Below are 144179 nucleotides of genomic sequence, written 5' to 3' on the forward strand. Positions count from 1 at the left end.
TGTTCTTGCAAATTGTCAGTAAGTCACCCACAAAATGTAAATATTTTCACTTTTATGGGTTAGAGCATGAATTCTGAGTATGGGTCACCATACTTGGCTGTACGTTGCATCACTTTTCAGCTGGTGTTGTATGGATTTGTTCATTTTGTGTGGTATTTGAAGCATCCATTTTGGAGGTGAGTGATGATAAGGGAATTTTCGTTTTTGAGTGTAGTATCCATTTTACCTCTTTACCTCAACATCACCTTGGAAAAAACAACCATCGCTTTGGTTTCAATTAAATTTAGAACTAGATTGATGTCTTTGCACCACAGCTAAAGGTATCTCACCTTATGTCTGCATGCTGTCTTGAAGCTGTGTGAAGCAGCACAGCCACCACTTTGTTGACTGAGATGTCATTATCCAAGAGATTCTTGACTATCTGTCTATACATACCCTTGAAATTTATTATTTTGTTTTGTCACCAGATCTGTAAAAAACTGCATAATGTGTCTCAAGTAAGACCTGGGCATTTATCCATAGTTTCCAGTTGAGTAATATGCTTACAGCCATCTACACAACTGTTAATGTTACAATGGGTCATACTCCTCAACCATCAGTGATGAAGCTGATGCACAATTTAATGGATGTCATGACTAATTTTGTGGCTGATTATCATGGATCTGCAGTGCAGAAAAGAAGATAGAGTGGGGGTGGAGAAATGCTCTGAAAATTTTTCTCATAAGTTGATGTAGATATGACCAAAGATGCCCAAAGTAGGGATAAAAACATGCTATGGGGGCGAGAGCTGAGTTCAAATCATTAGTGTTCATTCAGCTAGATTTATCTGCTGTTTATGTCACTGTGACTCATCAGATCCTCCTATCAAATTAACTGGTCACTGGTGTTCCTCAAGGATCCGTTCTTGGAACCCTCCTCTTCTCTATATACACTACATCACTGGAACCCATCATAAGTTTTTCCTACCATTGCACCATTGCTATGCTGATGACACACAGGTTTATTCTGGAGGTCATAATATTAATAGGAACAAAATGGTTGTAGCAACACCAATTAGCATATTTGTATAGCTCAGGAGTGGCCGCTGTGTCCAAGCATGCTTTTAACTAACCAGATTTTTATGCATTATTTGACTGCATTATTATTATTAACCTCTTCCTACACTTACCTGATGCAAATCTTTAAACAAATGCAGCTTAACATATTTGATCAACAAAACCCTAAAACCTCATCTACAACTGAAAGTATTATGAATGATGAAATTAGTAAAACTGATTGCACAGACTTCAAATTTAATGGCAATAAATTCATACCATTTATTAATTATCATAATGATTATTACAAATAGTACAGTAGTAGTATTGGGGTGAATGTGATACTTACACTGAATAATAGTGAGCCATTCCGGTTGGTTGTGATGAACGATGGAAACACAGATGGTGTTGAGCGCCACCAGACTGAGGACTATCCAATAGAAGCTGTCAGTTTTAACCATGCGACGAATAGATATCCGCAACATGCGTTCCTTGCGCCGCAAGTAAGCAGCGGGCCCTCGTCTCGCTGTCCGTATACCAACCCTCGGGCGGGGGCCACCTGACACACCCATAAATATTAGATATATCCATAGTCTCACAGAATCTCATTAGAAATGTATTCTTTGTTTCCTATTAGAAAGTCAGCGGTGTTATTTCAAAAGCCTGAAAAATTAAGATGAGTTCATGGAATATGTGTCGACAGTGGTTGTTTATTATCTCTTCAGACAAATTTTTAAGATGACACATTTTGAATTGTATCTCAAACATAAATAAGATTACACAGTGTAAAACATGACAAGTCAAAACAAAGAGGTGGCATTTATATTATACTCACCAACAGTAGAGACTTCAGAATATTTCTCCTCTCCCGGTCCTCGTCGCCTTGCATTTTTCTTGCTGGTGGCCCGTTTCAAAACTAAAAATTAAAAGGGTTAAATATCACCACGCGTTGGCCTTATGTTTCTTATTATAAAGGTTTAGTAGTTAAAAGATTATACAAATATGCTGTTACCGTCTGGAAGTATTTGTTGCAGCTGCTATTACCCAGCTAAAAAAGAACATTCCCATAACTTTCTTTAATATTTTTAAAAGCTATATATAATGTTATTTGTACCTGATGAACGTTATAAGAAACATTATTGTAACCATTAAATAATGTTACAATCATAACAAGAAAACTGGACCTTTTAACATTCTTAGAATATTACAAATAATTGTTTAAATTGTGCTATATTTTGGGTAAAATCATTATAATATAATGTTGTAAGAAACCTTTGAAAAAATGATCACTACAAGACAACTGGACATTTCAACATTTCAGTAACAATGTTTGCACCACATATAGTCTCACTACTGCAAAAAAAGAAAAAAAAAATTCTAACCTATGGACATATTTTCAAAATTATTTTCTGAAAATGGGTCATCTATGTTTATAGAAGATAATTTAATGCTATCTTTAACTCTTCCCCAGATTATAAATGTATGATTATTAATAACATAATAATCAACAACATCAGTATTATTTATTTGTACTTTTTTTTTTTTTTTTACATTTAATAACACATTTATTTGTACTCAAAATTAAATTCATACCATCTAACGCTGATCTCCCAGAATTCTTGTTTTCTTCTGCAAGCATTACTTCCTCTTTGAGAGAGAGAGAGAGAGAGAGAGAGAGAGAGAGAGAATTGATATAATATATTAACAATGAAGTAATAAAATTACTCAACATTAATTAAATCAATTATTGGTTTATTCACTCTGATTTGTGAAAAAAAAGACAATTTGTAGGCCCCTTAAAAGTGATCTGCTGTACTGTAGAAGCATCAACTATTCTGAGCACAGACAGGCACATATGCAAACACTCCATTCAGTGAGTCAGTGTCACCTTTCCTTTGACCCTTCACTGCGTGGGAGAATGAGCAGCTTCACACACTCATGTTCACCTGAATGTAGTGTTCAGGTGGTGGGTGGCAGGGTGAAATGTGAAAAGAGTAGTGTAGGTGTAGTACACAATCAGAGCACGGTCTGTCACTGAACCTGGGTAAAGACAGTGAAACTTCGCTAGCCTGGCTGAAATTACTGAGCCAAAAATAAATAAATAAATAAACGATTTCAAAAAGCCAAAGATTACAAACAAATATTGCATAAAACAAGCACCTAACACCACAGCAGTGAGCTGTAGATACTTTGGCATAGCAGCAGTGCAAGTCTGAGAATTCAGTACAATCAAGCATCACAAACAAAGAGGATTTGGTGTGTTTCTACAAGCTACTGTAACATGTAAGGTTTACATCAGCAGATATTACCACATCAACGGGCTAAAAGTCACTTGATTTCTTCTTTCCTCTTCTCTCAAGAGCACTTTTGCCACAGTGAAAGCCTTCTGTATTTTTCAAGGTATTTAAATTACCCAAATTATTTAAAGGAACAGTTCAACCAAAACAGACAATTTTCTGAAAATACTCTCATCCTCAGTACATCTAAGATGTAGATGAGTTAGTTTCTTCATAAGATTTGGAGAAATGTAGCATTGCATCAGTATCTCATCAATGGATGCCCTGCAGTGAATGGGTGCCATCAGAATGAGCGTCCAAACAGCTAATAAAAACATCACAATAATACACACCACTCCAGTCCATAAATTAATGTCTTGAGAAGACAAAAGCTGTGTGTTTGTAAAAAAAAACAAAAAAACAAATCTATCATTAAGACATTTTTAACTTGAAACCTTTGCTTCTGGCTAAAATATGGCTCCATAATCCATAATAACGCTTCCTCCAGTGAAACCATCTCCTGTTGGCTCTCACATCACAAACCAGCCACATATTTGTTTAGAGCTGGTTTGGCTTGTAAACGGTGCTTGATTTGTGCAGATTTCTCTCCTGATTGAGACCAGATTACTTTTTTTTTTACTGGTGAAAGTGTTGTTACGGATTATGGACCCCCATAATTTAGTTAAAAATGTCTTTATTGGATTTGTTTCAGCTTTGTCTTCTCAAGAAGTTAACTGATGGACTGGAGTGCTGTGTTTCACTTGTGAATTATTGTGATGCTTTTATCAGCTGTTTGGACTCTTATTCTGATGGGACCCATTCACTGCAGAGCATCCATTGATGAGACACTGATGCAAAGCTACATTTATACAAATCCAATGAAGAATCAAACTCATCTAAATCTTGGATGGCCTGAGGGTGTGTAAACTTTCAGCAAATTTTCATTTTTGGGTGAACTATTCCTTTAAAATAATCATTCAATGAATGCCAGGAACTGCAGGATCACAACATCTGACAAAAAAGTCAAAAGTGCATGCTAAAAAAATACTGTACATCCTTCATTACAATCTCCAAGATATATCTATAAACATTGTATTTTTCTGTTCTTAACAAGGACAACAACAAATTGTACAGCTGTACAAATATTTAGCAAACACATATCAAGTCCTCAAATCCAGATCTGAACATAAGTTGCATAACCAGTACTATTTTAGATGAAAGGGGTCAAATAATGCGATTGTAATTTTTTCTTTCCTTTTGGAGTGGTACCAGCTCTTGGTGCATGAAGAAGATCTGTAAAGTTGCAAAGACTAAAGTCTCAAATCCAAAGAGATATTCTTTATCAAATTTAAGACTCGTCCACGCCCCCACATCTCTACATCACTTTGTGGAAATATTTGCATAATGCTGCCCAAATGTTCACTAAAGAAAGAAGGCATGGTTTCAGTAACACAGGAGAGGAGGTACTTCTGACTTTGCTATGACAATCTGGTGCTTCTGAATCAGCTACGGGAAGTATGTTTCGTTATTAGTTTAAGTACTTGCTATTGAATGTTCAAATGCAGAGTTTTGCGCATTGCGTGTGTGTGTGTGTGTGTTTGTGTAAGAGAGAGAGAGACTGAGACAGGGACTGGGTCACACAGTGGAGTCAGCTGTCTTAACCGTCCGTGGCTTGTGTTCGGCAAACACATACCAGCTTCACATACCAGAGACTCTCTTCCTCTTTTGGGCTTGAACTGATGGTAAAACTAAAGACATTATTAACTGTCTTTACATTTATTTAAAAAAAGATGATGCTCATGATTATGTAAAGGGGTGTTACATTTCCGACGAGTGCTTGCGGTGTTCGACCAATCACAATGCACTGGGTCAGTCGGCCAATCAGAGCAGACTGCGCTTGTTGGAAGGAGGGACATTGTAGAAAACGATGCGTTTGAGAGAGCCGAGGCATACAGGACATACAATAATGTACAGTATTTAAAAAATAATGTGTTTTTTGAACATTAAAGAATGTCAACATATTCTGTTACACCAAATACACAAAATAATGATCTTTAAAAAAGCATCATATGAGCCCTTTACAATGATTGGCAGTACCTGCTCGGTCTATCCAGGCCCGGTAGCCGTTGAGTTCTCGCTCCACCTGTTGCTGGCGTCTGAGCTTCATGAAGGCACGTCTGTTCTCCACCCTCTCTCTCTCTTTAGCAAACTCCCTAAAGAAAGATTTAGGAAATTACACACATTCACATAATTCAATAAACGATTAATAGAATGGACATCATTTAAGTGCTTCTCAGATTTTGACCTTAAAGGCGCAGAGAAACACTTTGGAGGCAAGAGCAGCTACACTAATCAATCCCAGGTGAAGCAGTCATCCAGAGAGTGCACTTGTCAGCCCACCCACCACAAGGCCATAATTCTCTCATTCAGTCAATTCTTCAAAATAAGCACTCATTTTTACAAATCAAACCTTGAAATTATTGGATGAATTTTTTTTTTTTTTTTTTTTTAATCTGGACATGCTTCTCCTTGCAATTACAATGAATGGGGACTGGAGCCTTCAAGATGAACAAAAGTACCAAACAAACATCTTAAAAGTATAATCAGGCAGGATCTATAAAGGTAAATGTCAGACTTTTTAAAGATAAATTAAAGAAAATTATATTACTATATATTACTAAAAAAACTATATATATATATATATATATATATATATATATATATTTTTAGCTTTAGTTAACTATAATAACCCTGCTTTTCAACAGATCTGCTTTGCTTTTTTATTGATTTCACAAAAAGTAAACACATAATTTAAAAAAAACAGCTTAACCAGAATATGGAAATAACTTTTACGCAACCTTCTAATGCAAAAATATATATATATATATTTCCTCAACATAAGATTGAATAAATGAATGATGCATTTATATAGTGCTTTATTGAAACATAAGAAATCTTGTTTTCTGAGAAACTAAATTAAAATGCAGTAAGTTTCTAAACAAATATTTGCCAAGGCGCTCAGAAAGATAAACTCACTTTATTTTGTTTACTTTCTATGGATGTTTAGATATTAAAGAAGATACTAATTTCTGCAGTGTTTGCAACATTTAATGCATTGACTATGAACTCTAGACTTTTTGCTCCAATTTAATTCCCTTCATTCATGAAAGGGTAAATTAAGACTTTTTAAGACCTTTCTAATATCCACAGTGTTGATAACACTAACCCCTGATAATAAAAATAATTAATACGAATTCAGACAAAGCTATAAGACAGACATTCATCTTTATTCACAAAAAATCCTAATATAACCATCCTTTATGCACTTTTGATTGTCCATTAAAGAAATAGTCTTACTGATTAATGAGCAAATAATTGATCTGGTACACAAAATGGATGTGAATGCTTCTTCACGAAACAGTCTGATCTGGTTGATGAGTTCACATCATTGTGATTGTTCAAACATACTGTATTTCTCTAGAAGATAACTCAAGTTACATGAACGACCTTAATAATACTGATATATCGCTTTTGCCTCCCATTGATGCTTCAAAACTCCAGTCCACATTTATTGTAATTGCATGGGTAAATATATATAATATCCATATTATATATACATACACACACACACACACACACACACACACACACACACACAAATATCTCCTTTGTTTTTAATGCCAGAAATCTAATTTGGGACAGCATGAGCAGGAATAATGACAGTTCCAATTTTGATAAAATATTTGTGGAAATTCTTACCCAGAAAGGACACCCAGAACAAGGTTGAGCACAAAAAACGAGCCGATAATAATGAGAGGAATGAAATATATCCAATTCCATGTTGGCCCCAAAGCATCATTAGTCTGTGGAGAAACAACGACAATCAGTGCATAAAGTAAAGCTTTAGTGGAAAACGATCCTTTCAAAATTATTATGGTTAGGCGCTTTGTTAAATACAGTTTATATATATTATAGTTTATGTTTGGTAATGTGTTTTTTTATTATTATTATAGTAATTATAGCTTGTCAATATATAGTGTTACATTTACTCACTCCAAACCTATATGAGTTTTTCCAAACCTGTATGAGTTTCTTTCTTCTGTTGAACACAAAAGAAGATATCTTGAAGTATGCAATACGGATGAACAAATTATAAAGCTTGGCTTATTGAATATCAGATCCCTTTCTACGAAAGCACTTTTTGTAATTAATATGATCACTGATCATAATCTAGATGTGCTCTGTTTGACAGAAACCTGGCGAAAACCTAATGATTACATGATTTTAATGAGTCCACCCCCCAAGATTACATATAAACATGAGCCGCGTCTAAAAGGCAAAGGGGGAGGTGTTGCTTCAATTTAGAACAATGTTTTCAGTGTTTCTCAGAGGGCGGGCTTCAAGTACGGTATAACTCATTTGAAGTAAAGGTGCTTCATATAACATTATCCAGAGAAACAAATGTTAATGATAAATCCCCTGTGATGTTTGTACTGGCTACTGTATACAGGCCACCAGGGCATCATACAGACTTTATTAAAGAGTTTGCTGATTTTACACCCGAGTTAGTGCTGGCTGCAGATAAAGTTTTAATTGTTGGTGATTTTAATATCCATGTTGATAATAAAAAAGATGCATTGGGATCAGCATTTACCTACTCATTGTCGAAATCATGCTCTAGATTTAATACTGTCACATGGAATTGATGATGATGCTGTCGTAATTATCAGAATCAGAATCAGAATCAGAATCAGAATCAGAATGAGCTTTTATTGCCAGGTATGTTTACACATACGAGGAATTTGTTTTCGTGACAGAAGCTCCGCAGTACAACAGAATGACAGCGACAGAACATAAAACACATAATAAAAGAATATAAAAATACAAAAAATACAAATAAGTAGACAAGGAATGACAATATACAAATTGACAATTGTAGGCAGGTATATTACAAAAATGCAGTTATGTATGTACATGTATATTATGTGCAAAATTTAAGTGTATACTAAGTATGTGTGTTAGATAAATTAAGTGTATGTGTATATAAATATAAAGTGTAGTGTGTTCAGTGTGTATCAGCTGTTCATAAGATGGATTGCCTGAGGGAAGAAACTGTTCCTGTGTCTGGTCGTTCTGGTGCTCAGTGCTCTGTAGCATTACATTACATTACATTTAATCATTTAGCAGACGCTTTTATCCAAAGCGACTTACAAATGAGAACAACAGAAGCAGTCAGGTCAACAAGAGAACAACAACAGTATACAAGTGCCATGACAAGTCTCAGTTAGTCTAGTATAGAACGCATAGGTAGGTTTTTTTTTTTTTTTTTTTTTTTTTTTTTTTTTTATTAAATTAAAAGACAAGAAAAGGAAAAGTGCTAGTGTTAGTTGGTTAAGTGCAGGCGAAAAAGATGAGTCTTTAGCTGTTTCTTGAAAATGAGTAAAGACTCAGCTGTACGAATTGAGATTGGGAGGTCATTCCACCAGCTGGGGACAGTCCAGGAAAAGGTCCTTGAGAGTGATTTTGAACTTCTTTGGGATGGTACCACAAGGCGTCGATCACTTGCAGAGCGCAAACTTCTGGAGGGCACATAAGATTTAACCAATGAGTTTAGGTAAGTTGGTGCCGTGCCAGTGGTCGTCTTGTAGGCTAGCATCAGTACCTTGAATTTGATGCGAGCAGCTACTGGTAGCCAGTGTAACCTGATGAGGAGCGGAGTAACGTGAGCTTTCTTTGGCTCATTGAAGACAACCCTCGCTGCTGCATTCTGAATCAATTGCAGAGGCTTGACAGTACATGCAGGAAGGCCCGCCAGGAGAGCATTACAATAGTCCAGTCTGGAGAGAACAAGAGCTTGGACAAGAAGTTGGGTTGCTTGCTCTGACAGGAAGGGTCTAATCTTCCTAATGTTGTATAAGGCAAACCTGCAGGACCGGGTAGTTGTAGCAATGTGGTCTGTGAAGCTTAACTGATGATCCATCACAACTCCTAGGTTTCTAGCTGTCCTCGAAGGAGTAATGGTAGCGTCATGTAGCGTCGAAGGAGTAATGGTAGCGAGTAATGTAGCGTCGACCAGATGGCAACAGTTCAAAGAGGGAGTGTGCTGGATGTGAGGGGTCCAGAGTGATTTTAACAGCCCTTTTGCTCACTCTGGATAAGTACAGTTCTTGAATAGAAGGGAGGGTTGAACCGATGATTCGCTCAGCAGTCCGGACTACCCTCTGTAGTCTTCTGAGGTCCGATTTAGAAGCTGAGCTGAACCAGACAGTTACTGAAGTGCAGAGGATGGATTCGATGATGGTGGAGTAGAACTGTTTCAGCAGATCCTGTGGCAGGTTAAACTTCCTCAGCTGGCGAAGGAAGTACAACCTCTGCTGGGCCTTTTTCACAATGGAGTCAGTGTGAATGTCCCACTTCAGGTCCTGAGAGATAGTGGTGCCCAGGAACCTGAATGACTCCACTGCAGTCAAAGTGCTGTTCATGATGGTGAGTGCGGGAAGTGCAGGGGGTTTTCTCCTGAAGTCCACAGTCATCTCCACTGTTTTGAGCGTGTTAAGCTCCAGGTTGTTGAGAGTGCACCAGACAGCCAGCTCTTTAACCTCCTGTCTGTAAGCAGACTCGTCACCGTCCTGAATGAGGCCGATGAGTGTGGTGTCATCTGCAAACTTCAGGAGCTTGACAGAGGGGTCCTTAGATGTGCAGTCATTAGTGTACAGGGAGAAGAGCAGTGGGGAGAGAACACAGCCCTGGGGTGCTCCGGTGCTGATTGTACGGGTGCTGGATGTGTATTTTCCCAGCCTCACTAGCTCTTGCCTGTCTGTCAGGAAGCTGTTGATCCACTGACAGACGGAGGTGGGCACGGAGAGCTGAGTTAGTTTGGGCAGGAGGAGGTTTGGCATGATCGTATTAAAAGCCGAGCTGAAGTCCACAAACAGGATCCTCACATAGGTCCCCGGTCTGTCTAGGTATTGCAGAACATAATGCAGTCCAATGTTTACTGCATCGTCCACAGACCTGTTTGCTCTGTAGGCAAACTGAAGAGGATCTAGCAAGGGTCCAGTGATGTCCTTCAGGTGGGCCAGCACCAGTTTTTCAAATGACTTCATGACTACAGACGTTAGAGCCACAGGCCTGTAGTCATTTAGTCCTGTAATTTTGGGTTTCTTTGGGATGGGGATGATGGTGGAGCGTTTGAAGCATGAAGGGACTTCGCACAGCTCCAGCGATCTGTTGAAGATCTTTGTGAAGATGGGGGCCAGCTGGTCAGCACAGGATTTCAGACAGGCTGGTGTAACACAATCTGGGCCTGGTGCTTTTTTCCTTTTCTGCTTCCGGAAGACCTGGCGCACTGCATCCTCGCTGATCTGTATTGCAGGTGTGGGGGAGAGGGGGGATGCAGGAGGTGTGAATGGTGAGAGTGCTTGATTGGAGAGGTGTTCAGGATGGGTTGCAGGAGCTGTCAATGGTGTGAACGGTTGTTTGGAGAGGCATTCAGGGTTGGTTGCAGGAGTTGTTATTGGTGTGAACGGTTGTGTGGAGAGGTGTTCAGGGCAGGTGATGGGTGTTCTTTCAAACCTGCAGTAAAACTCGTTCAGATCGTCTGCCAGTCGTTGATTTTCCACAGTGCTGGGGGGTGGTGTCTTGTAATTGGTGATCTTCTTTAGACTTTTCCACACTGATGCTGAGTCGTTGGAAGTGAACTGAGTCCTTATTTTTTCAGAATAATTCCTCTTTGCCACTCTGATCTCCTTTTCCAGTGTGTATTTAGCCTGTTTATACAAGACATTGTCCCCCTTCCTGTAAGCATCTTCTTTGGCCTGACGGAGCTGTCTGAGTTTTGCAGTGAACCACGGTTTGTCATTGTTGTAATTTAGTTGAGTCTTGGTAGGAATACACATATCCTCACAGAAACTGATATATGATGTTACGGTCTCTGTGAGTTCATCCAGATCGGTGGCAGCAGCTTCAAAAACACTCCAATCAGTGAGGTCAAAACAAGATTGTAAATCCTGCTCTGCTTCATTAGTCCATCTTTTTACAGTCCTTAATACAGGTTTAGCTGATTTTAGTTTCTGCCTGTAGGTCGGTATAAGATGAACCAGAAGGTGATCAGAACGTCCCAAAGCTGCTCGTGGAACAGAGTGATATGCATCCTTTATTGTGGTGTAACAGTGATCCAATATATTACTGTCTTTGGTGGGACAGGTAACATGCTGTCTGTATTTTGGCAGTTCACGGGAGAGATTGGCTTTATTAAAGTCCCCGAGAATGATTAAAACAGAGTCCGGGTGTTGTTGTTCTATCTCTGTGATGTGCTCAGCGAGTTTCTGTAAAGCCAGACTTACTTGCGCTTGCGGAGGGATGTAAACACTAACCAGAATGAGCGAGTGAAACTCCCGCGGCGAATAGAACGGCTTGCAGTTGACAAACTGCATTTCTAGATTAGGACAGCACATCTTCTTTAACACAATTACATCTGTACACCACCGTTCATTGATGTAAAAGCATGTCCCGCCGCCGCTGCTCCTCCGATAACAATATTCAGTAAAACGTCTGAATAATTGAAATCCGGAAAAACATCTTGTGGTGCGTTCTGCCGAATGTTCAGCAGTTCATCCCTGGTGAAACTGATTGCAGGAATATAACTAAAGACAGGAAAAACTAACAAAAAGACAAAAACATATGCAGAGCACGTCACGGAGGCAGCCATCCTGTACCGGCGCCAAGTCAATTAAACAGCCAAGTGATGTAGTTGTAAACAGCCAAGATTATGCAGCCAAGTGATGATATCTCAGATCATTATTTAGTTTTGTGCAAACTTCATATAGCCAAAATTGTAAATTCTACTTCTTGTTACAAGTATGGAAGAACCATCACTTCTAACACAAAAGACTGCTTTGTAAGTTATCTTCCTGATGTATCCAAATTCCTTAGCATATCCAAAACCTCAGAACAACTTGATGATGTAACAGAAACTATCGACTCTCTCTTTTCTAACATACAGTTGTTCCTTTACGCTTAAGGAAGGTTAAGGAAACCATTATGACACCATGGTATAATGAGCATACTCACACCCTAAAGAGAGCAGCCCGAAAAATGGAGCGCAGCTGGAGGAAAACAAAACTAGAGTTTTCTTTTTTTTGCTTGGCGGGAAAGGAACCTATCCCACAGAAAAGCATTAAAAACTCCTAGATCTGATTATTTTTTTGTCTCTTTTAGAAGAAAACAAACATAACCCCAGGTATTTAATCAATACAGTGGCTAAATTAACGAAAAATAAATCATCAACAAATGTTGACATTTCCCAACATCACAGCAGTAATGACTTTATGAAAAATACTTTACTTCTAAAATCGATACTATTAGAGATAAAATTGCAACCATTCAGCCTTCAGCTACAGTATCGCATCAGACAGGGCACTATAGACCCCCTGAGGAACAGCTCCACTCATTCTCTACCATAGGAGAGGAAGAATTGTATAAACTTGTTAAATCATCTAAACCAACAACATGTATGTTAGACCCTATTCCATCTAAGCTCCTAAAAGAGGTGTCATAGATCCTCTTCTGACTATTATTAATTCCTCATTGTCATTAGGATATGTCCCCGAAACCTTCAAACTGGCTGTTATTAAGCTTCTCATCAAAAAACCACAACTTGACCCTAAAGAACTAGTTAATTATAGACCAATCTCGAATCTCCCTTTTCTGTCCAAGATACTAGAAAAGTAGTATCCTCACAATTATATTCCTTCTTAGAGAAAAATGGTATCTGTGAGGATTTCCAGTCAGAATGTAGACCGTATCATAGTACTGAGACTGCTCTCCTTAGAGTTACAAATGACCTGCTCTTATCATCTGATCGTGGTTGTATCTCTCTATTAGTGCTATTGGATCTTAGTACTGCGTTATACACTATTGACCACAACATTATTTTGTATAGACTAGAACACTTTGTTTGCATTAATGGAAGTGCATTAGCAAGGTTTAAATCGTACTTATATGACTGCCATCAATTCGAAGCAGTGAATGATGAGGTATCATATCGATCACAAGTGCAGTATGGAGTAGCTCAAGGCTTAGTACTAGGGCCGTTACACTTCACGCTTTACATGTTACACTTGGGAGATATCATCAGGAAACACGGTGTTAACTTTCTAATTTGAAAAAATAATGGAATGCATAGTCAATATAAAAAAACTGAATGACAAGTAATTTCTTACTGCTAAAATCTAAAAACAGAGATGTTAATTAAAGGACATAAAAACTCTGCATGTAATAACCTAGAATGCTGTCTAAGACTTGATGGCTGCTCTGTCAATTTGTCGTGGAACCTAGGTGTGCAATTTGATAACAATCTTTCCTTAGATAGCTACGTTTATCACATTTGTAAAACTGCATTTTTCTATGGTACTATGGAAGCCGACAGGGACTAGAGACTCTTTGGTTACCAAAATGTTATAATTTTGGTAACCAAAAATACCAAAAAAGAAGAAATACCAGTCAACTATAGAACTGACTTTTTTTTTTAAATGTTACTGCTGTAGGAACTCACATTGTACAGGACAGCCGTCCATCCCTCCATAGTGATGCACTGAAATACTGTTAGCACTGCAAACAGGATGTTGTCAAACTGAGTGATGCCATCATTGGGCCCAATCCAGCTGCCACTGCAGGTGTATTTCTCAGGACACTTCCTCACTCCACATGCAAACTCCACCTCAGAAGAGTCCACCGTCTCATTTTCTGAATAGACAGCAATATTACATGATACATTCAGTGACTACACTTACAGGTGCATCTCAATAAATTAAAATGTTGTGGAAAAGTTCATTTCAGTAATTCAACTCAAATTGTGAAACTTGTGTATTAAATAAATTTAGTGCACACAGACTGCAGTAGTTTAAGTCTTTTTTTTTTTTTTTTATTGTGATGATTTTGGCTCACATTGAACAAAACCCCACCAATTTGCTATCTCAACAAATTAGAATACTTCATAAGACCAATAAAAATAACAATGATAAAAAAATTATTTTAGTGAACTGTTGGCCTTAATGAAATTATGTTCATTTACTGTACATGTACTCATTACTTGGTAGGGGCTCCTTTTGCTTTAATTACTGCCTCAATTCGGCGTGGCATGGAGGTGATCAGTTTGTGGCTCTGCTGAGGTGGTATGGAAGCCCAGGTTCCTTTGACAGTAACCTTCAGCTCATCTGTGCTTTTTTTTTTTGGTCTCTTGCTTCTCATTTTCCTCTTGGCCAGTCAAGCACACCAACACCATGACCAACATCTGGTGCTTTTGTCAGTGTGGGCAGGTGCAAAATCCTGCTGGAAAATGAAACCAGCATCTTTAAAAAGCTGGTCAGCAGAAGGAAGCTTGAAGTGCTCCAAAATTTCTTGGTAAACGGGTGCAGTGACTTTGGTTTTCAAAAAACACAATGGACCAACACCAGTAAAAGACATTACACCCCACATCATCACAGACTGTGGAAACTTAACACTAGACTTCAAGCAACTTGGTCTATGAGCTTCTCCACCCTTCCTCCAGACTCTAGGACCTTGGTTTCCAAATGAAATACAAAACTTGCTCTCATCTGAAAAGAGGAATTTGGACCACTGGGTAACAGTTCAGTTCTTCTTCTCCGTAGCCCAGGTAAGACGCCTCTGACGTTGTCTGTGGTTCAGTAAATCTCTTGACACGTCTGTGTGTGGTGGCTCTTGATGCCTTGACCCCAGCCTCAGTCCATTCCTTGTGAAGTTCACTCAAATTCTTGAATTGATTTTGCTTGACAATCCTCATAAGGATGCAGTTCTCTTAGTTGGTTGTGCATCTTTTTCTTCCACACTTTTTCCTTCCAGTCAACTTTCTGTTAACATGCTTGGATACAGCACTCTGTGAACAGCCAGCTTCTTTGGCAGTGAATGTTTGTGGCTTACCCTCCTTGTGAAGGAGGTCAATGATTGTCTTCTGGACAACTGTCAGATCAGCAGTCTTCCCCATGATTGTGTAACCTAGTGAACCAAACTGAGAGACCATTTTGAAGGCTCAGGAAACCTTTGCAGGAGTTGATTAGCTGATTGGCATGTCACCATATCCTAATTTGTTGAGATAATGAATTGGTGGGTTTTTGTTAAATGTGAGCCAAAGTCATCACAATTAAAAGAACCAAAGACTTAAACTACTTCAATCTATGTGCACTGAATTTATTTAATACACAAGAATTGCTGCAATAAATGAACTTTTCCATGACACCCTAATTTAGAGATGCACCTGTATATAACAAATAATATGATTGTAAACATGTTTTGAGTGCCATCGTTTTGATAAACAGCATTATTATTATTATTATTATTATTATTATTGTTATTATTATTTTAATCAAATGTGAATACAGGACATTTGTGATGCTTTGTTTTCTTTATAGTTAAGTTTAAATTAAATTCATCAGTTAGTTGCTTAGTGATCCTCCTCATCTAAAGCACTTGAATATCCGCTAACAGGGAACTTTCTCTGAATTTGACATTTGGACATTCTTCCAGTAACATTAATAGATTATTATTATTTTTTTAATAAATAAAAATAGAGATATCTGATCTTAAATAATGTTTTCAAAATGTAAGTACAAAAACATTATTTTGAACTTTTTTTTTTTTTTAGTTTTAGTTGTGCGTTCGTCTAATGCTTTTTAAATGTTTCAACTTGTTTCAGAATATTCAGAGAACCTTCAAAACTAACGTTGCCATAATGTTTGCAAAATAACAAAACATTCATGTAATTAAAGTGAAGTGACATTCAGCCAAGTATGGTGACCCATACTCAGAATTTGTGCTCTGCATTTAACCCATCCGAAGTGCACACACACAGAGCAGTGAACACACACACACACACTGTGAACACACACCCGGAGCAGTGGGCAGCCATGGGGGTTCGATGCCTTGCTCAAGGGCACCTAAGTCGTGGTATTGAATTAAGAAAAAATGGTATTCTGAAAACGTTCTAACTTAAACTAAGAAGTTTTTCAGTTAAGAAAAAGTTAAGTTTCAATAAAGTTTGCAAAATGATCAAATGTTCTCAATATTTGAATATAACAAAAAAAAAAAACCTTGTTCATGTAAAATTTTTTTTAAAATGTTTTAGCTTATCTGACATTTTTTTTTACAAATTTTTGTTTGTTTCATAATGTTCAAAGAACATATTGTTCTCGTAATGTTTGTGAAATGATAAAATGCTTTTTTCCCTTAACATTTGTATAACCGGAAAAATTAGAAATATAAATCATAAATGTTTCCACCCCCACAGTCACGCCGTGAAAATACTTAAAAAAATGAATCTGGGAAAATTACAGTACAATGCAGTACAGTAAATAACAACCATAAACAGTGGTTTATGTGATTAACTTACAATAAAACAAAAGCAAACATACGCCTTTTTGTTTTGCATTTCATAATGAAATTGGACGAGCTCAGAGCTGACTCATTTTCTGTAAATTCTTTTTCATAATTATGTGCTAAGGACTGTGGGTGATTGGAGGACACACTTGATGAATGATCAAAATATGCTGAACGAAGGGCGCACAATGAAGGCTGCATTCCAAGGATCCTTAAACCTGAGACTGCCTTCAATGCAGTCTTACAAGCCCACAGACTTCAGATTGAGAAACACCCTAGATTTTATCTCAGTCAGTGTGAACGATGTACATGTTGCCATCTTTCTCCACTGATGGCAATTCAAAAAGGTTTGTTTTTTTGTTGTACCTACTCTGGTTCTTTTTTGGGAGTGTAAAATAGATCCACAGTATGTATTTCTTTGTCTGCTGCCTTTGATATCACAGTGAGTAGCTTGGGAAAGTGGTGCTGTCAAACAATCACATTTTTCAAGATAGGATTTTCCAGTGGTGTTTGAATAATAAATCACATGGCATTTTGGCTCACGTGATTGGCTTAGAAAACTTGGCAGCAGAACTGAGCACCCAGAATCAAATTTCACATGGCACGGCAGCTCCTGTACACTGCAGCATTCCCGTTTCATTTGAGTTAAAGGCTGAAAAGATCCTCCATACCGAGTATATTTGGAGAGGGCAGGCAAGTGTGGTGTAATTTGCCACTGTAAAACTCCAGACCGATGATAGCGAACATCAGGATGGCGAAGAACAGCAGAAGTCCGATCTGCAGCAGCGGCACCATCGCTTTAATAATTGACTTCAGTACTATCTGTAAACCTGGAGGAATTCATCTGGATTAGTGAAAGCACTTATGGTTTTTAAAATAAGAAAATACTTTTAAATACTAAAGATTGTGTGTCAAAATGATTTGAAATATTATCGATATGGTAGATAAATAATGGGATGAGTCACTTACTAGGGATACCGGAGACTAGTTTGAGGGGTCTGAGCACACGCACAGCTCTCAGGGTCCTCAGATCCACGGGGATATTCATATGAGAGCCGGCAGTGGCCAGAATCCTGCAGACAAAAAAAAAAAGGAACAGGGAATAAGGCTTCATCCACATAACCATTAAAGGGACAGATCACCCAGAAATTCTGTCATCATTTACTTATTCTCAAGTTGTTCAAGTTTCTGCATTTTCATCAAAACTCCCATTATAATCAATGACACAGTTTACAGTGCTCAACGAGTCTCCTATTTACATCATGTTTTCACTCTATTAGTTCTGATGAAATACTGGGATCATTGAAAGTACTGTGTGCTCAGTAGACATGACATGTTACAGCTCTGTGACCTTTGATGCGACGGGAGGAGGTCTAAATATAATGCTACAGAATAATCATCACTTTTAACCAATAGTTCTTCTAGGCAGCAGTTATAGTAAAAATGCAAGAGTCACAGACATAATGCTAATTTCATATCCAAAGACGTCAGCCAATCACAGCTGTGGGCATTTACACTGAAGTCTCACAGTAGACACGCCCTTTCAACAACGATGAAATCAGAGATTCTAAATTAAATCTAAATTAGGACCGTGGGTTAAAAAAAAAATCAAACTAAGATTGCTAGTACACCTCAGGAAATTCAAGAGAAATGGCTTTTTGAATGAGAAAAAATTTAGGGTGGGACTTAATTTTGTGAATCTGGAATTGATTGGATAGTTGATTGTTCTTGTTTGATATTGCTGGATCTCATGTGATCTTATTGCATTTTTTTATTAAATATTACAAAGGCAAATGCACAACTTTTTTTTAAATAATTAGAAAAATAAACAGAACTGCAATATTACATTAAAGGAATTACTTTAAATTAGCTGATACTATGGTAAGATGTCAGGGTAGGGTGTTTCACACATGCACACCAGTTGTTCATCCTAATATGTGCTACATTTAAAAAGTCATGTGAACAACCTCACAAAAGAAATGGGAAGTGGGCACTTTGGCATCGGCTTCGGCAGCCCTTCCCAGACACCATACGGTGACAAACACAGTACACAACAGCATCTGTGAGAACGAAGACAATTGCTAATATTCAGGAGGAACCCAAAGTCATGAACACAGGGATAAATCTGAAAATGAGAACATTAATTACAGAATGGAAGAGGAAAAAGGAAAAAGTGAGTGTCAGAAAGAGAGCGAGCCGTGGAGCGAGTGAGTGGGTGAGTGGATGAAAGCATTGCTCGGGGGTGTAAATGGTGTGAAAATTCAAGGTTGTGAATCTTTCTGTAGCCTCCAGAGCTGCAGCACGTCCGTACTATTGTACATCATGATTTGCATCAACAAATCCTTCATATCAGGAACAGAGAGGAGCCTGCTTTATTATGCCTTTCTATAAACATCCGCTTTTCTGACGGGAGCTTTCAATCTGTGATTCAAAGGAACTTATGTAATGCTTCCTAATCAATCAATGGAGGAAGTACAAAATGTACTGCGTTTAAACCGCAGGACAGTCTGTTAAACTTTATCTAACAGAACTTGTGCTTCCTTAGGCTTAACAGTGTTTTATATATTCAAGGTTTTTCCTAACTGAACCCTTTTTGTTTTGTGCATGTCATAATAATCAATTACGCTTGTACCTTTGTGTCATTTCACACATTTCTATCAATCAGTGTAACATGACCAAACACTATTAATTATTTCACAATTTGATTTCTTTGTACCTGTTGGTGAAAAAGCTGAAATGCAAACATGAAATGAATATGGGCTCACCCACACATCAACACCTACACACAGCACTGAACTGAGCTCTGAGAGCCAGTCAACGGGGAGGAAGATGGAGGAATAACATTATCAACACTTAGTGATGAATCATCGGCATATCTGCAGCAAATGCTTCATGTTTCACACACTATGAAAGAAAGGCTTCATGCCGAGTCTACGCTGCATCTCAACATCTGAGCACACTGTACACTCATGCAGCTTTGAAGCAGCGCACAGTTGTCCGTTTCTTCAAGACACACAGCAGAATCTGCTATAATCAAAATGTTAAATAAGACAAATGTCATTCATATTTAATCCCATTTTATTAACCAATATCTTTACTACTGACCTTCGATGATCCAATTGAACCATACTAATAAGCAAAAATGACACACTTGTGTTTTATTCTTGTTATATTCCGGAATAGTGTTGAACTTTCTTCTCCTGCGTCATATTCTTCATGCAATTCGTTCTCTACTGTACTAATGTGAATTTACATTTCCGTCAGCCTGAGGCCTATTCATTTCACTTTTGGCATGAGAGGGCTTTTACATTTGAAAAAGAAGATCTTTCTATATAGCGAAAACAAACAAGCAAGCCCTGTCCACAATTAAAAAGTAATGTAATGCATTGATTTCCATTAAAAGTAACTATGTAATGTAATTAGTTACTTTTTTAGGGAGTAACACAATATTGTAATGCATTACTTTTAAAAGTAACTTTCCCCAACACTGACAACTACAAATGCATAAGTAATTGTTAAAAAGTAACTTTGTTTATTGAATATTTGTTATAGAAGTAATGTCGAATTTGTGAAAACAGCTCTTTTGCTTTTGTGTTATTGCTTAATATTTAATATAACAAATACTCACTATACAAAATACAGATCTCATATAATTATGTAAGTATGTAACAACAAACTCTTGCATTTTGTGGGTATTTATATTAATCAACATTTTTGACACAATTGCTTATTCTTTTGTGACTCGGCATAACAGTATAAATCAGTGTTCTCAGCCAGGGGCCCGGGGCCCACTGGGGCCTCAAGATAACTTCAAATTACTTAGAATAAGATTAAACAAGCATCAAAATAAGCTAAAACAACTACAAATTCAAAATATTTCTTAATATTTGGTTATCTTTCTAGTCATTCTAAGCTCTAAGATATTTTGGTGGAGTGGAGAGTGGCCTTCAAATATTGTTGAAATAGGAGGCTTTGAAGTAAAAAAAATTGGACATCCACTGGTATAAATGAAATGATTTATTATTGTTATTTAGTTATTTTAATTAATCATTGATTGCATTTGAAGCAGGAATTTTTACATCTACTCAAACTAATGGTGGTTATAAATAAATCAGACAATGCTCCGGCACTTCAGTGATATCCCCACAGTCTTGAAACACAATCCCGAGTCCTCTTAGTCTAAGACAAACTGAGACCAGACCTTCAAAAAATGGACGTAAGAATGGGTCTCGAGTACTACAACACTACGGCACTGCCACTACACAACTACTGCCTCTATATCGCCACCTGTGGCTGAAACATAACATTGCATTGACTTATTTATCATGCACTTGTAAATGGTTATTGAGAAAAACTGGGCATCATACACTGAAGGACTAGCAGACTGTCAAGTCAACAATCTAATGCTAAAACATGTGGGTTTGTTGCTAGAAGACCCATGATAAAAGAAAAAAAAAAGATGTTTTAAAATAAGTTCAAAATATCAAAAATGTCATGATTCTACATGACAACAGTGTTTACTGTAGCAACAAGCTAAAAACCAATCACTCTGAAGCACTAACACATACAATTTACAGACATGACCATATATATATATATATATATATATATATATATATATATATATAGTTTAATTAAGTGCATCATTGTTTTTCTATTTGGAATTTTTAGTGTGAAAACCCTAATCACACTATTTATACTAAAACACAGCATAGAGTAGTGCATAAATAACCTGTGTGAACTGGGACACACATTCAGTGAAAGGCGGCTGTGGCTGCCAGAAATGCACTGAAAAAAATTAAAGAAAATGGGAGCAGTTTTTCTCTCTCTCAATTTTAAAGGTTTAAATCAACTTGACAGTAGAAAACATGCATTTCTTTAACTAAAATAATGTCAATATACAAATTATCACCACATTAATCACCATAATAACACAGGTGGTAATAAGAAAGTAAAGTTTATCACAACTAGAATTTCCACAAGCTCCAGTAAATGCTAATGTATACAAGCTCAAAACACCAACATGTTAGCACACATGACAGTAAAATAATCCAATAAATATTAATGTAACAACATAAGATGTGACATAAAATCATAATGTGCATAACTGATGAGAAAAGAAGAAACCTTGTTATTTCAATGAAAAGCCATCAAATGTGAACTGCCACAGAGGGAATGTCAAATGTAAATTATGAGATGCCTTCTTTTTCACTTTAAAAAAACTCATGCATTTTATAAAACTCATACACTCTTACATTTAACAGTATTTTACTGTAAAATTGCATGAAATGTCCTATTAGATCTATTACAGTTTTTCATTGTACAAAGTAAGGGAACTTACCGCTATTCAATTGACAGGTTTTTACAGTCTTTTATCATTAACATTACTTTTTTTTTTTTTTTTTACAGGCTAAAGACATAAATTTGGAATTTTACATACGTTCCCAACCCATAACTCAAACTTAAAAACGTTTTATTATCCAAGAGCACCTTTTTAAAAGCATGATTTTATACAATGACTCAGTAATTAAATTGTATCTATTTTGAACCAAATAAATTAAAATAAAACCAGCATCAACATGCCACTGGGAACCCGGACTACACTAATGTAAATGTATGTTTTTTGGGAACTTGTCTACTGTATGTATTCCATCACTACTTGAAGGATCCTGAGAAGGAAACATACAGCAGCGAAGCAAGAGAGCTGTGTGTGAGCATTATCCTACTCATATTTGTTTTATGATGTCAAATGCAAAGTTTCTCCATATGTTCCCAGCAGACCTGTGAAGGAAAAAATATCAAATTGGCCCTGTCCCAGCAGATTCGCTTGCAGCTAATCATTAATTTCAGATGAAATGAAAGCCACAAGCAATGGCCTACTGGCCTTGTTTCAGTTCCCAGATGAGTGGAATGACACATGTAGTTTCTTTTAAGTCTGACTTACTTTCGCTCTTTTTAAAGAGGTCAGGTATGTTGGAGCCAAAAGTGTGTCAGATACTGTATGTAGCAGCGATAATCGCTTTCATTTCAGATTTTAGCAGCCACTTTAAAAGAGATTTTCAGGAGAAGAAATGGCATTTAAAGACAAAATGGATAATAAAGTTGTGTACAAACATAATCATTATTATTTTGCAATAAAAAAGTGGATATTTCAAAGGCCAAACAAATACATAGGGTCAGATATAATACAAAGTCAGCCTCATTCATGAAGCACGCGCAGGACACATTTCTCTGTTAAAATGATCTTCAATTAATCTGAGGGTAGATGTATGAACATTTTACACAGAGATATGTTCTGCTCATGTTTTATGAATAAAGCCTGATGGATGCACTTAAAAATGTCTATGCAACCTTATAGAAATGACACCTTTCGTTGATGTGATGTGTGTTAAAATCAATGTCAGACCGTTTCCCACCTTTTAACAACATCTATTAAAATGTGAAAAAAGACCTTGCTTGATTTGTCATAATTTCATCTATTAAATGGATAAAAGCTAGGGTGCAAAATCATTTCTTGCTGGAGACGCCCACATGACCTTGACAACAGGGGGTCAGGGTTTGGCTGGCTAGCACAGTTTATTATGTGTGCAGAAAAGCATCTTTCTTCATTCACAGTCATTCAAAAGCAGCCATGTATTTTCACAAAATACCAAACATTTTATTATATTTTAGTGGACATCTCACAATTTTTTGGGGGGCGAGCTCTTAACAGGCTTCTGTTATTTCAAAAGGTGTTTTCCTAGCTTCAATGAGTCTTAATGGCTCAAGTGATTTGCTTAACAAATGTTTTAGAAATGACTGCCAATGAAAGAAAGCAACCTGAGCGACTGCCATTCAGATAAATGATTCACTTTATCTCGTTTTCACAGACCACATGGACTTAGCCCATAAATCTGAAGCCATATTCACAAAACACTTCATCTAACCACTAAGAGTTCTCCTAAACAGCAGTAAAAGCTCTTAGGTAAGAGTTTCCTCTTCAAATCTATTCTCAAAGCTCCTGAGAGCTAATTTTACTAAGGAACGGCAGAAATCTTAAGCTATGAGAAGGGACGGGGTTGAGCTCATCACTATGGATGATGTCATCAAGCTATGTCCACAGTGATTGGCAGACAGAAGAGGGGTCTCTGTCAGTCATTCAATCATAGAAATATCAGGCTGCCATATTTAAATAAATATTTAAAAATAAAAATGTTGCCATTCAAACAAAGGAACTGGATGCACATCGCTGCTTACATTGAATGCATGCTTACAGAAGCTGTGCAATCGATTTAAAAGGAACACCTTATGCCATTGATCACTTGGAGCTGATTTATCATTTACAGTTTTTTTCTATATTGATCTTTTTGTGTGCATCATTCGACAGACCTATGTGTGGAAGCATGTTTCCACAAAAAAGAAAAAAAAAAGAAAAGCTAATTGCAATGTTTTCATTCATTATTCTGACTTTTTCCCCTCCATATTGCATGATATAAACTAAGAATTCTGACTTTTATTCTCACAGTTACAAGTTTATATCCCACAATTCTATTTTCTCACAATTCATACTTATTTTCTCAGATAAACTCACAATTGTGAGTTATAAAGTCAGAACTGCAAGATCTAAACTTGCAATTACAAGAAATAAAGTCAGAATTGCAAGATATAAATTTATTCTCATATTTGGGCAAAAAAACAAAAACAAATAATAATAATAATAATTATAATTCCAATTCTGAGGGAGAATAAATACTATTTTCTTACAATTGTGAGTTTATAATTCAGAAATGCAAGATATGGGATTGCAATTTCCTTTTTTATATGTTTCTCAGTCGAGGAAACAAGCTTTCATACCTATGTGTATGCTTGGAAAACTAATAAATAATAAAATAAATAAATAATACACAATAAAGCATGTAGTACGACATACAAATAGATGAATTTTGAGATACAGAGCTGCCTGAAGGCTTCAGAATGGAATGATTGACGATCAGCAGAAACGCTCCTCGCCCACTTAAGGAAGTGGAGAAGTGCTTAGGGAACTTCTGATTGTGCAAGCAGAAATCAAGGAGCAGATAGCAACTACAGGCCATGCCTTCCATAGCCATGTTTTAAAGGAAAGCACACGCTTCTAATCTCAAGCTATTCACAGCAATGAAGTATCAAAAATCAGTTAGGAGAAGGAAAATATAAATGTCACTTACCCACTTAGCACAACAATGAAGTCCATCACATTCCAGCCATTTCTGAGATAGGAACCCTTATGAAAAACAAAACCGAGCGCCACTAGCTTGATACCAGCCTCAAAACAGAAGATCCCAATGAAATAAGGCTCGGTCTTCTCCTAACAGACCCAAAGAGAAAGAAACAGATCGAATAATTCAACAAAAGAATCAATAGAAAATATTCATTAAAAAAATGAAAAATGGTCTTCTTTTCAGTAAAGTAATAAAGTATATATATATATATATATATATATATATATATATATATATATATATATATATATATATATACTTTATTACTTTACATATAAATACATATATATATATACATATATATATATATATATATGTTATAACAAATTGCATACATTACATCATTCATTCTTTAAAGCAGATATATTTCTTGGTATATTTCTTTCACATTTCTCATCATAAACACTACATCATAAGTCAATAGCACCATAATCCAAGTGTGAAGAAAATAATTTTACATTTCTACAGAAAACTGCAAGAAAACGCTTAATGCCACAAAATAAAGTGATCGCAAAATACCAAACTCACTATACACCTTACTGATGTTAAACACTATATACAGACAAGCAGATGTGGGTAGAATATTAATGCAATGTGCAAAGTTGCATGTTAAGCATTTTCCTTCCATAGAAAATCATTATAAGGAAAACGCTTAACGTGGCTCAATGCAATCAGATAGTGATACTAAAACTCAGTATACTCCTTACTGTTGATGCAGCGCATTGCATTCATGTTCTGGCCACATCTGCAAAAAAAAAAAAAAAAAAAATTGATCTATATATAAACTGCATACTTTTATATCACTGTCTTTGTCCTTTAAGCCACATCAAATGTTTCTGCCTGTATACAGTTTGTACTGTTAATAAGATATAGTATACTGAGATTGGTCTTGTATTGTAATGCATTAATGCATTAACGTGGGAATGGATTGCAAAGAATTTGTGAGTGTGGTTTAAAAACTGAGGGGGCGAACTGCAAAACCGTAGCCACGGATTTGCTGGATTTGCTGGATCTCTTTCTCTCTCCTACAGGAGATTTCCCAGTGTTGTCTTTTGCCAATATCTTCTGGGAAACAGTATGCATTTTAATTTGTACTCTCTGGATGCTGGGAATCCAATAATTTAGTTTAGTTATGTTTATTTAAAATAAGAATACATTTATATTTGTAAAGCTTACCAGCCTTTTGGACATAGGTGTCTTGTCTTCACCAGGAAGATGCTGTTCCAGGGATAAAACGATGCAGTTGGCTATGATGGTGGCCAGGATCATATACTCAAACGGAGTAATGGCACAGGGGTCAAGGATAATATTACATCAGTGAAAAAAATACAAATACAAATACAAATAAATTAAAAAATAATGCATCAATGCATCTTCATCTCTGACGTGACAAAATGAGAATTACTGAATTAAAAAAAAAAGTTTGCATATAAGCATTGAAGTCTCTCCTCTTCAAGACTGGCACACTGTACTGTGATTCAGTGATTTCATTTTCATTTCATTTCATTTATTTGTTTATTTTACAGGGACAGTGCTCATTGATTAACAGTAAAATAACTGTAAATGAGCCAGAGTTAGCTCAACAGGCTAATTTTCATCTGTTTTCCCTGGCCAGTTATTATAAAGGCAACCTAAAAATCAGCATATAAAAAAACATAAAATGACTTTTTACAGTCCACAAGTAATAACAACATAGAAAAGTAATAATAAAACAGATACAACACACCCCAATAAGGAACAAGCAACGTCAGCGCACAATATAGGCTAAAACATAGTGAGAAATTTCAAAGTCTGACACAAGACAATCTGCTATCAAGCAACAATTCTCAGTAGACAGTCAGTAGTCTAATGTGCACATATCTGATTATCAATTAGCCAGTTCTTAAGCTGACCAGTAAAAAACGATAAGTGTCTGTTTCTCTTATCATCCTTGGCAATAAATTCCACTGTTTAGTTGCTGTTACAGACAACGCTGACTGACTAAAGGCACTTTTTTGAGTGGGAATGATACAGTCCCCTCTTGTGATACCTCTGGTGACATGAGTGCCTGCTCTCTGCATATCTTATAGACTAGACAAAGATTACTGTAAGTGATCAAGTTTTCCCTGCTCAGAAGTCTATGGGTATTTAAAATTTGACAAGTGTGAAAATTATTAGGTTTCTGAACTAAAACTTTAAGAGTTTGTTTATAAAGACTTTCAAGTGACCTTATTGTAGACTTGTTAGCTTGTGCCCAGCTTGTCAAACAATATGTAAAATGTGGGAAAATCATGGCATTCATATATATCTGTAATGATACAAACTTCATATTCATCGGGAAGAAGGAGGCAGGAACCGGCGGACAAGCAAATGAAACTTTGATAATCAAAATAAACACAAAACTAAAAAACTACAAATAAAAAGCAAAACACAAAATAAAACCCAGGCCTGGTTCTCTGTCATCCTTCACTGTCGTCGCTCCAGTTTTATATCCTTCCATCTCCTGCATGGGACTCGAGACCAGTGGGTCGAACAGGTGTCGTTCGTCTCCAATCACTCCACCGGCCTCGCTCCTGTTCCCACGTCTCTCGGCCCCGCCCCACTCATCACAATATCATAGCAGTTTCAAAGGTGAATGAATCCCTAACAAATCTAAAATTACTTAAATTAAATCTAAATAGTTTGCACATACGTTTAACATGAATTCTAAAACAGAGATTCGAATCAATCCAAACACCCAGATACTTGTATTCAGTCACAACTTGCAAATTTTGTCCTGATATCATTATGTCAGGGTCTGGAACATTACATGGTCGCTTTGAAAAGAACATGCTAACCGTTTTACCAACATTTAACGTTAGACATGATCTGTCAAGCCATGTTGTGATATAATTCATTGCACTGGTTAGTTTTAAAGCAGCTTGCTGTTTTGTGCTGCTATGTACATAAATAACAGCATCATCAGCATACAATAAAATTTCTACATCGGGACAAACCAAAGGCAAATCATTAACATAAAGACTGAACAACAGTGGCCCAAGTATAGATCCTTGCGGAACACCAGTATTATTTGTATAAGAAGTGGATTTGTGATTTTGCACCTTTACATAATTTGTTCTTTCCTTTAGATATGAATCAAACCACCTAATGGTATCACTGGAAAAATTAAAAGAAGCTAACTTGTTAATAAGTATTCCATGATTTACAGTATCGAAGGCCTTTTTAAGGTCCAAGAAAATTGCTCCCACGATACCACCCTTATCCATCATGGATTTAATATTTTCCAAAAGAAAAAGTGTAGCAGTCTCTGTTGAATGGTGAGCTCTAAAACCAAATTGCATAGGATGCAGGCTAAAGTCACTGTTGTTCAAATAAAAAACTATTTTCTCCGAAACCCACTTCTCCATCACCTTACTGTAGATACAACAGGCAAAATACTGATAGGTCTATAGTTACTAATAATCTGGGGATCTCCTGCTTTAAAAATTGGTGACACAATAGCAGTTTTCCATGTATTTGGAATAATACCTTGAGATAATGAAAGGTTTATGATATTTGTAATAGATGGAGCTAAGCAGTCTTTTAATGACTTGAGCATTATAGAGTCCATTCTGTAACAGTCCTTAGCTTTGGTAGTCTTAAGTGTTTTAATTATCCTTAATACCTCCTGCTCGGAGATGTTACTTAAACAGAATTGGGGTTTAAAAGTTTGGAGCTGACAGTCCACTAAAATATGATCCTTTGTTTCAGTGAAACTTTGAGTAATCTCACCTACAGAGTCTATGAAGTATCTTTTAAAAGCTTCAGCAATTTCAGAGGGATCCTCAGATATTTTACCTTGTAACTTTAACTGTAGTTGCTTTGATGATCCACTATTATTTACACCAATTACTTTCTTAATATGCTCCCAGATTTGTGTAGTGTTACCTCTAGACTCATGGATAATACTAATAAAAAAATTTGCTTTAGCCTTTCTTAATTATCGAATAACCCTATTACGTAACATTATAAACTTTTGTCTATCAATTGGCAATTTAAACTTCAGAAAATCTTTTAGTACACGATCTCGGTCCTTCATCAATTTCAGTAAGTCTGTACTCAACCATGGTAGACAGTTCTTTTTACTCTTTTTCGTACCTTGGGATGTTTTTTGTGAATTTTTGTGCTATACTCTGAATTGTGTTTATAAATCTCTCACTATCTTCCTCTACATTCCTCCCAACTATAATTTCATTACAATTTGTTTTATTTATAGTCATTTGGAAATTCTCAAGTTCACTTTTAGGAATTCTAGAATGCTGAGAATGATATTTATTTGTCCGAAATCTATTATTTGTAAGCTTTCTTGAAAATAAAATTAGATTATGGTCAGTGAATCCAGTAATGAAGTTATATGTTTTCTCAACTCTTTCTGGCCTGTTTGTGAAAAGTAAATCAATTTGCATCGGTGAGGATGCAGTTATTCTAGTAGGACCTTTAATTAGTTGTGTAAAATCCATATTATCTGTAATTCTTTTTAAAGAATTCCTGTTTCTCTTGTCGTCCCAATTTATATTAAAATCACCTAAGAGTAAGACTTCTTGTTTTGAATTACATTCTTTGAGTAACCTTTTAAATTCATCATAGAAGACATTGGTAGGAGAAGGTGGACGATAGAGTAAAAACATAACAAAAGACATTTGAGAAGAGAGAGTAATAGTTAATCCAATATATTCCAGATTTACATTAGATAGCTGAATCTGGGTGCAGTGAATATTATTCTTCAGATAAACCATAACTCCACCACCTCTTCCCTTAACTCTATCTCGTCTAAATAAATTATATCCAGGTATATTCAAAGCTGCCGATGGTGAGTTCTTATTTAACCATGTTTCTGAAAGACAGAGAAAGTCTAAATTGGAGTCACATAATAAATGTTTAACTTGTTCAATTTTAGACATTACACTACGGATATTTAGATGCCCTCCTAATATTCCCCTGTGTTTCTTTTGGGGATCCCAGATGACTCTAGAATGATTTACTGTTTTAAAAAGTTTAAAACTGCGATGTTTTCTAAAAACAGGGTTTACAGGAGTAGGTCCATAAATGTCTTTATAGTTACTACCGGTGTGTTTGTTTCCTTGATGGATTTGTTCTCCACGGCTGCAAGTTCTCCGTTTAGAGTTTAATGAACAGTCATTTCTTTCAATTTGTGTGTTAGAGTACTTACATTTTGCCGAATTCAACACTCTTGGAAGCAAAGATCTAGTAGGCCTACTTGGACGGGACGCCACTGACCAGAATGAATCAGCTGTTTAAATGAATCGATTGAATGAATGACTCAGTGACTCACTCATTAAGACTTGCAATGACTTTTAGTTTCATATTTGGAGTATCATTTTATAAAATAAAAAAATTAAAATGTTAAATTTTTTAATGTTATGGGACATAGCTGCCTTTGATGATAATTAATTTACTTTTCTAAATTTACTTTTTTTTTATTCAATGCATTTCTCAACTAACACAGTAATACGGTCTTTTATATTTTACTGAAGCCATTCTTGGACAGGATTATTTTTCTAAACAACATTTAAGATGCAACTCTTATCATATAGCGATTTGGATGGGACTCACATCTCTGTGGTGTGTTTTTAGATGTGGGTGTTACAGAAGGACAATGGTGGCATCCATCACGAATGATAAATTATTTAATTAAATGGGTCCTGCTTTATATGCGGATGTTTTATAACTACTGTGTGCTTACGGCCAAAAATATTTAAGGTACAATGTTGTGTTCATGTTGAAATGCAATACACTTTTGATGCTATTGAAGGGTGACAGAGGTAAGTTTAGATATAGGTTATGATTGGGTTTAAGCGGTTAAGGTAGGGTTGATAGTGTAAGTGTAACTACATAAGTTAATTAGAAATGAAATTAAAGAAAGGTATTTTTAAATATATTATATATATAAAAGAAAAGAACAGAAAACTGCCCTATTCGTAAGATAATTGTTACTAATAAATTTGTCCACAGTAAAGCCGTGCTATTACTTTTCTATGCAACCAGAGGGCTAATTTTAACATTCTTGCCAGGTAAGAATATGGTTGCAAGGTAAAATACTTGGAAGCTATAATACAGCCACAAAAAAACAAACAAACAAACAAACAAACAAACAAAAAAAAACTAATAAGCATTCAATAAGCAAGCAGTCAGGAATGCACTAACCTAGAATCTTCAGCTTTTTTTATTTTTGGCATCTCTCTAGCAGCCAGGATTGCCATGGCAACCTGCTTTCTACACTTATCCTCCTCTGGGGAGGGTTGACTGTGAGTTTGGCTCACCTGAGAAACATCCAAACATTATCTCAAGTGCCGCTTGTAATGTGCTTTCAGGATGAAGTATGAACAACAAGTGCATTCCTCATAATGACCTGAAATCTTTTGATTGGATCGGTAGAGCTGGATTTAATTCATTAAAGTTGAAGGAACGTCAGGAAACATGAAATGTATTCAGTTTGTTGAGTGACATGATGGCCAACAACTCAACAAGTGTTAAAAATAACAAGTAACCGAAGACATAGACTACACAGAGAGGATGGGCTTATACATGTACGAGAAATATTAACTAATTTAGTGTGACAATTACTATTAGATTAGCAGCAGAAAAACTGTAGTCAAATGTTATAATGTCCTCATATCCGTAAGTCTGTTTTTTATTGGGGTAACTGACTGTTATTTGAGAGTTGTAGCCTATTTATCCACTTTGAACCTAAAACTGGTATAAAAAAACATGTACAGTGGTAGGCTATATAACATGCCGCATAGGCTGTAATACGTCACATACACTATATAACAGCATGAATTTGAGTGTAATACCAGTACAGTGTCTTGGGTTTCTTTCCTACCGTTGCATAACAGACATTTTTCAGTCTGTGTTCAAAATATAAATGAAATATGTAGTCGTGTAATTGTCCAAAATAGTTTGCTATGGAAAGACATTTGCGATTTATTTTCCCCAAACACAATCTCAGAGGCTTTGTTACAATCATTATCAAATGCTCACTATAGCCCAGAGCAATCTTTTTTTATCATTCAGAACTTGTTATTTTAGAAGACTTAACTGAGTTGTCATTATGTTTTATTTAAATAACAACGTTTTCTCAGATGTTTCTCCAAAAGTCCTAAAAAATCGATCAAGGGGATAATTGTTGCATTCAATAAGCGTGTAGAGCCGTAAAAATGAATGCAGATAGCTTTAACAGTTGTGTTGGTTCTCATGATTACTAAACTGCACTTCAACTCCAACTTCATGTCACTCTACAGAACAATTCACAACCATCAACTATCCAGCAAACCTTTTTCTCTTCTTAGTCAAGGCCAGAGAGGCATATGTACCATAATGGACATTTACTACTCTACCACTCCAAAAAAGTACCTATACATAAAATTCGGTGCAGTTTCCATCTGAAATTAAAACTACTGGCAGTAAGTCACCAACAACTTTAATTCCTGCTCACACAAATTATGGTTATAGGGTCAGATTATCCATAAATAAAGACATGTTTTTGAATGATACTCCCACCATAGTGTGTGATTTATAAATGAACACATTTCCATATCTGTATCACATAACCATCTCTATTTGTATGCTTTTTCTAATGTTGTAAACTTGCTAGGTAGTGCACCTGGGACAGCATTGCACTTATGATGTAAAGAGTCCCATGAATCCCCAATTCAAGATAAAAGAGTTCAAAGACTTGCAGAAGCAAGATAAAATGGCATGGTAGATTCAGAAAATGCATTTTAATCTCAGAATTGCTTTTGTTAGTACTGTCGTTTAGGTTTAGTGTACACTCTAAATGCTAAAAATGCTAATTTGGTGCACTTCTTCAGGGAAATAAAGGTTTTTATACATTTTATTTTATTTTTATTGGCATACACTAGCTGTTTTTAAATGTGATATATAAATAAACTGACCTTTACTTTGACCTTGACCTATTTATATAAGTTTTTAATGTGCTGTAATTTTTTTTATGCAATGCAGTGCAACATAAGGTCACATAATGGAAATGCCTTTTGCCTTGAATAGCATAAATGGATTTTATTTGTTATAGTTCCGAGTTTAAGTGAATTTGATGTTAAAATATGTTTCTCCAATCTCAGCACTGTTTGTTTTTGGGCACCACAGGCATGCTTTTCCAATGGGTCTGGTTTTTGTGAGATTTCTCATTTGATAGATTTTAAGGAGACTGCTCTCATAAACATTTGTCTAAATAAGCCAGTCTAATTACAGGCACAGTCACAATTTTCCCTCAGTTTGGCCCAAGAATGTCAGATTTCTCATTTCCATCTGCTGTCACGTTCACAGCCATGAGTCCACACTCATGCCCACCACAGACCCTGAATCAGCAACTATATCTGTTACAGATGAGGTCATGTCCATCTCAAAACCAAACTGGTGTACTATCAGCACCCAAGCTGTTCAAATCCACTCAAACTCCCTGCCTCAAACCAGAAGATTCCCTTTTCTGCAGCCTTTCCAGGGTTCTCAGTTATGCCAAGTTATGGGTTCCTTGTCGTAAGCCATGTTTATTAAGATGCATTTTGGTCACTTGGATTATAACCAGACCAGACAGACACATTCCCATTTACACCTGCTGTTTTAATTGGTCTCTTTTGAGCACTTTTCTGATTCTTCAAAGGGAGGGTCTATGGACGGGGTCTATGTATGGACTTTTCCTGATCTTTCGAAATAACATTGCAAAACAAGCTTGTGCAGTTTACATATGTACACTAAAGGAGACAAGAGAAAATGACAGAGACAGCGATAGCTTTTGTTTATTTTCTGATGGCCGCAAAACTAAGCGGAACTCCATGGCTTTGTGTTAGAATCAGGACTGGTAAGAGAGCATTGTACGTTTTACATTTTTGGCCATCAAACCAACCTTACAATTTCAGTTAAAAAGTTTAAAACTCACCTGGCCAGTGTGCTTCAATAACATATCGTAATGTTTACACTCATTAGGCAAAGAGGATGTGGTCTTTCATGGCTGCTCTAACATATTTAACAACATTTCCACTATGAAAGCAATCCGGTTGAATGCATTCTCAACCATCTAAGAAACATGGTCATAAGTGGACATGCTCAAAACCTTTCAGATCCCATTTCCACCTGTACTGGATTTAGCATTGTCCACTCATGATTGGACTGACTACAACACATCTTAAAGAGCTCCTATTATGCTTTTTTGGCATTAATGTGTAATGTTGCTGTTTGGGCATTAAAAAGGTCTGCAAGGTTACAAAGCTCAAAGTCCAATCTGAAAGGAGATATTCAAGAAATCCAACAAACGGCATGTTTGGACTACAGCACCCTTCTTCCAGATTTTGTGACATCACAAAGTATCTAATTTAAATAATTCCCACCCACAGTATACAGTAAAAAGTGGGCGGGGCCTGGGTGAGCTGCACTAGAGAAGACGAAAAAGAGCAGCTGCTTTAGTAGCGTGTTGTCGCAATGTCGCCGTTATGATAAGGCCGTGACTTTTCTGCAACACCTTCTAAGTGGTTCGCCAATCACAACACACTGGGCCAGCAAACCAATCTGAGCACATTTTGTGGTTCAGAAGTAGTTTGGTTATGTCCCTGGGTAACATGTGACGACTCTTGTCCCAGGTCAAAGTGAGAGCAACCCTGCAGTCTGCTGTAGACTGTGTTCATGTCACTGATGCTGCAGCTCCTGCCACCAACGCCTGCCACATCCACCCATTCATGGATCTCTCTAAATGGATCTCTCCTGCCCATGCACTCTTGCCAGCTAGTTTTGAAGAATGGCTTGTCACAGGCACTGCGGATCTGCATGTCAAATCATGTCATTGTAATTGATACTGCAGTCCATCTGCTTGTGTTTGCAATCACAGAGTCACTTTCTACAGTCAGCGTGGATCACTATCCAGCACCACCACCACAATGTCCCAGTCCAGATGTCAGATAGCTGTGGTCCTGGTCCACTTTAGCATCAAGTCCAGTTCCAACAAACCCAGATCACAGCTGTCATCATCCACCAGCCTTAAGCCATCATTGAGACTGTGTTTTTTTATTTTTTATTTTATGCTATGTTTTAGCCATAAAAAAATCCACCCCTACACTTTCAAAACGATACTAACATGTACTACCATTAAAGTACTAATACACAACTGATAGGTACTTATATGTATGCTTAATGTACTAATGCACTCTTTAGGGCTAAATAAGATACAAACATGTACCTTTTTTCTGAGGGTTTGGGGAAGAAATGTTTTGTTGATTTGTGATTTTAAAGTTCTGTTCTTTGGTATTGAAATATATTCAGGTGTGTCTTAGCCTCAATTAGTCCGTAGGTTTTATGGATTAATCTAGTCTTGTTATTGCACATGATGAATTCATCCAGCACACAAATAAATGCACATTTCTCACATTTTCACGTCAAGGTCAGACGTACAGATAATTCAGATTATTTGGTATTGGAAGAACATGAAATGTTTGCATTTGTATAGAACTGTCTCTATTTTAAATGCTTTAAAGAAGACAGAGGATTATTTCTCTTTTTTTAGAGTAATAACCTGAGAAGATGAATATCTCCACATGCTTTCAATTAATCTCATTGTGTTCATTTCATTTTGGATAGATTAGATTGAACTTGATCTGTTCACTTAATTTTTCTAGTGGCAAGCAAATAAATATTTTTAATACAGTTTTAATGTACGTAGTAATTGTATGTTTGTATAGGTTCCCAACACATTTTAGTATGTCATACAATATTTAACTATGTAAAGCTATCACAAGTGGTTTGGACTATGAACTATGATTTATTAAACTGTTGTAGCCCAGAATGAGTCTCTACTACAAAGTCTTACTTATTTTAATGGTAAATTTTGCTAAGAGCCTAGAAAGTCTATAAGCCTAGAAAAAGCAAGTGTGTCTTTTAATACAGAACTAGATGCAAATAGATGATTTTTGTACATTTTACTAAATGCATCCGAAATGGTTCCACAAAACAACTAACAGCAAAAAAGCAGGTCACTTCAATCAAAAAGACAAAACAGGTACGACAACACAACCATCAAACAAATCAATAAATCGGTGATAATTGCATGCAATTTTGAATTGTATTATTCACAAAAGGCTGATGAAAGGATATGGCCACTCTATAATCCTCTTTGCATATTTTCTGATCATATTATTCTCAGCGAAGATAAAGAGAGACCTGTTGACAGTGAGACAGTTGTGTTTGGCTGGGATGGGGTTGTACAGAGCCATGGTCCGAGCCCGTTTGATCTCCCCGGCGGACGCGATCTCTGCCTTCTCCTCAGCGCTCACCTCCTTAGACATCTCTTCAGACTGAGCCATGTCTCAAGATCTGGAATAATCAATCCCAGCTTTCATAGACGATCCCAGCTTTACTCCATTCTTCCAACGGCAAACCAGCTTGACGAATATCTCACGAGGTTTGCTCAGTACTGTCTGTTGCGCTCCGTAAAGAAACTTTTTGTGATTAAAAAAAAAAAGGTTTTAAAAAATACAGTCCTGTTTATCAGAAGCCTGCATGTCTTTTCCGAAGCCTTGTATCCTTTTCTTGGAAGTGTTCTGCCATGTTTCTCTTGATCATGAAATTCTTTTCAAATGACACTTCGAAACCTTAGGCTATAAAATGTGAAATTTAGGCAAAAACCAGCCCATTTTTCTCGATTCGCACATGAATGGTGTGTACTACCTGTTACACTAGGACTGTGCTCTATAACAGTGAATGTGGTCTTTAACCATCACATATTGCCTCATCTCTCACACTCACCCGCCCCCATTTCTCTCTCTCTCGCGCTCTTTCTTTCTCTCTTTCTCTCTGCCCCAATGCTCCCCCTCCCACACACACACACACACACACACACACACACTATGGGAAATCAGGACATAGGAAAACTGGTTACCATGGAAATGTATTTTACATCTTATAATGTGATTGTGAAAGTGGCTTATCATTTAGTTTGTCAGATGATGAGCTGAAACAGAGTTGTAGCACAGTTAAGGCGTCTGTAACCTCAACAATGAATATATTTGTCTCCCTCATTTGATCATCAGCGAGTAACTGAAAAACGACATCATGGCCTGGATAAAATGAGAAGTTCCTTGTCATTTTATCTTTATAAAAGGTACAGTCCCTTAAAGATGAAATGTTGCTCTCACACCTGCATCTAATAAATGCCTCATTTGATTCACAGTATGCTTAAATGAATATGGAAAATGTGTCACAGTAACTTCATAGTGATCATATGATTGAAACAGGCTAAATGTAGGTTAATTTCAGGCATTTGGCAGTATTATCATTTGCACAGCTTGTTCTTTTCCAGTGTCTTTCATACTCAAACTGTGACAGCCGTCCTGGAAAGTCTCAGCTTGAGTTTGTCTAAATGCCTTTCTCTCATTTTAGCACTTGATAATTCTGACTACATTCAAATTCAGTGCTGGGTAGTGATTATATGTAATCTGGATTACTTAATCATATTCCAAAAATGTAGTATGTAATTAGATTACATTAGATTACACATCATCTGATTACAGTTCACTTTAATTCACTTTAAATTATTGAGACAGTGGCAGTAAATTATTCATTATTTATCGATTCTCCCTAATTCTTCTTTTTTCTCTTTTATTATTTTTTTCTTTCTAAAAATCTGTACTGAGTCATATTGTTTAGCTTTGAATGTTCACAGTATATGTAGAACACATCAGTGTCATACAAACTCATTTGGAGACACGAGCACCTTTCATGTATGAGACGATTCAGACGAATAATTAATAAAGTTATTGCTGGTATATAACTGAAACAAATGTTTAAACCCTAGAAGACTTTGACTAGATGTCACTGCTGTTTTCACATTTATTAATTCTTGTTCATGAAGGTTTTTTGTCAGTCAATCTCCTTTGACCTAAAATATTTAATTGAAGAGTTTAATTGAATTTACTGAAATTTAAATGTAATATTTCAACCATTTGACACATTTGCATGTTTACAGTTTCTGATATTGGTTAACAAATAAAGTATTTCAGATGTGATTTAATTTATTCATCTTAATTTTTACATTTTTATGCTTTTATTAATTAGTAGATTTTCATCAACTTATGAAACACTTTTTTTATTATTATTATTTTTTTCCTAGTTTGGAAAACTCTGAGGTGATATAATGTCTGTTGAATTCCATGATGTTGGTAACAAAGAACAGAATATATTTTATTTATCTCTCTCTAATAACAATGATCCCATTCAAATCTATTTAAGTTTGATCAAAAGTAATCCAAAAGTAGTCAGAACACATTACTTACAATAGATTACATTTCTGATTACAATTTGTATAAACACATGAAATCAGTAACAGACTATAATTTGTAAGTAATCAAGCACTGTCTGTATTTTTATTGCATTAGTGACTAAGTTTTAATTTCACACACACTTTGTCTTTATATATATATATATATATATATATATATATATATATATATATATATATATATAATGTTTTACATGAATAACAATGAACAAGAAAAATACGGTCAGCTAAATATTTTAATGGCCAAAGCTTTAAGAGACTATTTGTCACAACACTGACTTAAAGCCTAATTCATATACTGATGTTCATCATTTGCATACATTTCAGGTTAACTTACAATAATTTAAATTATAATTATTCTGTTGCCATAGAACCAGAGTTAGCTTCATCTGTTAGTTTATAAGGCATCTTCTTTGATGTGCATCATAGGCTTTCTCTTCATGTGCTTACAGTACATCACCGCTTACAGTTTGTTCACATTCTGTTCGCTTTTATTTTCCTTTGCTTATCGCAGGGGAATATACAGTCATGGAGGAAACAATAATATTCAAATAGGAAGTATTGCATATTAAGATTGTCATGATGAATAATAAAACATCATGAATAATAATATCAAATATGAGATATCAGCTGCAGCGCTTAAAAAATTTTCACAGAAAGCACAGGCTCACAAATGTTATGAGGTTTAGAATTTAAGCAACGATAGTTTGGAAATACTAATATTCTGTAATTCTGCTCACTTTCATTAATTTATTCACTGTAAGAAAAGTCAGATCAATGTATCATGTTAATATGAAATAATTTCTGTATTGATTTTGTAAAAGGTGTTTTACCCATATTTTGAATTATGCATTACATTGGGTTTTATTTATTTATTTATTTATTTTTATTATGTCAGAACATGAAGCCTCTTTACTAGAGTTTTTTATTTATTATTATTATTATTATTTTTTTTTTTATTAGAGTGATGTTTTATTAAAGGCACAATTGTAGGAGTTGTTATATTATACCAAATTCTAGTGCTCACAAGAATCTGAAAATAAGATTAATCCACAATCAAAAGACACATTTGCTCCACAAATCACCCCCGAATTCACAATTTACCTCTCATCTCTGTCATTTTTTGAATAATTATTTTGGATTAAATAACAGAAACTGTTCCAGTAAAAGTATTCTGCATCTTCCTCCTTTTATATTTTTAACGAATGGCCTTTGACCCAAATAACATCTTATAGCAAGTACCACATTCCAGTTTTTAACAGTTGCTGAAAACCTATTGATTTTATTGTGAATTTTCATCACATAACACACCAAATATTCATACTAATATGTTAATGGAGGATCATATATTCAGAGGACAGTGTTGCAGTGGGTTTTGTTGCTATTTTTGAAGATAATCGACAGGCTTTAGCCCCATTGTTTTCTGAGCTGTGCTCTCTTTTACAGCATCTCTAGCATGCTGTCATTTACCACACACAATTATTTTGAGTCATCCCTCAGTTCATAAAAACATCTATTAGCCCTTTTTTTTAAAGGAGAAAATCTTCATCCACAGGAATTATATCAGTAAATCAGTTAACAGAAAAATAGTCACACCTTAACTTTACAGATAAATTTTTTTCTTTGTGTTTTTAATGCTCCTAGGTTTGCTTTAGTTTGGTCTTTCAGAGGTTTCCTCACTCATGGTAAGCAGATGACGTGCTGTATGAGAGCGACAGGTACATTACACACCGATGACCCACTGATCCAGTTTCAGATGAAACGTGCAATTTAACACACATGTGCTGTGCTATTAAAAGACACATTCAAGCTGTAAAGTGTAAATAAAAAAATTACTAATACTCATGCAAACATATACTAAAGTCTAGGATTACAAAACGCTGAAGAGTTAGTATGTTACTTAACAATAGTACAATCCTTTGAACACACTGTACTTCAGTGCCTATATACATTAGCCTCAGTTTCATCTGTCAAAAAAAAAATAAATAAATTGATAAGGACAAATGGTCCAAAAACTCTGATCCAAAAAGGCAGATGGGACAAACATAAATCAAAGCACAGTCTGGTATCAGACCTAGACATTCTCAGAACAAACTGTATTTAAAACAGATTCTTAACTAACAGATTTAACCAAGTTATGACCAGTAATGTTTACCATGGAAACTGATTGAATGAACTGAAGCAATGAGGACATCTGTTGGTTGCAGGGAAAACTGACTTCTGTTTAATAATAATTGATTTTGGTTTTATTTATATGAGCAAACAACATGTAGACTAGCCTATGATTTGTGTAATGATGAGCCAGAGATGTTCGGATCCATATGCAGAACTTTAATTATGAGAATGGTCAGACAGGCAATGATCAGTAATGGTGTCAGGTATGTAGGATAATCAGAATCAGTAACAGAAACAAGTGGAGATCGGGGCAGGCAGCAGAGAAATCAGAGTCGAATACACAGTCCAAAGGTCAAATACATGAATAACAAACACAGGGGAAAAACGCTCGGAAATGTCGACAGGCTAAACAAGACTTCACAAAGTGACTGTGTGTGAGTGCTGATTATATGAGTGTGTAAAGGAGGTGCAGGTGTGGCAAGGAGATTAGTTGATGAATGAGGTGCAGGTGTGGCAAGGTGATAGTGATGCAGTGACTCATGGGAGATGTAGTTTGGGTCTGGTGCAACAGATGAGAGGTGTTAGTGTCCAAGTAATGATATGGTGACATCTGGTGGTTGATGGGTGGAATGATCCTGAGTGGAGAGCCATCTACTGAAGTTAATGGGCACTCCAGCTAATGATCATGACAATTTGCATGTTCTACAGTTTACTCAGATAACAGTAAAACAATACTTTAGTACATAAGTGAATTTTGGTGAAACTGGACAGAGCTTTTTTTTTTTTACACGTTATCAAAAAATAGATTGTAGATTGTACTTATTTAATAAGTAACCTAATAACCTAATATATATTTTTCTTTTGTTACATTAGATTTAACATTAGATTATTTTATGATAATCAACTGAGTATGTTTTAAATGCATAAGAAAAACTGCACTTTCTTTCTATCTCTATGTATATGCATATCTATATGCATATCTATATGTATATGTATATCTATATGTATATCTCTATATCTCTATATATATATATATATATATATATATATATATATATATATATATATATATATATATTTGTAATGAGGGTGAGGCCGAAGCTGTGTTAAGGCTGATTTATACTTTTGCGTCAGACCTACGCCTGGCCTTTAAGGCCTTTGTGTCCACGGGCAAGTTGCTAACCTGCAGTACCACGAAAAAAGCCAAAGGCCAGGTCAACATTGTTTGTCGCAGACAACTACTGTTTTATAATGCTATTTAGTATAATAAATTATAAGACACTTGTTCTTTGCTTTGTTTTATTTTATACAAGTTGTAACATTAAAATATATTAAAGTGCACATAAACACACACAAAACTCAAGTACATATGGAGGGAGGGATACTAGCAGACCAATCACAGTGCTTGTGGTCTGTAAAGAATTGACGTGCTGTTAGATTTTTGGAGAGGTGCATGTCGGGCTACACCGTAGGCTATGGTTAGGACTTGCATCTATGCATGGGCTACAGTGTAGGTTCGACGCAGGAGTATAAATCAACAGTTCAGCAATCAAAAATGTGGGGCAGAAATCAGAGTTGTGGTCACAGGCAAAGAAGTCAAATCCACAGTAATCAGTCCAACGTGCACACAAGCAGGAATTGCAAAAGGCAAAATCCAGAGAAACAGGTGATAAATCATACACGAAACAATCAAAACAAGACAATGGAAATGCTCGGTAAGTCAGTGGAACTGTCAATACTTCACAAAGGCCTGTTTGGCCTGTCCATGATTGAATGGTTGTAAAACAGGAAATGATCATGGAAGCAGCAGAGGGAGTGGTTCCAGTCAGAACAGAAAATTATTATTTTAAATGGGCCAACATACCTGTTGCTAAGCTTCCTGCTCGGGAGCTGCAGCTTAAGGTCCCTCGTAGAAAGCCAGACCCGTTGTCCTGGTTGGTAGGGAGGGTGTGGGCAACATCGTCTGTTGGCCTGGAACTCTTGTGTACTAACGGCTCTCTGTAGACGGACATGGGCACTGTCCCACATCCTCTCACTGCGTCTGATCTAGTCATCAACTGCAGGTACACATGAGGGTTCCAACACACATTGGTACGGGGTCATGTCAGTGGAGGAATGAATTAGCAAGTTTTGAGCATACTCAGCCCATGGAAGGAATTCTGCCGACTGGTTCTGTTCATGACTACAATTTCTACAAGTTCTGAGATACCTGCCAATCTCCTGGTCCAACCTTTCCACTTGGCCATTTGACTGTGGATGGTATCCTGATGTGAGGCTTACACTAATTGCTTGCAGAAGGCTCTCCAAACCTGAGAGGTAAATTGGGTTCCTCTGTTAGAAACAATATCCTCAGGTAAACCATAGACTCTGAAAACATGGTGGAATAGGGCTTGAGCCTTTTCCATGGCTGTGGGGAGACCTTTGAGAAGGATCAAATGACATGATTAAGAGAAGTAATCAATAATTACTAGTATGATGGTGAAACCTTTGGAGAGTGGCAGGTCGGTGACAGATTCTATGGACAAGTGAGACCAAGGATGCTGAGGAATCAGTAACGGTAGGTGGAGTCCCGAAGGTAGTTCCTTTTGAGTCTTGGATTAAGCACAAGTTTGGCAGGTCTTCACATAGGTTCCCACATCTCTGGTCATCGATGGCCAGATGGCCAGACCTTGAGGCACAAAGTGTTTATTTGAGGGACAGTTTGCTGGTGGTTGTTCTTGCTGATGGGCTTGTTGGATCTCTTCTTTATTGTAACAGGTTACTAGAACAATGATAACAGATGGTGGAAGAATGGATTCAGGTGTAACATTGTCTGTTGAAGGATTGTGATGTCTGGATAGAGCATCAGCCAAGCTGTTCTTGCTGCCAGGTCTGTAGGTGACGGTAAACTGGAAACGAGTGAAGAATAAAGACCAACAGGCTTGACGTGGATTCAGGCATTTGGCACTCTTGATGTATTCCAGGTTTTTATGGTCTGTGATGACTTGGAACGGATGGACTGCTCCCTCAAGCCAATGCCTCCACTCTTCTAGGGCTGCCTTCATGGATGAAAGTTCTTTGTTGCCTACATCAGTTGCGCTCACAGAAGTCAGCTTTCTTGAGAGAATTGAGCTAAGGTAGAGTTTACCTAGTTGCCCATGATGCTGGGAAAGAGTGGCTCCAATCCCGCAATCAGATGCATCAATTTCTAACACAAAGGGAAGGTCAGGAACAGGATGCTTGGGAATCGGGGCTGTGGTAAAACTGTTCTTGAGTTTGGTGAAAGCTCGGGCAGCTTCTTCACTCCATTTGAGTTTAGATGGTTTGACGTTTAGCAGTGACGTTAGAGGGGGGGGGGGGGGGGTTAAATTAGACAGTAGTTAAGAATGAAGAGTCTGTAGAAGTTTGCAATGCCGAGAAATCTCTAAAGTTATTTTACTGTAGTGGGTTGAGGCCAGTCTGTGACTGCTCTGACCTTGGAGTCATCCATCTCAACAACTTGATGACTGATGTTGTACCCAAGGAAGGATGTTTGCTTGACCTGATACTCTCATTTCTCTGCCTTGATATATAGCTGGATAGTGGGTGGGAGAGTACTGTATTGACATGTTGGATGTGTTCAGGTTCATACTTGGAGTAAATTAAGATGTCATCAATGTATGCCACTACACAGTGGTTCAGCAAATGCATTGATAAAAGACTGGAAGACTGCTGGAACATTAGCAAGTCCATATGGCATGACCAAGTACTCATAGTGCCCCCTAGTGGTGAGGAAGGCCGTCTTCCATTCATCACCTTCACAAATCCTGATCAGGTTGTATGCGCTTCTGAGGTCGAGCTTTGTATACATCCTGGCCTCACGTAGTTGTTCAAGTGCTGAAGGAACCAGTGAAAGGGGGTAGTGGAACTTGACAGTCACATTATTTAAACCTCTGTAGTCTATGCACAGCTGTAAGCCTCCATTTTTCTTTTCCACAAAGAAAAATCCTGCGGCAGCTGGTGAAGAGGAGGGGCTTCCTCTGCTGGTGTATGCATAAAGCAAATCTCTCTCTCTCTCTCTCTCTCTCTCTCTCTCTCTCTCTCTCTATATATATATATATATATATATATATATATATATATATATATATTTATTGCGCCTAAGACTAATTTTTAAATATATTTTGGTACATGAAGGTTGAAAATATATGATTTTAATTAAAAAAAATCGAGCTTTGCTGTTTACAAAATATAATGCAATGGAAGACTTTTTAAGCACCTGTGGGTTCCCTTGATCTTATATATAATAATAATAATTAGTTAATAATTAATAATAATATATATATAGAATACTAATATATAATAATATATATAGAGCATATAAACCAGTTATTACCTAAAATATTTTGAAAGCTAAGGAATGGATGAATAATTTTATGTATTTGGCAGGAATGTTGAATGGAGATCAAAACACTCTGTATTTTTTGTATGAAATTACAGGTTAGGTTTGGTAATTACAGTCTGTTGTACTGACATGCCCAATCACACCCATGTACACTAATATCATACAGTAATACTGAGATACTGAGCACAACATTTATCTGAATCACACACACAGCGGATGTAACAGTCAGGCCTGAAGAAAGCGGTTACATACACAATACGGCCTGGCCACTTCTAAATACATTCTTTGATGCATTTACAATAAAGGAAATATTGGGTTACTGTAAGCTACTTATTGTGTATACATGATGTTCCATTTGTTACAGAAATAATACTCCTTTATGTTGCCTGCTGTCTACTGACATGATTCTGGAAATGCAACAGAAATGAGTAGCCTATTATTTCTTTAACACCCATATAATATTAGTTTTATCATGTATAATATTTCATTTTAATCTTCATATACAAAGTAAATACAGTACAAAATATATTTCCAAATGTCGTTCAGCAGCAAGAAAATACATATCCAATATTACAATGGCCTATAGGCATTATTCATTATTATTATTTTAATATACATATATAGCCTCTCTCTATTTTTTTGCTGTATGGGATGTACAATAAAAAAAAATAATAATAATTTTATGCATTTACTTATTATGAATCAACATGTTGTTCCATTGTATTTTTTAAAGAATGTGATCATTTATAAGTAAAACCCTATTCAATTACAATGTGTATTAAACCTAGCTTCAACAGCAGCAAATGCAAATCTTGTGAGAGTTAAATAAAGAGCTACATTGTATTAAATTCATTTTCCACATGAATCTTATTTTTTATTCAATAAATAAGAGACCTACAAGTTGTTGAATACATATCAATTGATTAATTTTTATCATTTCATTTTCAAATCACTGTTTATTTAGAATGAGTGGAACAATTCCATTTTAATAGGCTTTAACCACAGCAAAATAAGAACTTGTCTTGTTAGATTGTTAAGCAACTAGCTCTCTCATAAAAAAAAAAAAAAAGGTACAAACTGGGGCGGAACCTTCTCAAAAGCTATACATCTGTACCTTTTTAACCCCTAAAGGGCACATATGAGTACCTTAAAGGTATTAGATATATAGTACCTAAATGGTACATATTTGTACCTTCTGAATAAGTACTGCCCCACTGACAGCTGAACCTTTTTCCCGAGTGTACTGCATTTCCAGAGTCCTGTCCGAATGCATATCCTTCACCACACCCAAACACATTTAGTGTTTGTGACATGCCCATAAAGAGAAGTGAAGAGCTGAAGTCTGTAACCGAAGGGCATGTTTTCTTACGCACGGGACGTGTGGAGACTTCTCTAGACTGGGTGTGGAAGCTGAGAAAACACACGTGAATCATTCTGATCAATGTGCGGCATCTCAAACACTCACTGTTTGTCATAGTTACTAACAATGATAAGTTAAAACAGCTGACGAATGAAAGACATAACAACAATAGCAATTGTGAGAGCTTCTTGCATGGGGAGATGAGAAGAAATGTTTATATTAAATAACTTTAGTTTAGGGACCAGTTCTCAGAATTAAAAAGCATTAACAATTAACAACATTGGCTGTTTATTAAGCACATTTGTATGCCTTATTCTGCATATTTTAGATTGGGGAACAATTCTCACTATTATTTATGATTTTTCCCTCAATAAACTCTTAATTTGCTGCTTTATAATAGTTAGTAGTTATTAAGTTTATGTATTGGTTGGCTTAAGGAATCTAGAATATGGTCATGAAGAATGATGCATTAATATGTCCCTGCATCACAAACACAGTCTTAAGTCTCTGGGGTATATTTATAGCAATAGACAACAATACATTGTATGGGTCAAAATAATAGATTTATCTTTTTTGTCAAAATTCATTAGGATATTAAGTAAAGATCATGTCCCATGAAGATATTTTTGTAAATTTCCTACTGTAAATATATTTAAACATAATTTTTGATTAGTTATATGCAATGCACTTCATTTGAACAACTTTAAAGGAGATTTTCTCCGTCTTTATTTTATTTTTTTTCTTTCAGACTCCAGATTTTCAAATGGCCCATCTGAGGATTGACGCGTGAGCGCGCGTCTGGGGCGTTTCTTTCCGTCTTTAAAAGCGCACCTGAGCGCGACGCGAGTTATTTCACGGAATGTCAGGATCAGTCGCGTGCAGAAGCGGGACGCTGAGGACCCTCGCGCTCGGGGCCCTGCTGGGACTGGTTTATGGAGGACCCAGACCCGAGAACAGAAGAGAGCACGCAGAGTGGACGCAGAGAGTTCAGTATCCCGTGGTGAACGACGCTCAGCGCGTCATGTTTCCATCGGTGGACGACCCACAGGTACAGAGACAGATCTGATGTATCTGTGTGAATAAAAACAGGTTATTAGCCTAAATGAAATGCATTTTGTCTATATTTTCATTCAGCTTTCATAATTGCTATAAACCGATTTGTTTCATTTCTATATACTGTATACAGAGGTATGAAGTGTAAGAACACTGGGAAAAAAATAGTGTAGTACCAGTTTTCACACAAAAATGGCTAGTAAATCTCATAAACCATTACAAAAAAGTAAAACAATGTTACTTCAATTTATTTTCTTTTTTTTACAAATTCGAAAAATAACCTTTCACATATTTTAGACATTGTAAAATATTATAAGTGTTTTTTTACTTGTTGAGACGTCAATATAGACACTCGTTTTGATTTTAGATTAACAAAAAAAAACTAATTAAAATGAAAAAAAGAAACTACATTTTAAATAGGCTATAGATGTCTTTTATTTAAAACACTTGAGTATCAAAGTCGTGACTTAAACTGTATGCTATGTTATTCAGTTAGATATGCTCATATGACATTTATTTTTTCTATTGAGATTATTACCCAATATGTGATAGCCTGGCATTGGGAACTGTGATTTAATTTGATGAGTAACTTATTTTTTTTCCACTTTTGTAAGTTAATCTTTGTCTGGGTGCTTTTAATTTTGAACAGAGTTCTTTACATAGAGTTCATACATCTTTACAGAGTACATACATACAACTTCTCAAAACTTCATACAAAAATCTCATTATCTCACTAATACTCACATTACACTGTATTGGACATGTCCAAATACTTAATCTTCATCATTTGATGATTTGTGGTGGTTGTTTGTTTTGTTTACCAGTAACCAGTTTTTCATATCTTTCTGTAACCCCCACCCTCTCTCTCCTCAGAGATGTGCTGCTGGTTTCTATCTGGACAGAAGTGGTCTGATTGCTCGTTGTGTTCGCTGCTCCTGTAACGGTTTCTCTGCTGAGTGTGAGGAGAACACCGGCCGATGTCTGGTAATAATGTGCTCTGTCTTCAGTGTTGCTCCATGGATTTGTCTCCTGTGTTTGTTAACACGAGTGCTCTGTGTGACAGAAGTGCAGTGATAATACAGCAGGAGATCACTGTGAGCGCTGCAGAGATGGATATTACTCAGACGCTGCTCAGAGGAGATGCAGCACGTGCCCATGTCCTTTCAGCAACCATGCAAACAAGTAAGAGTCCCATCTGTGATGCACACAGCACTGACAGAAACACTGCAGCCAAAAACATTGATGTTTTACATTTTTTTGGCTTTTTGCCTTTTCATGTTGTTACAGATTAGTGGACAGAAAACATCCAAAATACACTTTTATGTGCTTATTTTATTGCACTTTATCTATATGCATCTGTAGATTTCAGTTACAGCCACAAAAAATATTCATCATCACAAATATTGAGCAGTAAATCATCATATTTTCGTGATTTCTGATTACATTTTATCAGAGATTCACACAGAAAACAGAAAAGTTTTGATCAAACAAATGCAGCCTTTGTGAGCAGAAGTGACATTCTTAAGGGTTTTACTGAGGGGGTTGTTCATATAGCATTCACCTTTAAAAAATGTGTGTTTGTGTGTATATGTGTGTGTGAGAGGGATTTATGGAGTGATAAAAGGAGAAATCCAAAATCCCTGGATTAATTATTAAAACTCTAATAATTAATATTTGTTTAACAGGATAATGCCTCGTTTGCATATTTAGACATAGCATTTCAGAAAACATGTTTGCAATTCTTAGTGTAATCGATCAGCTGAGGAAGTACGGTGATATATTGTGCCCACTATTTATTGAAATGTAAATAACAGTAGATTTATGTCGTTTATGTCTCTTTCTGCAGTTTTGCTCTGGGCTGCACTCAAACCGATGGCAGACTTCTGTGTCTGTGTAAAGACGGTTACACCGGCGAAAGATGTGAGCGGTGAGTGATTCACTTCCCTGCTCTCTGCAGTATGTACAAATCACATCCAAGCTGAAAAGACAAGCTTAAACCAGCATGCATTTCTGTGCTTGTCCAGGCTGGTTCATGCTTATCAGGTATTGGTCAATCAGCATGGTTTTTCTACTCAAGCTGGATGTGACCAAAATGATCCACAAACAGTGAAAATGTTGAAAGTACATGATGTCAGATCACTGAAGCTTGTGATCGATCAGCTCCTAAATGAAATACACAACCTGTGCGGATTGAAAGAAAGGATTGACTGGGAGCGCTGCATCTGTGTGCTGCAGAGATGAATCTGTCTGTGCTCATGTCTCCTCAGATGTGCTCCGGGATATTACGGCGATCCTCTGGTCTCCGGTGGACGCTGTCGTCTGTGCAGCTGTCCTGGAAACCTGTGTGACTCTAAGACTGGAGGTGTGTGTGTGTGTGTGTGTGAATATAAGCAAAAATAGCACAATTACATTCAATTCTAACCCCCAACACAAACTATTTCTCAATACCACTGCAAAAATATTCAAAAACATCATAATGCATATGGATGTTTTACTTTTAAGTTCTTACTTTTTAAGTTTTTTTAGAATTCCTAACAAGTATTGTTATTACAATAATAGTTACTTTTAATTAGCATTTAAACCAGAATAAATTAATGGCAATCCAAAAAAAAAAACAAAAAAAAAAAAAACATTTGGTTGGAGATCTCTATGTCCTAATGCAAATAAATAGAAAAATAGACATAAATAAATATTTTGATTCTTTAAGTAGCATTTTATTTCTTATAGTAAATATCAAATAAGACCTGAACATCTTCTATGTGAAATTCACCCATAAACTATTTCTCTCTCTCTCTCTCTCTCTCTCTCTCTCTCTCTCTCTCTCTCTCTTTGCAAATGTAAAGCTATGTTTGTCTGCGGTAGATTCGTAATGTATTAATGAGTAGATTTTTATTGATATTGAAATTATAATAGGGTTGAAATAATCAGTTGCATAATAATCAGAGAATATTTTCATTCACGATGTAGTGTGCAGGAACTCTCTGGAGCTCCAGGACACAAACACAGAAGAGCGTTGTGAAGGTAGAGGATGTCATTAGCATCTCACAAACCACTGGCTTTGATTGTTTTCATTATTTTATTATCTTGTTATTTTGTAACGGTGTGTGTGTGTGTGATTTTTTTTTCAGAGTGTGATAACTGTGCACAGACACTGCTGAATGATCTGGAAAAGTTTGATTCTGAGCTCAGAAGAATTAAAGATCAGCTGGATTTCGACTCTCTCAGACCTTCATCTAAAGAGCATCTGAGGAAGCTTGAAGAAGCCATTACTACCACAAGGGTATTCCTTCATCTCCTTTCCTTCTTTCTTATTCCTCCACCAGGGGCACAATCCACATAATGTAGTCACATGACATTGTTATATCAAGTCAAAAGTTATTACTGCACATAAAACAAGTGTGATCATGTACAGTTTAAGGGTCTGTCACACACACACTTTCCTTGCTGTTGCATGAAATAAGAATGTAGTTTAAAATATCATATCATATGGCCAAGTGTCTGTTTTGTCAGTGCTGACATCCAATGTTTCGAAGAACACACATGAACACATCTCCTTCAGCTCTTTATATCCGTGATGGTTTTCTTCCAGGATCTGGTGAACACGTTCAGCTTCACCGTCGACAGCCAGGTGCCTAAAATTAACCAGCTGGAGCAAGATGTTATTAGTGTGACCAACGATATGGACAAGCTGAAAGAACAGGTACTAGATGTGTTTTCTGATGCAAAATATGCAGGTTTCATATAGAATGAGCAAGAAAGAAAATATCTATAATCTATGTAATTTCTTAATATACAAAAAAGGACCACAAACTGTATTTGTTTAAATGTGTAAAAATAGATTTATATAAATTTTTACTTTTCCCTCGGGGGAAAATGTTAATTTTTTAAAGCATTTTTTTTTTTTTGCATTTTAAATTATTATTAATTATATATAATATTATTATATTATTCTTCTTTTTTTTTTTTTTTTGTATATGTTGAAATTAAATATATTAAATAAAAATATAGTTCATTGAGCTTCAAAGTTTACAACATATTTAGCATATATTTAAAATACATTTTGGACAAATATATATATATATATATATATATATATATATATATATATATATATATATATATATATATATATATATATATATATATATATATTTATTCTCTTTTTTGTATGGGATATTTGCTGCTGTGTATCAAATAACTCATCCACCGTTTTATGTCCAGGCCAGAAAGCAATCTGAGGATGCACAGAAGGCTCTTTCTAACGCTGAAAACAGCCACCAAAGAGCAAAAGATCTGGACACCGAGACACAGAACCTCCTCAGAAAAATACAAGGTAAGAACACAGAGCAGATTTTCTTTAATAATATACATTTCCTCTAATTCTGTGTGGTATATGAAAGCAGATGTGTTTTGTAGATGTTTTTTTAACTGAATCTTTTGATGCCTATTGATGAGCCATTGTAGCATAACAAATTAAACACTTGTTTTTAATCTGAAAGTAATAATTTAGTCAAGTTAAATCATTTAATACATACAACTTATTATATAAATTTTTTTGTAGATTTTTTTTTTGTATTTATTGCACTTGTATGTATTTGTATTTGTATTTGTATGTATTGTTGTTGTTTTTTTTTTAAAATATGTAGGACTTTTATAAATTTGTTGTTTTTGAGCAATCATGAGTTATAAATTCAGAGGAATTTAATTAACTTATATTTGTTCCAGTGGCGTTAACTGTGGTTTAATTTTAAAGTTCTACTTTTTTTTTAGTACATAAAAATTTATAAATGTAGTAATAACATGGTAATCAATCAAACATTCACAACGCATAACATTCACTCATTAATAAGCAACTTCTCATTGATATTCTCATGAATTCATGAATTTGAAAAATGTGAAAATATTTAAAAGATTTGAATGTTACTATGTTATTACCATGTTATTACTGCATTTACTATTTTTTAAAGCAATTATTATTTTTTTTCTATAGTATTACGTCATGAATGTTTTATAAAATATTGATTTTTCGGGTCCAAATGGACCCATAGTACAGAAATAGTGTACCAATTTTGAACACATTATGCTGGTTAAACACCCACACTACATTTATAGTAGGCTAATATAGTCTTTTTAGCAAAAGCAGAAAGCAAAAGCAGTCTTAAGTCTCTGGGGTATATTTGTAGAAATAGCCAGCAATACATTGTATGGATCAAAATCTAATTTTCTTTCATGCCAAAAATCATTTGGATATTAAGTAAAGATCATGTTCTATAAAGATATTTAGTAAATTTCCTACTGTATATATATATATATATATATCCAAACGTAATGTTTGATTAGTAATATGCATTGCTAAGAACTTCACTTGGACAACTTTAAAGATGATTTTCTCAATATTTAGATTGTTTTGCTCCATCAGATTCCAGATTTTCAAATAGTTGTATCTCAGAGACATATTGTTCTCCTAACAAACCAGAAATCAATGGAGAGATGATTTATTCAGCGTTCAGATGATATATAAATCTCAATTTCGAAACATGGACCCTTATGACTGGTTCTGTGCTCCAGGGTCACATGTGTGTACGTGATTGGTTCCTCAGAGCTCCTGAAGCAGCTGATGGACTCAGAGAGCAGTGGATCCACTCTGCCTCACGCTGATTTAGCCAAACTCCTGGAGCAGGCTCAGAGCATGGTGAAGGAGATGGAGAAGAGAAGCTTCACGCCGCAGAACGACGCAGCTAAGACAGAGCAAGCTGAAGCTAACAAATGTACATTTACTGTGGATTCATCCTGTGCATGTCTCAGCTGCTGATCTGTATTGACAGTGACTGCCAGCTGTTGTATTAATGTGTGGTTTCCATTGCAGTTCTGGAGAATGTTAAAAACATCACAAAGCAGTGCGATGAGAATGAGGCGGCATCGAAGCGTGTGGACAGCCTGCTGAGCAGCTATGAGGCCAAATTCAAAGCGTTGGAGGATTTGCTCAAACAGGCTGGAGATACGCTGAAGAATGCCAGCAATCAGAACGACATCAACGCCGAAGGCCTCAGAGACATTCTGGTGAGAATCAAGAACCTCACAATCCTCGAAACTCAAAAACACACGCTGTCAAGAGAGAATACATTAGGGTTTGATCTTTCAGAAGCGAGTGAAGGATCTGGAGCGTGAGAGAGACCTCGTACAGGATCAGATCGCTCTTGCAGTGAAACATCTGAAGGACACTGAAGACGCTCTGAATATGTTCAATGACAGCAGAACGGTGAGCATTCAGAAACACTTAGACGGTACATTTTGTAAATGTTATTTCATTCCATTTCTGTAAACATTCATGGTATTATAGACATTCCAACATTCCAGGCATTTCCTCATGAGATTTGAACAACCTTATTTTTTATTCGTGCAATATTTACATTTAATACTATTGTATCATTCATGCATGAATTTGCTTGACTGTGCACGGGTCATGTGTATGATCAGCTACAGTTTTAGTGATTTCGCTGGTGACAAACCCTCTCATGATCCCACAGGAATACAAACAGCTCGCGGCGCAGCTCAACAGATCAAAGACTGAACTCGAGGAGAGAGTCCAAATCCTCTCACAAGCAGCAGCCAAAGAGAAGATCGTGAAACAGGCAGAAGAACATGCAGAAAACATGCACAAACTGGCCAAAGAGCTGCAAGAGTAAGAGACTTCATTACACTTGTGTCACACTTGTGTCGCTTTCACTTCGATTGTCATCTCAATATAATTCCAGTTGCATTGGTTCATACAAATTTCATCCCCCAGAGGGATGAGAATCTGCTGATATATTGTTGATATATGGCATGTAAGTGCTGTTTTTGTCCTGGACAGGGCTGTACAGAATGTGAGTGGGCGCTCTGGTGTGCAGACCGCTCTCTCTGGGATAGAGGCATACAAAAACATCACCGACGCTGTCAACGCTGCAGAGGAGATGGCGAAGAGGGCCAAAGAGGCGGCTGACAAAGCACTCAATGTAGGAGACATTCATGTCAAAGTTAGGATGCATACAGCGGCCCTGTTAAATATTTGTGTGCTTAAAAATGACTGGATATCATTGCATTTGATGCCAAAAAATATAGCACAAGCATGCTTTTCAAGCCAAACATCCACCAAAATAAGTTTAAAATAATTAAACAAAGATTAGTGTTAAAGTGAGAGAAAGTGTTGTGAACTTGTTGAATGTGTTGTGATGAAGCAACAGTTAATGAGATAAATCATTCTGAAGTGAATGGGCAATGAATTAGGGCTAACATTTGGTATTGTATTTGTTTAGATTTTCATGCAGTTTTAGACTTGTTTTGTCATGTTTTGGAAACTATTTCATATAATATTTGAAAATAGTTTTGTGTGTGTGTGTGGGTGAATTTTTCATACGAATTAGATTAAACTTCTATAACTTTTTTTTATAGAGTTGCCAGTGGCTTCTTTCAAAAGAGATCAAACTTAGGTCTGTGCTCCAAAACTATCAAGATTTAAGACAATTTACATTGAAAACTTTATTTGGTCTATGCTTAAAAAGTTGTTAGTAAATATTAAATGGATCAGAACTACTGTATAAATATAGTTTAGTACAATAAAATACACTAAAAATATATATTATTAAATAATAAATTAACTAAAACAGTACATTCATTAATTGAAAAAAAAAAAATAATTTATATTTAATTAATAAAATAAAATAATGTGGTCATCATCTGAGGAACAGTTTTAAAAAGTTTTTAAGGACTTTCTTGGCCCAATGCGCAATGCCAAAAATATGTGTTTGGATTTTTATTATAATAATTTTATTTCAGGACGTCAGTGAAGGGGACTTAATCAACAGGGCAACAAATCTGAAAAACGATAGCAATAACCTCCTTGAAGATGCCAAAACTGCAACTAAAGATCTTGAAGGTATGTGTGAATTCAATAAAAACCTAACTCTGTGAAGATCAAGCTACATGTTGAATCTGCTTTTATTTAATCAATCATGTGTCATTTAAACACTGTATTCTGTCTTCATCAGGAGCAACTAAAGACCTCAAAAATCAGAAGAAACGCTTGCAAGCTGCAGAAAAGAAGAAGGAGGCACTGGGAAAGGATCTGCTCGCGGTTCAGGAGGGTTTGAAGGGGATTCAGAGAGGTGAGTGAAGAGACCACAAAACAATCCCATTCCTTACACAGACCAGTTCATAGAGAGGTTTGCTTTACAGAAGCTGTATGAAATGACAAGTGCTGGCATGTTTGATTTACAAGCCCTTGCTTAGTCTTAAAGAAACAGTTCACCCGAACATGAAAACTCTCATCATTTACTCCTTCTCAAGTTGTTCCAAACCTGCTCGAGTTTATTTCTCTAGTTGAACACAAAAGAAGATATTTTGAGGAGTTTTGGTAATCAAACTTTTGCTGGTAGCCATTGACTTCCACAGTAACCCCCCCCCCCCCAATATTATTAAAGTCAATGGCTACTAGGGGTGTAACGTTACGCAAAAATCACGGTTCGGTACGTACCTCGGTTTTAAAGTCACGGTTCGGTTCATTTTCGGTACAGTAAGGGAAAGAAATGCAAACATTAAACTGCAGGTTGTTTATTACTATAAACTTTTTTTTTAACAATTTGTTTACACTTTTTTTTAAATACTTTTTAATAAAATATATATAAAATAAAAAAAGAATAGGAAATAAAGTACTGCTGCAAAGTTCTCCACTAAATAAAATACTCTCAGTCTCAAACCAATTTCATATAATAAAATATAATGAAAAATATAAATAAATAACTATGATGACAGTGCAGCATTACCAATCCCAGCTTGTAGGCCTGCTCATATTTAACAAATATATATACATTTTCCAAAGTGTAAAGTGCAGCATCAACAGTTTCAGTTTTTAGACCTGCTCAGATTTCGTTATTGCGTTGGACCGATCGGAATTAAGAGCAAAGGTCTGTTTAATGCCGACGTGATTTTTTTGCGTCTGAATTACGGTCGTTTTTTTCCTAGTTGTAGTGATGTTCACATTCGCGTGATGCCTTTTGAAAACCTTAGGCCGGTGACACACTGGTATATTGCACCTGTCAAACATAGTCTATTTTGGCATCAATACTGTTGACGGTGTCCTTTATCAGCAGGCTTTATATTTATGCTCAACATGAAGTATAGATATTGTTGTCGTGAAGACAAGATCCTGGTCTGTCGGCGGTCTACCACTATGTCACCTACAGTAGCCAGCGCCGCGCCAGACACCATTCTGGTGTGTACAGACACAGAAAACGCGAAGCAGGTGTCAGGCAACTGACAAACAGCAGAAACGCCACGCTCACGCCACACAGCCAGTGTGTCACCGGCCTTAGAATCAGCTGCAGGCGGGATTTACGCTGAATGCGGAGACTGCCGCCACTTAATATGTTCGTTTGGAAACACGAAAATGTATATGTTCCGCAAACAAAATATTGCATTCGGTCATTCGGTACACACGTGCACCGTACCGAAAGCCCTGTACCGAAACGGTCCGGTACGAATACACGTACCGTTACACCCCTAATGGCTACATCTGTTTCATTTCCAACATTCTTCAGAATATATATTCAAAACTTCTGATTTTGGTGATTATTTAATAATAAATAAAAATAAAAATTATTTAATAATTTTTTTGGTGGACTTTCCATTTAAGACAGTTTTTCAGCAGGGACATGAATATCTTTGAATATATGTTTTCATTCTGTCCTATCACAGATGATATTGCTAAGATTATCGACGCGGCTAAGAAAACGGCAGCGGCGGCCATTCGCTCCACGAATGACACAATGGACCAGCTAAACAGCATCAAAGCAGAAGTTACCAATATCTCCATTACTCCTACTCTCCCTGACATGGACAGTGCTCTCAATAATGTGGAAATGACCGGTAAGCGCTGCACCCATAGTTTTTAATCTGTTTCTTTATCATCTACTGTACATCTTTAACCCATGCATTATTTTCTCATTCCGTCTGACAGTCAGAAACCTGAGCGGCTCCATCCCATCCCTGCTGGATAAAATAGAAGAGATCAATTCTGAGTTAAGCGCCGGGAACAACGTGACTGATAATATTAAAAAGATAAAGGAGCTGATCGAGCAAGCGCGAGAAGCTGCTAACAGAGTAAGGCTATTCATTTAATAGATTATATAAATTCAATCAACAGTACATTGAAAATAAAGCGTAACTGCTGAAGTGTAAAGCGACATCACATTAGAATTGAGAAAAATCAACTAGAGTAGAAATGACTGTGACAGGACACATGGATTGAAATAATGGTCAGGTTTCTCTTAGTATACCAACATACCTTTTAAAAGTGAAGCATGGTTTGCTCTATCAATGCATGTATTTAATATAAAATAATTTAAATGGAGTTTAATCTCCATACAGACATCCTTAAGTTGTTCAAAAATTCCTTTCTTCTGTTGAGAACGAAGATATTTTGAGGAATGTTGGTAACCAAACAGTTAACAGTCCCCATTGACTTCTAGTTTTTTTTATACTATGGAAGTCAGTAGCTACCTTTAAGGTAGAAATTTGCACCTTTTGGGGTTAATAATGTACAAAGGTCAACCTTTTGAAAAGATTCTGCCCCAGTGACAGCTTTTGTTCCTTCTTGTCTGAGAGTGTAGTTCTCCTCTTAATGTTTCAATCTCGTGCAGGTTGTTGTGCCGATGAAATTCACGGGTAAAGGGTTTGTAGAGCTGCGTCCTCCACAGGACTTGGACGACCTGCGGGCGTACACCGCGCTCACCCTGTCGCTCCAGAGACCCGAGCAACCCCCCAATCGGATCGATGGGGGCGGCCGGCGGCGGCGGCAGACAGCTGATGACAATCTGTTTGTGATGTACCTCGGAAACAAGGACGTGAGTGTGCTTTTTACTGTGCATCAACTACAGTTCATTCAAATCTTTTCAGGCTACATCAGGGTTTTAGCTTGAGCCTCATGCATGCATTCGTTAAATCTTCTCGCAGGCCTCCGGAGACTACATCGGCATGGCTCTTCGCAGTAACATCCTGCATGTCATCTATAAGCTCAGTGGAAAGGAGTACAATATCGAGGGGACCAGCATCACCAAGTCCTCGTCTGAAGTGGCTTTCTTCGACAAAATTGACCTTTACAGGTATAGTAGCATGCATCAATCACAAAAACCACTGGCGTTTTAAGATTGTTTATTTTAGGCAGAAACAGTTTGGTTTGAATTCCGGTGTTTCTACATTACTTCCTGAAAACTGTGTGCTATTGCTGTCAATAAAAGGATTTCTTTTTATTTTATTGTTTTCAGTATTGCATAGTAAGTCTGATTATTTAGATGCAGTAAAAGTGGAGTTGCTGCTGTATTATTGCATCCACTTTGCCACACATGTACTACAAATCATTTGAAAAAACAAAAACAAATGCAATGTATTTTATATTCTGAATGTACAGTAAATGTATCTGTTAGTATCTCCAAAAGCATCTGCAAGGTTTTACCTATGCATTATTGTCTTTGCATTTCCAGTATGGAAATCTTGGTAATATGCTGAATGTATAATGTCTGATGAATGCTGAATTTGGAACCATCATCTGTGCATTAATTTATATGCAAACAGCTGCGTTTGTGCAGACTGTCTTGTCACAAGTAGCTGCTGTTAAACATGTTAAAGTTTGCTCCTATTTAAAGGAATAAAGTATGTTTTGCCCTTTTTGGGGCTTTTGTTTGCTGGAGCCAATGGTGCATCTAAATTAGTATAGTTGTATTATATTATATAATTAGTACTTGAATTATATCTTATATACCAATTTTTATTTTTTCTCATATGTCATCTAGAATTTATCAAGATGCACAAGTCAGTCAAACAAATCAATTCACGTCAACTAATCCGAAGCCTTCGCTGCTGAAGGAATACTCAGGTGAACTGACACAAAACCTGCTGGACCTCAGCCCAGACAAAGTGGTCTTCTATGTCGGAGGCTATCCAGATGACTTCACTGTAAATATGCATGTTTTTATTCTATAGGATTTTTTTGGGAAAGTTACTTTTCAAAGTAATGCATACGATTTTGTGTTTCTCCATAAAACATAACTGATTACATTACTACTGTAGTTACTTTTTATGGAAAGTAATGTGTTACGTTACTTTTGCATTACTTTCTGTTTGAGCTGAGTTTGCTTATTTGCTTTTAATAACAAAAACTTGACTAAAATTCATGATTTTTATGCAATTTAATGCAATACTTGCTACTAGTTGCTTCAAAAAGAAATCTGATTACGTGACTCGTGTAAATTGCCCAAAGCGTTACACTCAAAACTGAGCTCTTTAATTCTTGGTGCGTTTTTAAATACATATTAGTTTTTAAAAAGAGCATTTCTCTCTTTTGTAGCCACCAGACTCTCTCAACTACGGCAAATACAAGGGCTGCATTGAGTTTTCCACCTTCAATGACAAATTCATCAGTCTGTACAACTTTAAGAACGCGGTTGATATTAACTTAGAAACCCCTTGCAAGAGGTAAGCTCTTAACATGTGACTGTAGATATGTTGGTGTACTTATAAGTAATTATATACTCACAATCACTGTTGGTTTGTGTGTAGATGTTTCTTTGAACATCACATTCAGTAAAATCTGTTTCTTTTTGCTCAGACAAATCCCACTGTCGATCTCAGACTCCGAATACTATGAAGGCACCGGTTACGCCAAAGTCCTGCTTGAAAGATTCCCCAGTTATCTGTCGATCAATCAGAAAGTGGAAACGAGAGCTAAGGATGCTCTTCTGCTGTATTTAGGAGACGAGGGGGATGTAAGAGTCTGAACCTTTCCTGATGTGTCTTTCATACAAATTTTCCATAAAAGTAATTGTTATTTTAGTTTTTTTTTTTGATTTTCATTCTTGTTTTCTTCATGCCCTATCAGGACTTTTTCTACAGCATCTCTCTTGAGAATGGCTCCGTTGTTCTGCGTGGCCAAGACAAAACGAATATTTTGGAGCCCGTCAGCAGTCAAGAGAAAGCAAGCCTTCCTCCGGTAAGGAAGAGCCAAGATGACTTTCTTCTTTAAGATGTTGTCCAAAGTCACAGCAGTGACAAATAAATCGCACTCTGACTTTTGCATTTCAGGGATCAGATGTGAAAGTTTTCATTACTGCAGGAAGAGAGTTTAAAGTCCGAGTAGGGAACGTGGAGATCAAAAGGACGGACGTCATTCCACAAATGTTCAAGCACTTCTACGTCGGTGGGATTCCCAACTCTTTGCGTGAGAGGTCCGTGTCTTAATGTCTTCCCTTTGCAGTGATCATGAACTGCACTTTATTAGCATTTAGATGTTCTCTAAAGTCTGCTTATAATATTAGCAAGAATGATAAACCATAAAAACATCATCATTTAGAAGTAATAGACAGAGCTAGGTAGATTACTCACAAATTTAAATCCCTGTAATTTTAATAGTAGCAGTAAACGCCTACTGCTATCATTGGCTAACAGTTTCGCATATTACAATAATATAATGTGATGTACTCTGCAATCAGCTTGGGACATTTGGGTTAAAAATGTATAAATACAATACCAAACAATCAGGAACAGAGTCAAAAACACAGCTACTCACAATGCGACACTGAACCAGATATAGTCAGATTCAGCGCTGCATCTTCTATCGTATCGTTTCTATCGTCTGGAGCTCTTTTCTAAAGTTTCCTGATGTTGTGTTATTCTAGATACAACATCAGTGTCCCGGCTCTGAAAGGCTGTGTGAAGATTGGCACAGCGGGCAGCATCACCCCGAGCGTCCTGGAGAAAGTGGGAGTCAGCAGAGGCTGCACTAATGAGCTACAGGTAATCAATCATCCAGATTTACATTTAATGACACGCTTAGTCCTTAGCCATCTTCAAGAACATATGTAACCATGTTATACAGTTCTTTTGTTGATTTTGTTTGCTTCTATTGTCCTTTGTACATGTAATATGCTAGCTTGGTTTCTTCACCATTCACAACAAGAGAAAGGCACCTAACCATCATGCTATTTTCCAGATGTTGAGGAAAGCGGAGTTCAGCCTCGGCAGTGCACTGGAGAAACTCTATGAAAACTTCAACTTAGACAGCGTCAGTCTTTCTCTGGGCTTCAGGAGTACAGAACCAGACGGCATCCTGCTGCAGAACAGCAAAAATGTGTGTATCTCTTCCACAGTCACATACACTACATGGTCAAAAGCATGTATAAAGTCTAAAGGCCTTTGCACACTCCGAAAATCCGAAAAAGAGAGTCCGAAAGTTGCCTCCAACACTTTTGTCCATCATAATTATTAATATGTTTTAAATCGGACAAGGTTAGATTTTCCGCGTTTTCGCATCCATAGCAAGCATTTTGATAGGAAAGATGACGAATACGAAAAACAGATATGAATATTTCAGACTCGGTGTGCAAGGACCCTAACTCTCATTGCGAAGAGCTCTAGTGGTTTGTGGGAAAAAGAAAATGTTCAGGAGAGCAAAACAACAAACAAATACATACACAAAAATACATGAAATGTATATTTGCTCAAATATTTTTTTTTAAATATAAATAAAAAAAATGGAAATATGGAATAGAAAATGTATTTTTGAAAATATATTTAAAAAATAGAAATCTTTTTTAAAGCATTTAAAAAAAATACATATTCCCTCCATATATTTCAGTCCAAGAAAATGCATTCAAATTTGTCACAGCTGAAGAAATACTTGTCATCTATAGGAAATGTAAACATTTGACACATTTGAATAACAATCAGTAAGAAATATACAATATACTGTATATTTTATTGAGATTTCTATTTAATATACAGTTTTAAGTTACATAATCCAATACATTTCACTGGTGGCTTTATTGTTGTATATATCACTGTGTATTTGGCAGAATAAAGACATGGAGCTGTCCATGGAGAACGGATATGTGCTCCTCAGATTCCAGAAGAGCGTCTGGAAATCTACTAAGCAGTACCAGGATGGGAAATGGCATTATCTCACTGTTTTCATTCAGGGCCAAAAGTAAGATTCATTTGCCTGGAAAGACAGATCATTTAAAATTATCTTATGTTTTTGCCTGATTGCAGTTATTAATATGATTATAAAAATATAATTTGCATCTTATAACATTTACTCAAATTATTCTTTTCTCCCTTTTGTTTTGAATTGAGGGATAGAGCACTTCAAAAACACATGTAATTAAGCATTTTTCATTTTATTTTTTTCATACTGATGTTCTCTTTTTTGTTTTAGCAATGAATTTCGCATCAATGAAGATGATCTTGGCAAGTTAGTGACAGGATCTTCATCTGGATCGTATTCTTCCAGCGTAATCCTGGGCAAAGACACCTTCAAGGGCTGCATCTCCAACCTGTATCTGAGGAGGTCATTATTCACGTTTATGCCTCCACTTGCTTAAAACTCCTCATAAACCTATGTCTACATGGTCTCTTGGTTTATTCCAGTGAGTGTGTGTGCTGTGTGTCAGCTCATGTGTGTGTTTGTGTGTTTGCAGACCTGATTCTCTTTACAGAGTGGAAGATCTGAGCGCTTACTCTTCCAAAGGAGACGTGTTGTTGAACACATGCAGCGCCACACACAATATCTAGCAGTGCAGCTATTAGCAGGTTGGTTTATCATCACCATTAAACAACACAGTGTTTGGATTTGACAGCGAACTCCGTGTCTGTTTTGTGTTCTTTGCTTCCAGAAGCGAGGAGTATCTGGTGCAGACATTTCACGTAGAGATCTTTGGAAGAAATGCTGTTATATTACAGCGTAACCAACTCACTTTAACCAGCTGCTGCATTTCATTGTTTCATTTGCATAATTAAAGATATTTTCATGTCATATCGATGGTAGTTTTCATTCCATGCTTCCATTAGAGATATAACAATTGCATTTAACAAATAACAGTTTTGCAGTACTGTAAAGGTTTGCTGTGTTTTTGAGCTCATCTAAATTGGCTTCAGAATGTTTGCCTGCACTTTTACACTTCAGGTTTATTTCTTGACTGTTCACATTCAATAGAGACATAACTGTGTAAACAAGAAAACTCGACAAAGACATGCTTTTTTTGACAATTGTTTGTGTATTTGTCTATTTAAGTTTAAGCAGACGTGAAATAAAACTGAATTCAGGGTTAAAGTTACCTCTGTTGTGTCCTCTTGCAATTGAATGGTGTAACATTGCTTGAATGTTTAAATCGACAAGACGTAATAAACTTGTATAAATGATCATTTATATATATATATATATATATATATATATATGTATTTTTTTAAAGAAAATATAAGCTAATGAGCATTTTTTTTGTTACATTATTTCACCAAAAAAAAATTTTTTTTTTAATGTCTTATCAAAAATGAACAGATGGCTTGGGATTTGAGTCACTGTGATGTGTCTGAGTGTCTGTGATGCCATCTGGTGGAGAAAAATGACATTAAAATGCATTTTATAGTAACAGCCACTCGAGGGGCCAATAGAATCCTATGGAGACTTTTAACTGGGCAAAACAAGTGAAAAATGAGAAATTAGATAATCTTGAGCCTTCAGTTTGGTTGTTTATGGATTCAAAGAGAGTTAATTGGTGAGCTGACATTCGGGAGCAGGGCCACGCCTCAAACGATCACCTGACTTCAATTCCATTTCCAAAATGATCTATCCGTTCTCCCCTCCCTCACTCCATCAATACCCTCTCATCCTGCCATCATGCAACACTCCCCACACACAAACATCCTTTCATCCCAACATCCATTCTTCCACCCTTCCTTCATCCATTTACAGGAATACAGCTCTCGTGTTTCTAATAATTCTCAATAGCAACTTAGAATTTAAGAGGTTTTATTGTACAGGCTTTAATTGTTTACCATTTCTCCCACATCAATTCCCTGTCATCTCACCATCTAGCAACAGTTTGCTCAAAAAATAATTCAGCTGCAAGTTGTCTACAGCAATCCAATCAAGAGTCATACAGGAGCACTCTCAACCCTCAACTCTACTGCCAGATATTCACATTTTAAACATCCCTTTATGTGAACTTGTGGAGCCCCCTCACATCCAGCTTCAGCATGCTAATTTGCAGACCCCCCTTAAACCTCAACACTTCTCCATGCAAACTACAGCTATCTGCTGCAGATCCATCCCCTCCAGTTATTCCAAAATGGCGATAGAAATGCCCCCTCTGTAAACATTAACCTTTCCTTAAATCATTGACATAGAGTCTGACCAATCCAGAGAGGCAGGACGGCACGTAACAGCCTCAAACATCTGGGCTGTCCTTTGTCTAACTGCAGGCTCATTCACACCTGCACGTTCTGCTAGTTTTACAAAAGGTCCCTTCAACAAATCTTATTATGTCATACATATCAGCCATATATCACACTCAAATTCCAACCAGTAACAGTATCATCAGAGCCCCAGAATGCTCCATGCAATACACCACTTGCCTATCCATCAAGAATCTGGCGAGTCTTCTGGGAAGGTGCAATTACTTGACTGTAAGCCATATTCTATTGCAGAAACAGCCCTAGGATTTTAAGACTCTCTTTCCAAAGCTACAAAGCTACAAAAATGTACAAAGCGTCAGCTACAAGGACTTCTAGGCCACCTTAACAATGCCATCCAGATATATTCCTCAAGGGAAATCCTTCGCATCAGACATTCTGTCAAAAGCAGCAACTTTTCCTATGACGGTCGTTCCTTCCTAAGGTCTACATGTGTGTTTCTAAACCCACTTTTCAAGGATCAACTTCTATGAACAATCACTGGCTCCGATTGCACATCTTACTCATTCTCACACATTCATACTAATAAAGGCTTACGAAAACAAGAAACTGCTGTCACGCTGTCTCCCTCTCCTGTGTCTCACTCGGGTCGCGATCGTCACACCTGCCTTAACCATTGAATGCCTGAACTATTTAGCCTCTGCATCCTCTCCTCATGATCAGGCCATCTACATCCCAATCTTGCGATTAACTCAGCTCTTCCCAACTTTGGGGTCCTAATTGTCTGGCCTAAATATACGCACGAGACGGTACCCCCACTCTCTGAGCCATCAATTCTAGATGCCCTGATCAACTTGACCATCATCCCCTTCCCTATACCCCTTCGCCCTCTTTCTACTCTTTCCCAACACTCTGTTCAACTAACTGTTTTATAGCTTGTTTGTGTCATGGCCCTAGCTAGTGAAAGGGAGTTAATTGGTTAGCTGACGTTCGGGAGCAGGGCCATGCCCCAATCGATCACCACACTTCCTGAAACCTCCATATTTCGGGCCACCTCAAACTACTGTTTATCTCTTTCTCTCGAACCCACACTTCCCTCCCTTTCTTATCCATTCAGCCAATCTTATCACACATTCTCTTTCTTTCAGGTTGTATCGGTGGGGTCCTAATTGTCTGGCCCAACTATATGATCAAGACAGTACCCCCACCCTGAGTCTCTATTAGCCATCAATTCTAGATGCCCTGATCAACTTGACCATCATCAAAAAAAAAACACACATCATACTGCTTTTGAATGACATGACGGTTAATAAACAACAACATATTTACATATTTGGATGAACGATCCCTTTAATTACTGGTGAAAATTACATTGACCTAATGATTTGTAAGTGCAACATCTTCAGTGCAGAAAAAAAAGATTCTAGTAAAGCATGTGCTGATAAACAAAATTATTGCTTGCTTGTAGATAAGAGTGTAAAACAACAATGCAAACATTAAATGGAGCTGAAACATGAATTGTCAGGGATGCAACTCAAGATAAATATTCAACCGAGTGACCTCTAGTTTGATTATAAGAGGAAACCAAAGGAAGAGGAAGCTAAACTAATATAAATGCCAATGTATATTTGTGTGTGTTTATTTGGGAATAAAGCCAAATCACTCGTATTCAAATCAGGGATTTTTTGCACTTAAAAGTACAATCTCATTGTTTCTATGTATTCATTTCTTACTTACCTGAGATAAAAATGGAAATCAGTTGCTGCAATCTTCATGTTGTACATAAAACATATAATATAAGCAAATGCATATTTATTCATTCACAATATGGACCAAAGGCATGAAATCTAACTGTAATAAGTATAAGATACAGCAACAGCGATAAAGACAACAGCAGAACTCCAAACTTAGAAAGACAATCAGTCATAGTTTGGGGGGCGTCCAGGTGAAGAAGTTAACACCGTGCAGTTCCTCAGGAAGATATGATTGCTCCACCGGTCCGCTGTAGTCTGGGTTGTATTTGTATCCTTTGGCGTAGCCCAGATTCTTCATCAGTTTGGTGGGAGCGTTGCGCAGGTGGAGGGGAACGGCCGGTAACGGACCCTGATGACTCCTCAGACAGGACTTGACGTTGTTATAGGCCTTGTACACCTCCACAGACTTGGGCGCTCGGGCCATATAAACCACACACTGCGCCAGAATGACCTCAAATAATTTGAGAAGAGATGTAGGAGAGAATGAAGATCAACGCTAGTGAGGAAGAGCAGGGTAACAACTAGAACAAGTAACTAAACCTTAATGAAGTTTATAGAGCTGGAAGCGGATTACAAAGGCAAATCTCCCATGATAAAATTTTGGTTTTGTTAATGTTTTTATTTTGAAGAAGACTAACATGAATAGTGATGAAAGGCAAAACTATTAAATGCCATGGATTAATATTTTATGTATAATCCACTATTTTGTAGAGGAGGGTCAAAATGAGTTTAGAAAGATGGTCTTATTTTCACCCAGAGATTGGCACAATGGGTCTCTTAATTTGCTGTTTATTAATAGTAAGGTAGTGATGAAGTATTGGGTATGATTAGGGGTGTAGAATATGGTCATGCAGAATATGTGCTTTATAAGCACTTATAAACAGCAAATATTTTAATAATAGGCATGCTAATAAGCAACTGGTTAATAGTGAGAATTGGTCCTAAATTGGCACTAAAGTGTTAAGTGTTTATTTTTAAGGCCCTGCATGATTAATTTCCAGAGATTTCAGGGACTCAATATGGCTCCATGAGTACACATTTTCAGTGGTCAAAAACCAAATGTACAGTATTGTTAAAAATAATAGCAGTACAATGTGACTAACCAGAATAATCCAGTTTTTCAGTATATTTTTTATTGCTACGTGGCAAACAAGTTACCAGTAGGTGCAGTAGATTCTCAGAAAACAAACAAGACCCAGCATTCATGACATGAACGCTCTTAAGGCTGTGCAATTGGACAATTAGTTGAAAGGGGTGTGTTAAAAAAAATAGCAGTGTGGCATTCAATCACTGAGGTCATCAATTTTGTGAAAAAAAAAAAAAACAGGTGCGAATCAGGTGGTCCCATCTAAGGATGAAGCCAGCACTTGTTGAAGATGCATTTGAAAGCCTGAGGAAAATGGGTCATTCAAGATATTGTTCAGAAGAACCGCGTACTTTGATTAAAACGTTGATTGGAGAGGGGAAAACCTATAAAGAGGTGCAAAAAATGATAGGCTCTTTAGCTAAAATGATCTCCAATGCCTTAAAATGGAGACCAAACAAGAGAGATGTGGAAGAAAACGGAAGACAACCATCAAAATGGATCGAGAATGGCAAAGGCTCAGCCAATGATCAGCTCCAGGATGATCAAACACAGTCTGGAGTTTCCTGTAAGTACTGTGACAGTTAGAAGATGTCTGTGTGAAGCTAATCTATTTTCAAGAATCCCCCATGAAGTCCCTCTGTTAAAAAAAAGGCATGTGCAGAAGAGGTTACAATTTGCCAAAGAACACATCAACTGGCCTAAAGAGAAATGGAGGAACATTTTGTGGACTGATGAGAGTAAAATGGTTCTTTTTGGGTCCAAGGGCCACAGACAGTTTGTGAGACGCCACAGTACACAGTGAAGACAGTGAAGCATGGTGGTGCAAGCATCATGATATGGGCATGTTTCTCCTACTATGGTGTTTGCCACGTAGCAATAAAAAATATACTAAAAACCTGGATTATTCTGGTTAGTCACATTGTACTGCTATTACTTTAAACAATACTGCATGTCACTTTGCATTCTGAATGTCTGGAGCTGAAACTAGAAATGTTTTTTGTTTCCTTTTATCAAAACAATGTATCAAAATAAAATAATTAAGCTCCCATTTTTTAAGTAATTTCCCCCCTGGATTACTCAATAAATATTCATACACTTTTTTTTTTTTATCTTGTTTTCTTCATACCATATCAGTATTCATAAAGCATTTCTACAGGGTAAGAAAATGTAAAATAAATTAAAATAATAATGTGTCTGTGTGTGTGTGTGGTACCTCACACTCAGGCATGCCCATGAAGTGACAGGCCTGAAACGCTGATACGGCTTGAGTGAGCGCCGCTGGGTCTGCCAGACCTTCAGGAGAGTCCACAACACATCTAGTCTGTCAAGACGCTCACTTTGCGATTATACACTAATCATGAAGTTTCTATTGTAGTAAAACAGTGGTTCTGGGGAAAGGTTGAACAGTTTCCCTGTAACTCTAATAATAAGTTGAGTTGAAAAGGAGCGTCTGCTTACCGATATCCTCGCTGGCGAAGCGGACGAGTCTGCGGGCCACATACAGCGGGTCTTCACCACCCTCCAGCATTCTGGCCAGCCAGTAGAGGGCAGCGTTGGGCTCGGAGCCTCGCATTGACTTGTGAAGGGCTGAGATACAGTTATAGTGCTCCTCACCTGTGTGCGGCATACACACGTCAGATTTTACAATCCAAACTAACTGTTGAAATACTGTAGATGTGACATAGTATGGCACAAGAGCATTACACAATACATTTTCTACGCATTTAACAAAAAACACATTGGTGTTTTTACTTGCATCTTGATGTATAGTTTTCACCAGCATCTTGCGAGTGTTTACAGTGGCAAAGAATTGCAGCAGCTTACCTCAAAAATGTTAACGCTTTTTTTTTTTTTTTTCATTGAATAACTCACATTGTGTGGCCTTCTTGAGCACCTTTTTTCACCTTTTGTAACAGTTGTGTTTGAGACCCTTAGTTGTTCTCACTATAAAAAGATGGATCTCAAAATCATACAGTCATTTTTAGGAAAGGGTTCAAATTTTTTGCAGATAGTTTAACTGCTCGAGACCAACGAGGGACTCATGAACTATCATCACATATAATAAAAACAGTCATCCAGGAAACGACACACAGTATTAAGATTTAAGGGTATGTAAACTTTTGAGCGGGGTCATTTTTATAAATTCAGTTATTATTTTGTCTTGTGGAGAATATATAAACATATGTTACAGTATGTGTAATAGCTTATTCCTGACTGTATTAAACAATAACATGCAATTTTAACATGCAATCCCTTATTTTGTTCAAATTAACATTTTGCAATTATGCATGTAAATTTATGTCAAAATACTAAATGCTAAAAACATCCAACCAGCACAAATTCAAGACCCTAAGAGCTATACCACAATCAGATTGCAAATGTACTCAAATTTAAGGGAAGTCGTGGCCTGAGAGTTTGACTCCTAACCCTAGGGTTGTGGGTTCGAATCTCGGACCATCAATACCATGACTTAGGTGCCCTTGAGCAAGGCACTGAACCCCCAACTGCTCCCCGGGCGCCGCAGCATAAATGGCTGCCCACTGCTCTGGGAGTGTGTTCACATTGTGTGTGTTCACTGCTCTGTGTGTGTGCACTATGGATGGGTTAAATGCAGAGCACAAATTCTGAGTATGGGTCACCATACTTGGCTGAATGTCACGTCACTAGAAATGTTTTAAAAGTCCCATAGAGCTTGTTCAGTGGCCAGACTTGAATTCGGTGGATCTGTTTGTTTGTTTCAGGTCATCTTTTGTTACAGGTGAGTCACAATAACTGTACTTTATGAAACAAACTGATGACTTGAGTACAAACAGGACACACCTGCTTTATCATAAAGGATGTGGGATCTCTGAAGACCTTCTTTGATGTGCTGCTCACAGACTGTTATTGGCTGCGGGCCGGCGTGGGGTTTGGGTGAAGCGGTGCGCACCTGTGCCACACATGCCTGCACCGCCAGCTGCAGACCGTTGAGAGCGACTCGAGCGTCTCCGTCACACAGGTGTGCCACCGTGTCCAGCGCCTTCTGCTCGATACACACCTGAGATCTAAACAGACAGCACACAGAGCTCAGGCCTGCTCAACCAACCAGACTCTCTTATGTTAAGAAATACACTAAATAATCAAGACATGTACAATATAAATAAAGTATATACAGGTACATCTCAATAAATTAGAATGTTGTGGAAAAGTTCATTTATTTCAGTAATTCAAATCAAATTGTGAAACTTGTGTATTAAAAAAGTTCAATGCACACAGACTGAATTAGTTTAAGTCTTTGGTTCTTTTAACTGTGATGATTTTGGCTCACATTTACCAAAAACCTACCAATTATCTCAAGTTAGAATATGGTGACATGCCAATCAACTAATCAACACAAAACACCTGCAAAGGTTTCCTGAACCTTCAAAATGGTCTCTCAGTTTGGTTCACTAGGCTACACAATCATGGAGAAGACTGCTGATCTGACAGTTGTCCAGAAGACAATCATTGACCTCCTTCACAAGGAGGGGAAGCCACAAACATTCACTGCCAAAGAAGCTGGCTGTTTACAGAGTGCTGTATCCAAGCATGTTAACAGAAAGTTGACTGGAAGGAAAAAGTGTGGAAGAAAAAGATGCACAACCAATGAGACAACTGCAGCCTTATGAGGATTGTCAAGCAAAATCAATTCAAGAATTTGAGAGAACTTCACAAGGAATGGACTGAGGCTGGGGTCAAGGCATCAAGAGCCACCACACACAGACGTGTCAAGGAATTTGCTGAACCACAGACAACGTCAGAGGCGTCTTACCTGGGATAAGGAGGAGAAGAACTGAACTGTTACCCAGTGGTCCAAAGTCCTCTTTTCAGAGGAGAGCAAGTTTTGAATTTCATTTGGAAACCAAGGTCCTAGAGTCTGGAGGAAGGGTGGAGAAGCTCATAGACCAAGTTGCTTGAAGTCCAGTGTGAAGTTTCCACAGTCTGTGATTATTTGGGGTGTAATGTCTTTTACTGGTGTTGGTCCATTGTGTTTATGAAAACCAAAGTCACTGCACCCGTTTACCAAGACATTTTGACACTTCATGCTTCCTTCTGCTGACCAGCTTTTTGAAGATGCTGATTTCATTTTCCAGCAGTATTTGGCACCTACCCACACTGCCAAAAGCACCAAAAGTTGGTTAAATGTGGTGTGCTTGACTGGCCAGCAAACTCACCAGACCTGAACCCCCAGAGAGAATATATGGGCTATTGTCAAGAGTTAAATGAGAAACAAGAGACCAAACAATGCAGATGAGCTGAAGGCCACTGTCAAAGAAACCTGGGCTTCCATACCACCTCAGCAGCACCACAAACTGATCACCTCCATGCCACGTTGAAATGAGGTAGTAATTAAAGCAAAAGGAGACCCTACCAAGTACTGAGTACATGTACAGTAAATTAACATACTTTCCAGAAGGCCAACAATACAATAAAAATGTTCAACCAAAAACTTAATCTACATCAGTCTGTGTGCATTCAATTTATTTAATGCATGAGTTTCACAACTTGAGTTGAATTACTGAAAAAAATGAACTTTTCCATGACATTCTAATTAACTGAGATGCACCTGTATTTAGAATTTATTATTTTACATACATCCTTGTTTCAAACTTACCAGTAAACATGACATACTTATATAAAAAAAGCAAAGGGAAGCAAAATATGTTTTATATCAACATCACATTACATTAAACCAGGATTTTCCAAACTGGGCAGTGGGTTTGTGAGTTGATAAAAAACTAATATTTATTCAATCATAATCATGTAAAATACATTATTTAAACACTTAAACACTAAAAATTTTGAATTTGTTGACCGGCATGTCAGTGTGACCATTAAACGTTACTGAACTGTAAATATGCAACTGTGTTATAAACTGTGATCGTCCTCAGAGATATTTCAAACAAATAAATAACTCAAAAGGGTTCGGCTGACAAAAATGTTTGGGAATCCCTGCATTACATGAACAAACTATAATAAACGTGAAAACAGCAATGACATTATACAGACCTTAAAAATAAATAAATAAAACAAAATAAAATAAAATAGCAAAAAAATATGTCCAGGTTTCCAGAATCAACTACTACTGAGGGAACAGACATTTTGAACGATTCACTGCCATAGTGTGAATAATATGTCAACATTAATCTAATTATGTACATTCTAAAATGTAATATATTACAAGTACTGATTATGTAATCCAGATTACATGTAATCAGTCAATTCCAGATCAAATGAAATTTGCAGTTTTTTTTTTTTTTTTGTAGAGTAACCGCTTACGTATATGTGTACATATCAGGAGCATTTTGATTATCAACTTCATGAACCCTTTAATGTTTTTCTTTCCAAAAAAAAAAAAAAAAAGAACGGGTGAAAAAAGGGCCTCACTTCATACCCCACTACAATCGGTTTTATTCATTTAAACCAGATTTAGCATTGCAGGGCCAGGTAGAGTGTCAATGGACCACAGACCAATCATACCATCCCAAATCACACCAGATCATTCGTGAACTGCTGCGCTGGTTTCTTGTAGACAGTTATGACATTTCCATCATAAAATATTGGCGGAGTGAAATGGACACTTTGAGAGAATTTGAATCTCTGCCCTAAAGTTGAACTGGGACACGATAATGTTTAACTGGGGCACGGCTCTTATCTTACACATTTATGGCAGCTTCCATAAATGAAAGCGAACAATAAATAAAAATCTGACCTGGCATACAAGGTTACAGCCAACTTGAATGGAATTATGTTGAATGTTGTACAGTATGTTGAATGTTAAATTATGTAAATTTATGGCGACAGTTAAAAATTTCGGTAAAAAAAAAAAAAGAAAAACTCAAGCCTTCTATGGTTTTGATTAAACATTTACATTTTTCAAAAAAAAAAAAACAAGACGATCAATCAGTACGCTGATAGCTACGGTATACTGCATATACTATATAGCTGTCATAAAATAATAAGTACATTTATACATTACATCTTTAGATTATACTTGTCTATTTCTGCACTAGTGGTGCCTCTCATATTATAATAAATGATAATAATAAAAAATAATAAAATATAAAAAATGTATTATATAATATATAAGATATTAACTGTCTGCCTCTTGTCTTCCAGGCCAGCTCATACCACTCCTTCTGCCCCTTGGCTATCTGATGTTCTCCGCGAGCATCGTTCTAAGCTCATAGCTGCTGAAAGATTATAGCGCAAATAAAAAAAATGCTACTGACCTAAAAGTGTATCGATCACTCCTCTCTTCCTTCTCTGCTAATGTCTTCACTGCTAAAAGAACATACTATCACAACAAAATTAACAATTTGTGTAACTCTTACATGCTCTTTAAACATTTTTCTCTCTCCTTTGTCCTCCTCCTACCCCTCCTGCATCAACTCTTAACAGCTGATGACTATTCCACATTCTTCAGTAATAAAATTACAACCATCAGTGCACAATTTTCCACACCACAATTTGTTAAACATATCTTACCAGCAAACATACACTCATTCACATCCTTCTCTCAACTCTCTGATGCAGAAATCTTTAAACTCATCCTTTCCAATTGTCCTACTACTTGTGCACTTGATCCAATTCCATCTCATCTCTTTCAAGCCATTTCTCCTGCAGTTGTACCTGCACTCACTCACATCATTAACACATCCCTTCACACTGGTGTTTTCCCCTCAGTATTTAAATAGACTCGTATAACCCCACAGCTTAAGAAACTCACTCTTAACCCATCTCTTTTAGTGAAATACAGACTGGTTTGCCTTCTTCCTTTCATTGCAAAAACACCTGAACAAATTGTGTTCAACCAAGTCTCTGCCTTTCTCACACAGAACAACCTCCTTGACAGCAACCAGTCTGGTTTCAGAAGTGGACATTTTACTGAGACTGCCTTGCTCTCAGTTTTTGAAGTCCTAACACTGGCAAGAGCAGAATCAAACTCTTCATTTCTTATCTTGCTTGATCTATCCGCTGCTTTTGACACAGTTAACCACCAGATCCCCCTATCAACCCTACTGGCAAAAGGCATCTCAGGAACCACACTTCAGTGGTTTGAGTCTTACCTATCAGATAGGTCCTTCAAAGTATCTTGGAGAGGTGAGGTGTCCAAGTCACAACATCTAACTACTGGGGTGCCTCAGGGCTCAGTTCTTGGACCACTTCTCTTCTCTGTCTACATGGCATCATTAGGTTCTGTCATTCAGAAACATGGCTGTTCATACCACTGCTATGCTGATGACACTCAACTCTTCCTCTCATTCCATCCTGATGATCCGACGGTAGCTATTCGCATCTCAGCTTGTCTAACAGACATTTCTTGCTGGATGATGGACCATCACCTTCAACTCAACCTTGCCAAGACAGAACTGCTTGTGGTTAGGGCTGCACAATTTAGAGTGGCGTTTTATTTTGGCTTGCCTAAGGCACACCTGTGCAATAATCATGCTGTCTAATCAGCATCTTGATATGCCACCTCTGTGAGGCGGATGGATTATCTCGGCAAAAGAGAAGTGCTCACTAACACAGATTTAGACAGATTTGTGAACAATATTGGAGAGGAATAGGCCTTTTGTGCACATTGAAAAAGTCTTAGATCTTTGAGTTCAGCTCATGAAATATGGGGGCAAAAACAAAAGTGTTGCATTTATAATTTTGTTCAGTGTATTTAACGAGTCAAACAATACACACATCACACCTCTGTTAATCAAGTCTAGATTAGCCTAAAAGCAGTACATGTAGCAAGGTTTTATTAATCTATATATACAGATAAATATATATATATATATATATATATATACAGATATATATATATATATATATAGATTCAAAAATTAATTAAAAAAAACTTGCTATGTGTACTGTGTTAGGCTACCCGAGACTTGTACGAGACCAAGACTAGTGTTTGTGTTTCTAAATAACTACTGAGATATTTACATTAAATGGCTTTCCTGAGGTAAACGCCATTTTACATGAGATTACTGATCACAAGCTGTTTCACTGACTGAGTGATTACATGAGACATGATTCATTTTAGTAAGTTTTTTTTCTTTAAACATATCTTCTGATGTTTATTCATGTTCATTTCGTGTTATAACTAGTAGTAAAGATGAAAAGATGTTAGCTTCATGTACTGCTTGATCTACAGAACTATAGCAATCTATAATGTCACATTAAACAGCAGCGAAGCTGTATTTATTCTTTGAATTTTTGTAATACAAATAAAAGATTTTAAAAGCTGAGACTTTGTTTCATATCAGAAGTAACAGAACACAAAGCTTACTGTGATCTATCGGATGTGATGCACGATACAAATAATTTTTGGCAACATTTTGTTCAAGCATCAGCTGAAAACACCACAGATTTATATTTTTCAACACGGTCTCATTCTCATCAGTAAGTCACCGGCTGTTCTTCAGACTGAGAAAACTCATAAAACAACAAGAGCGTTCGGTTCAGCGAAACTCAACACCGTTTGTGTTTACAGCGGATGCTTCCATGACTCCTGAGGGCCCTAAAACCTGATCTGCAGCACTTCACAGCTGGTCCACTCGAGGCTGGGCTGCGAGACAACCGTTTGTCCTACTTACCAATCCAAACCACTAATAATTCATCAAAATGAGACAGTGAAGTCAGAAGATGGGCCATCTCAGACCCGCTGTGATAACAAGGGCACGACTGACACTTACTCTGAGCAGACCTCTGAAGTGTCCTGCTCCACCGCATCCCCTTTCAACACCTGCAGTCCCAGAAAGTGTACAGCCCGGCGCAGGATCGAGCCCATCGCTTCCACCGACAGCCGTTCCAGAACCAGAACCCTGCAGCGGCTCAGTAGCGCACTGTTGACCTGGAAGGACGGGTTCTCTGTGGTGGCGCCAATAAGAGTGATCGTCCCACACTCCACGTGAGGCAAGAAGGTGTCCTGAGACAAGAACAGAGGAGACATGGGAGGACAAGAGAAGATACCATACTCTCCAAAAAGTGCAGAAATATCAACGGTGGGTCCGTTCTACAGGAAAGAAGATGACAGTGTCTTGGAAAAGCAAAATAGGTTAAATGATTAAAGCAGAACTCTTAGTATTTTCAGTTAATTTTCCTGCTTCAGACACATTAGGTAAATATATATGTCATGTTATTATTTTGTTCATTTCATTAAATGTGTTTATTAATCATCGATAAACACAGCAGTGGTTGACCATAGTGCTGTTCAAACAAAATATAAAACAGAAAAAAATAACATCAGTAAAATCAAGTGAATTTAACATACAAGATTTAAAAAGTCAAGATTTCAATTTGGTTTGAAACTCATTGACAGAATTTGAAGCTTTCATTGATAAAGTAAGGTTTATATGAATGCAGAATTAACCAGCAATTTAAGATGAATCATATTGTGAATCAAATGGTTCTGAAATAGTAAAAATCATCGGTGAAACGTATGAAATATAATAATAATATTAATAAACTTTGAATTGTGAATTTATTTTATTTTATTTGTCTACTCACAGATTCTCACTTCTATTGCCAGTGTGGGATAAAGTACACAAATCAAATATTGAGTACAGATACACGAATAAATTATTACTCCATTAAAAAAATACACATAGCTTATTATTTGATGCATTAATTAGTTCTTCAAATCAACTATCCTGACTATTATGAGGCCACTTTTGATGGCCATCAATGGATAATTATATATATTGATTATATTATAATTATATATATTAATAATATATATATTATGATTGTTATATTTTAACTTTAGCCCCGCTGGTACAGTAAATTCAACATCTGTACTGATATGTGAGCTAAAAAGCACGATTATCCATTATTGGCCTCATAATAGTCAGGATAGTTGATTTGAAGAACTAATTAATGCATCAAATAATAAGCTATGTGTATTTTCATTATGGCTGAGTGATAAATCGGTATACATATAGTCCAGTTTACATATAAGTCTCTTGGTTTATTCAAAATGTGGTTCAGGTGCTTTAAATCCAGGCTAAATAGGAAAGCATGAGGAGGGAAAATCTATTTGGAGACACAAGTCAAATGTAAAAAGTCTGAAATTTTTAACTTTCCACAGTTTCTGTATCTGAAATGCTACAGGATCTTTTTCCACTTCTCATAATTTTTGTCTTTGAATCAGCCTTTTTTAATTATTATATATTTAATTATTTTAAGTCTGTTCTTCTCACATTCACACAGCTGTCCTAGCAAGATGTTTCACAAAGTACAGTACCAGTGCTCTATGATTTCCATGATGCAGAACTCATGGACAGAATCACAGAATCTAGTAATAAATACAGAATTGTCTGCAGAATGCCATGTTTGCATGAATAGACCCAAAGTATGCCTGTGTCTCTCTTAAAGACTCCTAAAGTGTGAATGAATGGCACAGATGTGGGGTTTGAACTATTTAAGCATGTGTGACGCTTGCTGTGTTTTCAGACATAAATACATGAACAACATCTTTATATCATATACAATGAAACATAAAAGGTCTTTACGGCAACCCATCAAAATAAAAGTTTGGTTTAAGTTGAAGAAACTGTGACAGAAATGTTACAATTGTACGGTACAATGTTAAAATAACAATAATATAATCATTAAAACATATTTTTAAAAGTAATAACAGCACATTTTCCCTTTTATTTTTAAAAGTTGTGCAGAACTTTGTTTGCCAAAATATAATATGTTTTTTTTTATCTGTTTTGATTAAAAGATAAATTAATGTTTTATGACTTAATAATATGAACACCTAAATAAATAAATTAATAAAATATGCAACACAGAATTTCTAGTGGTAAGTAAATAAAATTGTTATTATGCATTTATTTAATAGACATACTTTTTGATTATTAAAATATGGAAAAAAAAATAAATAAATAAAACTGATCTCATGTGACTGTACTGTACCTGTAATGTAATGTAACTGACCTGCTGGGATTTGTTAAAGCGATGTATCTCATCGATGAACAGAATGGTCTTTCTCTTAAACAGACGGAGCTCATTCTGGGCCTGTTTGATGACCTCTCGCACATCGCTGGTGGACGCACTGGTGGCAGAGAGCGTCACAAAACGTCCTGTGCCTTTCTTCCTAATGGAACTGGCGATAATATGGGCCAAAGTGGTCTGTAAGCAACACGCAGACAAACAAGTCTTTAACATTTTCTCACGCCTGACAAGCCGTACTTCTAGACTCAATTGAAATAGTGAGAATGACACAAACTCCTTAGGAAAGGAACAGACAGCCAACATTTGCTCTGCTCTGCTGTAAATCCATCTGACAATCTATAAAACACCAAAATAAATAAGTGAAACCAGACACTTGATACAGAAAGGTCTGCTCTGAATCTGTCATCATTATCATGGGCTACTAACACAACACAGTCTGCACTGTCCACTACTACATAAGCTTCTAGTCTGAAGAAATCTGCCATACAAACACTGAAGGCAAGATGATAACCAGGAATGTGAAGTTCAGAAAACAATTAATTACATACTGTAGGCAAAACCAAAGCCTTTTGTAGGACCAATGTGTTTCTTCACACGGTGCCATTATCTTCATGACAGTTCATTCTCATTACTTCAGTACAGTAAAGAAAATCATCCTGTCCAGCCTTTTTAAAAATAGCACATTCATGTTCACTAATTAACCCTCAGGGATTATTATTACCTGTCAGCCGCTAATCTGAGCCTTTCAAACGGTTTAACGAGTCACTTTAGAATAGCATACAATTGGGCCAACTAGCTCAAACAAAACCAAAGACTTCCCACTACTGTATGTAACTTCTCAATTATTAATGAATCTAATCTGAATAATGATACTGAAATAGGCTCTTACCACCTACAAAGAATTTATTTATTATTAGTCAAAATACTGAGTTCAAACTAGGAATGGAAAGGTTGCACTGGAGTCAGATTACACTGTAATTATTAGTCTACAGCAGCTGAATGATACTGAACCACTGGCTCTGTGTTTTAAGAGTCTGGAAATATATAAACCATACTGTTTATAGCCAAAACCAAAGAATCTGGACTTGAAGAGTGCATAGAACAGCAATGACATGCACGATGCAGAAAGCATGTACCATTTTGGAGAAAGAAATGCTAATTTAGTGTGGACGGAAGGCCTAATTTATTTTTAAGGAAGTTTAAATATTTGAGATTCAAACATTTATTTCACCCAAAAATGACATCTCTTCATTTCTGCTCAGCAGAAGAAAGAAACTCATACTGTACAGGCTGGTGTAAAATATTAAGCTCAACCCAAAATTCAAACTCTGCCACCATTTACTCGGCTGTTCTAAACCTGCATGACACAACATAATTATGAAAAATGGCTTTTTAAAAGACAAAACAAAAAACAAAATAAATCCATATAGGTTTAGAAAGACATCACGATGCTTCCCATAGTATATTATAAAGCTATTAAAATGAAGTTTTCATGATTTCATAGGTCAAATCCTTGTGAAAATGTGGACTCAAGTAAACGATCAACATACTACACAAATGTGTTAATTCTAAACCGGGTGTCTCTGGGAACACGATAAAATACTTCTGAAACACATTATCAAGCTGAAATCCTGTTTATAACATGTTTTCTTTAAGAGATACTGGGTCAAAGACCAAAGACTAACACTCTGGTGTCCACATCAAAAGTGGTTTTATTTAAACGAGAAGCTTTTTTAATTCAATTGTCTACTTGAATGTTTCAAATAACTCTTGCTAAAACTAAATGTCGTGAAATATGGCTCCAACGTCATATTAACAGATATACTAATGTAATAATAATAATAAAAAAAACTTCTTCAGACCTGTGCGTATTGAAATATTCAAATAATGCAATGACACCTCATTTTATTATATTAGAAGTGATTAAAAACGTCTTGCTGAGAAACCTAGTGGCTAATGATTCTAGTGCTCTCTAAATATGCCAGACAAGAGTTTTTGGTATAAATTATCGTTACACTTAATGTCATTTGGGACATCTTTTAGATTAACTTTTTATTGTTTTGATGCTTGGTAACCCCTTTTCATCTTTCACCAAACTACACGAGTTTGATCACACACCCCTTAATAGAAGACTTGAAGGTATATCTGGTGCACAAGAGTGAACCAGCTACAAACCAGAGACCTTTCCACAGCCCGGAGGCCCCCAGAGAATGAGAGAGGGGATCTCCTGAGACTGCAGCAGGGATCTGAGCAGGGTCTGCTCTCCGATCAGCTTGTTCTGGCCGAAATACTCCTCCAGAGTGCTGGGTCTCAAGACTTCTGCCAGGGGTTTGTCATGGTTCAGCCTCAGCGCTTTTGCGCCAGCTCCATCGGGACACTCGGGTTTCTCCATCATCACTCTCAGACCTGGAGCAGGGGTTTCTGACTCGCTCCTCTGTTTCTGATCGCTCGCTTTGGCTCTGGAATGAAACACGGAGAACACTGCAGCAGCTGGAGGGATGTCTGGGGTGTTAGTGCGGGCCTTTTTGGACGGAGGTCCTGCTGGTTCATCTTGAGCTGCTGTGTGCTGATGAACATCGCTCTGTAAACACTCGTCCAAGTGCGCGTTAATTCTGTCTGGATCAAAGTCACCGGCGCAAACCGGACACTTCACTGTAACACTGTCTGACACTTTCTGCGACATTGTCGCGCTTTATTCCTGTGTTTATTCACTAAGCTCTCACTGACATTTATCCACATGTAGAAAAAGAGCGCTCTTCCGAGAGTTTATGACGCGGGGGTATTGTAATCTCGCGATATTCTTCTTTACTGACACAGCAAACTTCCACATGAACTTTGAACCGCAGCCAAAACTTTCTGAATCAATCAGACCTTCGGTTAAACTTCCTAAAATATCCTGACAGTGATTCCTGCACTATTTGTTCACCACAGCGAGAAACAGATTCGACAGAACAGAAGTCTACATCGATTCATAACTGAACGGTTCTTATGAACCGATTCGTTTTAATGAACCGTTAACATAAAGTGCAAAAGTGTAGACCGATTCCCGGATGGAATGATTCTAATGAGTCGATTATTTTTAATGAATCAAACACATACAGTTTGCAACTCACAGCTAGCCTACTTCATATGACAAGGTTAAGATGTCAAGTAGAGAAGTATATAAATATAAACTTTGTCACAGGACGCAGTTAAATATTTAGCTGCATAAAAAAAAAGAGTTTTTAAATAGCAAATTGCAAAAGTCATGCAAAACAAAAACTGGGCCTACGAAAAAGTTAAATAATAAATTATGTTTGCTTTCAAATTTCTTTATGTTGTATGTTTGTGTGTAGGCCTACTTATGTTATTTTGTATGTTTTATTACCAGACCAGGTTGATATTACTGTATGTGTATCAACTGCTAAGCTAAATAATGAAATATATTTCACAGTTACTTTCTGTAGAAGAATCTTATTGATGTACAAATTAATTTTCTCTTTGTTTTACACATCTAGCTGTGAAAAGAAAGTAAGCCATGAGAGGCCAGTGCCTGACATGAAGCTGCTGAGAAACACAGAGACTCCAGACGAATCTCCTCGAGTCAAAAGGGCCAGACTGAAGGCTGTGCATCGGTGCCCTAAAGGCATCATTCTGGGCAAACTGGCCTTTTTCCACTATCTGGAGAGAGTCGAGACCATGCGCTGCTTCTGGGAGCTGAAACATATCGACCTTGAGGGCAAACAGGTAGAAATACAAGCATACAAGCACACACACACACACACAAAGACAGACACCTGAGATAAATATTATTTGTATGTTATCGAAGTTTTGAATTCCATGCCAGTCATGCCATGTTGCTGTAGATAAACTAACTAACGCATGGCACTATTAACAGCTAGGTTTAGGTTCCTGGTTTGAATTTTATAAAACGTTTAGCTTTTACCATACGTTTGCATATATGGTACAGTTTGAGGTCTTTCTCTCAAACCTTGGCTCCACAGAGATAAAACATTGTAGACTGCTGCCATCCAGTGGAAGGCTTGTGCTGCAGACTCACAAATAAGCACATACAGCTACATGGACATCAACTAAAAGTCTCTTGGACCATTTGTTGGTTCGTTTGTTTTTAAACAGTGTGTGTGCATTTCAATTCAAATAACAACACGGATATTAAACAGGTTGCAATGGCAGTAAGAAAAGCTTTGTAGATCACACCAATGCATCGTAGAACAAAGACAGAGAATGACAATTTGCTGATGATTTGGTCTTTAATTAAATCTGAAGACTGCACATGTATATGCAGGACCAGATTGTGTATTTCTATTGTTCCTAACTGAGGCACAGTGGCATAAGTAAGCACCTAAAAAGGCCGAATTAAATAGATAATATAAGTTTTAAATAATTTATTTAGTTATATATATATATGAATGACCTCCCCAACTCAATCCGGACAGCTGAGTCCTTAGCCATCTTCAAGAATCGGCTTAAAACACTTCCATCTTTATTTGACCCTCTAACTTTAACACTCACTATTCTAATTCTATTCTTTAAACAAATCTAACTACTTATCTAATCTTTTGGTATTCTATTTTCTTTTCATTTATTATGCAATTGTATGTGTGTGTGTATTTGTGTAAAGATCTCTAACACTAGCTTGCTCTTTTCTTTTTTTATTCTATCTGTTTTCTTTTTATTTATTATATTATTTAAAATCCCATGCTAGGTGTACTGTGTTAACCTAACTGAGACTTGTTATAGCACTTATATATCATTGCTCTTTTTGTTGTTTTTGATTGCTTCCACTGTCCTCATCTGTAAGTCGCTTTGGATAAAAGCGTCTGCTAAATGAATAAATGTAAATGTAAATGTAAATATATATATATATATATATATTATTTTTTTTATTTTTTTTATATTAGACACATACACATACACACACAGAGATTAATGAGTAATTTATTAATGAAGTAGCTTAAAGCCCAAAGTGTCTCTGGCTAAAACTATGTGATATATTGCCTACCATGATACATTCACCATGAGTCACAGACAGGTCCAGATGTCCAGCATGTGATAATGGAATGCAATGCATATTAAAATGAAAGAAAGGAATTAAAAGAAGTATTTGGAAAAATGAAACTAAACTGCACTTTGAAAAACATCCTTGCAGCAACATTGAGGAAAATATATGCACAGTTAATGAAATTAGATTGGGAATATATGTCAGTTTATGTACTAGGGGTTGCCCAACACCAAGACACTAACAGCTTATTATAGTTCAACCTGAAGTATGTATTATATGAACTGTTTGTACCTTTATAACATAAAAATACCATGACCAGACGTGTGTCCAAACAAAGGACTGCACTGCATATATTTGGTGTCCACAGAATGATATTCAGGACATACTCAGTGAATTACAAAAATGCTTTTCTGTTGAAGAAGCTGAAATCTGAAGCTTCATCTCATGTAAGCTTATCATATGCACTTTATTTTTATTTGGTCAGAGCTTATGTATAGAGTTGAGAATCCCTTGTTATTAGCGACACGGGTGGCCTTTAAGTGAACTGCAGCCAGCAATTTATCGCTCGAGCTTGCACTCATGTAACGTACAGGTGCATCTAAAAAAAAATTGAATGTCATGGAAAAGTTAATTTATTTCAGTAATATAACTCAAATTGTGAAACTTGTGCATTAAATAAATGCAATGCACACAGACTGAAGTAATTTAAGTCTTTGGTTCTTTTAATTGTGATGATTTTGGCTCACATTTAACAAAAACGAATGTAACCATGGTTCCCTGAGTAGGGAAGGAGACACTGCATTCTCTAGGGGTCGCTATGGGGAACAGTAGTTGGGCTCACTTAATTTACAGCGATATCGTTGACTTGATTACAAATGATTGCACAGATACCATTTAAACTGAGCTCAGTGTTATGGGGTAAGAACGATGGAAGACCAGGGAGGGGTGCAGTTAACAGTCTTTAATAAAGCAAATTGTCTTCACTGAAAAATATAGAACAAAAATAACAGGCTTTTCTCAGAGCCAAAAACAGGAACAGCCAGTTTAGACATCTATCTGTGACAGTACCCCTTACGGCCAAAGGCCTAAGCTACATACCCAACTTAATCGTTAGGGCCTCAGCCCAGGGTAGAGCTGAAAGCTTGGAATCAGGAAAGATTCCTTTAAAGGGATACGGCTTAGAACCTAGCATTTTATATAAAGTCTTGCCTGTCACACAGGGGCTACCGCTATCTTTCGCATAAGCTTGCTGGAGGGGCTTTCTCAACAGATCCCTAGAAGCAACACCCTGTTTAGGTTTTTCCACCCTGCATGGATTTTCAAATACTGTTCTAAGGATGGGCTCTCGTGGCACTCTGATAGAGTAGCTCATACAACCCGAATTCCGGAAAAGTTGGGACGTTTTTTTAATTTTAATAAAATGAAAACTAAAGGAATTTCAAATCACACGAGCCACTATTTTATTCACAATAGAACATAGATAACGTAGCAAATGTTTAAACTGAGAAATTTTACACTTTTATCCACTTAATTAGCTCATTTAAAATTTAATGCCTGCTACAGGTCTCAAAAAAGTTGGCACGGGGGCAACAAATGGCTAAAAAAGCAAGCAGTTTTGAAAAGATTCAGCTGGGAGAACATCTAGTGATTAATTAAGTTAATTGATATCAGGTCTGTAACATGATTAGCTATAAAAGCTTTGTCTTAGAGAAGCAGAGTCTCTCAGAAGTAAAGATGGGCAGAGGCTCTCCAATCTGTGAAAGACTGCGTAAAAAAATTGTGGAAAACTTTAAAAACAATGTTCCTCAACGTCAAATTGCAAAGGCTTTGCAAATCTCATCATCTACAGTGCATAACATCATCAAAAGATTCAGAGAAACTGGAGAAATCTCTGTGCGTAAGGGACAAGGCCGGAGACCTTTATTGGATGCCCGTGGTCTTCGGGCTCTCAGACGACACTGCATCACTCATCGGCATGATTGTGTCAATGACATTACTAAATGGGCCCAGGAATACTTTCAGAAACCACTGTCGGTAAACACAATCCGCCGTGCCATCAGCAGATGCCAACTAAAGCTCTATCATGCAAAAAGGAAGCCATATGTGAACATGGTCCAGAAGCGCCGTCGTGTCCTGTGGGCCAAGGCTCATTTAAAATGGACTATTTCAAAGTGGAATAGTGTTTTATGGTCAGACGAGTCCAAATTTGACATTCTTGTTGGAAATCACGGACGCCGTGTCCTCCGGGCTAAAGAGGAGGGAGACCTTCCAGCATGTTAACAGCGTTCAGTTCAAAAGCCAGCATCTCTGATGGTATGGGGGTGCATAAGTGCATACGGTATGGGCAGCTTGCATGTTTTGGAAGGCTCTGTGAATGCTGAAAGGTATATAAAGGTTTTAGAGCAACATATGCTTCCCTCCAAACAACGTCTATTTCAGGGAAGGCCTTGTTTATTTCAGCAGGACAATGCAAAACCACATACTGCAGCTATAACAACAGCATGGCTTCGTCGTAGAAGAGTCCGGGTGCTAACCTGGCCTGCCTGCAGTCCAGATCTTTCACCTATAGAGAACATTTGGCGCATCATTAAACGAAAAATACGTCAAAGACGACCACGAACTCTTCAGCAGCTGGAAATCTATATAAGGCAAGAATGGGACCAAATTCCAACAGCAAAACTCCAGCAACTCATAGCCTCAATGCCCAGACGTCTTCAAACTGTTTTGAAAAGAAAAGGAGACGCTACACCATGGTAAACATGCCCCGTCCCAACTATTTTGAGACCTGTAGCAGAAATCAAAATTGAAATGAGCTCATTTTGTGCATAAAATTGTAAACTTTCTCAGTTTAAACATTTGCTATGTTATCTATGTTCTATTGTGAATAAAATATTGGCTCATGTGATTTGAAAGTCTTTTAGTTTTCATTTTATTAAAATTTAAAAAACGTCCCAACTTTTCCGGAATTCGGGTTGTAGATGGAATGGTGCATCTCAAAACAGAATGCTTGAGAGTCATCAACTCGATCTGTGGAAATAATGCTGGAGCGCTCTGGGGAAAAAACTGAGAACTCAGTCTTATATTAGAGGAGAACTCCGAATTCAGAGTAGCGCACTCATAGGCAAGCCTTCTTGGAAAAGGGGAGCACTGCTAAACTACCACAAGAATCAACCAAATAGCCCCTCATGTTGAGGGAAGCGATGCTTGAAGTGTATAAACAAATACACACTGGCTGAATGGAGCCCAAGGAACCAAGGTCTAATCATCTCAAGAAAGGGAACGAGGCGGAGTGCGTAATCCTTACCATACAGGATTTCAGAAAGTGCGCAGAGTCTTGCATGGACACTTACCACTTACGTGATTTTAGAAAGTGCGCAAAATGTTCACGTGCACACCAACCACCATGTCGTTTTCAGAATGTACACAGAGATTAGCGTGTGTACCTAAAGGTTCCTAAGCATCGCAGAGGTGCTGAACCACACGGGAGAGGCACGCTCAAATCTTATAAACCTCTGGTGAGGGGAGCATCACCTGAGGCAGCGTATACAAGAAGACTTCTGTAACTGCCCCCTCCACTTCCCGCTGGATGCGACAGGACAACTAAGTGGCCAGGAGACCCCTCAGGGTGACCTGGCTGGACATCCATGGAATTCCCTGCAGTGCTGTGCCAGGCCTGATGATCAAGGAGGCTCCCTCAGAAACCTGTGATCTCAGCCGCCTAATACCGGAACATGAAGCCGGATGGCTGGTGCTGACGAGTGTTTAGTAAATACTGTAACTGAGCACTGCAAAGGAAACTCACAGAGTTTATTAGTAGACACATAACCACTAGCAATTTAATACACATAAGTATATACAGAAAGGGTTACATACTCACCCACCCTCCTGCGCTGCAGCCCCGCTCAAGGGGCACCTCCTTTTAGTCTGGACCATCAGTAAAGTGGTTGCTATGAACATAGAACCAGCCAAAAACATTATAGGTCCTGCATAGGAGACTGTTATGCAAGAGGTTTCCACCTAACCTCGATCAGGTGGAGAGCTGGTTGTTACAGGGTAATTAGGAAGGAGAGGATAAAAGCAGAAGTTAAAAATCCCCAAAGGGAACGAGTAGATACCTAGGTATCGCTCTGAATCGGACGAGAACGCTGCCTCGTCTGGATCACATCCCTTAGGTTCTGCTTACCTCCTCGTGACCCACGATTCCTCTTACCCCTGCCGGCAGGTGGGGGAGGAGCGTGAGTCGCGACACTAGCCTTCTGTGCCCCTCTTTGATCCTCAGATAGAGACAGGCCAGGACCCCTATGTTGTTCGGGCTCAGACCTGGACCTTCGTGGAACGAAGGATCTGAAAGCAGTGGAGCGCGCGTCTCCCTGAACTTCTCGATCACCGTCTCAACAGAAATACAGAAAAGTTCAGAAGGCAAAACCTGAGCATCGAGAAGAATTCAATTCAATTAATGTAAAGTTTATTTGTATAGTGCTTTTTACGATAAAAACATTACAAAGCAACTTTACAGAAAATTACATTTCTACAATATTTAGTAGCTTATAAGTGGTGACTGTCAGTTTGTGTGAATATGACAGGATTTTTCAGAAAAAATTATACAAGACGTAGTCAACCAGACGATGAACATTATTAACAGCAATTATTTTATGATGCAATCACACTTGTGATTGCATCTCCCTGACTGTGGGTGTCGCTGTTGGACAGTGTTTTCTCTGCTTCCTGTTGGCCTGCTGGCCTTGCTGTAGCTGATCGTAGCTCCGTGTAGCTGTTTTTTTTTCTCTAGAATCTTTATCTTACTATCACTCTCTGTTTTTTTAAAGTGATAAAATATAACTTAATTCACACCATATTTCTGATATTATTGATCAATCTTATCAGATTAATTTTGATCTTTCATTTTTATTTTATATCCGTGAGTGCAGTACACTTGCATTGCGTTAACACTCGCTAGCTTGTCATTAGCGTTTTCATTCGAACCTATCACTGTTTTCTTTTCTCCTCTCTCTCGCTCCAGTTTTTCACAAGTTCATCAAACAACTGTGGTAAGAATATTTCATCAAGCACGGTGAGTAATGGCTTCTCCTGCTATTGTTATTTGCACCTCTTGCCACATGTACAGTTTATCTATCTCTGTTGCAGATGATGGATTCACATGTGATGAATGCAGGGAAATAGTTAGGCTGACAGAGAAGATTTCAGAATTAGAGACACACATCCAAACTTTAATTGAGGACAGTAAGAATGTTAGGGCTCTAGATACAGCTTTGGATTCGTCTAGCTCAGGGATTTCTGTACATTGTTCGGTTCCGGCAACAGAGCCCCTGCAGCAGGGCAACTGGGTGACAGTGAGGCAGCGAAGTCATGGGTCAAAACTAGGGGTGCTCCGATCACGATCGGCCAATCGTTAATGCGCATCTCGTCAGTAAAGCCGATTCTCTAATCAGCGATAAATTCCATCAGGTGCGTAATTTCACATAGAGCAGCTGTTTATACACAGAGCCGTTGTTAACTGAGAAGATGTGCAAGTAAACGCTGAAAATGAACGTGGATGTCTAGATCTAGATGTGCTCTGTTTGACAGAAACCTGGTTAAACCTGATGATTCCATTATTTTAAATGAGTCCACCCCCCAAGATTACTGTTATAAGCATGAGCCACGTCTAAAAGGCAAAGGGGGAGGTGTTGCTTCAATTTATAACAACGTTTTCAGGACGTTTTCAGAAGGCAGGCTTCAAGTATAACTCGTTTGAAGTAATAGTGCTTCATATAACATTATCCAGAGAAACAAATGTTAAATGATAAATCCCCTGTTATGTTTGTACTGGCTACTGTATACAGGCCACCAGGGCACCATACAGACTTTATTAAAGAGTTTGCTGATTTTACATCCGAGTTAGTTCTGGCTGCAGATAAAGTTTAAATAGTTGGTGATTTTAATATCCATGTTGATAATTAAAAAGATGCATTGGGATCAGCATTTATAGACATTCTGAACACATATTTCAGGACCTACGCATTGTCGAAATCATACTCTAGATTTAATACTGTCACATGGAATTGATGTTGATAGTGTTGAAATTATGCAGCCAAATGATGATATCTCATATCATTATTTACTTTTGTGCAAACTTCATTTAGCCACGATTGTAAATTCTACTTTTTGTTACAAGTATGGAATAAACCATCACTTCCACCACAAAGGACTGCTTTTTAAGTTATCTTCCTGAATTATCCGAATTCCTTAGCATACCCAAAACCTCAGAACAACTTGATGATTTAACAGAAACTATGGACTCTCTCTTTTCTAGCATTTTAAATACAGTTGCTCCTTTACGCTTAAGGAAGGTTAAGGAAACCAGTACAACACCACAGTATAATGAGCATACTCACACCCTAAAGAGAGCAGCCCGAAAAATGGAACGCAGCTGGAGGAAAACAAAACTAGAGGTATTTCGTATTGCTTGGCGGGAAAGTAACCTATCCTACACAAATGCATTAAAAACTGTTAGATCCGATTACTTTTCTTCTCTTTTAGAAGAAAACAAACATAACCCCAGGTATTTATTCAATACAGTGGCTAAATTAACGAAAAATAAAGCCTCAACAGGTATCGACATTTAACAACATCACAGCAGTAATGACTTTATGAACTACTTAACTTCTAAAATCGATACTATTATAGATAAAATTGTAACCATTCAGCCGTCAGCTACAGTATCGCATCAGACAGTGCACTATAGTCCCCCTGAGGAACAGTTCCACTCATTCTCTACTATAGGAGAGAAAGAATTGTATAAACTTGTTAAATCATCTAAACCAACAACATGTATTTTAGACCCTATACCATCTAAGCTCCTAAAAGAGATACTTCCAGAAGTCATAGATCCTCTTCTGACTATTATTAATTCCTCATTGTCATTAGGATATGTCCCCAAAACCTTCAAACTGGCTGTTATTAAGCCTCATCAAAAAACACAACTTGACCCCAAAGAACTAGTTAATTATAGACCAATCTCGAATCTCCCTTTTCTGTCGAAGATACTAGAAAAGGTGGTATCCTCACAATTATATTCCTTCTTAGAGAAAAATGGTATATGTGAGGATTTCCAGTCAGGATTTAGACCGTATCATAGTACTGAGACTGCTCTCCTTAGAGTTACAAATGACCTGCTCTTATCATCTGATCGTGGTTGTATCTCTCTATTACTTCTATTGGATCTTAGTTCTGCGTTTGACACAATTGACCACAACATTATTTTGCATAGATTTGAACACTTTGTTGGCATTAATGGAAGTGCATTTGCATGGTTTAAATCGTACTTATATGACCGCCATCAGTTCGTAGCAGTGAATAAAGAGGTATCATATCAATCACAAGTGCAGTATGGAGTAGCTCAAGGCTCAGTACTAGGGCCGCTACTCTTCACGCTTTATATGTTACCCTTGGGAGATATCATCAGGAAACATGGTGTTAGCTTTCACTGTTATGCTGATGATACTCAGCTCTATATTTCTTCGCAGCCCGGTGAAACACACCAATTTGAAAAACTAATGGAATGCATAGTCGATATATTAAATACTGGATGACGAGTAATTTCTTATTGCTAAATTCTGAAAAAAGAGGTGTTAATTATAGGACCTATAAACTCTGCATGTAATAACCTAGAACACTGTCTAAGACTTGATGGCTGCTCTGTCAATTCGCCGTCATCATTTAGAAACCTAGGTGTGCTATTTGATTGCAATCTTTCCTTAGAAAGCCACGTTTCTAGCATTTGTAAAACTGCATTTTTCCATCTCAAAAATATATCTAAATTATGGCCTATGCTCTCAATGACAAATGCAGAAATGGTAATCCATGCATTTATGACCTCAAGGTTAGATTATTGTAATGCTTTATTGGGTGGTTTTTCTGCACGCATAGTAAACGAACTACAGCTAGTCCAAAATGCTGCAGCAAGAGTTCTTACTAGAACCAGGAAGTATGACCATATTAACCCGGTCCTGTCAACACTGCACTGGCTCCCTATCAAACATCTTATAGATTTTAAAATATTGCTTATTACTTATAATGCCATGAATGGTTTAGCACCTCAGTATTTGAATGAGCTCCTTTTACATCATAATCCTCTACGTCTGCTACGTTCTCAAAACAATTTGATAGTACCTAGAATATCAAAATCAACTGCGGGTGGCAGATCCTTTTCCTATTTGGCGCCTAAACTCTGGAATAACCTACCTAACATTTTTCGGGATGCAGACACACACTTGCAGTTTAAATCTAGATTAAAGACCCATCTATTTAAAGTTCTCTTTCCCATCTAACATTGACTTGATTGCAAATAAATGCACAGACACTATTTAAACTGAACAGAGATGACATCACTGAATTCAATGATAAGTTGCCTTTAACTGTCATTTTGCATTATTGACACACTGTTTTCCTAATGGCCGGGCAACTCATTGGTGTTTTTTCAATGTATGCTTCAGACACGGGTCACGACGAGGTGTTCCCCATAGCGACCCCTAGAGGACTTAGTTCGAAGATCCCTTGAAAGGGAACCCACCATCTCAACAAATTAGTGCATGGTGACATGCCAATCAGCTAGTCAACACAAAACACCTGAAAAGGTTTCCTGAGCCTTCAACATGGTCTCTCAGTTTGGTTCACTAGGCTACACAATCACGGGGAAGACTGCTGATCTGACAGTTGTCCAAAAGACAATCATTGACACCCTTCACAAGGAGATTAAGCCACAAACATTCATTGTCAAAAGCTGTCTGTTCACAGAGTGCTGTATCCAAGCATGTTAACAGAAGGTTGAGTGGAAGGAAAAAGTGTGGAAGAAAAAGATGCACAACCAACCAGGAGATCCGCAGCCTTATGAGGATTGTCAAGCAAAATAGATTCAAGAATTTGAGAGAACTTCCCAAGGAATGGACTGATGCTGGGGTCAAGGCATCAAGAGCCACCACACACAGACGTGTCAAGAGATTTACTGAACCACAGACAACGTCAGAGGCGTCTTATCTAAGCTAAGAAGAAGAAGAACTGGACTGTTGCCCAGTGGTCCAAAGTCCTCTTTTCAGATGAGAGCAAGTTTTGTATTTCATTTGGAAACCAAGGTCCTAGAGTCTGGAGGAAGGGTGGAGAAGCTCATAGACCAAGTTGCTTGAAGTCCAGTGTTAAGTTTCAACAGTCTGTGATAATTTGGGGTGCAATGTCATCTGTTGGTGTTGGTCCATTGTGTTTTTTGAAAACCAAAGTCACTGCACCCGTTTACCAAGAAATTTTGGATCACTTCATGCTTCCTTCTGCTGACCAGCTTTTTGAAGATGCTGATTTCAATTTCCATCTGGATTTGGCACCTACCCACACTGCCAAAAGCACCAAAAGTTGGTTAAATTTGGTGTGCTTGACTGGCCAGCAAACTCACCAGTCCTGAACCCCACAGAGAATCTATGAGCTATTGTCAAGAGGAAAATGAGAAACAAGAAACCAAAAAATGCAGATGAGCTGAAGGCCACTGCCAAAGAAACCTGGGCTTCCATAACACCTCAGCAGTGCCACACAAACTACACCAAGGTTTCGTAAACTGAGGTTTGTAAAAAAAAAAATGCTGTGGGTTTTTTTGAGTTTAATAAAAACTAGTGCTATGCAATGATTAATCATGACTAATCACATCCAAATGTCCCCTGTTTATTAATGCATTATGTGGCCTTCTTGAGCATCAGTACACATTTTCAACTTTTGTAACAGTTGTCCTCAGTGTGAAGATATAGATATGACAATTGGAATAATTTGCAATAAAAAAATAAAAATAAAAACTGTGGTGGTCTGATTATGAATATTTTAAAATGTAATCTAATCTGATTACAAATATTTAATTTCAGAAATCTGATTAAGCAATCCAGATTACATGTAATCGGTTACTACCCAGCTCTGTTCATAGGCAACCTATAGGAAGTCGAGGAAGGTCTGTTTTTTTTATGTTTTGTGACAAGCTGTTCATAAATTGAAAGCGATTAATACATAAAAATTCTTACATATCGGCCCTTTAACAGCGGCGTTGGCATCTGAAGCAGAGGGAACCTGCTGCCTTGTCGTGCATGAGTTCATTGCATAACAGTTGTTTAGAGATCACAAGGATGATGAGTGAGAGTGAAAAGAGGGCAGCCCATTCAAACAGCTTTATATCTGCACCTGTCACTCCCGTTTTGCTGGAGACAGATGGGTTCATCCCTGTGGTCCTTCAGTGGTCACAAAAAGAGGGCGTTTTTTAAAGGGAGTCCCTCACACTGTGAAAGCTGCGTTCTGTGCACCGAGTTTCCCATAACAGTCCGAGAGAAGAAATAAGAAGTAGTGAATGACAATGGATTGTTTCTTCAAGGGCAGATACATTTGGATAGTTGGCAGCGTGTGTCTTATGGCAACGTATCTCTGGCACAGAATCTGGGGCTTACTCTCATACAGGAGAAAATCCAGATCTTCCACTTCAGCCAGTGAACAGGTAAATGTTGTTTTTACCACTGATAAAAGATGGAAAGTGGTAAGAACAACAACTAGATTGGCTGTTTATTTAACCCTTCAATTTGTGGTTGTATAAAGGAAGCTGTTCAAACATTGTACCATCGGCTGCTTTAGTGTATCATTATTAGAGTCTATTGAATACAAACTGGCAGCTGTAGTGTTACGAACCAAATGATTGCTCAAGTTTGAAAATGGATATATTTCTTTCAAGAAGTTCATAACCCTGCATTGTAAACATTGTGCACCACACTATCCCTGTTCTGTGTGATGCAATGATGATTGAGAGAGAAGACATATTTAATGCATGCAAGTCAAATATTACTTTTTATTTAACATGCGCTGACTTGATTAGCAAATTGTAAAACTCTTTTACTACATTTGTTTATTAACCAAAGTTAGCATACAAAATAAGCATACTTCTAACATTCTAACTGATGCAGTACTATATTTAATACACACTGAGTGCAGTTATGCTTATGGAAACAATGTAAGCATTTGGCAGAGCACACTAAAGTGATGTAACACTGCATGTCACTTTCTTCAAACCTGATGCATAGTAGTCACAAACTCATTCACCTGTTTGACAGATAGATTGAGAGCTGATCAGCAGTGACGTGATGCTGTGAGTCATGCAGCTTTAAGACTTTACAACATGTTGACAAATGCCCTGCGCTTAGGTTTGAATAGTCTTTCATTTCACATGACTGTGAACTGGAGTCATGCACAATCCAATGATCCTCGAGATCCGAGTCCATTTATTAGCACCTTCATCTAAAGGTTTGTTGCACTTTGTTGCAATATTAAGGTTTGATTGTCTTCTTTATGATCGTACATTTTTTGGTTCTATTTAGCTTGATTTGCCAATGCATTTGTATTATTTATTCACCAAAGTTAGGCTGAACTTTGTACTCTTTGAATCTATTATTAAAGTGTCAGGTGATTCAGTGCCGCCACACAGTCGGTATGTTTCTTGTCTGCACCTCAGATGAATGAAATGAGCAGCCCATAAGTTTGTCATGAGGCTGGATTTGAAATAGCCTGATCCTCACAAACAGATGCACCATCCATCACCCAATATATATACGTTCACAGAATTATATATATATATATATATATATATATATATATATATGTGCAAGCGGTTTGTGATCCTTATTTTAGCTGTTTATCAAATCTTTTGGTTTTTCATCCAAATGTTGGGTTTTCTGCTGTAGAGTCCACTCCAAATCAGAAAAGGACACATGTGTAAAGACTGTGAAAATTTACTTTAGCTCAAGCTATTTAAAAAGAATGTGATGACATAGAAAAGTCAATTCTTATTTTTTCTTTAGATATTACAGTAATTATTCAGAAAGGTTGTATGTCTACTGTATCCATATGAGCGTCAGAGCATTACACCAGCGTTACACGGCTCTTGTGTCGTGTCTCGGTTCCGTCACTGGAAAGTTGGCTTGAGCACAGGCAAAATGATACTGGTACTGCAGGCCAGGGGTCGCAAACCACCGTCAAATGTCCTGGGACACCGTGTTCTGGATGGATGGATGGATGGGGTGATCAAGAGTCCCCTGCCGAATGGGTGTCCCGCTCACACTCTGTGTTTATACAGTATGTTTCCATCTATGGCTCACTTTGGCACTCTCTGTAATTCATAAATCAGATCTTATAAACAAGATAATAGCTGCTCATCCTCTCTCTGTGTGCATACAGTACATTAACTCGCTCTGATGCAATAAGCACATTGTTGTCACATAAAAAGATACACCAGTCTTGGAATACTTTGGATGCTCTTATTGAACATATACCATAAATGGGGTTTTATTGTGTACATTTTGTTCAACAGAACTTTAAATGTGTGTATAGTCAGTACAATAAAAAGGATTAGTTCAACAAAAAATGAAAATTGTCTTGAAAATGTGCTCACTTTCGGGCCATCCAAGATGCAGATGAGTTTGTTTCTTCATCAGATTTGGAGAAATGTGTCATTGCATCACAAACGGATGCTCTGCAGTGAATGGGTGCCGTCAGAGTGAGCGTCCAAACAGCTAATAAAAACATCACAATAATTAACATCTGGAGAAGACAAAAGATGAAACAGTTTTTAACTAAATTATGACTCCATAGTCCAATAAATCTTCCTCCAGTGAAATAGTCCATCTTCTGTTGGATTTTGATGTGTCTATCACATCAAAATCCAGCCACATATTTGTTTAGATCTGTTTTGCATAAACAGTGTTTGATCTGTGCAGATTTCACGCCGGATTCAGACCAGAACACCTTTTCACTGGGAAGTCTTATTATGGACTCTATGTATTTGAGTTAAAAACGTCTTGATGGATGTGTTTCATCTTTTGTCTTCTCCAGATGTTCACTGATGGACTGGAGTGTTGTGGATTATTGTGATGTTTTTATCAGCTGTTTGGACTCTCATTCTGACAGCACCCATTCACTGCAGAACATCCATTGATGAGACACTGATGCAATGCTTCATTTCTACAAATATGATGAAGAAACAAACTCATCCTGATCTTGGATGGACCCTGAGGATGCTTAAAATATATTTATCAATGACTTTGCTAGCTGACATCAGGAACATAAACAGATACTTGAACCCAAGTTTCAGTTGGATTTTTTTGTGCTTCCATTATCCTGTGACGATTACTCTCTTGTGTGTCTATTTACTAATTTTCAACTTTTCATCTCGCTAAAAGAACAATTCGTCCTTGGACCTGATTGGGGACTTCAAAACATTTGTCCCACCTTGTCCAAGAGATGACACATTATGCCTCAATCTCTAGTTGAGTATTCATTACAGCACAACATATGTTATTTAGCTTTGACATCAGCTCATGAATGGTCTGAATGCGGTGTATGTCAGCTTGGGCAGCTCTGAAGCTTCTTTTCCACGTGTTCGTCACTTGCTCACCGTAGCACAGCACAGTAAAACTTGGCCTAATACTCAGTGTGGTTGTATTACCTCCATCTATCAGGTTTCATTGTAAACTGCTAGTAATATAAACTCAAATGAGCTCTTCTGCTTGCTCCTGTTTACTCCACAGTGGCACGGTTTTGTTGTATTGAAATGGCATGGGCCTCCTCTTGTGTCTTGTGTTACTCCGACTCCGACTGTCCAAATTTATACTCTGGCTAAGAGAACTGATGTGTTTTTCTTGGATATGCTGATGGGCTGACATATCAAATACTTTGCTGTCAGTCAAACTCACACTGAAACAGAGGTGTATGTAGAGGACACACACTGTGTCACATCAGTACAATCATTTATAAATCAGGAATATATGATGTAACTTTTAGAATTTTAATTTTAATTAATGAGAATTCATTTTAATTAATACAGTTTATTGAAAACCTAAAAGTTTATATAATATAATTTGATCAAATGAAATTTGACTTAATTTTTAAGAACATTAAGCATATTTGGCTGAAAAGGACTGTCAATGATTAAAGCTCCTACTATTTGCCTTAATTTGGGGAAATTTATTTGAAAGATTTAAAGGAAAACTTTACTGCACTATAGTATGACAATTATTTTACCCAAACATTTTTTCTGGATTTTAATTAAGTGATAGTATTTTTTTTTCCAGGTTTCTGTTCAATGATGCATTAATGTACAAATTTTATAAAGCAGGTGTCCATGGAATGTGACCCTGAACACATTTGTGCTGTCTTGTCACACAGTATCTATTTAGTCTAAGACAACATAGAATGACCTCTGTCTGCATTTCTACTCTGTCATCTGCTGGTGTCCCAGGACAGGTGATGCACACCCTTATGTAAATGTCACACTTTTCACAGCACCATCAGTGTCAGATGTCTGATGCCTGAATATTGTTAAAATAAACAACAGAAGTTTCCTTCTCTTGAGACTTGCCAACAGACTTGTTAATGGCCAATGCACTCCTTTTTTTTGTGCAATATTTACTGAATTTCAAGTAAATACAGTGTAAAAATCTATTTATTTCAGCGTATTTGTGTATGCCTTATTCTTTAGGCTATAAATTTGTCTTAATATACAGTATATATATCATTTTCACCATCTGTAAGTCAAATGATGCATGTGACTAAGAGACGATGGCTGTGGTGTTGGAGTAGCATCCCTGTTTCTAATGCTATTCTGGGAGAAGACATCTGGGTTTACAGCATGTGAATTAAATCTGAGAAATATGTAATTTATAAGGATATTTGATATCTTTCAAGGACAACATTATGACTGAACTCAAAAATCATTTATTTATGGTGATCTGAACTGGGTCGAGTGACCTGTCTTATAGGGAAAAGGTGGGGAGGGTGAAGGGGGGCTTCATATTTCATACTCCTAAGTTAGAAGTGATCTGTAACTGTCTTATCTGTGGATGAGTAAGCTGTTTTAGATGTGTGGAGAGGGTGAATCAGTCAGAACACTGACACTGGCTCTAGTTTCAGTTGTGAGAGGGTCAAAAAAAATGACCCCTTATCTTCCAGGCCAGCCCGTAACACCCCTTCTGCCCCTTGGTTATCTGATGTTCTACGCGAACACCGTTCTAAGCTTAGAGCTGCTGAAAGGGTGTGGCGCAAATCCAGAAATACTACTGACCTTAATATGTATCAGTCACTCCTATCTTCTTTCTCTGCTAATGTCTCCTCTGCTAAAATGACATACTACCATAACAAAATTAACAATTCGTCTAACTCTCACTTGCTTTTTAAAACATTTTCCTCACTTCTTTGTCCTCCTCCTCCCCCTCCTGTTTCATCTCTAATAGCTGACGACTTTGCAACGTTTTTCATTAATAAAATTAAACACATTAGTGCACAATTTTCCACACCACAATCAGTCAAGCTCATATCACCAGCAAACATACACTCATTTACATCCTTCTCTTCACTCTCTGTGGCAGAAGTCTCAAAACTCATCCTTTCTAATCACCCTACAACTTGCCCGCTTGATCCTATTCCATCTCATCTCCTTCAAGCCATTTCTCCTGCAGTCGACCTGCACTCACATCATCAACACATCCCTCCACACTGGTGTTTTTCCCTCATCATTTAGACAGGCACGTATAACTCCACTACTTAAAAAATCTAACCTCAATCCATCTCTTTTAGAGAACTACAGACCAGTTTCCCTTCTACCTTTCATTACAAAAACACTTGAACGAGCTGTGTTCAACCAAGGCTCTACATTTCTCACACACAACAACCTCCTTGACAGCAACCAACCTGGCTTCAGAAGTGGACATTCAACTGAGACTGCCTTGCTTTCAGTTGTTGAAGCGCTAAAACTGGCAAGAGCAGAATCCAAATCTTCAGTACTTATCCTGCTTGATCTGTCAACTGCTTTTGACACGGTTAACCACCAGATCCTCCTATCAACCCTACTGGCAAAAGGCATCTCAGGAACCACACTTCAATGGTTTGAGTCTTACCTATCAGATAGGTCCCTCAAAGTATCTTGGAGAGGTGAGGTGTCCAAGTCACAACATCTAACTACTGGGGTGCCTCAGGGCTCCGTTCTTGGACCACTTCTCTTCTCTGTCTACATGGCATCATTAGGTTCTGTCATTCAGAAACATGGCTTTTCATACCACTGCCATGCTGATGACACTCAACTCTACCTCTCATTCCATCCTGATGATCCGACGGTAGCTATTCGCATCTCAGCTTGTCTAACAGACATTTCTTCCTGGATGATGGACCTTCACCTTCAACTCAACCTTGCCAAGACAGAACTGCTTGTGGTTCCAGCAAACCCATCGTTTCATCACAATTTCACCATGCAGTTCATATTAACCATAACTCCTTCAAAAATAGCTAGAAGCCTTGGAGTTATGATTGATGATCAGCTGACTTTCTCAGACCACATTGCTAAAACTGTCCGATCCTGCAGATTTGCTTTATTCAACATCAAGAAGATCAAGCCCTTTCTTTCGGAACATGCTGCACAACTCCTTGTTCAAGCTCTTGTTCTGTCCAGGCTGGACTATTGCAATGCTTTCTTGGCAGGTCTTCCAGCCAATTCTATCAAACCTTTACAATTAATTCAGAACGCGGCAGCAAGATTAATTTTTAATGAGCCAAAAAGAATACATGTCACACCTCTGTTTATCAATTTGCACTGGCTTCCAATAGCTGCTCGTATAAAATTCAAGGCATTGATGTTTGCCTACAAAACTACCACTGGCTCTGCACCCATTTACCTTAATTTGTTACTTCAGACTTATGTGCCCTCTAGAAGCTTGCGTTCTGCAAGTGAACGTCGCTTGATTGTGCCATCCCAAAGAAGCACAAAGTCACTTTTACGGACTTTTAAATTAAATGTTTCCTCCTGATGGAATGACCTCCCCAACTCAATCCGGACAGCTGAGTCCTTAGCCATCTTCAATAATCGGCTTAAAACACATCTCTTCAATCTTTATTTGACCCTCTAACTTTAACACTCACTATTCTAATTCTATTCTTTAAAAAAATCTAACTACCTTTCTAATCTTTTTATATTCTATTTTATTTTCATTAACTATGCAATTGTATGTGTTTGTGTGTATGTGTAAAGACCTCTAACACTAGCTTGCTCTATTCTTTTTTATTCTATCTGTTTTCTTTATAATATATTATTTAAAATACCATGCTATGTGTACGGTGTTAACCTAACTGAGACTTGTTATAGCACTTATATATCATTGCTCTTTTTGTTGTTTTAGATTGCTTTCACTGTCATCATCTGTAAGTAGCTTTGGATAAAAGTGTCTGCTAAATGAATAAATGTAAATGTAAAAGTTTTCCACAAGCTCCTGTTTTCCTGTAGTAGAGTGCCATCATCTGTCACGCTGTTTGTAAATCAGAAGAAACATAATCTTATCTATATATAAAAGCCTCAGATTAGGTTGTTTTGTTTGGAACCCCTAAAAAGGACATTGTGAGGGTAAAAACATAAATAAATACATAAAAAATGAAATAACGGAAATAATATGTGGTGAGAGGGAAATTGTATTCACATTAAATTTTTAATTTCTTATTTCAATTCTTTTGTAAGCAAACTTAAAGTTTCTTGGGGAATGCAATACTTGTGCAAGAGAATGCAAATGTTTTGCGAGAGAACGCAAAGTTTATCTGAGGAATGCAATACTTTTGTGAGCGAATTGGGAAACTTTTTGAGGGAATGCAAATGTTTGTGAGCAAAAGTTGTACTAAACAACGCAAATGCTTTGTGAGTGAACATAAATATTTTGTGACAGAACACAGCATTTCTTGGATGAATGCAGTATTTTTTAGAGGAATGCAATACTTTTGTGAGAGAAATTGTGGAATATCTTGAGAGACCATAAATGTTTCGTGAAATGAATGCAATGTTTCTTGGGAAAAAAAAATATTTTGCAAGAGAACACAAATGCTTGGTGAGAGAACAGAACATTTCTTGGTTGAACGGAATACGTGTGCGAGAGAATGCAAAGTTTCTCTGTGGAATTCAACACTTGCAGGAGAGCTTAAATGTTTTCAGAGAGAATGTAAATGTTTTGTGAGAGTGCAACATTATTTAGGGGCAACGCAGTAATTTTGCGAGAAAACGCAAATGATTTGCAAGAGAAAGCAATGTTTTGTAGGGAAAAGCTGTACTTTTGCAAGATTAATTTCTTCGGGGAACGCAATACTTAAAAAGCAAAAGCATTTTTCCTCCCATCTCATATTTTTGTTCCAACACCATGTCATCACCCTCTATATTTTTCATCAATTTTCCCCACTATTTTTAATCGATCTCTCCATATACTCTTGGTTTCCCCAATCCCTGGCTTTATCCCTTCTGAATTTGAGCACTTGGAATTCCTGGCAATTTCCATAATCGTGAAATTTTTTAAAACATGACATGTTGGATCGAACCTCTCAAAGTGAAAGAGAAGTCGGTGCTCAAATATCTTTCCATTCATTTGCTGAGCAGCACTCTCTGGAAACCGGGTGTCTCCGGGGCCCCTTTGACACCTGGTAGGGAGGCATCTGACATGGCTTTAGCACTCAAAGCTTCTCAGATATCACACAGCAATTCCTGAGCCAAACTTAGCCCCTCCCCGGGACCTGCTGACGTAAAACCCCCCATACCAGTTACATTTACTGAGACCGGCTCATTCCATTCTTAGTCTGACCTCCACTTGGTAGAGGTTCATAGAGTGTTCATTTGAGATGAATAGATGGATGGATCAACTTGTTATTGAGGGATTTAAAATGTTTTGTTTTTGTCCGGCTTCTGTTTTCGTATGAGTTTTCCGATTGGCTTATTGTTGGATTATCTTTTTGATCCAGCTACATCCTCTACAGGTGAATCTCTGTTAGTTTGTCCACAAGTCTAGTTGGTTTTAGTTAAGACCATGAGTTCTGCTAACTCTAGCACAGGAATTGACCTGCTCCAGGTCAGGATTGATTCCTTGAGCAGCAAAATGGACAGGCTCATAAGTATCCAGGAAAAAGTGCTCAGCCGACTCAACGGCATGTCTATGGACATTGATGGAATTGAGAAAGAAGTTGAAACTCTGAAGGTGGAAAAAGAGGAGATCCATTTTCCTCCAGTTATCCGTACAGGACCAGCCAATGAGATGAAGGAGATGTGCCAAGAAATGAACAGCATCATGTTGGCAGTAAATCAACGTTCGGAGCAGCAAACCCAAAAGCTGGAGGGAATGGAAAGACTGGTGATGAGCATTCAACAGGTGGTCAGCTTTATTGGAGAAACTGTGAAAACTACCAAAATCATGGATATTATGTTCAAAGGGCCAGCTTCTCGGAAAAGTAAAGCGGCTTCAGCCCTCAGGTCCAAGGAGTGTAAGATCAAACTGAACAGCAAGTGCGAGGCCTCAGATAACAATGAGCCTGTCACTATAAAGGTGAGTTAAGTCTCCCGATGGAAGATCATCATAGTATGTGCAACCAGGTCAAACTGGCAATTTGTGAAGATGACTGAATGAAAGAAGCAATGTTCCAATTCCATTCATTACATTGAAATTGACTTAAGTAGAAATGAAAGATTTTTGAGGGTCTTCAAAAGGTTGAAACTAACTTGGCCATTAAACCAGCCACTGAAGTTAGATTGACTTTGGTGACCAAATTGTTCTTAGTTTCTTCCTTGTGGCATCACCGTGATTTAAATTATTAGAAAGGAGAACAGTGACTTGGGAACAGGAAATAGATGAAGTTTGTAATTATGTTTTGGGAGAGCCACATAAGGGAAACTATGTCATTTATGCATTATTTGCCTTATTTGTATTTCATATGGCAGAGAAGCACTTTTATGCTTTAACACTTTTACAACTATTTCCAGACTAACAGTGCTTCCTAACAACCCATCCCACTCATATTGTGTCCAAAACAGAAAACTGCCTGGAGTAAAAGTTCTAAAGATCCTCTTGTATGAGGGCCCAAAAATTTCTTATGATCTTAAACATCTTGGATAAACATCATTTCCTTGCTTCCTGTGCTAAGTTGATAGGTTTATGAACCATGCGGCTGTGCATTTTACAAGAATTGTGATTGTTGGCAACCCTGGAAGAATTGCAAACAATTGCTTTAAATATTACAGTTATTTTCTTTTTGCTCCTAAGCTACGAGATCACAAAGTTAAAGAAGGGAAGTTTCGTCTGAGCCTCAAAGGCCTCAAAGCACAGAAGAAGAAGAAACCACCTGATTCAGCTGGTAAAATGCAGTAGAAAACTTGAAAACATGACACTTACATTTAATACCATCCAGAAAAAAAGCTTATTAAAATGAGATGGCTGATTACCTAATAACATATATTCGATGCAAAAATCATTTAAATCACACCAGACACAATTATTCAGTATTTGTATGCATAATACATTGATATACTTTTCATTTGCATCTAGTCTTTTGCTTTACTATGTTTATTTTGTGGTAGATGCAGTCTCTTTGAAGAAGCAGGCACTGTTGCTTGAAGAGGTTCAGAAACTAAATCAAGAGAATGCAGAACGCTCCGAAGCATCCCAGCATCTGGAGAAAGGTGTGCAGAAATCAGAGGATGGCTTGGTTACTCCAATTCAGCAGGACCTTATCCTTGAGGAAGCTAAGCCTCTTGAACCTGAGCAAGAGAAGAGTTTGAAAGAAGAAAATGAGGTCACTCTGGATCTGAAAGAAGATGAGCTGAAAGATGCAGAGCCAAAGAGAGAGGAGGTCCAAGCTGAAACACCTAAATTAGTGGAAGAAGAGAGTAAGGAGATGCCATTAGAGACCACAGGCATACTCAAAGATCAGGAAGTAGAGGGTATGGAGGACCAGACAATTACCAGTGGTCCTTCAGAAACTGATATTACTGATATGGAGCCTGCTACACCAACTGAAAACTCAGTGCAAAGGTGAGTTGTGAATCTGATTGGGTTTCCATGTCATATACAAAATGACCAAAAGTATGTGAACCCTGTCTTGTAATTGATGGGTTGTGCAAGTTCGGTAATTTCATTGACAACCCTCAATTTTATTGCATTCTAGAGAATGCTGTGCTTTCATCATTCTGGCATGATTATGTGCACAGAGCGAATGACCATATAGAAATGGTTTACTGTGTGTCCACTGTCCAGTGTGGAAGAACTTGACTGGCTTACACAAAGCCTAGATTTGAAACGTTATTGAACACCTTGGAGGTGAATTAAAGACTAACTGTGAGCCAAAACCCATCACCCCACCTTACTGATGCTCTTGCAAATAAGATTTGAGCTTCGGTTTTCCTGTCTTCAGCCTCTGTTCTTTTTGTGTTATTTCAGCACTGAGTCGGAGCAGACAGATGAGGTGACAACCAGCAGCAAAAGACATGTGACCGAAGAAGATCTGGGTTTGGAGGACCACAAGAAGAGCAGGGTTGAGGAGGGAGAAGACAAGAGTGAGGAGAAGCCACAGGAACCTGAAGATCTGTGTGGGGTTTTCAAAGCTGATGGTGTTGAATTCCAGCTGGATTTCAGCAAACTGAAGAAGGAGAGCTATGAGAATAAAGATGAAGATCACAGTGATCATTTCTTCATTGGTAAGTCCTCTATAGATATTCTACTAACTTTAAGTAACTTTGCAACTACATGTCAGCTGATTCTCATTAATTTGCAACTACATGCCAGCTAACATTAGAGTATTAGTAGACTTTTAGGTTAGGGTTAGTAAAATTAGTTGATATGTATGTGCAGTTACCTATAGTCAGAACAGTGTTTTGAGGATCATCAAAATTAATTGTTAGCATATATAAAGTGGACAGTCTACTAATACGCTAAAGACTGCTAGTTGACATGTAGTTGAAAAGTTACTTTTAGTTAGTGTAATGTTTATAGTGAACTATCAAAATGAAATGTTACCAAATAGTGGAATATATATCTTGCAATCTCATAATCCACCATTTCACTAATTTACCAGTTTGCTCCTACAATTATCTACAATATATTGAGTAGGGATGCATGATATTATCAGAAGGTTATCAGAATGGGCCGATAATTATTTAAAATGTAAATACCGGCACGATATGAAAAATTATGCTGATATGCCTTTCACATTATGAAAACTTAAATACAAGGAGGTTTAAAAGATTAACCAAGATAAGTTTTGGTTTAGACTATCTACAAATTTTAAATCTTCAAATAAAATGTTAAGGTTACCGCTGCATCTGTCAAAAAAAATAAAAAAATAAAAAAATAATAATAACAATAAAAAATGCAGCGATTGATTTATAGTTAATTTATAGTTATTTTCAAAGCGTTCAATGTACTCTCATTCTAAAAGAGCTTAATTGTTTAATTAATTCTAAGTTTTTTTTTTTTAAAAGTTTATAATCTCTGCACAGGAGAGACTTTCCTAACAAAAGGAAATATATCGGCATTGTCTATCTGCAAAAATGAGTTGACAAATATTGGCATATCCGATATCGTGCATCGCTAATGTTGAGTTGACATATAAAAGTAAAGTTATATAATGCTTATGATTATCTAAGATCATCATAGTGATATTTCTACTGGAAATACTAACTTCAAACAGCACCGTTAACAGATGTGAGTAAAATTTTTGGACTACTACTCCTTCTTTATGACTATTTTTCATATTTTGGAAAATATACTCTGTGGACATATTCTCAACCATATTCATGAACAAGTTCACATTTATAATGCATATTTGATAATGTTTTTTTTTTGATAATGTTGAAATTCATGCATAATGAGAATTTATTATTTTTTTTATTCAAAACAAATGTCTAATATTTGAGAAACTTCAAGTCTTTTAACTAATCAATCATTAACCGACTATGTCATTAATCTAAAAATGGGCAAATGAGCAGCCAATTAATTGGTTAGTAGTACTGGTTGACCAAGGGTGTCTTGAAAACTAGTTTAGCAGCCCGTTCTGCATCCCAAGAGTTTATAAAACACAACATATGTGTCTGGTCAGCAGGCACGTCAACTATTTAACCTTCATATTTGTTCTCCATCTTCTCCTGTCCTGCAGATTGCACCCCACCTCCAGCAGCACCCTTCAACCACCGCGTGGTGTCTGCCAAACCCAACCAGATTAACAACTTCTACACTATCAACCGACAGGAGGTTCTTGGAGGGTCCGTGGAAGTATTTTTTTTTGCTGTTTGGAACCGATTGCTGAGAACAGAATGTTTTAGAGATGGTGTAAATTCTGCTAATCCCCTCAAAGGCTACTTGCGTAACCTTACAGTCGGTCTCCCCTTACTCGATTCATAACTTCAGAGTCAAGCCAGTTATTTTTACATTGAGATTTCAGGGTATGTGAAACTGTACCTCTGCACCAGCTGGAAACTAATCACTAGGTGTTAATCCATCTCTTCAAAGGGAATGTTCTTCTTGTTGTTAATGCAATAGTATCTGAAAAATATGACACCCCCGCTGCGTTACAACAGAGTCCCAGAAGTCCTTCCTGGTCTGCACCTCTAAGTCTCTTAAAATGTCGTTTTGCATATACAGTGGCTCCAGAAAAGTATTTGGACACTTAAGCCACACTTAGACATCTGTGAATGTCATCGAAAATATCAGAGTGTCTATATCTGCACACAAATGCTGCAGGATCTTTTCTCAGAACTAGTGTTTACTTTCCACTTGGTTACACTTTATTTTGACAGTCTACTTTAGACATTCTACTAAATATTAGTAACTATAAGCAACTACATTAGTTGTATTAGTAGAATGTTATGGTTTGGGTTAGTGGAATATGTTGACATGTATGTGCAAATATACTTATAGTCAACAATATGTTTTAGGGACTATAACATTATAGTGTTAGCACTAGAAGATATTAAGCTAACACTTAACTAATAACTGCTAGTTGATATGTAGTTACTAATAGTTAGTATAATGTCTAAAATGGACTATCAAAATAAAGTGTAATAATTTATCTAGGTGTCTTAACTGAAAACTAATTTTAACTCCTTTCAGCGGTCGATACGGTCAGGTGCATAAATGCATTGAAAATTCCTCTGGACTTACTTTGGCTGCAAAGATAATCAAAGCTAGGAGTCAAAAAGAAAAGGTATGTTTGGTATTTCTATTTTATTTATTTCAGTTTTTGATTTTAATGCAATATGTTACTTGACGTTTCTTTGTAATTATTCATAAAATTTACTGGCGCTTTCTGACTCAACATTGTTTCAAAGTAAATCCTCCACAAAGTTGTCGTTGGATAAATTGTATTCTACAGACTCAGTGGTTTACACACAGTGCTCAGTTGTAAAATCATATTTGAATCTGCTTTATCTGACAGGAGGTGGTGAAGAATGAGATTCAGGTTATGAACCAGCTCGACCACGCTAACCTGATCCAGCTCTACGCCGCCTACGAGTCCAGGAATGACATCATCCTTGTACTTGAATAGTATGTGCATTTTAACTGGTTCATTCTTATTGGCTAGTGCTCATTAAATAGAATAAAGCATGCAGTAATTCCAAATTAAAGTCTGTTAAAAGTGAATTCAAATGCATAGTTTTATATATTCTTCATAATTTAGCATTTTTAATGTGTAACTGTTTTTATCCAATCATCATTTACTTTTTTGTAATGTTATGATTATTGTAAAATCATAATATTATTATGTAATTTATTCTTTCATATACTGTATATATAGTCCTATATTGTTGCAAAAGTAGTGATGCTACTTTTTCTTTGATCTTACCATTGTGATAATAAAAATTGAGTCATTTAATACTCACATTTACATTTAGTCAAAGCAACTTACGAATGATGACAATGGAAGCAATCGAAATTAAAAAGAGAGCAATGATATGCAAGTGCTAAAAGTCTCAGTTTGCCTAACTAATACTTCTGATAATGAGTAACTTGTAACCACAAGGAAGGATTGTAAAGTAAATTAAACGGATTCTGTGCTGATCTCTCTGAACAGTGTTGATGGAGGGGAACTCTTCGACAGAATCATCGATGAGAACTATAAGCTGACGGAGCTTGACACGGTGATGTTCATCAGGCAGATCTGTGAAGGCTTGCGCTACATGCACAAAATGTACATCCTCCATCTGGACCTAAAGGTACAAGCAGAGATCCAGTGTAATGCACCAATAAAAACACTTACATCGAAAAAATATGATCTGTCATTGGCCCTCAGAAGAGAAAAACAGCCGACATTCCTCTAGTTTTAAAGCAAACAACCAGAGTAACCTTCATAACCCTTGCTGTTTCTTGTGGCCTGCAGCCAGAGAACATTCTGTGTGTCAGCAGACTCACAAATAAAGTCAAGATCATCGACTTCGGACTGGCCAGGAAGTAAGTGCACTCACTGCACTGATGTCTTTGTTCAGAAATGAGAAAGCGTCTGAGTTAAGAGCCGTTGGTTCTCTTCAGGTATCAGCCCAGAGAGAAGTTGCGTGTGAATTTCGGGACGCCAGAGTTTCTCTCTCCTGAGGTGGTCAACTATGATTTTGTGTCGTTCAACACGGACATGTGGAGTCTGGGCGTCATCACGTACATGCTGTGAGTCACACGCGCTGTTACACAGAAGCTGAACTAAAATTAGCATTTAACAAAACTATATTTTATTTATTTTATGTTTTTATCGTTCATTGGAGTGCATTTTACAAGAAAATACTATTTCAGATGTTCTTCTTCAAAATTTTGCATTTAATGCATTGTTTAATGCAGCATTTTTCTTGATAAATATTTCTAAAATTAACAAGCAATTTCCAAGTGAAAAATGCTTTAAAGAAAATCCTATATTATTATTAATCCTATATCCTATAAATATTGTTTTATTATTATTTTGTTTACATATTTTCTGTTTTAGTAATTTTGTTCTTTACTTTTATTATTATTATTATTATTATTATATATTTTTTTCTGTTTTAGGTTTTTGATTTTACTCAGTGTTTCTTGCCATTTCTTTGGAGTTAATTGTGAAATATACTTGCAGTGTCTGAGTGCAGATTGTTTCAAAGTAAATCCTACACCAATTTTAGTTATCTGTTTATATGCTGTTTTATTAAGGAATAATTTGAAGTTTTTAATAATAAAATTTTGATGTGTGCTTGTCATTTTATTATTTTATTTTTATACATTTCTATTTTTTTTTCAGTTTATTTATTTTTTCTTCTGTGTCTAACTTGCCATCTCTATGTAATGATTTGTGAAATTTGAGTGAAAACTGCTTCAGAGTAAATCCTACATGTTTTTTTGACTGTTCATAAACTGTTATTAAATTTAGTAATATTTTGACTTTTATTTTGATATTAGTTTTTATACATTTATTTTAACATATTCAGTTTTCATGTTAAATTTAGTGTAGGTTTTCATAATTTAGTTTTGTGTTTTTGTCATTTTTAGTAGTTTTTTTTTTTTACATTGCTATATTTTTATTTATATAATATATGCTAAATATGTCATTTTATTTATTAACTCGGTGAGCTACTTGCCATTTCTTTGTAATTATTTGCAAAATGTACAGTATTAATTTATTCAAAGTAAATCCAGCACCAAAGTGTCTGTGTATGTCCTGTATTTTCCAGGCTCAGCGGTCTGTCGCCCTTCCTCGGGGACGAGGACAGTGAGACCCTGAACAACATTTTGGCCTGTCAGTGGAACTTCGAGGAGGATGAATTCTCAGAAGTCTCAGAAGAAGCCAAGGATTTCATTTCCAAACTCCTTGTGGTGGATAAAAGGTGCTCAAGAGATAAATAAAGATATTAAAGAGACAGTCGAGATCGTTACTCTGCATGATGATGATGATGTTGATGATATGGTTATTTGCCTTTAGTTGCATCATTCACATTCGACCGTTTGAGTATTACTGTCTCATAGTGCAGTGGCAGGAGTGCATGCATCACTCTTGCAGGACTAGAACTCAAAAGCTTGTGTTTGTGGCCGATGCTTTATCTTTGTGTGTGTGTGTGTGTGTGTAGCTGGAGGATAGGAGCCACTGAAGCGCTGAAGCACCCCTGGCTGTCGGATCCAGCCGTTCACTACCGTCTGCATCAGAAGGTACAGACAGAAGACTGCCAAAATCTGTCAATTATCAGATTTCTTTGAACTTCTAAGGATATCTTGGTTTTCTTCACAGAAAAATAGATGCCGCTCGCGCAGAAACTCTTGTCTGCCTCCACCTGAGAGCTAATGTAAGTCCGCTGATAATATATCACATGAACTGGGGAAATGTGCTTTCTATGTCCAGTTGATGATGTTTTATTTTCTGTTTCAGGGACCAAGCCTGCTGTGGAACCATGAGGATTACTGGACATTATATTACACACAGACACACTGCTTTCACTGAAACTTCCCCATTAACATCGATGACATTTCTTGAATTACAGCTATGTTTAACCATCGATCCTACTCAGGAATTTGAAGTGAAGAATTTCATCCTGCTTCATAAAGTTCCTGTTTTCTATTTCATTCACTGATTCTGAAATCAAGTAGAAATCAAAATGGGCAGTTCACATCAAAATACAAAATCTAAATCACACTATATAAGCCCTTAGAGTATTATATGATATGATTAAAAAACATATTTGACACTAATGGAAGGTGTGTGTGTGTGTGTATATATATATATATATATATATATATAAATATATAAGCAGTAAAGCAAAAAACATACTTGACTAATAAAGCAATCTTAATCATAACCTGAAGTAACATTTTACCTAAAGTCTTTATATTTAATGCATTATAAAAAAACTAACTTCTAATGAGCTTTAAATGCATGATCTCATGTAACTACAGTTATAATACTGTATAATACTCATCTATCCATTGTTTCAGCTTTAATGCATTAAACAAATAACAAACAAACCTTCACATATTGTAATGCATTTAAATTTTTGTTTTAATGATTTATGCAAAGATAAAATGAATTGCTATGCACACAATGGATACCTTTATAAATGCATTTTACTGAGAGGCTTTAAGTGAAGTGTTAACATAGCTTTTGACTATTATAAATAAACTTTAGCTCCATTGTTGTAACATTATGATTTGCAAGCTTCCTCTTTAATATGCTGATTTTTGAATGCAACTATATAATGACTGAAATATATCTGAATTGAGAGATTGAGTGAATATTGTTTCACAGGTTTTGTTTGTTTTTAGGTTTTACATGTTCTGCAGAATTGAAAAGGGATGAAAGATGTTATTCTGAGGGAAAGCAGAAAAACAATCATGTTAAAGCTAATATATATATAAATCTAGTTTTTTTTTTTACTTTATGATTTGAATGTTGAGTATCATTGCTTTATATGCACTTTAGAACATAATTGTTTTGTGAAAATAATATGAAAATGAAACGTAGTTTTAGAGATTTTGTTTTATATTTTAACAGTGTTTTCCATATAAACGTGAATAAAAGGAACATTGTAGAATATAGAAGAATATAATAAAAATAAAGTCTTACCTTTCTTTTCCTTTGTTCAGTCGGTCTTGTAAACAAGATATGAGACAAACTTAAATTTATATTTAGAAGTCTCTGTTCAGGTTTTTATATTTATAAACTGATGAACATTGTATTTTGATTGGTGTTTAAATGAGTCACACCTTAGACTACTGCTCGAATAGACAGGGATCTTTGAAATGTATCTTTAAGTATTCATTGTTTTTGTTTCATAAAAGTAATGTTCTGTATATTTATACTCAAGCATGTGAAATGAAAGCAGGTCCTACCAGAGAGCCGTTCACACAGTTCCAGTGCAGCCGGTGTCTGTGTCTGTGTGCACTAGAGGGCAGGACTCAACACACATTTACACTAGCTTTAACGACCTCCAGCTACATGATATAACTGCACTTTTCTGTGTGCAAAAGCTTGGTTGACGGCAGTTCAGAAGTGACTGTATTCTGATTAGTAATAAAACATTTACACCATGGCCTTAAGAAAATAAGCACTGCATATTCAAGGCAGAACATATTTTGAGATGCAGCTCATGCAAATGTGTTAATTTTTGAAGCTCAAGGTGAAACAATATATAATTTTTTTACTTACCAGGGAAGGAGTAGGAGTTGTTTTTATTGTCTCTTATTGTCTCTTTATTATTATTAATTATTATCATTATTATTATGATTTAAACCCATGCAAAATACTGTTGTAAATAATCACTTTTTTAAAAAGTTCTTTCTTTATTAAGCCCTTGGCAGATTTTGACTTTAATTTACAGCTCTTTACAAGACATTTTCATCTAATTGCATCTTTAATTCTTGTATTTCTCATATTTGTGAATCTGTGACAAGTGTTTATTTTTAACAATTACCTTTTGGGCCATTTCTGAATAGTATTATGATTTATGTGACATCACAAATTTTCACTTTATCCTATTGTTATGGCTTCTGCACTTAAGGCTTAGACAAGTGTATGAAAACTATTGTTTTTATATATATATATATAAAGTAATGGGTTACGCTACTTTTGCTTAACTTTGTCCAATCTGGCCTGGGTTTGCTTGTTTGTTTTTAAAAATAACACTTCTATTTTTCTGGCAAATGTTAAAGCCCTTTCACAACAGAAGTGAAATAAAGAGACTCGGGCTGAGAGAAATGTAAGTTAACGTCTGCTAAAACAAGTCATTCTGGATTACATGAAGAATAGCACACAAGAGAAGAAAGTTCAACACTCTTCAGCGATAAAAAAGGGAAACACAGACGTTATGTTTAGCTAAAGTAATTTTTGCTTATTAATATGGCTGAAATGGATCACTGAAGGTCAGCAGCAAACAAACTGATTAATAAAGGGATTAAGTAAATAAAGGATATTTGTGTTATTCAACATTTAATTGTTACAGGTTTGCATCATATTCTGAAATTGCATTTTACGGTTATTTATTTTGAGGAACACTGAATGTGTTTTTGTGCAGGTTAGATGAGTAAATGCATGTTCATATTTATTCTAGACCTAAAGTGAAATCAAGTTCACACACAACGCTCTGCACTTACTCCTGATTTCTTTCACCATGGCAACACCAGAGCTGTCAATCAATAAAGGAAAAAAAGTAGGTAACTGGCATTACTTATTTAAATGTTTTTTTTTTTTTCATTTATGTCTGTTAAATGAAGTGGTATCAAACACACACACACACACACACACACACACATATATATATATATAAATGTATGTATTTCTAACAGACATAAATGAAAACTAATAAAAAAATTTAACTTAATAACTTCTCTCTTATTTATTTATTTATTTTTTTATGTTTATGACTGCAAAATTGTAACTCAATCCTGACTTTTTTTTTTAACACTAAATGCATGAAAACACAAAGTGCATGTGTTTTTATTTCTTATAACGTGACTCCCACATTCCTTCTCATGTCTCTTGGACAGTGTGAGTCAACTCCAGAGATCTGAACTCTTATAGAGTTGCACAAGAGACACGTTCAGACTCTTTCTCACCCTGAAATGATATGACGTGGCCCTTTGCTTCAACATTAGTGTGTGTAAATGTACTTTTAGGGCAGGGTGGATAGATATACACAACTTCCATTGTATTATTTTCTAAAGATCAGAGTCTGCAGGAAAATCCATGTCCATCAGTCTCTCAACATTAAGTATTTATATATGTCCTGTGCTGAGACTGTGGCAAAGGTCACATGTCCAAACCCGGTGCTGTAAATGCCATACTGTGATGAATATTCAGACTGCATATCTCTTGGCCAAAGCAGGTGACATTGTTTCTGTTCAGGTGTTTATTCATGTGTCTGTTTCACAGGTATTATGTGCGCACTGAAATGAGAACGAAATGAGAAGAAGTGTTTGTCCACTGTCTCTCTTTCTCTCTTTCTTTCCGTTTTTTTTTTTGTTCTGTCTCTCCAGAGTAAGAGGGGGATTTGGAAGCACAATCAAAACCAGATGGACTTATTATGGTCTAAAGACAATAAATATCATTGTCAGAGGGACCACCAGCATTAAGCCTTCAGGCATGAACTGGACACACATACAGTACGGACACACATGGATATAAATATAGAATTAAATATGTAATACTGCTGATGGCATGCTTTTGATACAGCTTGTAATGTATCTCAATGACATTATTTATAACTTTAAAATGTTTCACTCATTAATGTGACTATAACAAAATAGTACTTACAGCATTAACACCTTACAACCTGAAGGTATTTTTAATGGTTACATGCCTAAGTAGCACAATTTAAAGCATGAGTATAAGCTTATGAAAGAAAAAAAAACTAAAATAAATCTGGCTTATTTGGTAAACTTGTTTTATGAAACGCAGGCCCTATTCTCATTTGTTGGAAAACCTCCCAAATTAGTAAAATAATAGATTTACATTATATATTTTTTTGATTAGTTATTTGTGTTTGTTTGTTTTCATGTTTGGCATGATGAATAGCCTAACAGAAAGTATGACAGTATATAAAATATGATATTTGGGCTTGTTCACAATCATGTTATGGGTGAAATTTTGTCTTGATATTTTGATATCTTGTCTTGTCTTAATATTTAACAAATGTACACCAAAAGTCCAAAACATTTCTAAACAAGTGATCTGAGTGTTTTACTGGACATAAAAACTACTTACATGAGTAAACGTGTTTTTTGTTTTGTTTTTCTTTACATACATTTTTCCTGTGCATTTCTATATCAATCACTGCAATTTTGAGTGATTTCTGTATTTACATGAGGATATCATTCCCAAGACTGCTGTGTGTACACTGGTCCTTAGCAGCACGAGTAACAAACTCCATGGTGCTTGGTAAAAGCAAGAGCTGACAAACTGAGCAATCAGTCCAGTCCAAGGATTACAGGTGAAATTGTTGTAAATAATGTTCAGTTTCTTGCACAAATCAATAATTTTGCTTCACAAGACCTCAATATATCATCAGGAGTCATGGGTATTAATTTTGTGTTGCCCGTATATGCTTCTTTTTTTTTTTTACTATAGTATAAATAACCAAGGACCACACTTTCTTTTGTTTTACTGAAGAAAAAGTTGCCTGAGGTTGAGTAAAGTAACAGCAAATTTTTGGGTGAACTATCCCTTTAATAGTGAATATTTTGTACATTAATTTGAAGTGATACTGCCCGTAATTGTCCTGTTAATAGATCTGGCAGAATACAGCCACATCTGTCACAGCTGATAAGCTAGACCTAAATCAAAAGCAGAGATTGTTGTGAGATCCGAGATGTGTTTTACGATCATTTGTGTCTGAATCAGTAATTTATCTGGAATGTAACAGGATCCTGGAGTTCTGCTGAGCTCAGTTCACCACATTAGAGCTTTCACAACCGTACAGCACACAACACTTGTAAAACAATCATTCGCTCTCTCTGTGATGGCAGTGCTTTGTGCAATCTGTCAAACGTGACTTATGAAATCCCAACAAGGCGTAACGTATGCTCATACGGGGGAGCTCTGGGCTCGGGCTGGGCCTGCTGTTCTTCAGAGGCCTGATCAAATGTAGAGACAGAACTGAAGCCGTGCTGTCAGAGTCCGGCTGTGTTTGGGCTGAGGGCCAGACTGGTGGATCTGATGGTGTTTGTGTGGCACCGGGGGTCCGCCGCGCTCGCCGTGCCCAGGGTGTGGTTCTGCCGGAGGGTCTGGACCTCAGCAGAGAGCAGAGTTATTTGATCGGGCAGTCGGTGGTAATGCTTGTCTTAAGTGCTCAGTTCTCAAAAGATCACGAGTGCAAATGGAGGACAAGAGACTGTGAACTCATGAAGAATCTGAAGTGTTAGTATGACCTATGTTTATGCACAATCTAGGACTAGGTCGAAAATATATATATATATATATATATATATATATATATATATATATATATATATATATATATATATTTTTTTTTTTTTTTTTTTTTTAATCAATTCTCATTTTGATAAACCCATGTCGATTCTTAAATCCCAAGAATTGGTCTTTTAGTCTTTTTGTTAATTTATTTAGATGCATGGCCAAAACTTTACTAAATTTTAATCATACTGCACCTACAATCCAATAAACTGCAGTAAGCTTTGTGTCTTGTTACTTTTGATATGAAACAAAGTTTTAGCTTTCAATTTTTGTTAATTTTATTACACGATTTAAAAATACCATTTTGGGGCATTTTAATGGGATAGTTCACCCCAAATGGAAACTCTGTCATCATTTACTCATCCTCCAGTTGTTCCTCACCATTATTCATTTCTTCTGCTAAACAAAAAACTAAGATATTTTAACCTGTTAGCCAGCACCCCCCATTATGGGACTCACAGTTGAAAGTGCTCTACCTAACTTATAATTGTAACAGTTTCCTACTTCAGTGTGTTACAAACATAATTTTGATGTCTTTGGAAAGAAGACCCTTTGGGCTTTATCAACCAGATTTGATAATGCTCAAAAATATTAAAAGTTATAGACACTGAAGTGCCTTGATTTTTTTTTTACCACACTTACATTTTTTTTTATTTGATATAAAAAACATGAAATGAATCCTGGAGCAATCTAGGAAAGTAATGGGTTGAAAGCCACATGTTTCATGAGTTTCTATTTCAAATCTGAATAAGATATCATGAAAAATGAGACTTCTGAAAATATTTTTATGAGACTATGTCTAGACCCCCCACCCTCCAAATATAAGAAAATATATTTCCCAATAGTATTGAAGGCTTCTACAAACTACTTAGTCAGTAAACATACCACTGCATAGTTTTTTTTTTCAATTATAAAACACTAGACAGAAATGTCTCTAGGTTATGTATGTAACCTTAGTCCCTCCAGGGAACGAGACGCTGCGTCAAAAACGGTTTGGGGAACACGTTTAGCGTGAGCGACTCTGAATATCGTGTGTAATCAGTCCAATGGAAGAGCGTGACGTCACAGGCGGGGTGACGTAAGCGACCAGGAAGCTATAAAAGCACGTGCCGTGCAGCTGGCATCAGCTTTGAGTACCAGCAAGTGCCTGCAGGGGTGCCGGGGGTATGGCTCCGAGACGTAGCATCTCGTTCCCTCGAGGAACTAGGGTTACATATGTAACCTAGAGATGTTCCTCTTCAGGAACTCGAGCTGGGTCAAAAATGCTTTGGGGAACGAGTACCAATGCCGCCAGACTACCAAACCCTTGCCTAGTGTGTATCCGAAGAACACTGCTTAGGACGAGAGGACAGAAGCGCCTGGAGTGACTGGCATGTCTAGGCCATAGAATTTAACAAACATAGAAGGCGTGGACCACCCCGCAGCGTTGCAGATGTCCAGCATGGATACACCTGCTAGGAAGGCCTTGGAGGCCGCCATACCGCGAGTAGAGTGAGCCTTGGCTCCCGACAGCGGGGGACGACCAGAGGACTCATAGGTGGCGTTGATAGCCTCGACTATCCAACGACTAATAGTCTGCTTAGAAGCAGGAGAACCCCTCTTGGGGGGACCGTAGCATACAAGCAATTGGACAGTTTTTTCTCCACAGGGCAGCTCTGTGGACGTATTTGTCCAGCGCTCGAACTGGACACATACATACACACATACATACATAATTTAGCTTCACTTGGTCGGGCTCCTGAAAGGGAGGAGGACAGAAAGCCTGCAGCACTACAGGTCGTGGTGTAACAGAGGGAACCTTAGAAACATATCCTGCTCGAGGGTATATGAAAGCTTTGGTCATGCCAGGTGCAAACTCAAGATAAGTGGGGGCCACAGAGAGGGACTGAAGATCTCCTACTCTCCGCAGAGAGGGGATAGCCAACAGAAAGGAGGTTTTAAGTGTAAGATGTCTGTCTGAAATATCTTGAATGGGTTCAAACGGGGGTTTGCACATTGCCTCTAACAACACAACCAAGTCCCACGGGGGAAAACGGGACCGTACTGGAGGTCTCAGCCTCAACGCACCGCGGAGGAAACGTGTAACTAGGGGGTGTCTTCCCAAAGACTGGCCATTGAGAAGGGCGTGGTAGGCGGCAATGGCCGCCACGTAAACCTTCAGCGTGGAGTGGGTCAACCCTGCAGAGAGCCTGGCCTGTAGAAACTCCAGAACTGTACCAACTGGGCAGTTTGCTGGGTCTAGCTGGCGGTCTCTGCACCATGAGGTGAAGAGTTTCCACCTCAGGGCGTACAGTTTCCTCGTTGAGGGAGCTCTGGATTGGAGGAGGGTCTCAACAACCTCGGTTGAGAGACCAGCTGCTAATAGTTGTGCCCCCTCAGGGGCCACACCCACAGCTTCCACAACTCCGGGCGAGGGTGAATTATCATGCCCTGCGCCTGTGAGAGTAGGTCTGTCCTGATCGGTATCTCCCATGGAGAGCCGTCGAGGAGCGGGACCAGGTCTGCGATCCATACTCGGCCCGGCCAGAACGGGGCAACTAATAACAGACGGACCCCGTCCCGGCGTACTCTCGCCAGAACTCCCGGGAACAGAGCAATAGGGGGAAATGCGTACAGACGAAGCCTCGGCCAGGTCTGTACCATAGCGTTCAGTCCCAGAGGAGCTGGATGAACTAGAGAGAACCGAAGGGGACATTGTGATGTTTTTTTAGTCGCAAAAAGGTCTACTTGAGCCCTGCCAAACACTCTCCATATCTGCTTCACCCCCTCTGGGTGAAGCCTCCATTCCCCGGGCCTTGGCCCCTGCCTCGACAGTATTTCTGCTCCCATATTTATTTTCCCAGGAATATATACTGCTCTTAATGAGAGGAGTTTGCTCTGGGACCACACAAGGATCTGGTGCGCCAGCTTGTACAAGGGGTGTGAACGCAGACCTCCCTGGTGGTTGATATAAGAGACCACCGATGTGTTGTTGGTGCGCAACAACACATGGTGACCCCTTAGGTCTGGGAGGAAGTGCTTCAGTGCACGATAAACTGCTAGCATTTCTAGACAATTGATATGCCATGTCAGATGGTGACCGCTCCACAGACCACGGGGAGGGTGGCCATTCATGACTGCACACCAACCGGTGAGGGATGCGTCCGTCACTAGTATAACATGGCGACAAGGAGCTCCCAGCACCGGGCCCTGATTCAAGAACCAAGGTTTCTTTCACATGTCTAAGTCACGGAGGCAGCACTGCGTGACCTTGATAGTGTGAAGTGGATTGCCCCTCGGGGAAAATCCCTTGGTCTTGAGCCACCACTGTAGGGGTCTCATGTACAGCAGGCCAAGAGGTATCACATTGGACGCAGCTGCCATCAGACCCAACAATCTCTGAAATAGTTTGACAGTAAGTGACTGGCCTTCTCTGACTCTCTCGAGATGAGGAATCGACTCGATATGAGCAGGGGATAATCGTGCCTGCATCACAGTCGAATCCCATACTACGCCTAGATAGTTGGTTCTCTGAACCGGAGAAAGTACACTCTTCTTGGCGTTCAGTCTCAAACCCAGCTCCACCATTTGTGCGAGAACAACATCTCGATGCCGAGCCGCAACCTGCTCTGGATGAGCTAAAATCAAACGATCGTCGATATAGTTTAGTATGCAGATGCCCTGCATATGCAGGGGAACCAGAGCCGCGTTTACACATTTTTTGAACGTGCGGGGTGAGAGTGCAAGCTGAAGGGAAGGACTCGATATTGGTAAGCTTCGCCCCCGAAAGCGAACCTCAGAAACTTCCTGTGTTGTGGAAGGATGGATATGTGGAAGTATGCATCTTTGAGATCTATTGTGACAAACCAGTCCTCGGACCTGATCTGAGCTACAACATGCTTGATTGTGAGCATTTTGAACTTTAATCTCATAACTGAACGATTTAAGACCCTCAAGTCTATAATCGGACGCAACCCCCCATCCTTCTTTGGAACTATGAAATACCGGCTGTAAAATCCGGACTCCCTGTCTTGAGGAGGGACCACCTCGATGGCCTCCTTCTCTTATGGGGTTTTCACTTCCTGTTCCATAACCAGACCCTGCCTGGGGCCGACTATCGTCGGGATGACCCCGTTGAATATTGGCTGCGCAGAGCCGAACTGAATACGGTAGCCTTTTTCTACTGTGTGCAGGACCCATTGAGATACATTTGGCAGTAGTTTCCACGCTGCTAAATAATCTACTAAAGGAATCAGTGTCTCGAGACTGACTTCTGGTGTAAGAGGCCCCCGCAAGGGCGGCGAGCGTCTCAGCCCCGCTACGCGCACGGGCGGAAGATACTGACGGGCACCGTGTACTGCGGTGTGTACCTCTCTACCCCAGCAGAGGCTAAGCTCTGAAACACTGGGCTTCTGGCATCAGGGCTTCTTGGCCGAGGACTTCTTAGCTTCTATGACTGCCCTAAGATCTTGTTTAGGCTTAGAAGACCTCGGCCGAGAGTTTCGCTAGGACTCTCGTTCCCGACTCTGTTTTTGGGCCTCGCGATACGAGGAGCTAGGGTGCAGCTGGGGCATCCATGAGGCAGACCCTGTCCCGCTCTTTCATATCGGACAGGGTCAACCATAAGTGCCTCTCCACTGACACCATAGCTGCCATGGACCGCCCAATCGCTTGGGCGGTCTCCTTGGTGGCGCGGAGGGAGAGATCAGCGGTCCTTCTTAGCTCTGAAATATCATGGGACTTGATCTCCTCTCCCTCGTCTAGCTCTTTAAGCAGGTCGGCTTGGTACGCCTGTAACAACACCATGATGTGCAGACACGCACCAGCCTGACCTGCAGCCGCATACCCTTTGCCCACCAAAGCCGATGTTGTTCTGAGGGGTTTTGAGGGCAATGCCGGGGCCTTCAGAGAATCCCTGTCGACGGACTCCACATCGACCTCCTTAGATGAAGAGAGGCGGAGTGTCGATCCCTCTCCCTGGGTGGAAGGAACCGCAGAGCGTGCTTCCGACTCCAGAGATTGGGCGCCGGATCTGGCGGAAGTGGAAGGAGATAGGGACTGGCCCGTCTCCATTCCCTCCACCAAATCCACTTGCGAACCCCACGAGTGCAGCCGCCGTTCTGCCTCGGCAGAAGCGGGACCAGCACCGCGGGGAACGCTGGCGAAGGCCCCCTCCTCGAAGAGTGCCCTACGGGAATGAAGCAGCCACACCGACATCCGCTCACAGTGCGGGCAGTCAGCCCCCTCAAGAGCTGACTCAGCGTGCTTCGCTCCCAGGCAAACCACACATAAGCTGTGTGTATCCCCACCCGTTATATATCGCGGGCAGAGAGGAACAAACAACCTATATCGTGATCTGGAATCGCCTTCACTATGTTTTGATTTCGCCTTGCTCTTCGGCATGACTTGGAGCTCTAACTGGACAGACAACAGTAAATAAGACTCACAAGACAAACAAGTGACATTCACACACAGAGCCCTTGCTGAAAGACGCGAAGCTGACGCCAGCTGCGCGGCACGTGCTTTTATAGCTTCCTGGTCGCTTACGTCACCCCGCCTGTGATGTCACACTCTTCCACTGGACTGATTACACACGGTATTCAGAGTTGCTCACGCTAAATGCATTCCCCAAAGCGTTTTTGATGCAGCTCGAGTTCCTGAAGAGGAACTTAGACATCAAATAAGTGATTTATTTGAGCACTAGAAAAATACAATAAGAATACAGTAAGAAAAATAAGAATAATAAGAAAAATAAAAAAAGATTTAACTTTGTTTGCCAATTACAGAAAATCATAAGATTGCTAGAAATGCAACATTTACAATGAATTATGATGCAAATAATTGCTGATGTGTTGATGGCCACTTATACAGATGGTAATAACACAAAGTAAATAATCCACTCTCTCTATTCATATAGACGTGTTCACTTTGATAGCCGTGATCATACAGTAATAGTGAGCTGATTTGGGCTGATTTGCACTCAAACAGATGGTAATCATGCAGAGACATTCACATTCAACATAAAACACACTCTCACATATATAAAAACTGTTGAAAAATAAAACAAAGAAAAAGGCGATCGCTATAAGTTCCGCCTCCATCAGCTGACAGGTGCATCAGAGCGCGTCATGAGAGAGTGCCAAAATTCAAAATATTTTTCGCCTATCTTTCATTCATTTTTTTTTCCGGTGGATCGCCTCATTCAGTTTGTGACACTGTACGCTCCAAAACCATGTCATTTTTTTACTACAAAGACGCAGTTTCTGACCGTGAGTTATTCCATAACGCAGTGGTCCCCAACCCCCGGGCCGCGGACCAGTATAGGCCCGTGTGTAATTTGGTACCTGGCCGCACAAGAAAGAATAAATAACTTACATTAAAGCTGCAGTCGGTAACGTAACATTTTTTGTGATTGCGTCTGGCGGAAGAACATTGTAGCCGGAGCTACTTCTCTCTGTTTACATCTATGGCGAGTCACGCAGGTACTGTGATACTCTGCAGCGTTGCTGACCCCAACCAGACTAAAATAGTCCGAATATCAACACTTATTATAGGGGTAACATAGTGATTCAGGATAAGACAAAAACATGGTTTGGAAAATGGATTCATGATGTACTACTTTTTTACATTTTCAACACAAAACAACTCTGTGGCACAGCCCTGTGTTGATTGGACCAGAAGAGCCAGGAGCGGTGGATTTTTGCAAAACAATTAACAGATAGAAGTGCGCTCAGCCTTAATGATCTTTTATTTTGAAAAAAAAGGCCTTGTTACATCTTGGTCACGTGAAGGTCACAGTTGGTCACAGTTTATGCCAGTCGTATCATTTTATTTTGTTGTATTTATCCGTCACACCTTAAAGCCCGGTCTGTAAAAAAATTGTCTGACATTAAACCGGTCCTTGGCTCTAAAAAGTTTGGGGAACGCTGCCATAATGGACACAAATAGTTCTGTTGCTGAAGAACTGAAATGAAAACAAAGGAATTATGATCCATATTACAACGTTATTGCTTTGTTGGACTAAACGTGCTTCATGAGATGTCGTTCAGTGGACCCTTACCTTTCTAGCTAAACCAGGATTTACAGCTGTGGATGTGTTTATGACTCGTTATTACGACGAATATGGTATGTACAGCGTTTCTTATGTTCATGTTTTTATGTGTACTGCTTACACAAATGTAGCAAATACAGTCTTTATAAGCTTTCCATTGAAAAACAGCTATCTGTTGTCGATGCTTGAGGCTTAGATCTTTATAATGATACATAGATTGTCAAAATTAAATTTGTCCCGTTTCATTTAATCTATTCATAAACACTGACACGTGCAAGTTGAAAGGCGTTCAGGACGAGGGTCTTTGTGCTGGCTAACAGGTTAAAGAATGTTGATAACCAAACAGTTGCTGGTCTCCACTGACATCCATAGCTTGTACTTTTCCTATTCTTTTCCCATACTATGAGTGTTATAATAGACAGTGCGTGACAATGAAGGTGTAGATTCAAGTGTAAGCTTTATTAAAACAGTTTGTGGTCAAGACAGGCATGGTCCAACAACAAAATAGTAATCCAAAAAAAACAGGCAATCGTCATGGCAGGGAGCAAACAATTAAAAATACAATGAGTATACAATGATACAAACAGTCCAAAGTTGAAAAACACAGGCAAGGCAAGGTAAACATGAAAAATCTCAGAAATTAGATTAGATCATATTAGATTCAACTTTATTGCCATTGCACATGTGGGTACAAGGCAACGAAATACAGTATTACAGGAGAAAGAGATACAGCATAACATTAGAAAAAAAACAACACCCAGACTATGCTCCTTTGGGAGCACGGTGTGAGAACAGGAAAAACACCTCAGCAACAAAATCACATAATCAATACACCATAAACACACGACTTTGCAACTGGGGAAGTAAATTGGGGCGTTGAGGTTATCCAGCGCAGGCAATCAGTCATCCGGTCCATTCACCATTACAGCGCTGGTCACAGACCCGCTTATCAGACTGGCGATACAAAGTGGTGAAGTCGAGGGATGGGGGGTGGGGGGGTGAATGCATATCTGTATATGTGTATGTGTGTGTGTGTGTGTGTGTGTATGTATGTAACAATTTGTGTATATGTAGGCCTGGAGAGTTGCAATTCAATCTAGGTACCTCAGTTCGCAGATTGTGATAGCGTCACAGCAAGTTGCCATGGAGACTGCCTTGGTCAGGTCCTAGACAGAGTCAACAATCAGCAGGTGTCTGTGGAAGAGGGGGAGCAATGCAAGAGCATCTCGATGCAGTGCTCCTCCGGGGGAGCTGTTATTCCAACATTGACCTTGGCCAATAGCTGGTAGAGGGAGCCGAAATAAAATAAGATTCCAATTGTTTGGTCAAACAGACGCATTCAAATTCCATGGTCACTCTCTTAGTCCATTCTGGTTTCCAAATCCATAAATTTTCTCCAATTTCCTTTTCAAAGCCGTGAGCTTCTTTGTGATTGTTATATTGCAGTTAATAGTCTGAGTCTCAGTGCTGCCTGCTCTGCCCACTGCTTCAATCATGACCGGCAGCCTTGTGAGGTTTTGGACAGCTGTTCCCATTTTCTGAATTCTTCAATAACCCAGGGCAAAGTCTAATCAGCAGAAGACCTGTTATCATGGTTCCGAATAGGTAGATGTCTTCAATGTCCTCCACGGAAAGAGCCGCCAGACACACAACCCGTCATCTCTCCCACGCGTCCATCGTGTAGCCAGCTGCGAACATTCAGGTTCCCCCAAACCCAAGCTCCTCGTCGAGAAGATGATGTCAATTAATCTGAGAGACCAGTTGATCAAACCCATAATTTCAGTTTAGGAGAGCAGTGCAGAGAGAGTCTCTCAGAAGTATTAGACGACATGAGACGAGCAGGGAAGGCAAGGGAGGAGAGGGAAAGAAATGTATCTGCCTCCGTTGAGATTTAAGAAGAACAAAAAATGTCAACATACAGCAAAAAAATATTGTGATGTGGTTGTATTTGTGTGCAACAATTGTTTTCCTTCTGATATGAAACAGCTGTATATTCAATCAGTTTCTAGGCATAGGGAATTATGGGAAGTGCAGTCAGGGAAACAGTGGCAAAGGAATGAGATGGAGTGCCCTCGAGATAAGCTCATTGGCACTTCAGCTGGACATCGTAACAGAAGTCAATGGAGACCAGCAACTGTTTGGTTACCAGCATACTGGTACATAATGTAAGTATGGAAGATATCGGCTTCTTCCCAGTAAGGGTGTATTTGGGACAGACACCAGTGGCATTGTTGTTGTTGTTTTTGTTTTTTTATAATTATTCTAATTATATAATTATTAAATATTTAATAATTGAGCTTAATCATTAATTCTATTTTCACTGTTTATCGCTATTATGACATCCCTTTAGTTAATGAATTTAAATCTCCTAAATAAATAAATACATACATACATGCATAAAGCCAACTTCACAGTATTACGAAGTTCATGTCTAACCATGCTATTACCAGAATATATGGCTAAAACCCCAAGACATTTGGGTTTTGTTATTACCAGATTATTACCATTGTACCTTGCACAAAACACTGCATTAAAGTAGTACAAAAGCCAATTACATTACTGTGATACAATGTATAAAAAACTTTTTTTTATATGCGCACTAGACACTTTTCACACACACTGCTGTGTGTACATAATACCACAAAAGACTCAAATATGTGTACAAGCTCATGCACTACAAATCATCCTGCACTATTCCTGAGCCAGCTGCTTGACTTACAATGTTGCTCTTTGCACATTATTACAGTATTATGGGAAGCATTCGTATAGTTTATATATTTTTCCTTTTCAGTCTATGTATAAGTAAACAATTATATATAGTATATTCATAACGCTAGGTTAGTTTGTGTATAGGTACAATGTTTGTGTGTAGCATTTGTATAGTTTGTTTTTTGTTTTTAGTTTATGCATAGGTTAACATTTATATATAGTATTTAAAGTCAAATCTGACATTAGGTTAGTTTTGTATAAGTATTGTATTATGTGAAGCATTCGTGTAGTCTGTATTTTGTTTTAGCTTATGTACAGGTACATTTTTATGTATAGTATATTTATATTCAAAATCTGTCAGTAGGTTAGTTGTGTATAGGTTTATAGTGATTTACTTCTTTGTTGTATGTCAAACTTTTTTTTTCCTCTCAGATCATTTATTTTCTCGCATGTAATAAAGACACAATTATAGCTCCATACATGACATTTTGTTCCACTGTATGTCCACACATGTAGCAGAATGACAATAAAAGCTCAACTTGAACTTGAACTTGAATAAGGCTTTACTACATATTAGTAATAACTATATCATATTATGATATAGCTATACTAACTATATAATAACTAATAACAATTATATTAGCATAATATATATTTAGAGAACTCAGTTCTGTAGTTTATTGCTATTATTACATCACTTTAATTAGCGAAGGGATGTAAAACTGTAGTTGTAAAAATTTAAAAATAATTGAATAAATAAATAAATAAACAAATAAATAAATAAATCCAATTTTAAATGGTATTACCAATTATGAATTCATAATGTTTATGAAACCATGGTATTATCAAACTGTATCTCTAAGAAACCAATGGTATTACCATGATACCATGTATAAATACATACATAAATATTAATTTAAAAAAACATGATATTACCATAGTGCATGTCCAAAACTCATGGTAGTATCATGATACTATGTAAAAAACAACAACAACATGCTATCCTATTATTATATTACATGTCCAAAAACCCATGGTACTAACATGGTACAGTATGTCTACCATGTCTAAAAAGCATGGCATTATCACTGTAAGAGGTCAGAAAACAAATTTTATTACCATGGTACCTTTCCAAACAAATCACAGTAGAATGATGTAGCTGTTGGTGTTTTGTTCTCTCACCATTCCTAGCTGTCTGCAGCGGGGCTCCAGCACTGTGTTGTGATGGATGTGCAGAGCCGCTGGAGCAGATCTCATGCCTGAGCTCTGTCTGACTCCCCCAAGAATCACAGCCGCCTCGGCCAACACAAACACCCGCCGCGCAAATGCCCCGCCACTATTGTGCTGTGAAAGTTTCCCACGGAGTGACTCAGAAAAGCGCGGATAGCCGTCATGTTACAACCGCTGTAAAGAGGGGTCAGATTGTGCTTAGTGCTGTGGATTGGGTGGCCAGAGGCCCCATTTACCACAGAACAGATTGATTCATTTAATCTGGTCTTCAAACAGGCTTGTGGTGATTATATAGGAACAGCAAGAAACATTGGATAAATGCATACATCATCTTTTTACACATTTATTATTACTATTATAGTAAGTTGAAGTGGAAGTGGAATCAATCATATACCCAAATTACTCGTTTGCGTTTGAAAGTTTTGTGTAATCAGGGCAGGCTCATATTTTCTACTTTTATTTTCGGCAAAAATCTGTACAATGGAGTTGGATCTGAATTATCCTATTGGAAGTTACATTCAATTTGTTAGCTGATACCATAATATGATTCCATAATATAATTAGCCTGGGGTTTCACGATCTAATGTCCATTGGACACCATCACCCTTATTTTTCCCAAATGCAAATTCAAGATCCATTATTTCTGGATGTGGAGTCAGGGCAGGGCCATTTCTAGCCAATTTGACACTCTAGGAGAAATCCATATTGACTTTCACACAGATTTTATATATCTTGTCACATTCAAATTGGTTGTCATAGTAACAACACTCATTTGTGGAGATTCAGCTCATTCTGAGTTCAACAAATCTAAATGCCTGAACAGCCATATGTAACAATCCCTAGTAGCTAAGACATTGCACATAAATCACACATAAATACATTTTTATAACATTTGGATTTGGATACATGTTTAGATATTAGCAATAGCTGCTCTTTGTATTTATCTTTTTTTTGTTCAATTGTTTTGTTGTTGTTGCTTGAAACATTGATTTAAAGTGTCAGTTATTGCATTATTATTTCAGTCAACCATATAAAACCCTTTGTTACCTCAAACTACATATAAAAGCCTGATCAGTGGCATACAAAATAATCAATGCAGCTACTTTAACAGATGAACTTCTTCTTTAAATAACGTGTCGCTCTGCCCTCTATGTGAATGACGCTGTTCCTATTAAGTGCTGTTAGAAGTGATTTAACTGATTCAGCATTTCAACACCTCTGTATAAGGATGCACTAAACTTGACAAAGTGGTTTAATAAAGGATGTATTGATCTCGTGAATAAGCAAAATTTACTATACCAATATTTTTTAATTGGTTGTTAAAGTTTATTTGGGAATATTACATGACACACTGATCCTTTAACAATGCATTGGCACCAAAACGCACACCTTTTGGACAAATCTAGCAACATGATGACTCTGAACTTAGCTTTTTTGCTTGGCAAAAAAAAAACAAAAAAAAAAACAAAACAAAGCACTGACAGACCCCATTGATCTAATGTCAGGACATTATATGACATAGTACCTATTTATTCATTTGTAGGTAAGAAGCATCTACAAATTGAAGCATTCAGTGACTAAATTTTTAGTCAAAATAAGTAAAATTTGGTGTGTATTTTCCACTTTTGTGTTTCTGAATATTTGTCATGCAGAATATGTTATTTAAAGTACAGAAAGTGTATTTGCTGTCATTGTCCATTCAATTCTATAGAGTTACTTTGCCAGGGTAATTTTTAGGAATTTTAAACTGTCCTTTTTTTTCTTTCTTTCTTTTTTTACTTAAATATTAGTAAAATATATTTGCTATTAATAAATCATTTATGTCTGAAGATGACGATGTACAGATAAGAGTAGAAAACTTGAAAATAACTGAATGTGGCATTTGGGAGTCTTTGGGCCTGTGAATGAGTTGTGTTTGGCAATTCTAGTCCAGCACTTCGCATTAACTTGAATCTCTTCCTGTAATGTGTTTTCTTTTTTTCTTCACTATGGCCACTTCCAAGCTTTATTTAGACAGGGAAAACCGGAAGAGTGAATTTTTATGGCCTATTCTTTCAAATAGCTTTATAATGACTAGTGTGATTCTACACTTTCACTGACCACAATTCTAGTCAACACTGAAGACTATTTTCATTCTTAAGCCAGACAATAGTATTCACAAATAAAGTTTGTTACGTTTGAAATAAAGTAATGGAGCTAGAGCACGAAGTATTGTGCCACTTTGTTTGTGACAAACCAAGCCGGTTGGCCAAAATCGGAGTGTTTATTTTCAGTTTGTTTGCACTAATCAGTAGAGCTGCACGAATCTGGAGAAATTAAGAATCACAATTTGTTTTTGTTTTTTGTAAATAGACATCATGATGTTTCCATGATTCTGGACTAAACAAAATAATTTACTAAAGGCTCTGATAAAATATTAATTGCTGCAGTCTATTTAATTAATTCAGTCATTTGGAAGAATATATATTCATTCATTGAAACTATATATATATATATATAATTAAATATAAACACAAATTAAAATAGGCTGTCATTGATAAAATCACCCATCAGTTGAAAAAAATAATAATAATATGAAAGTCCAATGATATTGCTCCTCTGTGCCGTTATATTTATAACTGTGGTGTGGACTTTTTTAAAAGCCATTTAAAAAAACTACACCTTTGTAGTTTTCATTACATTTATCATCATTGTTATGAATTGGTTCTTAATTTCAATCCTGGGAATCCACTACAACACATTTTGTAAGCTTTGTCTTCCTTATTTAACACACCTGATTCAGATTATCAGCTTGTTAGGAGGAAGATCCGTGAACTGAAACGAGGGTGTCAGAAAAAGATGGCCACACACTAGAGGATTTTAAGGCAGATCTGAAGCCTGATATGCATCCCTGGACGAGGGGAGATGGACCAATTCCAGCTTGTTGCAAGTTATTTTTTTGGTCCAAAAAATCCTCTATTGAGTGGAGTCATTATGATTATTTAACTGTTCCCGATTGAGATGGAGCGTACCCAAACTCAAATCGTAAATATCAAAGAAGCATGATCTGACTGCCTCTGGCATGATACCTGCAATAGCCAATGAGAGTGAGCAAGCGTCGACGTTGATTGTCCTCTATTTGTTTTTCTTCTCTAGTCACATTTCATCTGGCGAGTCTTTGTGAGATCTTGAGTCACTGTGAAAAGTGTGTGGTCTCGCGGTCTGCTTGAATTGTCTAGTGTTTGCGTTGAGAGGATTATAAGGCTAAAAATCTCTCTTCATTCTCTGCTAATGTCTCTACTGCTAAAAGGAGATACTATCACAACAAAACTAACAATTCGCCTAACTCTCCCATGCCCTTTAAAACATTTTACCACCATCCTGTGTCCTCCTCCTCCACTTCCTACTACTTTTCCACATTCTTCATTAGTAAAATTACAAACTTCATTGCACAATTCTCCATGCCACAAACTGGCAAACAAAGGCAGAAGTCTCTAAACTCATCCTTTCCAATCATCCTACTACTTGTCGCTTGATCCTATTCCATCTCATCTACTTCAAGCTGGTTTCCCTTCTACCTTCCATTGCAAAAACACATGATAGAGTTGTGTTCAACCAAGTCTCTGCCTTTCTCACATAGAACAACTTCCTGGACTGCAACCAATCTGGCTTAAGAAAAGTACATTTGACCGAGACTGCTTAGCTCTCAGTTATTGAAGCCATAACACTGGGAAAAGCGGCTTCGATATCTTCTATACTTATCTTGCTGGATCTTTCTGCTGCTTTTGATACGGTGAACCACCAGATTCTGCAGTCAACCCTATTGGAAAATGGCATTTCAGAAACCACATGCCAGTGGTTTGAGTCTTACCTCTCAGATAGGTCCTTCAAGGTATCTTGGAGAGGTGAGGTGTCCAAGTCACAACATCTAACTACTAGGGTGCCTCATGGCATAGTTCTTGGACCACTTATTTTCCCTGTCTACATGGCATGACTAGGTTCTGTCATTCAGAAACATAGCTCTACCTTTCATTCCATCCTGATGATCCGATGATAGCTGCTCGCATCTCAGCATGTCTAGCAGGCATTTCTTGCTTAATGAAAGAACATCATCTTCAGCTCAACCTGGCTAAGACAAAACTGCTTATGGTTTCAACAAACCCATCACTTTATCAGAATTTCACCATCCAGTTAGGCACATCAACCATAACTCCTTCAAAACCTGCTAGAAACCTTGGAGTTATGATTGAGGATTAGCTGAATTTCTCAGACCATATTGCTAAAACTGCCCAGTCCTTAAGATTTGCTTATACAACATTAGAAAGATCAGGCTCTTTCTTTTAGAACATGCAACAGAACTCCTTGTTCAAGCTCTTGTTCTGTCCAAGCTGGACAATTGAAATTCTCTTGCCAGGTCTTCCGGAACACTTCTATCAAACCTCTACAATTAATCCAAAATGCTGCAGCAAGATTAATCTTTAAAAAGCTGAAAAGAACACACATCACACCTCTATTCATCAATTCACTGGCTACCAGTAGCTGTTCGCTTAATAGTCAATGCATTAATTTATGCCTACAAAACCACCACTGGCTCTGCTCTCCTTTACCTGAATTCATAACTTTAGAGTTATGTGCCCTCTAGAAGCTTGAGTTCTGCAAGTGAATGATACATTATTGTGCCATCTCAAAGAAGCACAAAATCACTTTCACAGACTTTTTCATTAACTGTTCGCACCATGTCGAATGGTGGAATGATAAATATTGTCCTCATTTGTAAGTCGCTTTGGATAAAAGCATCTGCTAAATTACTAAATGTAAATGTAAATGCAAATCAGTTGAAATTGTCTTCATGTCTATTGTCTACAATAAGCATAATCACACGAGCAGCGAGAGCAATATCACAAGAGTGCTGATTTTGTCCCGAATATCAGACGATTAATTTAAATGCTATTTTAAACAACAGTTCAGTAAATAAGAAGTTGATATTGTGTTATGTTTTTTGAGCAACACAGCAGTGTTTAGTTTCTGAATGAATCCGCGTTTTGAATGAATCGTGTGAATCAATGATTCAAAAGCCCATTCAAAAAGAGAGCCATTTACTTCTTTCCTGAATGAATCAGCCATTTGAATTGAATCGAATGAAGACATTTGCTGCCACCGGCAGATTTTGTTTCTTATTTAGAGTATAGTTTGGTACCAATAAATAAATAAATAAAAACATTAAAGGAATACACCTAAATTTTGTCATAATTTTTTCACCCTCATGTCGTTTCAAACTCTTCTTTTGTGAAACATAAAATAAGGTATTTTGAAGAATGGTAACAAAGCTGTTTTGTTCAAGGACCTTCATTTAGGTACTACCGCCAGAGTGAGGGTTAACGGCTCGCTCTCCAAGTCAAGTCAAGTCACCTTTATTTATATAGCGCTTTTAACAATATAGATTGTAACAAAGCAACTGAACAGCATTAAATAGGAAAATAGTGTGTCAATAAAGCAAAAAGGCAGTTCATCATTAAATTCAATGATGTCATCATCCAGCTCAGTTCAGTTTAAATAGTATCTTTGCAATCAAATCAACGAAATCGCTAGAAATTAAGTGTCCCCAACTAAGCAAACCAGAGGCCACACAGGCAAGGAACAAAAACTCTATCAGTGTCAGAATGGAGAAAAAACCTTGGGAGAAATCAGGCTCAGTTGGGGAGGCCAGTTCTCCTCTGGCCAGACAAAACCAGTAGTTCAATTCTAGGCTGCAGCAAAGAATATTGGAAATGTGTTAGTGTGTTATGTGTAAGCCAGGTTAAAGAGATGGGTCTTTAATCTAGATTTAAACTGACAGAGTGTGTCTGCATCCCGAACAATGTTAGGTAGGTTATTCCAGAGTTTGGGTGCTAAATAGGAAATTGATCTGCCGCCCGCAGTTGATTTTGATATACTAGGTATTATCAAATTGCCTTTTTTTAGCCTTTTTTTTTGAGAACGCAGCTGACATGGAGGACTATAGTGCAATAAGAGCTCCAATCAAGGCAAAATCTATTCAATGTTTGATAGGGACCCAGTGCAGTGTTGACAGAACTGGGCTAATATGGTCATACTTCCTGGTTCTAGTAAGAACTCTAGCTGCTGCATTTTGGACTAGCTGTAGTTTGTTTATCAAGCATGCAGAACAACCACCCAACAACACATTACAATAATCTAACCTTGAGATCATGAACGCATGAATTAACGTTTCTGCATTTGACATTGACATAGGTCATAATTAAGATATATTTTTGATAGAAAAATGCAGTTTTACACATGATAGAAATATGGCTTTCAAAGGAACGATTGCTATCAAATAACACACCTAGGTTCCTAACTGATGACGAAGAATTGACAGAGCAGCCATCAAGTCTTGGACAGTGTACTAGGTTATTACATGCAGAGTTTTTTGGTCCTATAATTAACATCTCTGTTTTTTTTTCAGAATTTAGCAGTAAGAAATTACTCCTCATCCAGTTTTTATATTGACTATGCATCAGAATAACAGTGAAAGCTAACACCGTGCTTCCTAATGATATATCCCAAGGGTAACATGTAAAGCATGAAAAGTAGCGGCCCTTATACTGAGCCTTGAGGTACTCTATACTAGAGCTCTAATCGGGCCTTAAAAGTTAGGCCCGACAGGACCCGAGCCCGACAGGTTTCGGCCCAAGCCCGACAAGTACATTTTGATTGACAGCTTTTAAAGTCCGAACCCGTTTACAGCCCGACATTATTTAAATGTGCGCAAACACACAACTCTTTTGCCTTTTGTCAATAATGAGTCATTTATACATGTTTTAACATTATTTATTCATAACTAACGTAGACTAGACCACTTGGAAGTTGGAATAAAGAAATAAAATAAGTCCTCTTTGACATCGTAACGTCTCAGCATTCTAGACATAGGCTCATTTAACCTATAAATAGACCAACGCACCAATAAAAACGAGTCATTTTTAACAAATTATATTAAGATAAATTTTAAATTAAGATGGGTATTTGGCAATAACGAAATTAAGATAAAGGCTCCGCCGGATTTGCTTCGCACTAGCAGATGATATTTAATAAAATAATAATGCCAGTGGTTTGAGTCTTACCTCTCAGATAGGTCCTTCAAGGTATCTTGGAGAGGTGAGGTGTCCAAGTCACAACATCTAACTACTAGGGTGCCTCATGGCATAGTTCTTGGACCACTTATTTTCCCTGTCTACATGGCATGACTAGGTTCTGTCATTCAGAAACATAGCTCTACCTTTCATTCCATCCTGATGATCCGATGATAGCTGCTCGCATCTCAGCATGTCTAGCAGGCATTTCTTGCTTAATGAAAGAACATCATCTTCAGCTCAACCTGGCTAAGACAAAACTGCTTATGGTTTCAACAAACCCATCACTTTATCAGAATTTCACCATCCAGTTAGGCACATCAACCATAACTCCTTCAAAACCTGCTAGAAACCTTGGAGTTATGATTGAGGATTAGCTGAATTTCTCAGACCATATTGCTAAAACTGCCCAGTCCTTAAGATTTGCTTATACAACATTAGAAAGATCAGGCTCTTTCTTTTAGAACATGCAACAGAACTCCTTGTTCAAGCTCTTGTTCTGTCCAAGCTGGACAATTGAAATTCTCTTGCCAGGTCTTCCGGAACACTTCTATCAAACCTCTACAATTAATCCAAAATGCTGCAGCAAGATTAATCTTTAAAAAGCTGAAAAGAACACACATCACACCTCTATTCATCAATTCACTGGCTACCAGTAGCTGTTCGCTTAATAGTCAATGCATTAATTTATGCCTACAAAACCACCACTGGCTCTGCTCTCCTTTACCTGAATTCATAACTTTAGAGTTATGTGCCCTCTAGAAGCTTGAGTTCTGCAAGTGAATGATACATTATTGTGCCATCTCAAAGAAGCACAAAATCACTTTCACAGACTTTTTCATTAACTGTTCGCACCATGTCGAATGGTGGAATGATAAATATTGTCCTCATTTGTAAGTCGCTTTGGATAAAAGCATCTGCTAAATTACTAAATGTAAATGTAAATGCAAATCAGTTGAAATTGTCTTCATGTCTATTGTCTACAATAAGCATAATCACACGAGCAGCGAGAGCAATATCACAAGAGTGCTGATTTTGTCCCGAATATCAGACGATTAATTTAAATGCTATTTTAAACAACAGTTCAGTAAATAAGAAGTTGATATTGTGTTATGTTTTTTGAGCAACACAGCAGTGTTTAGTTTCTGAATGAATCCGCGTTTTGAATGAATCGTGTGAATCAATGATTCAAAAGCCCATTCAAAAAGAGAGCCATTTACTTCTTTCCTGAATGAATCAGCCATTTGAATTGAATCGAATGAAGACATTTGCTGCCACCGGCAGATTTTGTTTCTTATTTAGAGTATAGTTTGGTACCAATAAATAAATAAATAAAAACATTAAAGGAATACACCTAAATTTTGTCATAATTTTTTCACCCTCATGTCGTTTCAAACTCTTCTTTTGTGAAACATAAAATAAGGTATTTTGAAGAATGGTAACAAAGCTGTTTTGTTCAAGGACCTTCATTTAGGTACTACCGCCAGAGTGAGGGTTAACGGCTCGCTCTCCAAGTCAAGTCAAGTCACCTTTATTTATATAGCGCTTTTAACAATATAGATTGTAACAAAGCAACTGAACAGCATTAAATAGGAAAATAGTGTGTCAATAAAGCAAAAAGGCAGTTCATCATTAAATTCAATGATGTCATCATCCAGCTCAGTTCAGTTTAAATAGTATCTTTGCAATCAAATCAACGAAATCGCTAGAAATTAAGTGTCCCCAACTAAGCAAACCAGAGGCCACACAGGCAAGGAACAAAAACTCTATCAGTGTCAGAATGGAGAAAAAACCTTGGGAGAAATCAGGCTCAGTTGGGGAGGCCAGTTCTCCTCTGGCCAGACAAAACCAGTAGTTCAATTCTAGGCTGCAGCAAAGAATATTGGAAATGTGTTAGTGTGTTATGTGTAAGCCAGGTTAAAGAGATGGGTCTTTAATCTAGATTTAAACTGACAGAGTGTGTCTGCATCCCGAACAATGTTAGGTAGGTTATTCCAGAGTTTGGGTGCTAAATAGGAAATTGATCTGCCGCCCGCAGTTGATTTTGATATACTAGGTATTATCAAATTGCCTTTTTTTAGCCTTTTTTTTTGAGAACGCAGCTGACATGGAGGACTATAGTGCAATAAGAGCTCCAATCAAGGCAAAATCTATTCAATGTTTGATAGGGACCCAGTGCAGTGTTGACAGAACTGGGCTAATATGGTCATACTTCCTGGTTCTAGTAAGAACTCTAGCTGCTGCATTTTGGACTAGCTGTAGTTTGTTTATCAAGCATGCAGAACAACCACCCAACAACACATTACAATAATCTAACCTTGAGATCATGAACGCATGAATTAACGTTTCTGCATTTGACATTGACATAGGTCATAATTAAGATATATTTTTGATAGAAAAATGCAGTTTTACACATGATAGAAATATGGCTTTCAAAGGAACGATTGCTATCAAATAACACACCTAGGTTCCTAACTGATGACGAAGAATTGACAGAGCAGCCATCAAGTCTTGGACAGTGTACTAGGTTATTACATGCAGAGTTTTTTGGTCCTATAATTAACATCTCTGTTTTTTTTTCAGAATTTAGCAGTAAGAAATTACTCCTCATCCAGTTTTTATATTGACTATGCATCAGAATAACAGTGAAAGCTAACACCGTGCTTCCTAATGATATATCCCAAGGGTAACATGTAAAGCATGAAAAGTAGCGGCCCTTATACTGAGCCTTGAGGTACTCTATACTAGAGCTCTAATCGGGCCTTAAAAGTTAGGCCCGACAGGACCCGAGCCCGACAGGTTTCGGCCCAAGCCCGACAAGTACATTTTGATTGACAGCTTTTAAAGTCCGAACCCGTTTACAGCCCGACATTATTTAAATGTGCGCAAACACACAACTCTTTTGCCTTTTGTCAATAATGAGTCATTTATACATGTTTTAACATTATTTATTCATAACTAACGTAGACTAGACCACTTGGAAGTTGGAATAAAGAAATAAAATAAGTCCTCTTTGACATCGTAACGTCTCAGCATTCTAGACATAGGCTCATTTAACCTATAAATAGACCAACGCACCAATAAAAACGAGTCATTTTTAACAAATTATATTAAGATAAATTTTAAATTAAGATGGGTATTTGGCAATAACGAAATTAAGATAAAGGCTCCGCCGGATTTGCTTCGCACTAGCAGATGATATTTAATAAAATAATAATGCCAGTGGTTTGAGTCTTACCTCTCAGATAGGTCCTTCAAGGTATCTTGGAGAGGTGAGGTGTCCAAGTCACAACATCTAACTACTAGGGTGCCTCATGGCATAGTTCTTGGACCACTTATTTTCCCTGTCTACATGGCATGACTAGGTTCTGTCATTCAGAAACATAGCTCTACCTTTCATTCCATCCTGATGATCCGATGATAGCTGCTCGCATCTCAGCATGTCTAGCAGGCATTTCTTGCTTAATGAAAGAACATCATCTTCAGCTCAACCTGGCTAAGACAAAACTGCTTATGGTTTCAACAAACCCATCACTTTATCAGAATTTCACCATCCAGTTAGGCACATCAACCATAACTCCTTCAAAACCTGCTAGAAACCTTGGAGTTATGATTGAGGATTAGCTGAATTTCTCAGACCATATTGCTAAAACTGCCCAGTCCTTAAGATTTGCTTATACAACATTAGAAAGATCAGGCTCTTTCTTTTAGAACATGCAACAGAACTCCTTGTTCAAGCTCTTGTTCTGTCCAAGCTGGACAATTGAAATTCTCTTGCCAGGTCTTCCGGAACACTTCTATCAAACCTCTACAATTAATCCAAAATGCTGCAGCAAGATTAATCTTTAAAAAGCTGAAAAGAACACACATCACACCTCTATTCATCAATTCACTGGCTACCAGTAGCTGTTCGCTTAATAGTCAATGCATTAATTTATGCCTACAAAACCACCACTGGCTCTGCTCTCCTTTACCTGAATTCATAACTTTAGAGTTATGTGCCCTCTAGAAGCTTGAGTTCTGCAAGTGAATGATACATTATTGTGCCATCTCAAAGAAGCACAAAATCACTTTCACAGACTTTTTCATTAACTGTTCGCACCATGTCGAATGGTGGAATGATAAATATTGTCCTCATTTGTAAGTCGCTTTGGATAAAAGCATCTGCTAAATTACTAAATGTAAATGTAAATGCAAATCAGTTGAAATTGTCTTCATGTCTATTGTCTACAATAAGCATAATCACACGAGCAGCGAGAGCAATATCACAAGAGTGCTGATTTTGTCCCGAATATCAGACGATTAATTTAAATGCTATTTTAAACAACAGTTCAGTAAATAAGAAGTTGATATTGTGTTATGTTTTTTGAGCAACACAGCAGTGTTTAGTTTCTGAATGAATCCGCGTTTTGAATGAATCGTGTGAATCAATGATTCAAAAGCCCATTCAAAAAGAGAGCCATTTACTTCTTTCCTGAATGAATCAGCCATTTGAATTGAATCGAATGAAGACATTTGCTGCCACCGGCAGATTTTGTTTCTTATTTAGAGTATAGTTTGGTACCAATAAATAAATAAATAAAAACATTAAAGGAATACACCTAAATTTTGTCATAATTTTTTCACCCTCATGTCGTTTCAAACTCTTCTTTTGTGAAACATAAAATAAGGTATTTTGAAGAATGGTAACAAAGCTGTTTTGTTCAAGGACCTTCATTTAGGTACTACCGCCAGAGTGAGGGTTAACGGCTCGCTCTCCAAGTCAAGTCAAGTCACCTTTATTTATATAGCGCTTTTAACAATATAGATTGTAACAAAGCAACTGAACAGCATTAAATAGGAAAATAGTGTGTCAATAAAGCAAAAAGGCAGTTCATCATTAAATTCAATGATGTCATCATCCAGCTCAGTTCAGTTTAAATAGTATCTTTGCAATCAAATCAACGAAATCGCTAGAAATTAAGTGTCCCCAACTAAGCAAACCAGAGGCCACACAGGCAAGGAACAAAAACTCTATCAGTGTCAGAATGGAGAAAAAACCTTGGGAGAAATCAGGCTCAGTTGGGGAGGCCAGTTCTCCTCTGGCCAGACAAAACCAGTAGTTCAATTCTAGGCTGCAGCAAAGAATATTGGAAATGTGTTAGTGTGTTATGTGTAAGCCAGGTTAAAGAGATGGGTCTTTAATCTAGATTTAAACTGACAGAGTGTGTCTGCATCCCGAACAATGTTAGGTAGGTTATTCCAGAGTTTGGGTGCTAAATAGGAAATTGATCTGCCGCCCGCAGTTGATTTTGATATACTAGGTATTATCAAATTGCCTTTTTTTAGCCTTTTTTTTTGAGAACGCAGCTGACATGGAGGACTATAGTGCAATAAGAGCTCCAATCAAGGCAAAATCTATTCAATGTTTGATAGGGACCCAGTGCAGTGTTGACAGAACTGGGCTAATATGGTCATACTTCCTGGTTCTAGTAAGAACTCTAGCTGCTGCATTTTGGACTAGCTGTAGTTTGTTTATCAAGCATGCAGAACAACCACCCAACAACACATTACAATAATCTAACCTTGAGATCATGAACGCATGAATTAACGTTTCTGCATTTGACATTGACATAGGTCATAATTAAGATATATTTTTGATAGAAAAATGCAGTTTTACACATGATAGAAATATGGCTTTCAAAGGAACGATTGCTATCAAATAACACACCTAGGTTCCTAACTGATGACGAAGAATTGACAGAGCAGCCATCAAGTCTTGGACAGTGTACTAGGTTATTACATGCAGAGTTTTTTGGTCCTATAATTAACATCTCTGTTTTTTTTTCAGAATTTAGCAGTAAGAAATTACTCCTCATCCAGTTTTTATATTGACTATGCATCAGAATAACAGTGAAAGCTAACACCGTGCTTCCTAATGATATATCCCAAGGGTAACATGTAAAGCATGAAAAGTAGCGGCCCTTATACTGAGCCTTGAGGTACTCTATACTAGAGCTCTAATCGGGCCTTAAAAGTTAGGCCCGACAGGACCCGAGCCCGACAGGTTTCGGCCCAAGCCCGACAAGTACATTTTGATTGACAGCTTTTAAAGTCCGAACCCGTTTACAGCCCGACATTATTTAAATGTGCGCAAACACACAACTCTTTTGCCTTTTGTCAATAATGAGTCATTTATACATGTTTTAACATTATTTATTCATAACTAACGTAGACTAGACCACTTGGAAGTTGGAATAAAGAAATAAAATAAGTCCTCTTTGACATCGTAACGTCTCAGCATTCTAGACATAGGCTCATTTAACCTATAAATAGACCAACGCACCAATAAAAACGAGTCATTTTTAACAAATTATATTAAGATAAATTTTAAATTAAGATGGGTATTTGGCAATAACGAAATTAAGATAAAGGCTCCGCCGGATTTGCTTCGCACTAGCAGATGATATTTAATAAAATAATAATGCCAGTGGTTTGAGTCTTACCTCTCAGATAGGTCCTTCAAGGTATCTTGGAGAGGTGAGGTGTCCAAGTCACAACATCTAACTACTAGGGTGCCTCATGGCATAGTTCTTGGACCACTTATTTTCCCTGTCTACATGGCATGACTAGGTTCTGTCATTCAGAAACATAGCTCTACCTTTCATTCCATCCTGATGATCCGATGATAGCTGCTCGCATCTCAGCATGTCTAGCAGGCATTTCTTGCTTAATGAAAGAACATCATCTTCAGCTCAACCTGGCTAAGACAAAACTGCTTATGGTTTCAACAAACCCATCACTTTATCAGAATTTCACCATCCAGTTAGGCACATCAACCATAACTCCTTCAAAACCTGCTAGAAACCTTGGAGTTATGATTGAGGATTAGCTGAATTTCTCAGACCATATTGCTAAAACTGCCCAGTCCTTAAGATTTGCTTATACAACATTAGAAAGATCAGGCTCTTTCTTTTAGAACATGCAACAGAACTCCTTGTTCAAGCTCTTGTTCTGTCCAAGCTGGACAATTGAAATTCTCTTGCCAGGTCTTCCGGAACACTTCTATCAAACCTCTACAATTAATCCAAAATGCTGCAGCAAGATTAATCTTTAAAAAGCTGAAAAGAACACACATCACACCTCTATTCATCAATTCACTGGCTACCAGTAGCTGTTCGCTTAATAGTCAATGCATTAATTTATGCCTACAAAACCACCACTGGCTCTGCTCTCCTTTACCTGAATTCATAACTTTAGAGTTATGTGCCCTCTAGAAGCTTGAGTTCTGCAAGTGAATGATACATTATTGTGCCATCTCAAAGAAGCACAAAATCACTTTCACAGACTTTTTCATTAACTGTTCGCACCATGTCGAATGGTGGAATGATAAATATTGTCCTCATTTGTAAGTCGCTTTGGATAAAAGCATCTGCTAAATTACTAAATGTAAATGTAAATGCAAATCAGTTGAAATTGTCTTCATGTCTATTGTCTACAATAAGCATAATCACACGAGCAGCGAGAGCAATATCACAAGAGTGCTGATTTTGTCCCGAATATCAGACGATTAATTTAAATGCTATTTTAAACAACAGTTCAGTAAATAAGAAGTTGATATTGTGTTATGTTTTTTGAGCAACACAGCAGTGTTTAGTTTCTGAATGAATCCGCGTTTTGAATGAATCGTGTGAATCAATGATTCAAAAGCCCATTCAAAAAGAGAGCCATTTACTTCTTTCCTGAATGAATCAGCCATTTGAATTGAATCGAATGAAGACATTTGCTGCCACCGGCAGATTTTGTTTCTTATTTAGAGTATAGTTTGGTACCAATAAATAAATAAATAAAAACATTAAAGGAATACACCTAAATTTTGTCATAATTTTTTCACCCTCATGTCGTTTCAAACTCTTCTTTTGTGAAACATAAAATAAGGTATTTTGAAGAATGGTAACAAAGCTGTTTTGTTCAAGGACCTTCATTTAGGTACTACCGCCAGAGTGAGGGTTAACGGCTCGCTCTCCAAGTCAAGTCAAGTCACCTTTATTTATATAGCGCTTTTAACAATATAGATTGTAACAAAGCAACTGAACAGCATTAAATAGGAAAATAGTGTGTCAATAAAGCAAAAAGGCAGTTCATCATTAAATTCAATGATGTCATCATCCAGCTCAGTTCAGTTTAAATAGTATCTTTGCAATCAAATCAACGAAATCGCTAGAAATTAAGTGTCCCCAACTAAGCAAACCAGAGGCCACACAGGCAAGGAACAAAAACTCTATCAGTGTCAGAATGGAGAAAAAACCTTGGGAGAAATCAGGCTCAGTTGGGGAGGCCAGTTCTCCTCTGGCCAGACAAAACCAGTAGTTCAATTCTAGGCTGCAGCAAAGAATATTGGAAATGTGTTAGTGTGTTATGTGTAAGCCAGGTTAAAGAGATGGGTCTTTAATCTAGATTTAAACTGACAGAGTGTGTCTGCATCCCGAACAATGTTAGGTAGGTTATTCCAGAGTTTGGGTGCTAAATAGGAAATTGATCTGCCGCCCGCAGTTGATTTTGATATACTAGGTATTATCAAATTGCCTTTTTTTAGCCTTTTTTTTTGAGAACGCAGCTGACATGGAGGACTATAGTGCAATAAGAGCTCCAATCAAGGCAAAATCTATTCAATGTTTGATAGGGACCCAGTGCAGTGTTGACAGAACTGGGCTAATATGGTCATACTTCCTGGTTCTAGTAAGAACTCTAGCTGCTGCATTTTGGACTAGCTGTAGTTTGTTTATCAAGCATGCAGAACAACCACCCAACAACACATTACAATAATCTAACCTTGAGATCATGAACGCATGAATTAACGTTTCTGCATTTGACATTGACATAGGTCATAATTAAGATATATTTTTGATAGAAAAATGCAGTTTTACACATGATAGAAATATGGCTTTCAAAGGAACGATTGCTATCAAATAACACACCTAGGTTCCTAACTGATGACGAAGAATTGACAGAGCAGCCATCAAGTCTTGGACAGTGTACTAGGTTATTACATGCAGAGTTTTTTGGTCCTATAATTAACATCTCTGTTTTTTTTTCAGAATTTAGCAGTAAGAAATTACTCCTCATCCAGTTTTTATATTGACTATGCATCAGAATAACAGTGAAAGCTAACACCGTGCTTCCTAATGATATATCCCAAGGGTAACATGTAAAGCATGAAAAGTAGCGGCCCTTATACTGAGCCTTGAGGTACTCTATACTAGAGCTCTAATCGGGCCTTAAAAGTTAGGCCCGACAGGACCCGAGCCCGACAGGTTTCGGCCCAAGCCCGACAAGTACATTTTGATTGACAGCTTTTAAAGTCCGAACCCGTTTACAGCCCGACATTATTTAAATGTGCGCAAACACACAACTCTTTTGCCTTTTGTCAATAATGAGTCATTTATACATGTTTTAACATTATTTATTCATAACTAACGTAGACTAGACCACTTGGAAGTTGGAATAAAGAAATAAAATAAGTCCTCTTTGACATCGTAACGTCTCAGCATTCTAGACATAGGCTCATTTAACCTATAAATAGACCAACGCACCAATAAAAACGAGTCATTTTTAACAAATTATATTAAGATAAATTTTAAATTAAGATGGGTATTTGGCAATAACGAAATTAAGATAAAGGCTCCGCCGGATTTGCTTCGCACTAGCAGATGATATTTAATAAAATAATAATGCCAGTGGTTTGAGTCTTACCTCTCAGATAGGTCCTTCAAGGTATCTTGGAGAGGTGAGGTGTCCAAGTCACAACATCTAACTACTAGGGTGCCTCATGGCATAGTTCTTGGACCACTTATTTTCCCTGTCTACATGGCATGACTAGGTTCTGTCATTCAGAAACATAGCTCTACCTTTCATTCCATCCTGATGATCCGATGATAGCTGCTCGCATCTCAGCATGTCTAGCAGGCATTTCTTGCTTAATGAAAGAACATCATCTTCAGCTCAACCTGGCTAAGACAAAACTGCTTATGGTTTCAACAAACCCATCACTTTATCAGAATTTCACCATCCAGTTAGGCACATCAACCATAACTCCTTCAAAACCTGCTAGAAACCTTGGAGTTATGATTGAGGATTAGCTGAATTTCTCAGACCATATTGCTAAAACTGCCCAGTCCTTAAGATTTGCTTA

At 37.4% G+C, this 144179-nt stretch overlaps 4 protein-coding genes across 7 annotated transcripts in view; 2 read left to right on the forward strand and 2 right to left on the reverse strand.

The window, feature by feature from the left end:
- Window positions 1-26221, reverse strand: part of cacna1eb (calcium channel, voltage-dependent, R type, alpha 1E subunit b) — an 83569-nt gene extending 57348 nt beyond the window's left edge. For both annotated transcript variants that reach the window (XM_059502558.1, XM_059502557.1), the window contains exons 1-10: window positions 26116-26221; window positions 24886-25025; window positions 17672-17775; window positions 17374-17532; window positions 13866-14056; window positions 7070-7173; window positions 5408-5523; window positions 2628-2681; window positions 1870-1950; window positions 1384-1593 (exon numbers count right to left, since the gene is read on the reverse strand). In XM_059502558.1, the coding sequence (XP_059358541.1) occupies window positions 1384-1593; window positions 1870-1950; window positions 2628-2681; window positions 5408-5523; window positions 7070-7173; window positions 13866-14056; window positions 17374-17532; window positions 17672-17775; window positions 24886-25025; window positions 26116-26208 (1252 nt within the window). In that variant the 5' untranslated portion in view covers window positions 26209-26221. The remainder of the gene's footprint in view (window positions 1-1383; window positions 1594-1869; window positions 1951-2627; window positions 2682-5407; window positions 5524-7069; window positions 7174-13865; window positions 14057-17373; window positions 17533-17671; window positions 17776-24885; window positions 25026-26115) is intronic.
- A 20718-nt stretch (window positions 26222-46939) lies between these two features.
- On the forward strand, window positions 46940-63290 carry si:ch211-241e1.3 (laminin subunit alpha-3). The gene is made up of 31 exons (XM_059502560.1): window positions 46940-47143; window positions 48022-48132; window positions 48212-48330; window positions 48995-49075; window positions 49416-49510; window positions 50116-50169; window positions 50277-50428; window positions 50738-50848; window positions 51370-51481; window positions 52749-52916; window positions 53015-53208; window positions 53291-53407; window positions 53676-53830; window positions 54002-54143; window positions 54964-55063; window positions 55176-55292; window positions 56881-57051; window positions 57143-57285; window positions 57825-58028; window positions 58138-58286; window positions 58974-59136; window positions 59528-59655; window positions 59789-59945; window positions 60059-60169; window positions 60262-60404; window positions 60855-60972; window positions 61169-61306; window positions 62031-62161; window positions 62393-62524; window positions 62655-62766; window positions 62850-63290. The coding sequence occupies exons 1-30, from the start codon at window positions 46955-46957 to the stop codon at window positions 62746-62748; spliced, it is 3999 nt and encodes a 1332-aa protein (XP_059358543.1). The 5' UTR covers window positions 46940-46954; the 3' UTR covers window positions 62749-62766; window positions 62850-63290.
- Window positions 63291-66033: 2743 nt separating this feature from the next.
- On the reverse strand, window positions 66034-81119 carry wrnip1 (WRN helicase interacting protein 1). Its single transcript, XM_059502559.1, has 7 exons — window positions 80366-81119; window positions 78166-78360; window positions 75918-76150; window positions 70027-70250; window positions 68665-68820; window positions 68420-68499; window positions 66034-66570 (listed from the first exon to the last, which is right to left on the reverse strand). The coding sequence occupies exons 1-7, from the start codon at window positions 80864-80866 to the stop codon at window positions 66289-66291; spliced, it is 1671 nt and encodes a 556-aa protein (XP_059358542.1). The 5' UTR covers window positions 80867-81119; the 3' UTR covers window positions 66034-66288.
- Window positions 81120-93526: 12407 nt separating this feature from the next.
- On the forward strand, window positions 93527-111474 carry mylk4a (myosin light chain kinase family, member 4a). Of its 3 annotated transcripts, none has more exons than XM_059502563.1 (15): window positions 93527-93701; window positions 103297-103387; window positions 103611-104064; window positions 104470-104726; window positions 106184-106289; window positions 107137-107230; window positions 107462-107571; window positions 108098-108239; window positions 108404-108474; window positions 108553-108681; window positions 109710-109862; window positions 110103-110181; window positions 110261-110315; window positions 110399-110734; window positions 110781-111474. In XM_059502563.1, the coding sequence occupies exons 1-13, from the start codon at window positions 93558-93560 to the stop codon at window positions 110312-110314; spliced, it is 1884 nt and encodes a 627-aa protein (XP_059358546.1). In that variant the 5' UTR covers window positions 93527-93557; the 3' UTR covers window position 110315; window positions 110399-110734; window positions 110781-111474. The 3 variants fall into 3 exon arrangements, with proteins under 3 accessions (XP_059358546.1, XP_059358544.1, XP_059358545.1); XM_059502561.1 differs by lacking the exon at window positions 93527-93701 and adding an exon at window positions 101823-102582; XM_059502562.1 differs by lacking the exon at window positions 93527-93701 and adding an exon at window positions 101823-102582 and having other exon boundaries at window positions 110399-110732; window positions 110778-111474.
- Window positions 111475-144179: the final 32705 nt, after the last annotated feature.

Source organism: Carassius carassius, chromosome 20 (assembly GCF_963082965.1).
Source record: "Carassius carassius chromosome 20, fCarCar2.1, whole genome shotgun sequence".
Classification (NCBI taxonomy): domain Eukaryota; kingdom Metazoa; phylum Chordata; class Actinopteri; order Cypriniformes; family Cyprinidae; genus Carassius; species Carassius carassius.

Coding starts and splice junctions, on each gene's coding strand:
- si:ch211-241e1.3 (XM_059502560.1), top strand. CDS start 46,955: ATGTCAGGATCAGTCGCGTGCAGAAGCGGGACGCTGAGGACCCTCGCG. Junction 50,849..51,369: donor TGGACAAGCTGAAAGAACAG/GTACTAGATGTG, acceptor TTTTATGTCCAG/GCCAGAAAGCAATCTGAGGA. Junction 58,029..58,137: donor TGTACCTCGGAAACAAGGAC/GTGAGTGTGCTT, acceptor ATCTTCTCGCAG/GCCTCCGGAGACTACATCGG.
- mylk4a (XM_059502561.1), top strand. CDS start 102,070: ATGAGTTCTGCTAACTCTAGCACAGGAATTGACCTGCTCCAGGTCAGG. Junction 102,583..103,296: donor ATGAGCCTGTCACTATAAAG/GTGAGTTAAGTC, acceptor TTTGCTCCTAAG/CTACGAGATCACAAAGTTAA. Junction 107,231..107,461: donor CTAGGAGTCAAAAAGAAAAG/GTATGTTTGGTA, acceptor TTTATCTGACAG/GAGGTGGTGAAGAATGAGAT.
- wrnip1 (XM_059502559.1), bottom strand. CDS start 80,866: ATGTCGCAGAAAGTGTCAGACAGTGTTACAGTGAAGTGTCCGGTTTGC. Junction 76,151..78,165: donor GCTTTAACAAATCCCAGCAG/GTCAGTTACATT, acceptor TTCTTGTCTCAG/GACACCTTCTTGCCTCACGT. Junction 66,571..68,419: donor TGGGCATGCCTGAGTGTGAG/GTACCACACACA, acceptor AAATTATTTGAG/GTCATTCTGGCGCAGTGTGT.